Raw genomic sequence first — 144179 nt, 5'->3', positions numbered from 1 at the left:
TATAATAAAGCCTGATGACCATTAAAACATACTGAACTTTATGTACATTCTTGTGTTGGCAACTCCTTAATAAATGCTTCATATTTGTCCACTTTACATTAAGGTACAGTACATTTTCATAGGTTACTAATGTTGAAAAAGTGTTTTTAGGCACTTATAACGTGAGATAAAATATCTCACAATATGTATTGCATGAAATTTCCCTTTTTATGAATTTCGTTATATCCCATATTAATTATTTATAATGCATTTGTAAATGACTTATTAGTCATTGTTCATGAATGACTAATAAGTCATCAATAATACCTTAAGAAAGGGAACATTAACGTAAAGTGTTACTGAAATATCTTTTGCCTGGAAAATTTGAAGGCCATGTAATAGTTATGTGATGCATGTCTATGATGCCTAGAAATATTGCCTAGTCAGGCAGCTCACTAGGTTTTGAAACAGAGGTAATGTGAGTTTCATGCTATTAGATTTCCCTCCAGCCCTTATCAGGCCACATCACCACAGAACCTGCTTCAACAGATCAAATTAGGTCACTTGCAAAAGTTTCACCCACCTGGGTAAAAAAGATTTATCCAACTGTGTTAATGATGCAGGAATTAAGTATGGAATTAGACACATTTATGTCATCCTGACAGGTCTAAACATGGATAATATTCAGTGATGTGTCACTGTTATGTTTACAAAACCACATATACTGCAACTTTATGAAAGAAATGTTTATTGCAACCTAGTCTCGTAGAATGAACATCTATGAACTATGAACTTATAATGAACTATAGCTTAATTTTTGCAAACTGTGTTTTATGTGCTGCATTCTACATTTTACTGCAGTTTCCTGGTGAAATGAACACTAGAGGCGCTACAACAACTGTGCGTTTTATTCACTTTCACACAAATCAAGACTACAATGGCTGATCATGACTTTATAAACACTTATTTATTGCTCTATTACTCATACACTGCTATGCTATGATACTGACACATCATTTGAAAATACTACATTACAGACCCACATACATGTACACACTTTAGCCGCCTTTTCACTGCATCCGACAAAACAAAAGACGACAGACCGCAAGTCATTCATTTCCAATGCACGTGGGCTATGTGGGATTCCGATCATCTCTGGATGCAACATATTCAGAACCGATTTGAAAACAAAGGAGGTCTAATACCAAGAAAAAAACTCTCTAATAATATTTGTGATTTTTTCTTTTCTTTTTTTTTTTCATCAGGGTACACGGTTACTTTTCAAAACTTGATCCGACACTGAATACTCAAGCAGCCTAATTTACACTTAGAATACTCCTGATGTTGCTTTAACAATGCAAAAAGCACTTACCAATTTAAACCCATAAGGATCTCTTTCTCAGTGGTGATGTGGCAGTGACAGCCGACTCGTCAGCAAGATCGTGCGCTCTTCGCTTTCAAATTACATACATCACTTAAAGCGTGATTGCGTCACTCAAGGCCAGCAAGAAGGCCTGGACTGGGACATATCCTAAAGACCACACCCACCAAGAACAAATAAATCAATCTGATTGGCTGATGAATCGGACGGGGTGGAGCTCAAACTCACGTGCTGCTTCGGATTAGGAGCATGGCTTCGGGCATGCGATTTGTGAAACAGTTGTCACACTTTGCTTGTAAGCATCGAGGAATAAATTCTGATTGGATAAACATTTTGTTTTTTGCTATTCGTCTGCAGATGAATTAGGAGTGGAAAGTGATTGAAAATACATACATGGCAAAAAGGTCAATGAAAATGAAAGGATGAAAAAATATTTATTTATTTGGCATGATACACCAGCAGAGAAGGCTTTGCTGGCCCTGAGAAATCGCCAATGTGCAAAACCTACATATTTATAATCACATCTATGAATTTCTGCTTCCTATTTGCTGAATTATGGTTGTTGTTGCTGTTATAAATACAAAAAACTGTCACGGCTCCGCTGTCGGTTTGCTCAGTGTGTTTTGTTATTTTCTCACCCTCATGTTTCGCAGGCGCTGCAGGCATGCATGATCAGTGTTTCCATGGGAATATTGCACATCAACAGGTTAAGATGTTTGTTTTTTTCACCTCTCATTTGCTTTTTGGACACTATTGTTTAGGTTAAAGTTTTAGGTTAGGGAGGTACAGTACGTTTTACTCATCAAAACCTTCCTCTAATATTTACCTTTAAAACCTCATCTGATTACGTCACCATTTCTCTCCTTCCTTGACATTTCACTGGAAAACTTAAGCAAAACTTGTAATGAAGCACGTAATTTCATTTTACAAAAATGTTGGCATGGAAACGTAATTTTCATGAGATCAGGCTTGTTTATCTTTACTCAAAAAAAAAAAAAAACCAAACAAACAAACAAAAAAAAAAAACACCAAAAACTTGACCTTTGAACCATACTTGATAAATGAATTTCACTACAGGGCAAACAGCAGAAGTGAATCGCTATTAGTGCTGCCATTAAGAATTTAATTATGCCCAACTTCATTTTAATTTCATATATGTCTAAAAAGGTTTGAATATTAGGTAACAATATCCCAATTAGAAACTTTGCTTAAAGTTGATCTTTTAAAATATAAAAACATCACATGATATATTTCACATCTTCACCTATTATTATTGCAATGTAATCATTTGAAAGTAAGTGATCTAGTAAGAAAATGTCATTTAAATACATTTTTAACAATAATAATGTACAGTTTTTTAATTTTTTTCTTTATTTTTTATTATTTTTTAAAAATGTATTTTATTCTATTCTATTTATTTTTTATTTTCTGTATAATTTATTTATTCGTATTTAATTTATCATTGGCATTACAATTTCAAATGTTACGTATCTGTAAGTTAGCGAGTGATTTCCAATTTGTCTGCTGTCTTTCTCTCCTTCTTCCAAATGGCCAGAAAATAGTCTTTTATACACATAGGATAAAAGACTGCTTTCTAGATCAATGGATTTCATAAAACAAGGACAACTGGCTAAACATGGCACTCATGGTTGTATTCCATTGAACAACCATCTGGAAATTGCTCTGGGAGTGAAATACATTAAGAAAGGATCTGTTCACCCTGAGATCCAGTTTCCAGAGTTTGCACAGATTCCTCTAGTTTCACCATCACACTTGTGTCAAAGCTGCCAGCTCCTCCCTCAATGTTATCTGCCTCTTTAACAGGTCAAGCCTTACTGTTCCCTGCCTTTGTTGCTTGCATGATAAAAGCGCAAAGGAAACAGAAACACATCGCTCCCCTGCCATATTAATTTCACATCACAGCTTTAAAAAACGCAGTGGGAAGATGCTTTAGACAACATTCGTTTCTGGGTTAGGTTGAACAGCCAGTGTCATAAAATTTACAAAGCATGTGGCACAGTGTGCTGAAAGCAGGGCAGATCAGACTATACAACAATGTGTCTATCAATCATCTTTGAGGATGTCTGGCACTCTGGATATCTGGAGGAAGGACCATAGCATACGACATCCTTAGATAACAATAAAGCTTGGTCAAAATCAGGCAGAAAATTTAAGGGGACTGAACTGTCTTGACATACATTTTTATTTATGTATTTTTATGTATTATCGTTTAAATGGACTAGAACTTTTACTGAATTTTATACAGTATACGTTTTCCAATACATACAGTATATCAAGGGGCATTACTTTTTTTAGCAAACAGAGGGCCTGAATGGTTCTTCAGCATTTCTCCTTTTGTGTTCCGCAGAAGACAGAAAGTTATATAAGTTTAGAACAGAGAAATAAAGAGCTGTAGATTGGCAGTTAACAGTTTGACGATTTTTCTGGAAAGTTACGATGACACTACTTGTGATGTTATTGGTTGGGAATAGTATATTTCATTATCTTGTTTTGTTATATTGTTACTACACTATATTAAACTTTCTCAGTGCAAACTGTTGTCATCCAGACCACTGCTGAAGCGAACGTGAATGAGCATATGGTGACATCGTACAAGTGACTTTTTTCAGCGCTGGCAACGATGGACTGGGTGGATCAATCATAACGTTTGCTGAGCTTCTTCAGAAAATATAAATTGCATTATGACATTAAATTAATTTTAGATGACAATCAAGTTCAGTTAGTCATTAAAAGTTGCTGGACAAATATGTGGGATATAATGCAGTTGTGATGGCAATGCTTTAGATTAGATGATTGTTCAAAATAGCCTATTGAATATCAGGAATGTATCATAAACACTGATATTACACTGCATCAATTTTTCTTTAATAGCTGTGCACAAAGCATAAACACATTGATGGATGGTCCTTATACTAAGACTGAAAGTCCCCCCACTACTTGGTGCAGGTTGACAGCTTAAACAGGGCCATGACGATTCGCTTTCAGGTCGGAACCATTGGCAACCTGTGATAGGCGCAACATCAGGACCAATATTACAGTCCTATCAGAAGGGCAACTGCTCCCTATTGATTGCAATTCCTCCTCTTTTGATTGCTTTTATTTGTGAAATTAAAATGACAGTAAGTTGGCTAATTTCAATTATTCTCAATACTCTCCCCATTTTACAAAGACTTCGGAGGAAACAAAAATAGGGACATCTGGGAGGCGAATTAGTGATAAACACACATTTCTGAAAGGAAACGGCTTCAGGGCAGATTTATTTTGTGCTAAACCAAAACTTATGCGACAAAGTGTTTTTTTAGGCATGACGTCATCACGTACACCATTTTTATCGATAAAAGGCCATTTGAATGGAAACAGGCAGAAGATGGCAAATTTCGCAAAATATTTTTACGTATTTTCACTTTGTCAATAACAAAATAGCGCTATAAGTGGATGGAAACTAGGCTAATGTGTATTAGGAAAAGCACATACAAAAACAAATATTTGACTTGATTTAACTTTTATGTTTCAATGTTTTTTTCTAATTTGGCAACAAAATTTCAATAGCCTTTCCATCCACTTTTCACGCTATTTTGTTGTCGACAAAGTGAAAATGCGTAAAAAATATTTTGCGAAATTTGCAGTCTTCTGCCAATTAACAGTGTGCCGTTTGACGATAAATTGATGAAATGGCATATTGAATGAAACTAGAGACTCTAGACATTTGACTCAAACAGGTTTCAATGTAAAAACTTAATGTGTTTTCTTACCAGATGTAGTTTTGTTGGCATTTCTCCCAAAGACAAATTCTACTGAGATCAGCACCATGTTGTTTTGTCACGTGACTCGGTGGTCAAAAGTTTAACCCTTTTCTGACAGCCCAGATTGTCCTGAACTGAGATCAGTCGGTTTAAATGAAATTCAGTTATGCATAGCATATGGCAAAGACAAAGAAAACAGTCCACGCATGAGGACACAGGTCTCACAAGGTTAAAGGTGCTATATGTAAGACTGACAACAAGCGTTTGGATACACAACGCAGGTGTTTCTCGATGGTTTATACAAATTAAAGTCTTTTTAACTTTACTCTGTGTCTAAAAATGCGGCGGTTCTGTGAGAGGCGCTGAAATAAAAAAGTGAGATTCAGCCAGCGCAAAAGTCAAAGACATCCATCCAGTGTGTATTATTGTATCACTGAATCACTGATCTATAACAGAAAAACAGCGCAGATGCACACAAAAGCATGTTTGAACAGCCCCTAACTTAGCCCTATACTTGAAAAACTGACCCAAACCCATCCGGAAAACATGACGGTTTGTCGGAACTTGTTGAGCTCGTCAGGTTGCAGACCTGTATTACATGTGTAGAATAACTGAATAGTGATTTTGATATTCAAATAGTGCTGCGTCGAATGCAGATGCAAAGCTATGGGTGGGCCCCGGTGGGCATGGGCCCGCCCACTTGGAAGCCTAGCCCACCCAATCAGGAGTTGTAGATTTCCATACACTTGTACAATAATTAAATTAAATTTTAATATTAATAATAATAACACAAAATCTCATCACTCTGCCATGTTATTTAAAAAACAAAATGGTTAAAAGTAAATTTTGTATAATAGTTCAACGTCAATTTCTAGGACAATTTCCTATGTTTCCTCTTACTATAGGTGCTTGGATACGCTACTCAATAAATGTGATTAATTGATTTCTGTTAGTCCTGCCCACGACGTTACCTGTACAACGTAGACACGTAAAATTAACGTTTATAGAGTTTACGGAGTTGAGCGCTGAAATGGCAAAACAAATCTCAATCAGTAATTACTTTAAAAAGCATAAATTGGATCCCCCAACTGAACTACTGCAAGAAACTGAGCCTACCAATGAACCCGGGCCGTCTACTAATGATCCCGGGCCTTCTGCGTATGAACCCGGGCCGTCTACAAATGATCCTGGGCCGTCTGCTATTGACACGGACTTGTCTTCAATGGAAGAGCCACCCATGCAGCCTAATTTGCAAAGATTTCCATTTACTATAATATCAGGAAAACAGATAAATTCAGTTGGTTGGAGTACAGCACTGCCGGCGATGAGATTTTTTGTAAAGCCTGCAGGCATTTTCCCGAGCAAAGCGAGACAAAATTTTCACGTGATGGATTTAGAGATTGGAAACATCTTAGCCAAGCCTGCATGAAGCATCAGGTTAGTAAGGGGCACCTAAATGCACCAGCTAAATTGGCTGCTAACAGACAAAGTGATCAACCCGAAGGCAGAGGCACTGTAATGGATCAACCAAAATGCGTCTTTTGTGGAAAGAAATCGGGAACACATCAAAGTTGTGCTTGATATTGTACTGTTTTGTGCCAAGCAAGATGTTATGTTGTATGGTCACTGAGAAAGTGAAGAGGCACTTAACGGGTAATTGTTTGGAATTATTCCGTTTGCTTTCAAAATATGAAAATGAGATTCAGAAGCACCTTGACCAGCTGCCTAAAATGTGACAATGATGAGCTCAGACATTCAATATTATTTACTTGAAGCGGCTGCGTCCTTGCTTTTGCGCAAAATAAGAAGTTGCATCCGACACCTAATACCTATCATCTTGCCATCATAGCAGATGAATGTAAAGATCTCTCGAAAAGAGAACTTGTTGCAGTGTGCATTCGCTATTTGGAAAGTGGACTTGTAAAAGAAAGGGTAACTGGATTTCTGGATACGTGTGACATAACGGCCGATGGGATTTAAGAGAAAATACTTCAACTGTCAGGCTCAGTCACTAAGATCCTAACACTATTTAATGTGATTTTAGAAACACTCGCTGAGTATTCTGAAACCAGCAGTGGTCTAACTAATCTAGAAGCTGTCTCTCTTTTGCAACAAATGCAAACCAAAAAGTTCTTTTAGTGACTTTTGGAAAATTCTTTGAGATTAGTGATTTTGCAACCAAAGGACTCCAGTCACCTGCTGTATCGGTCACAGACTACATTCATTCAATCGAGGGCCTGAAATTAAATCTACAAGAGTTCAGGGGCAATACAAAACTTGATTTTGAGAAAGTGCTCCAGCTAACGCAAGATTTGATGGAAAAACATGACGTCAAAAATGGGATGTCACGTCTTTGCGAGAAAGCAAACTTCCTGCAAAATTGGCTCCATCAGTTGTCACAAGCACATTTGGGAAATGTGCCAGCTTTAAAAACAATTAAAATTTGAGGAATTTTTGGAATGAGGTGTTAGATCGTCAATTAATGGAGCTGAACAGCCGTTTTCATAACAACACCTATGGCTTTATGCATGCTGCTGTAGTCTGTTTACCTGGTTCAAACACTTTTGGAGACCGAGATTCTCTAACAATCGCATGTAAACACTATGGCATAGACATTAGTGATGCTGAGTTTACTGTGTTCATGCAGCAACTAAAATGGAAGTCAGATGTTGGACAGTGCCTCCCATCACTCAATGAAGTGTTGGATAACAGTCCTGAGGACATCTTTCCAAACATGAACAAAATGATACAAGCACTTATTACTCTGCCAATGACATCATGCAGTGTTGAAAGGCTGTTCTCCACAACAAACCACATAAAAACATGTCTACGGTCCTCGATGCTTACTGTCCACCTAAGCAATTTATCTCTGCTCTCCTTTGAATGCAGTCAGTTCAGCATGAGATCTGCCCTCGCGAATCGCCCTCATTCTGAGGGACGATTCAGCCTCCCACCCACCCCTTCTGTGACTCATGAGGGATCACACGAGGAAGCACGGTGGGGCTGTGAGGTCGAGCAGGATGAATTTGAGGCAGACCTCGTGCTAGCACATGCCCCGCGAGCCCCTTAATCTCCATCTAATGCATCTATGCCGATACAGTATATGCATGACAGGCTTCGGCCCTCTGCAGGAGCGCACGGCCTCGTCACATTCTGCGGTTCTAATGCTGGGAATGATGTTACGTCTCTCGCAGCATCTGTCGAGTGGTAAGTGGATGACGCTGCCGCCGCTTTCCCCCAGTGAGGGAGAGGAGCGTGCACACCACTGATAAGGAGATGCTTCGCGTCCTTTCAAGGGCGGTCGAAGAGCTCGGTCTCGAGTGGTCTCCTCCAGAGGAACCTAAAAAATCTCACCTTGATGAATGGTTCTTGCAGTACAGACACAGTCAATTGACCGCGTTCTGCAGATCTGTCCCGCTCTTCCTGGAAGTTCATAACGAACTGACAAAATCCTGGCTCGCACCCTATTCAGCTAGCTCGCACAGCGATTCCACTCTCCTCAATAAAGTGGACCACGGGGAAGACAAATGTTATGCCCAACTACCCCTTGTGGAAGAGGCGGTAACGGCACATCTCTGCCCAGTGAGTGGCAGGGTGTGGAAATCATTCCCCATTCATCCTTCCAAGCCATGTCAGCTGACGTCCGCACTGGCTGGAAAAACATACTCAACGACGGGCCAAAATGGTTCAGTATTCAACGTGATGGCGGTGCTCCAAGTTTTCCAAGCTAAGCTCCTCAAACAAATGGACGAACAAGACTATGATCCAGAGATGTTCAAAGAGTTCCACACCGCTTATATATACATATACACACACTCAGCAATAAAAGAAACGTCCTCTCACTTTCAACTGCTTTTATTTTCTGCAAACTTAACGTGTAAATATTTGTATGAACATAAAAAGTTTCAACAACTAAGACATAAACTGAACAAGTTTCACAGACATGTGACTAACAGAAATGGAATAATGTGTCCCTGAACAAAGGGGGGGTCAATATCAAAAGTAACAGACAGTATCTGGTGTGGCCACCAGCTGCATTAAGTACTGCAGTGCATCTCTGCCTCATGGACTGCACCAGATTTGCCAGTTCATGCTGTGAGATGTTACCCCACTCTTCCACCAAGGCACTTGCAAGTTCCCGGACATTTCTGGGGGGAATGGTCCTAGCCCTCACCCTCCGATCCAACAGGTCCCAGACTTGCTCAATGGGATAGAGATCCGGGCTCTTCACTGGCCATGGCAGAACACTGACATTCCTGTCTTGCAGGAAATCACACACAGAACAAGCAGTATGGCTGGTGGCATTGTCATGCTGGAGGGTCATGTCAGGATGAGCCTGCAGGAAGGGTACCACATGAGGGAGGAGGATGTCTTCCCTAGCGCACAGCATTGAGATTGCCTGTCATGACAACAAGCTCAGTTCAATGATGCTGTGACACACCGCCTCAGACCATGACAGAACCTCCACCTCCAAATCGATCCCGCTCCAGAGTACAGGCCTCGGTGTAATGCTCATTCCTTCGACGATAAACGCGAGTCCGACCATCATCCCTGGTAAGACAAAACCATGACTCGTCAGTGAAGAGCACTTTTTGCCAGTCCTGTCTGGTCCAGTGAAGGTGGGTTTGTGCCCATAAGCGGTGTTGTTGCCGGTGATGTCTGGTAAGGACCTGCTTTACAACAGACCTACAAGCCCTCAGTCCAGCTTCTCTCAGCCTATTGCAGACAGTCTGAGCACTGATGGAGGGATTGGGCATTCCTGGTGTAACTCAGGCTGTTGTTGTTGCCATCCTGTACCTGTCCCGCAGGTGTGATATTCAGATGTACCGATCCTGTGCAGGTGTTGTTACACGTGGTCTGCCACTGCGAGGATATTCGGAAGAATCCTGGGATCAGAGCCCAGTGTGACTACACTCATACAGTAGATTATTTTTATGTTTCCTTTATGTGATTTTTGAAGCTACGAAGGTCTGATCACCATTCACTTACATTGTATAAAACAACAGAACTGAGATATTTTTCTAAAATCTTCGTTTGTGTTCTGCAGAAGAAAGAAAGATTGATGAGAGAATTTTCATTTTTGGGTGATCTATCCATCCATCCATCCATCCAAATTTTTGAGTTAGTACTGACATTGGGAAATAATGCAAGCATATCCTCATCATTAACATCTACAGTATAGGCCAGTACCCTGTCAGTCATCAGTACATCCTTGTACTACATTACGAGTCCCCAAGCATTTATTATCAAAAGATTATGTTTCAATACAACACATTACACAGTGCATAATATCAGTTCAAATTAATGCACAGATAAAAAGAAAATCATATTTATAGCATACTCCTAAATATTTCTACACTGTGCATCATATCAAACATTCAGAAACATGAACCCTTTCAGAAAATTACAATTCATACCTGCTCATCTGAAATACCTGCCTGTAATGTCTGCTTTCCTCACTCAGAAAACAACTGAACAGTTCTATGGACACCTTTAACATCTCCACTAACTCCACATATAATATATTGTTTTCAAAATTCATATGATACTTTTATGTTGGAAACAGACCTACAGAACGAAATAATACGACTGTGAAAAATAAACGACTGTGATTGGCCCATACTGGCCAGCACTGAGAAAAGTAACAGGTACCATGTGATACCGCCGTCTACACTAAAGGGGACTGCTTAACATTAGTTGGGTGATACAAACTCATACAACGAAGGGGGGACTTTTTTCTGATTATTTAAAATTATTTGAAAATAAACAATTATTTTCAGTGTTGATAAAAAAATATATAACAGGGGCAGACGGATGATTGGGGGGACAATACACCCCCTTTACAGCATGGGGGGATGTGTAACCCCCTTCCCCCAGTTCTACGCCAGTGCTACAATTTACAAGTTCTTCAAAAGACAGAAATGCTTTTTACAAGTCAGAAGCATGTAATTACGGTAATTCCGACATGATATGAATGCACCAATAGAAGTCTTTAGGGTTCTGGTAATAGAACCCTTTAGTTGTAAAACCTTTCTTTTATAAGAGTGAAGATTTAATCATGCATACCTTGTTGTGAACAAATGTGCCCAGCAAGACAAAAAATGTCTTACAACACCCATTATCAGGCGACAGAATTTTCACTTTTGGGATGAACTGTTCCTCCAAGGAGTGAGAAACCACTACAAATGACTCATGTGCGTGAGCTGATCAAATGATTCGGACAGAATAGCGACCTGATTCAGACTGTTTTGCTATTCTGTTTGACCAATTCACACACACACACACACACACACAAAAAAAAAGACTCAAAAGATGATTCATTAGCGAGTCTGGAATCACTGTTTCTGATTGTAAACAGCCAACAGAATATGTATCACACAACATATTGCACAGGTCAGTATATAAATCTCCTCTTCAGACAAAGGTTTATGATGCCCCTGCACATGTATTCAACTCAGTCATAATACGTTTTTGCCACGGACATGTTTGTGTACAAACACATTGATGGCACCTAATGCACAGATATTTTGACACATAACCAATGTTTTCCGCCTGTTTACATTCACTTAAGCTATAACTAACAGCATTCACATGAATACTCGCAAAGACAAGCATTTTGACTAAATTACTTTAGTGTATTTGTATTCGTATATCACGCATCCGCATAACCGCGAGTACTCTTTACAGATCATGCACACACAGAAAGCATGCAGCTGCCTGTCAATCAAACAGTGCGTGGATACTGAAATCAGTAATACTGTCCGTGATACTTCCGATTGGTACCGTGACATCTGGTTCATTTTAGTTTCGACTACACTCTTAGAAAAACAAGTTTCTTTGGGGTTATATATAGAACCCTTGGGTTCTTTACTCAGCTTCAAAGAACACTTTATGCCAAAAAGGTTCTATTTACTAAAATTAAAAAAAAAATTTAACACTTTTTGCACAAAAGGATTCTTTAGGCTGACAATTGATTAAATTGAATATATATAGGTCCTATGTGCGTATGTATAATTTACATTATTAATAGTTTAATTTATAAATAGTTTTGAACCACCATATTACTTTTGCATTTCATACTAGAGAAAAATAAAACATTTACAATGTACCTTTTCAGCTTTGGGTTTGATTAGAAAAAGAGAAATGACAGATGATCAGATCCAGTGTTCTTTCTCTTTAAGACAACAGGTTAATCTCAATATCAATATTGACTCTTAATTAAACAACAGATGCATAAAATTATGTTTATCATAAACAGCAAACAATTTGAGCATGTAGCGCTGGTTATTTTTGTCTTATCTATCTACTGGACTCGCAGACGTGCAACTCGCGTGAGCAGTGTTGCCAAATATTTCTCATGGAAAGTCGCCAAAGACTCACTGAAATGTAAAAGTAGCTAAATAAAGTGATGATTTATTATGTAAGACGTCAAATTTACATACGTAAAGGAATTGGCGTAAAGAGCTGTAGTGTTGAAGAACCATCATATGTTTTTTATTTTTTATTGAACTAATAATTTAACTATTAGTATTTAACTACTAATCATTTAGCTATCAATTATTGGACTTGTTAAATATTCAGAAAGTTGTGGTGGGCAGTGGGCTAGAATTGTTTGCATGTTTCGTTTTGTAATAATACTACTTTAATGAACATTCATGAATCAAACTCTGCATAGCAAGCAGGGGAAGACAGTGGGGGGATATCTATAATATATATACAGTAGTGGCCAAATATATTGGCACCCTTGGTAAATATGAGCAAAGAAGGCTGTAAAAATAAATCTGCATTGTTTATCCTTTTGCTCTTTCATTTAAAAAAATTCACAAAAATCAAACCTTTAGTTGAAGTAGAACAATTGAAAGAGGGGAAATATCTCATTATTAAATAAATATTGTTATGAATTGGCCTAAAAGAGGACATGTGTCTATATTGTCTCCGCTCACAGTGAGGAGGATGGTTCAAGTGGCCAAAGAATCTCCAAAGAACACAGCTGGAGAATTGCAGAAATTAGTTGGGTCTTGGGGTCAGAAAGTCTTAAAAAAAAACTACATCACCACAAGATGTTTGGGAGGGTTGCATGAAAAAAATCCTCTGCTCTCATCCAACAACAAACTCAAGTTTCTTCAGTTTGCCAGACACTACTGGAACTTCAAATGCGACCGGGTTCTATGGTCAAATGAAACTGCAAACACCAGAGATATGTTTGGCGCACACAGAGATGAAGAATGCCCATGGTTAAATGTGGTGCTGGATCTTTAATGTTGTGGGGCTGTTTTTCTGCCAGAGATCGTGGACATCTTGTTTGCATACATGGCATCACGGACTATCAAATACCAACAGATAAAAAATCAAAACCTGGCTGCCTCTGCCAGAAAGCTTACAATGGGCCCTGACTGGATCTTCCAGCAGGACAATGATCCAAAACAAACATCAAAATCAACACAAATATGGTTCACTGACCACAAAATCAAGGTCCTGCCATGGCCATCCCAGTCCCCTGACCTGAACCCCATAGAAAATATGTGGGGTGAACTGAAGAGGAGAGTCCACCAACATAGACCTCTGAATTTGAAGGATCTGTAGAGATTCTGTATGGAGGAATGGTCTCAGATCCCTTGCCAGGTGTTCTCCAACCTCATTAGGCATTATAAGAGAAGACTCAGAGCTGTTATCTTGGCAAAGGGAGGCTGTAAAAAGTATTGAATAAAAGGGTGCCAATAATTATGGCCATTGCGTTTTGGAGAAAAATATTTGTTTAATAATGAGATATTTACCCTGTTTCAATTGTTCTACTTCAATTAAAGGTTTGATTTTTGCGAATTTTTTTAATGAAAGATCAAAAGGATAAACAATGCAGATTTTTTTTCACAGCCTTCTTTGCTCATATTTACCAAGGGTGCCAATATTTGTGGCCACTACTTGAATAAAAAAACCCCTCAAAAATATCGATAGTTGATTAATAATAGTATCTAGGTTTTAGACGTAAGCTATTTATATTGTACAAGAGTAAAACTCTTCTTCTGACAGATATTTAACACTGCTAGCATCCCTTCTCTTGCTGTTTTAAATAACCTACCTTTTTTTCTTTAATGATTAAATGCTCTGTTCCGCCATCATTAATGCTTAGTGATTTTTGTGTAGTGTCCCATCTGCAGATGTTGCTTAAAGTACCTATTATTTTGTTTCCATTCCAAATCTGTAAACTCCTTTAAGGACAACTCTCACCCACTGTCTTTACTTCACACTTGCATCCAGACATGTCTGCTGTTAGACTGGAGGAGGAATGGACAACAGGCAAATACATAGTTAAGTCAGACAGGGTATTAGATGCTGCTTCTAATTCTTCGTTTGCTGAGTAGAGTGAGTAACATAAGAAGAAAGCTTTTCTGGCATATTTTTTTTAGATTTTCACTATAAATAACTTACATCTAAAACCTAGATATTATTATTAATAGGCTATTGATAGTTTTGAGGTTTTTTATTCAAAGCTATAACCATGTGTAATTTAACATAAGTTTTGAGGAGGATGTTTAGGCTATTTCCTGTGTTTACTTAGCATCTCTTGTAAAACATATTCTAACATTTACTTGGCAAAGAAGAAATGCTTTAGAAATTATGGTTTCGACGTCAGGAAGTGAGTGAAGTCGTGTACACGCAATGGAACACAGACCTCTGTAACCACACCTGCTGCTTAAAGTTTCTATTAAGAATGTCACAGCTTTCTTTTTTGCTTTATGTGATGTCATGAAAGAAAATGTGTGCCCTGCAGTATATTCAGTGTGAGCCAGCATAACCTTAATAATGCTTTTAGTCATTGCTCTGTATAAATTAGGTTCCCGCGAAGAGTATCATGTCTAAACATACATACGCACCACATCTCCGCGCATGAGTGCAAGGTATTTTGAATATGATTGAGAAAGTAGTCAAAAGTAGAGTATTTTAGGTCTACACAACCCCCTTCAGTCGGATGGAAATTTCATTCGGATCCAGCTCAGTCGAATAATTTTTGTGTTTACATGAAGACTTTTCAATCTGATTGAGCTATCAGTTGGATTACACTGTGTAAAAAATTATAATTTTTTTGGTTCCTGGGTAGTAAGTGTTATTTCCTAATTGCTTATGCCTGAAAAGTATAGAAAATGGCTATTATTCCCCACAAACTTTGCTTTTGTGACCAGGACAGTGATATTTTGAAATGTACCTATTTCCAATGAGAAAACAGGTGAATTTGTGTCTTTTCATTCACATAAAGTCAGAAAAAACAACATATGAATCCAAATTAACATGTATTTATACTAAAGAAAATATTGGATTCATATGTTGTTGTTTTCTGACTTTTCTGAAGAGGGACGCTCATCCCTCATGCCCACTTGCTGCAGCTAGAGTATAACGTGATGGCTTGCGACGTAGTCTGTATCTTATCGTGAAGAAAATCGGCTATTCAAGCTCTATTAAGAAGAGGGAGTTTTTTTTTTTTTTTTTTGTGAGTTAAAGATGAATCAAAGTGACCATAAAGTTGAGAGAGTGTAGTCTTTAGCCCATTATACAATGCAAAAAAAAAAAAAAAAGGTTTTAGATTTGTGTTTTTGGTTTATTTTCCGTAATAAATATCCAAAACTCCTTACGTATACATTTTCTTTAACAGCTATACTGCAGAAGATTTTTTTTTACTGGAGAATGTTGAATATAATATTCAATATTTAAATATTTTAAAACATCTAAAAATCCTTAAAACAATATATATTTACCTGAGAAGCAGCATATAAGATATTTAGACTTGCTTTTAGAGAATAGATCTTGAATATAAGTATATTTTGACTTTACGGCACTGGCAGAAGTATAAACAAGTTAAAAAATACACTTATATGCAAAATACACTTATATTCAAGATACATTCTCTAAAAATAAGTCTAAATATCTTATATGTTGCTTCTCAAGTAAATGTACCTTGTTTTAAGGATTTTTAGATCATTTTCATTTAAAAACAAGACAAAAACACTTGATAATATGATTTTTATATGATTCAGTGAATGCCATTTATGTAAATGTCTTTTCTCTGTTCTCCTCTCATATCTTGTCATTCCTGAGGGAATGGAGCAAAAGAGGATGGCCTTCACAGGCTCTACTGATTGGCTCTTGCGTCACAGGTGTTTCTGCTCTAAAGCTCATAAGAATCCAGAACACCTTTTGTGTTTGTCTATCTTCTAGGAGACTTATTGAAATATTGCAATCATTGTCAAAGATGAGAGTGCTGGAGACATTAGGTGTTTTCGTTTTGGTGTCTCTATCTCAGGTAGATTTATGTTTCTGTGTGAACAGAAGACCTATATGCCTTTGACATGTTTATGAATACCAAATGCTAATGGGTTATATGTCTGTAATTTATTTTATAATGTGTTGGTTTTTCTTCTTCTTATTATTTTTTGGCAGATATGGAGCGCTCAGGCAGAAGGTAAGCTAGCTTTGCTAGAAAGGTTTGGAGAGTTCCTCTAATTGCTAGCTTAAAGCAAATCACTCAGATTTGTTAATTGCTCTAATTCCATCTTTCTTAATTAAGTTAATACACAGTCAATTGGTTTAATTCATTTATTTATTTAGGGAGCTGTGGGTAAAGGTTGGGATCTGTATGAAATATAATGTTTTCATCAGGGTCAGAAATTAAGAGGGCTCAGGGTAATAATGCCACTGAAAGTGACAAAATGCCCCTGAAATTCAAAATACGCAGGCAAATATATATAAATATATTATGTGTTAAGGTTGATTGAATTCATGGTTTGTTTGTTATTTAATGCCATGCCAACTTCCATGGCAATAAACAAGTTAAAATACAATAAAAGGTATAGTGATTAAATAAGTATATACTGTATTTTTGATAAAAACTGTGATTGAATTTAATCTATTTATTCGTATTGAGAATGTATATTAATTTATTAATCAAACTGAACTATTTGACATAAAAGTATGACATGTATTTTTATTTGGTTAGAGGAAAATTACCTTTAAAGGTATAAAAAGCCCCTGAAAATAAACAAAACTAAGGGGCATATATAAAATAATAGAAAAGCTCATTTCTGACCCTGGTAATAACATAATATATGGGCACATACTGTATATAGGTTTATTACATTTCACACAGACCACAATGTCTTTTTTCAACATTAATAGTTAAGGTTTATTTTGGCAATATAATAAAGTTTATGTTTTAGATGCTCTGACTGGTCAGTCATTTCTAAACATAAATAGACTTGTGGTGTGACAAGGCATTAAACAAATACAAATATACAAGTACAAAGATGCTGCAAGCTACAACTGAAAATTTGTGAATTAATACACTATTGACCTGCTTCTTGTGATGTCACTGAATGAACACGCCGCAATGTTTGTGACTAAAATTCCATATACCTTCAATGTGCTGAGATGTGGGATGCTACAAGAGTCTCTACTTATAAATCTGCTATTTACTTGCCAGAGCCAAATTTTTTTTTGTAAAGTTATATATTTTAATTGACACAGCTTCATTTCGCAAAATTATGCAGAGAAGAAGGGGGAGAGGGTTTTTTTTCATTGAACACCATTACTTTCTCCCGCTGATGGCCACAAATGTGGCGGCTGCAAGTAAAAATGTCATCACTGCAACAGTTCAATAGTTTAAATAATCAGTAATACAATATACTGCGCTTTACTGTATTATGATTGTGTGTGTGTGTGTGTGTGTGTGTGTATTCAGTACTGTGCAAAAGTTTTAGGGACTTGTGAAAAATGTTGCATAGTGTGGGATGTCTTTAAAAATAACGTCATAATTAGTTTTCATTGATCAATTAATGTCATGCAAAGTCCAGTAAACAATATTTGTCAATATTTGGTGTGACCACCTTTACCTTAAAAACAACACCAATTCTCCTAGGCACAACTGGACACAGTTTTTCTTGGTTGTTGGCAGATAGGATGTTCCAAGCTTCTTGAAGAATTTGCCACAGTACTTCTATCTATTTAGGCTGTCTCAACTGCTTCTGTCTCTTCATGTAATCTCAGACTGACTCAATGTTCAGTGGGGGGCTCTGTGGGTGCCATGACATCTGTTGCAGGGCTCCCTGTTCTTCTATTCTATTTTATTTGCAAAAGGAATGTTTAGGAGTCTAAAATTTATATTTCCTGTTTACACACTAAAGCTGAAGATATAAATAACCATCTTAACACAAAAGTTTTGTAAAACATCTTATGTGCCTAAGACTTTTGCACAGTACTATATATATATATATATATGTTTATTCAGTGATATCAGATAGATAGATAGATACAGTTGAAGTCAGAAGTTTACATACACTTAGGTTGAAGCCATTAAAACTCATTTTTTAAGCACTCCACATATTTAATATTGGCAAACTATAGTTTTGGCAAGTTGTTTAGGACACCTACTTTGTGCATGACACAAGTAATTTTTCCAACAATTGTTTACAGACAGATTGTTTCATTTTTAATTGATTATATCACAATTCCAGTGGGTCAGAATTTTACATACACTAAGTTAACTGTGCCTTTAAGCAGCTTGGAGAATTCCAGAAAATGATGTCAAGCCTTTTGACAATTAGCCAATTAGCTTCGTATAGGACGTGTACTGAATTGGAGGTGTACATGTGGATGATTTTTAAGGCCTTCAAACTCAGTGCCTCTTTGCTTGACATCATGGGAAAATCAAAAGAAATCAGCCAAGACCTCAGAAAAAAATTGTGGACCTCCACAAGTCTGGTTCATCTTTGGGAGCAATTTCCAAATGCCTGAAGGTACCACGTTCATCTGTACAAATAATAGTATGCAAGTATAAACACCATGGGACCACGCAGCCATCATACCGCTCAGGAAGGAGACGCATTCTGTCTCCTAGAGATGAATGTAATTTGGTGTGAAAAGTGCAGATCAATCCCAGAACGACAGCAAAGGACCCTGTGAAGATGCTGGAGGAAACCGGGAGACAAGTATCTATATTCACAGTCTTATATCAACTTAACCTGAAAGGCTGCTCAGCAAGGAAGATGCCAATGCTCCAAAACCGCCATAAAAAAGCAAAAAAGATAAAGTGTACATGGGGACAAAGATCTTACTTTTTGGATAAATGTCCTCTGGTCTGATGAAACAAAAATGGAACTTTTTTGCCATAATGACCATCGTTATGTTTGGAGGAAAAAGGGTGAGGCTCGCAAGCAGAAGAACACCATCCCAGCCGTGAAGCATGGGCGTGGCAGCATCATGTTGTGGGGGTGCATTGCTGCAGGAGGGACTGGTGCACTTCACAAAATAGATGGCATCAATGAGGAAGGAAAATCATGTGGATATATTGAAGCAACATCTCAAGACATCAGTCAGGAAGTTAAAGCTCAGTCGCAAATGGGTCTTCCAAATGGACAATGACCCCAAGCATACCTCCAAAGTTGTGGCAAAATGGCTTAAGGACAACAAAGACAAGGTACTGGAGTGACCATCACAAAGTCCTGACCTCAATCTGATAGAAAATTTGTGGGCAGAACTGAAAAAGCATGTGCGAGCAAGGAGGCCTACAAACATGACTCAGTTACACCAGTTCTGTCTGGAGGAATGGGCCAAAATTCCAGCAACTTTTTGTGAGAAACTTGTGGAAGGCTACCAAAAACGTTTGACACAAGTTAAACAATTTAAAGGCAATGCTACCAAATACAACAAATACAACAAAGTGTATGTAAACTTCTGACCCACTGGGAATGTGATGAATGAAATAAAAGCTGAAATAAATAATTCTCTCTACTATTACTCTGACATTTCACATTCTTAAAATGAAGTAGTGTTGCTAACTGACCTAAAGACAGGAAATGTTTTCTACGATTAAATGTCAGGAATTGTGAAAAACTGAGTTTAAATGTATTTGGCTAAGGTGTATGTAAACTTCTGACTTCAAATGTAGATAGATTTAATTAATAATAATTATTTAGACTAGTATATAACATATAAGTGACTCTTTGTTTTGCAGACTGCAGTATAATTTCTATAACCTCTCCTTCGGCATCATCACTGCTGGTACAATGGAACAGACTCCTGGGAATAACAAATTATTTTTTGGACCTTCGGGTTGTGAACGACACAAGCTCTAACCCAACAGTGGTGTCGGTCCCTGGGAGTGTGTCAACGAAAGAGGTGTTTGGTTTGAAGACGGGGGCACTGTACAATGTCACACTTAAAGGGTTTCTGTATTACTCTGTACTGTGTATCGATACGAAATTAGCAAGAACAGGTAAATGGTCATGTTTTTTTTATTTTTTTTTATTTTTAAACATTTAAATACATATGATCAGTAATTCATTGTTACTGGAAAAATAAAATCTACACAATAAGTACAGTAGACAACAGATACCCTATTGTCAAGAGTATTAAGCTTAAATTTGATATGGCCTTCTTCAACCTTGTTTACACAATCTATAAATTGTGTGCAGATGAGACGATAAAAATTATCTTTTCCTTTTGTTCCCACTACAGTCCCAGGTACATCTCAGATAACCTATTCAAAGGCAATATCAAGTACAGCCATTAAACTACAATGGGAGTTGGTACCAACAACACAACAATACTTTTTGCTGGTAAATTCGACGGGGGAACGGTACAACTTGTCATTTACAATAAATAGTACAGTGGTTGGAAATCTTCGACCGTCAACGTCTTATGACTGTTATGTAGTCACATCTAATGCTGGAGGCCTGGGAGCAAGAAGCAAAGTGCGGACCGTCACTACATGTGAGTAAACTTTACTGCATTCTTTCACTTCAATTCTGAAAAAACAATAAAAAAATAAAAATAATAATAAAGTACAAACTTTTAATTAACTTGATGTAAAAAAGCATTAACCCTTAATGTCTATCAGTGATACAGCCTCCAGCGGTGGTCACAGTACAACAAACGGGGCTACAGTCTGCACAAATCAGTTGGCAACCTGTGAACAAGGTTCTAATCTACCAAGTTACAGTCAGAAATGTGAATTCCCCAAACAGTACATTCTATTCAAACTATGTGTTTGCCAGCACCTTGGATGTGCAGAATATTACACCCTGTTCATCATACCAAATCTCAGTATCTTCAGTTAATGCTCTCTTGGAAGCTGGAGAACCCAAGCAAGTCAACTATACAACAAACAGTAAGCAAACCAGTATTTAGTTTTTATGTATTAACAGATATTTGAACTTATCTCAATGTCAGATTTGATGGCACTCTTGAAACATTATCATTGATACAATGGTGCATGACATGCTTTGCCAAAGTAGGACATCAAAGTTGGTCCAGAAACAAAATTCCTATCAAATAACCCTATTCCTTAACAAGCCCTTAAAATAGATGGAGTTATAGGTTGATAAGAATTTTGTTCAAGCCCCTATTAAAGTTCTGCACAGGCATTCAATTGAAGCTTGAACCCGGCCCATTATGAGACCGTAGGACCTGACCCGACCCCAAACCAAAATCTCTCACTCTCTTTATAATTTCGAGACAAAACAGAATGCAGGTGCGTTTTTAAAAATGTAAGTTCTTTTTTAACCTAACACTGTTTTATGAGGCACTAGACGTGCACAACAGTCCAAGACATCTGCCCAGTGTGTGTTTACATAGAAAAACAATTGCAAAACAACACAGACACACAAAAACACGTTCTGTGTGAACAGCCTCTGCCCGAATCAAGTTGTTAAAATAAAAATCAAGATGACATATTAATTAAATGTAGTCTGTATTATATATATATATGATGTTATGATATGTTTTGATATTATCAAAATATTTATAATTATTATAATTATAATAATTGTTTTAATTATTTACAAACATGAACCAATGCAAACCTGAAGTTATATACTTGAAAAAACGGACCCAAACCCGCCCTGACGGGTAGTTGACCTCTATCCCCCATCCTCAGGCCTAAGCCTAACCCTATTCCTAGAATCTGATTGCTGGATAGGAATGTTGTTCAAGCCCCAACCCCTAAACCTTACCCAAAACCTAACTCTAAAATCAGATTGGTTTATAGGAATGTTGTTCCAAGGGTGTTGATCCAGGAATGCATGCTTCTTGGGTAAATCAGGTTAAGCTAGAAATGGTAGTGTGGTAAGATAAAGGCCTTGTGGAAAACTGTAAGGATGTGTTATCTGGGTAGGGTTGGGAATCGTAAGGAATTTTATTGTTCAGGTTCCGATTCCGGTTCCTTAATGGTTCCAGTATTTCTTTTAGTACTTTTTTTTTAGAGAATTATTTAGAAATGGGAAATGCAATTCTTATTGTATTTACTACCCTCTGCTGTCTGTTACTAAATAATGTATCATTACTTGTATACTGGAAGTGTTGTAGATTCAAAAGAACTGGCTCATTAGAATGGTTCTTTCGGGATCAGACTATACCGGAAGCACCATATGTTTTGTGCTGTTGATTCAAAAGAACTGGCTCATTTGAATAATTATTTTGGGAATCGAACTGTACTGGAACGCATAAGTTTTGTGCTGTAAAAAAGAGCCGGCTCGAAACTTGTTTGATTTGGAATTAAATACACTGGTAGAACTGTGTATTTTTACCCTGTAGAGTCAGTAGACGGCAGCGCTGCTGCAGAGATGCGCTGCTGCAAACACTGTCAGAGTATTTGTGGACAGTGTTCCAGCCGGCGAAAAATTGCACGCTGGAGAACTGTTAACGGATCCGAAAGTCACAAAGATCATACGATTCCTGTATTTTTTAAAGAATGGAACAGATTCTGAACAAGAACTGGTTCTCGGTTCCCAACCCTATACTTGGGACAATTAAGTCTGGCTTACTAGTATACTGCTTTTTACCCACGCAAACATTTTAGTTAATAATATAAATTGTGTATTCAGCTTAAAAGGCAAGTTCACTGAAAAATGAAAATTCTGTTATCCCGAACTTTTATCTCTGTCAGCTTTGAGTCCAGTGACGTCCATCTCGGTGAAATACAACTGTGCTCGGGCATCTGCTGTGGTCTCATGGACTGCTGTGCTTGGAGCCACAGCCTACCGGGCTATTGCCATAGGCCATAATGGTGCACTTCTGTCTTGCAATTCCAGCACTACAGAGTGCCAACTCAGAAATCTAGCGTGTGGGGAGAGCTACGACGTACACGTCACAGCCATGTCAAATGCCTGTGAGAGCACTGCCAATGCCACCACATCCTTCCAAACAGGTGAGATGTTAGGACAACAGATCTCAGACCAGTTTTCCACTCATCTTTATGAAGGGTCCCAGTGTTGCCACTGAATAAATGGCAAGAACAAGACCCTACATGTGACAGCAAATCAGTTTGTTCATTTCTAATAGAACTTTTATAGACATCTTTTATAACCTTATTGGCAGCATTTAGGGTAACTAATCTGAACCAGAATCCATATTTTTGTGGCCATTGTAGTTAAGTATCCTGGATATTTATACCTCTGCACCTCTGATTGTCCATGCCCTCTTTTCATTTGTGATATTTGAAGACACCCGATCCCCAACATACTCTCTGGAGATGGCATTGTTTTTGCTGAGTTATTTTGAACAGTCCCACAATAGCAAGTGTTCCTTTCTGTTGTGCTGACCCATTTCAGAGGGATTTGTGTTGTTAAACAAAGAGCCATGTCACAGATTGGGTGGGGAACAAGAAATCTTCCATTATTTAATAACTGTGTGTATTAGTTACATTAAATATATGGTGCTACCAAAGCTGTTGGCATTTATCTTGATTGTGAAATCACATAATGGTCTGAAAAGGGGCTTTGTTTCACTTACTGATTTTAATTCTCGTATGAACTTCCATGCTGGTACAGGCTGGTTTGTGCTGGTTTGGTGCTGATGTAGCTGGTGGAGCAACATTGCCATGCTGTTCACCATCAAAAATGCTGGTCAATCATAGTCTATCCGGTGAAGCAGGTTGAGCAAGGAAATCTTGCTGGTTAAGCTAGTTAAGAGGCCAGGAAGAACACACCAGCAACTAATGCCAGGGACCAGCATCGAAAACGCAACATATTCTGCTGAACTAGGGATAGTAATAAAATTACCAATGGTTTCTCGGAGGCTAAGTGTTTGGCCAGACACATACTCTACTCAAGTAAACAAATCTAGACACAAATGCTTCATTCCCGATGTACACACAGTATAATATGCATTCTTGTGTTTATAGCTATAAGAACACCCAGTCATCAAGGAGGCGATAGAGTTACCTTAAAATTAACAGCCATTAAACTAGATGTGTTAAAATTCAGGTACAGTAGCTAACTATAAACTGGTTGTCAATTGATTTAATTTTGTTATATGCCGATAAATTAATACAATTAACCACAATTAATAATTAATCGCAGTTAAAGGGTTAGTTCACCCAAAAATGAAAATTCTCTCATGATTTACTTACCTTTAAGCCATCCCAGATGTGTATGACTTTCCTTCTTCAGCAGAACCGAAATGAAGAATTTTATAAGCCCATTTCAGCTCTTTTTGTCCATACAATGCATGTAAACAGGTGCCATCAGGCTGCTGATTGTTTGACGGTCCAAAAGGCATATTTAGGCAGCATAAAAGTAATCCACATGACTCCAGTCGATCAATTATGTAGCAAATCGATATGTTTGTGTAAGAAACAAATTGATAATTAAAACATTTTTAACTTTAAATGGTTGCTTGCGCTGGATTGCTGTTTGAAACGACCTAACTTTCGCATGACGTTTGTTCCTCTGTTGTAAACAAAGTGTACACTTCTGACTTCCATTACATGCCATTGCGCTTATGTCACGCGACGGTAAAGTGATAAGTCGACTGCTGGCAGGAAGCGATTTTTGAAAGTTAATAAAGATTTAATTATCAATTTATTGTTTACACAAACATATCGATTAGTTCAAAAGACACTAATTGATCGAATGGAGTCATATGGATTACTTTTATGCTGCCTAAATATGACTTTTGGACCATCAAACAGTCAGCAGCCTGATGACACCCTTTTACATGCATTGTATGGACAAACTGAGCTGAAATGTGCTTATAAAATGTTTCACTTTGGTTCTGCTGAAGAAGGAAAGTAATACACATCTGGGATGGCTTAAAGCTAAGTAAATCATTCAGTTTCTTTCTTTAGAACCTTTTATCAAAGAAATCTCTTTAAAGCACAAGCAAATAAATAACAGAAAATAAATATGAGTTCTCTATCTAAACACTCAATACTATTAAATAAAATCCTTCAACTGATTATATTAAATAATTTTTGTATGTTTAAAGCATTGTTAATCATTTTTATTTAATAGTAATAAATTATTAATTAGAATTAATATATCCCAAACCTATTCATTTTTATTTGAACTATAACCACAACTATGGGTTGCTGGTCCAGGATGGCTACATGAGATATCTGCTTCTGTGAGAGCGCAGATGTCAGCTTCTCCTTTTCACACCACAGGTGATAATAAAGCGACACAAATAGACTTAACAAATCTACCAAGCATCCCGTATGTGCACTGTCAGGACAAGCAAGATATATATGTATATATACAGTATTTCTTTTACGTGATATTTTTTATATAATTAGTCGCACTGAATTAATGCGTTAAATTGACAGCCTTACTAAACATCTCGACAATTTAACTAATTTGTTTTAACAAGATTTTCAAGACTGTTGCTCCACCATCACCGTAGCTGACCTGAAAGAGAGAAATAATGTAGAAGACAATTTACACTGAGAACACAGTTTGCAGAAAGATTTGCGTTCACGTATTTGCGTTGAGTATGTATCAGGAATTGATAATATGTAAACCTTGTCTGACTCAACATCTGAGAAACTAACCATAAACATTACAAATCCTGTTTAGTTAACTCCCAAAATTATTTGTATTTCTCCATTTCCTTTTCACACCAAAACTATCCCAGGTCTGGTCCATTTTCTTGGAGAATGTGTTGCATGTTCTTTAGGTGGTACACACCCATTCCTCTGTGACAAAATATGTCTCCAGACATGTCTCCAGAGAACAACTCTTTTTTTTACTTGTGTGGTCTTTATTACATGCATCGCTCTTTTCAGAGGAGCATAACAATACACTGAAACCCATTATAGAAATTAAGACAACAAGATCAAAAAATCGAAGACACCAGGGACTAAGTTTTGCTTTCGATTGCCCCTTGTGTTTGTTCTGCCTTTCATTCTTACCTAACCACAATTTAATACTTCTCTTTTCTCACACACATACACACTCTCACACTTACTCTCTCACACAGTTCCCTGTGCCCCAACCGATCTGATGCTCTACCGGGAGTGCAGCAGCAATGTCATCGTTTTCTCCTGGGCTCCAAACAATTACTCAGCCTATTTCTTGGCACGGGCTGTCGACTCCACCGGCAAGGTAATGGAATGTTTGACCACAGAGACATCTTGTTTCTTCACTGACACAACATGTGGACGTCTTTACAACTTTACCGTCTACGGGTCTTCGTCAGCGGTCAACGGGCAGTGTTACAGTGCAGTCAGCCCAGCGTTGCAAATACGAACTGGTAAACACAAACTTTGCATGCTGTCTATGTGTGTATGTGTGGGAGCACATAGTGTGTCTCATCGACTGTGTTACCTGATCACAGTGCTCCCTCTAGTGGATGGGAGAAGTATGGTTTAACCAATTGTACAGTCACTTAGCAGGGTCCTGTTCTTTAAATTTCGGATTCATGTGGGTCAAGTTTTGGCTGGTTAACTTCAGCAGTTAGCCCCTGATGGTAGACGCTATAACTACACCATTATGGAAGCTAAGAGTAAACATGTCATTAAATTACAGTAGATGTTTCACCATTGACCTAAAAACAGCTTTTAGGCTTGACTATGTAAATATATAGCACAGCCTCTCGATTCTGCTGCTCAATTACAACTAAATTAACTTTATTTACATCTATATTAACTTGTTGATTGTAATGTGCACAGAACATTGACTATGTCAATGTCAACTCACTCCTCAGCGCCCTGCCAACCTAGAAACATGCGCACATCAACGGACTGCGTGTCAGATGTTCTGACCTGCAGCTGGGATGGTGCAGATGGAGCGCTGCGGTACACGGTGGAGGCCTTTGGTAACCATGGAAATCAGAGCCACTATGTGTGTAACTCAGTGACACAGAGCTGCACTTTCGCTGGCATAAACTGCGGGGAGAGTCTTAGCATGCTAATCACAGCTTTCAACGAGGAGTGCACCAGTGCTCTGGTTCTGGGAGAGGTTGCACAGACTGGTAAGTGAGAACGCCCCCTACAGGACAAACAATATGAATGTAATCAAATGATTAGTGCTTCAGGGAGTGCTATTTCCACATAGATTTGTGAAATTCACAATTTTATTAATTCAGAAAAATCTGGGTCTGGAATGTATTTTCAACTATTCATATACTTGTGAAGTGCAGATACCTAGTCCACTGTAGCTTATACTGGAGCATTTGACTAAATAGTAGGTTGAAGTGAATTTGTAAATAGTTAGCATTATCTATTTTATTGTTTTATTTTAGAAATAACTGTTTATCTTTATCTAACATCTTGTTTTTTTTTTTACATGCTTGACGCTCACACAGTCAATGTTTGGAATTGATAGCCGTATTTAATAGCAGACGTGAGTCTCGATATCCTGTTCATGCAAAAGCTTACAGTAACTGCTGAAAACTATCTGAATGAATGAATAACTGAATTCAGGGGCGTAGATTCCAGGGGGGATGGGGGGAGGTAAACCCCCCACCACCACCCCACCCAATTATTAAAACATGCCATTAGAACCCCCCCCCCCCCCCCCCACATTATAAATACCATGATCAATGGAAACATATAAATGCTTTACGCTGCAACCCCCCCAATGTTCAAGTAAATTGTACGCCCATGATTGAGTTCATAACTGTATTAAATTCTCCCGATAACCTTGAGTAACACCTGTTGTATCAAAATTGGCTACGTCTAACAGGGGAAAATTTGATAACAATTGATGCCATGTTATTAAATGAACTAGTGCAATGGAGCGAGTTCATCCATCAGATCATAATTAATCAACAGCGGCTTTGAATGCCTTTTAACCGAGTGCAGAGCTCAGCATTTGTGTCGCACAACTCGTGTCAGCGAGCAGCTCTGGTGGAAGACAGTGGCTGGGTCATTGGATGTCACACAGCTAATATCTCCGTCTCTGTGAATTAACAAAACCCCACATGAAACACACGAGACACGCGTGTTTTATAGTGCATTGTGTCTCTCACATAAAATGACGTGACGGACAACTAGTTGTCGGGCACGGTTACGTACACACAGCACAGGTTTGCAGAAAATGCAGTTCTTATTCCTGAAAATTTACGGCTGTCAGTTCGGTTATACAATGCGGTTGTCCCTCTCGTAAATAACTGACTATGCTGTCAACTTTTGGTCATATGCAGTGTTGGGTAAGTTACTCAAAAAAAGTAATTTATTACAAATTACAAATTACTACTCTAAAATTATAATCAGATTACTAATTATGCCACAGCAAATACTGTAATTACATTATTAATTTACAGCTTGTTTTTCTCCTAAAGGATTTTAAAATAATGTCTATATTATATACAGCTAGAGAGTTTTTCTTATTGGCCATGCTTAGATTTTTTTTAGCTGTTTACAGAATCTAGGGCTTTCATAGAAACACCTATTTCAGTGATATTTGTTGTGTAACAGGAACATTTTGCATGTGGTAAAACAAGAAATAATGTAGCTTTAAATCTACTTTTTTCTAGTTCCCTGTGTACCTCAGAATGTATCTGCGGTGATGGACTGTAGCTCAGATTCTATCATTCTGACCTGGAAAGTCGCATTTGGTGCTTTATTCTACATCGCCACGGCAATAGATCTGTCCGGGGTGACTCGCACTTGTAACTCAGAGAATGCAAGTTGCCAGATCACTGGCCTCCAATGTGGAGCCACGTACAGTGCCTTTGTGATCGCATCCAACTTGAAATGCAACAGCTCTGCCAGTGAAAACATCACTGTAGAAACAGGTACAACACACACACATGCAATTGCTGCATCAATTGTGGGTTCTTTTGATTACATTTTCCAAATGCGTTTCATCTACTGTATGTTTAAACATTCCTCACATATCCTTGCCTAAAGATCTTATCATGGGCATGATAAACCTTTAAGTGGAGTTTAGTATAATGTCTAAAGATGTGAAGTTTTGACATTATGATCAGGGTTTGAAATGAACTTTTTGGCTCACCAGCCACTGTGGCTAGTAGTTTCCAAGGTACCTACCTCTCAACATTTTCACTAGCCAAAATCCCCCACCTCGCAAAAAGTGATAAAGGTAACTGGAGACTGTAACTGCATGCATTTTTTTGGACATTATTTGAACAAGAATAATATTAGTTTAGCAGGACACAGGCCTAATGATTTAAGTCACATTTACAATATCTATGTCAAGCACCGTTAGAATAGGAGGAAAATCTGTATTAATCCCTTCATTCTAAATTGTACTTGCCTATATGAAAGTTTACCATAGTTCAACCCTTGTTTAACAGTGGCATTTGTAATGATAAGGCCATTATCACAGGAAATACCATTGATATAAACTATAGTATTTGTAAAAAAAAAACAAAAAAAAAAACACCAATAGCCTAAACACATTGAGAAACCTTTAACCTTTAATAAAAATACATTCTAATAGTAAGGATGATGATGTGTATTTAAAAAAATTATCATATGTATTATTTGTTTCCTCTTTACATAGTCAGTGCTATTTATAATGAAGGGGCTGTCTAGCAGTTTGAGGGGTTTGATTTCCTCCATATAGAGCTTTATAATAGAATGTTCTCTGTAGAATTCAAATGAGTCACATAAGATTTATGGTCTCCTCCGGCCACACAGATATCGAGTAACGCTCGACTGAATCACGCAAGTTTCGCTCTGGAGCACACTGATTGTACATGTCCACTGTTTTCAGTTTATTCCAATGACAATCCACCACCCAATTTTTTTCACAAGGGGTCCATCCGCCAGACTGTTAGTGAAGGGTACATTTATACAGTAATGCCATGCTCCTTTCAGAGTGTCCACATCAAGTCCTTCGGAGTGAGTAGGGCATAGGAATGATCACTTTTGATTGGAATTTTCCCAATGTTTCAAGCTGTAGATTCAAAGGGACTGACTCATAAGAGTCATTTGTTCGGAAATCGGACTACACTGGTCACACTGTATGTTTCTTGCTGTAGATTCAAAAGAACCAACTCTCTAAAAGAGTAATTTCTTCAGTAATCAAGCTACACTGGTTGCACTGAATATTTTGAGCCGCTGATTTAATAGCGGTGTTGTGTGCAAAGTAGAATATCCCTGATTTTAATTTTTTTTATACATTTATTATAAATGAGAAGTTAAAAAATCTTAGTTCTTAATAAGCCCAAATCTTAGTAAGTCCAAAATTGAGAAATTCCAGCAAGTTTAACTTTTTTAACACACATTCAAATTAGGAAACAGTAATCAAAGAGACAGAATAAGAAAGTTTAAAGCATTTAAAACTATGATTGAAGAATTACCCATATGCAAAAGAATAATAACCTTGACCTCTGACTCTTCAAAACCAATTTCCTGTTTCATCTGCAGTGGAAAACTTGTTCAAAGATCCCTTCTACACATTCCACCATTACCATTCCTCATTTTCTCGAACCATGTGTCGTCTCTGCCCACTCTTTCAGCTCCTTGCCCCCCTGGAGATGTTCGAGCTGAGCTGGACTGTCAGGAGAACCAGGCGTTAGTGAGCTGGCTCAGATTACAGAGTATGATGTCCTTTACTGCCACCTTGCAAGACCAGGTCGGAGGTCTTCTCAGTTGTAGCAGCACTGCCAGCAGCTGCAGAGTCCCCAACCTGAAGTGCGGCCAAGTTTATGCCGTCAGGGTCACACACCATGATGGAACCTGTCTCAGTGTGCCTTCAAATTCCACACAATTGAAGTCTGGTAAGTAACAATTCCCCATAGTAAAAAATACTATAAACATCATAATTGCATGTTTAGTCTACTTTACTCTTGGGGTTAGGTTTTTTTTTTTTTAACACCTAACCCAAAGTATTAAACTTCAGCATGTAACTTCATTTTTTTTTTTTTTACTGTATTTTAATTATTATTTTTTTTCCTTCACCTGTACTTCTTGTCTAACTGACTCGGTGATTGTATTCATACTTTGTTGGATCTTTGTAATTGTGTACATATTTGAACATTTATATTGAATCTTCTGTTTTTCAACAAAAAAGTCCACAGTATTTGCACAATGTGTGGACTTTTCTGGTGGTCCCTTACAACACCCTCCACAGTATTAGCACATTTTAGCACAATGTGTGGACTTTTCAGATGACCCCTTACACATATGACAAATTTTCAACCTAACCCTAACCCTAACGCCATCTGACCAGCTTACAGGAAAAATCGCGTCCCATATTGATTTGATACGGGACACATCATTACATATTTAAATATGAGATGATCCCATATTTTATGGGATGGGCGGCAACCCTACTGGAGATCTAATACATTCTCATGAGCAAAGTGTGGATGCGGAAAATCGTGAGTTTATAGGGGTGGAAAATCGGGAGAAACCCAGAAAAACTGGGAGTGTTGGCAAGTATGCGCAGAACACCCTAGCAACTGCAAAGCAGTGCCCTAGCAATGACCTAGAACACCCTAGCAACCACTGAGCTACAACATAGAAACCACCCAGAACACTCTAACAATGCCTAGAACACCCAAACACTCTAACTATGCCCAGAACACCCAAACAACCACTAGCAATGCCCTAGCAACCACACAGAACACCCTAGAAGCTGCATTGCATTGTCCTAGCAACCACGCAGAACACCCTAGCAGCTGCATAGCAATGCCATAACAACCATACAAAACACCCAATAACTGAATTGCAGCACCCTAGCAACCACAAGAAACCCCCTAGAACACCTTAGTGACCACTTAGCTACAACATAGAAACAACACAGAGCACCCTTGCAACCACATAGCAATGCCCTCGCAACCACGCAGAAAACCCTAGCAGCTGCATAGCAATGCCCTAACAACCACGCAAAACACCCAATAACTGAATTGCAACACCCTAGCAACCACCAAGAAACCACCTAGAACACTCTAGCAATATCCAGAACACCCTAGCAACCACTTAGCAATGTCCTAGCAACCACTTAGCTACAACATAGAAACCACCCAGAACACTCTAGCAATGCCCAGAATATCCAAGCAACCACTAGCAATGCCCTAGCAACCACCAGGAAAGCACCCAAAACACCCTAGCAACAACTTAGCAATGGCCTAGCAACCAAACTGCATTGCCCTGGCAATTGCTAAGTAACACCCCACCCACAACACCCAGGCATCATGGCTGAAGTTTTACGTAAGTGTTGGCACAAGCACCAGTCAAATTTTCTTAAGATATTATTGTATTTTCTCTTGATCAGGGAGACAAAAATGATTTTCTGAACCACGCAACAGCAGAACTTCTATACTTCTTTTTCAACACAAGATAAAAATGTAGATAAAATGCTCTCTCCACAGTGCCTTGTGGTCCAGCAAATGTTCGGGCTGATGTTCAGTGCCCGTCAGGTGTGCTCTCCATTGGTTGGGAAAGGACAGAAAACGCTGAGGGGTACATCACCAGTGTGGTCTCCAATAGCACGGGACAGCAGGTGTACTGCAACACGACCTCGGCCAACTGTAGCGTGAACACTCTAAAGTGTGGTGATTCATATGACGTACAGGTCAGGTCGTACAACGGCTCCTGTCTGAGCTTGCCCACCCAGTCTCTAGTGCTCAGGGAAGGTGAGGTGCAAATCTATTCCCAAAAACAGCTGTCCCATTGTATCAGATGATTTTTAACAGAAGTTCAGTTGAATACCTGCTGACCTGCAAAGGCAAAATGTAGTAACTTCACATTTTCAGATCTCTTAGACTATGATTTGTCATGTCTTGACTATTTTATTATCTGCATTTGGCTGGAAAATCAAAACACTTTGAAGCCATTTTTCTCAGTTTCGGTGTTGGAGTGATTACTGTGCTTTGGCTTTGTAGAGTAATAAATGATGCTGCCATTTGAGGAGGGAATTCACTAAGAACTGTGTTGTTTTAGCAATTAATTCACTAAAGGAATTATGCAAATCAAGTAACAGTGCAAACATCCATAAAATTAGTGTTGAGCACAATTTACATGGGGCAATACTCCATCTTGCAGGTCAGTTCTGAGTGCTTGGTTGTGGAGGATACAGTGGATTACCACAATCTACCATATTATGCTAGTGTGCTCGACATGCACAAATTTATATTACTTTCTCCCCTCCCTTCTAGTGCCATGTGTGCCCACAAACGTGACAGCTAGATGGACATGTGCCAACAGCTCAGTGGAGGTCACTTGGAACGGCAGTCATGGTGCAGGGTCTTATGTAGCCGTTGCTGTGGGCGACAACAAGCACCGTACAGAATGCTCCTCCAACACAACTACATGCAACATCTCTGACCTGCACTGCAGTAGTGTGTATTCCATCAGTGTTAGGGCTGTGGATGGCAACTGCTCCAGTCTGGAGAGTCAGAGCATCACCCTACAGACAGGTGAGACTGTGTAGTGATGCCAGATTCACAAACGAATCCTTCTTTCGAACCAGTTCTAAAATTAATGTTCAGCAAAATCAAAAATATAGATGAAATCACATTTCACTCTTGTTTTATTGCTTTCTCTTTCTTCCATTTCTCCTTCCCTTACTTTTTATGTTGAACAGTTCCCTGCCCACCAACTAACATCCAGAGCACTGTGAACTGTAGCACCAACTCTGTCAGTCTGTCCTGGACTGCCAGTGTTCATGCTGTGTCCTACAGAGGCAGGGCAGTAGGCACAGATGGGCACAGTGTGACATGTGATGTCAGTGCTTCTTGGTGCCAGTTAAACGGCCTGCACTGTGGACAGAATTACATGTTTAGCGTTACTGCGTCCGATGGTAGCTGCGACAGCACAGACAGCCAAGTGTTCAGACACCAGACAGGTAACACATAATAAAAAACTTTATTTGCTTGAAATGTCTCTGAGTAATAATTAGAATTTGAAAACAAACTCAATGAGCTCAGAGAACTTAAGTTACAATGTTATTAATGAACTCTGTTATTGCACTTGTCAAAGCTGATTTAAAAGTCGAAACATGCTGTCAGTTATCGTAGAAAAATATCTGTTTCATTTGTTTGGTAAAACAAACAGAAAATGGTGTTAAAGTAGTACACTTACAAGGGAAGACTATACCCACAAGACTTATATACTGTACAGAATAGCTCAGTTTTTACTGGACAAAAAGGCTCTTAATGTGAAATCAAATGAAAAAAAAATATTAGTACAGATGTGGCCTCAAACTATAGTGTGATACAATTTCTTAACCCTGTCTGTGCATAGTCAGATCCATTCTTTTTATTGCTGTCATGACCATGTAAATCAGCCAGGTAACTTTCACATAATACTCACATGAAAACCAACTGTTAATTTTTTATTTATTTTTTTATTTTTTTATTTAAAATTGTACAGTTTTAGCCTTGTTTTTAGCCTTGCTAAAAAATATCACAAAATTGTGATAATCTAAACAAAGAGTGAAATAAACATAAACCATTTAAATATTTATTGTGGGAAAATTATTTCTATACATTTTTCAAAAATTGGAAATGCCTCACAGTTGTGGTGTCATTCCCATCACATCAAACAAGTGTGCCCCAAATAGTTTTTTTTTTTCAAAAGTTAGTGTATTCGTTAATGCTGTAATTTTGCGAAATTATGCAAAAAGTGTGAAAATAATATTTACACATGTTTATAATACATAAAATGTTAGCTATGAAATCAGCTCTGCCTCCTTTCCATCTGCATCATTTCCAGCATGGAATTCTATTAAACACAATAGAAAATTTGAAATGTGCTGGAAATGACACTGTGGTGGGAATTTTAATAACTTTTAGAAAAAATGACCAGAATGACAATGCATGCATGTAATGCATGTACACACACTGCCGGACATTGTTAGTAGACAAATTCATAAAAAAAAAAAACAATGTGTGAAAATGTCCACAAAGCTAAAAGTGCCAAAGTTTGAAGAAACACCCATAAATGCCTGAATAAAAATACAAGCTGCACATTTCTGCACACTCCTCAATGCCTTGTCCCATTGACTTGATTTATGCTTGTTTGTGCAAACTGAGGGAAGAGTTGAAACTGTTTTCTGTGGTAATCAACTGCCTGCCACAGAGCTTAAAGGAGTAGTTCACTCATAAGTGACAGTTCTCTCATCATTTACTCACACTCATGCCATCCCAGATGTGTATGACTTTCTTTCTTCTTCAGAACTCAGATTAAGATTTTTTAAAGAATATTTCAGCTCTGTAGATCCATACAATGCAAGTGAATGGGTACCAAAATTTTAAAGCTCCAAAAATCACATAAAGGCAGCATAACAGTAATCCATAAGACTCCAGAGTTTAAACCAATATCTTCTGAAGCGATATGATAGGTGTGAGTGAGAAAAAGATCACTTTCACATTCTTCTTCTTGCATTTTTGGTGATTCACATTCTTCATGCATACCGCCCCCTACTGGGCAGGGAGGACAATTTCTAGCAAAAAAGAACTTAAATATTTATCTGTTTCTCACCCACACCTATCATATAATTTGTAAATATATGGATTAAAACACTGGAGTCACATGGATTAGTTTTATGATGGCTATATGTGCTTTTTGGAGCGTAAAAATGTTGGCACCCATTCACTTGCGTTGTATGGACTTACAAAGCTGAAATATTCTCCTAAAAATCTTCATCTGTGTTCTGAAAAAGAAATTAAGTCATACACATCTGGGATGGCATGCGGGTGAGTAAATGATGAGAGAATTTTCATTTTTGGGTGAACTATCCCTTTAACTTGTTTTGAACCAGGAACATTCCTTTAATTGCAGACTGTCACTCTCTGTCCTCATGTGTTGTTTTCTAGCACCCTGTGCTCCTCAGAATGTGGCCAGTCTCTTGGACTGTGCCTCTAACAGCCTGAATGTTAGCTGGGTTCTGGGTGGCACAGCTCTAAACTACAGCGTCCTAGCCAGGACTGCAGGTGGGGCTGCACTTAGGTGCAACACTGAGACCTCCAGTTGTGTCGTCACTGGCCTGCAGTGTGGTCAAAACTACACCACAGTCGTCATAGCAACCAACGGAGAGTGTCAAGGACCAGAGAGTGTGACTTCGTTTGTTCAAACAGGTGAGCAAAAAATCATAATGCTCCTAAAAGTATATGCTTCATTTTCGTCATGCAAAATAGAAACACAAATAATAACACCAGGACATTTCATTTCGAAATTCACCCTTTTACTTACTCATATCATGAACATTTACTCATACACAAACATTTGATACATTTTTGTGTTCTCTTCTAACCTTTTCATTTCTCTCTCTCTTCTGGCAGTGCCGTGTATACCTGCATTGGCCCGTGCTGATGTGGAGTGTGCCAGTAACACAGTGAGGGCATCATGGGCTCCGGCAGCTGGAGCTCTGTCATATACCAGCGTTCTGACCGGTCCGGGCCACTTTAGTGAGTCCTGCAGAACCTCTGATCCTTTCTGTACATTCAGACCCCTCCCCTGTGCTCAGACCTTCACACTAAATGTCATCTCGCAAGACAGCCACTGCAGCAGCTCGGTCAGCACCAGCATCTTCGTGACAACAGGTAGGAAAGCGTAATCCTTTAAGGAATAGTTCACCCAAACATGAAAACTCTCTCATCATTTACACGCCCTTATGTCATCTTAAACTCGGATGATTTTCTTTCTTTCAAGGAAGACAAACAGAGATATTTTGATGGAGATATGATGTGAACATATCCATACAATGCAAGTCATTGGGGTGCAAACTTTCAAGGTCTTTCACAGACATAAAGGTAGCATAATCCATAATACTCGAGTCGTTTAATCCATGTCCATAACGTGAAGACCAAATGTCCGTTTTCACTATGAATCCTTACATTGCAGTCTCTAGGTACAATCATGATTTCAAGTTTGATTATACTTCCTCACTCTTGATGCATGCAAAAAGGATTACCTTTATGTTGCCTTTTTGTCCTTTATTGAGCTTGAAAGTTTGGACCCCATTAACTTGCATTGGGCCTCATTCATAAAACTTTCTTAAATATATATGAGGAAATTGGGAGTAATTTACGTGTAAAATGGACCTTCCTGAAAACAATCCCTTCTGGATTCACAAACGCTGCATACACCCCACATTTATCAGTTAAATGTGTAAAAAGGAGGCATGTGCACGTGCATTTACAAGTATCATAATTTAAAATCTATCTAGCAATGGAATCGTTTTTATGAATGAAGTGCATTCACATTGTAAAATGTTGATTTAGCAAACACAATAGCGTCTCAAAGATAGTATGGAACTTACTGTCATCGCATATTTTTGCAGTCATTGGCAGCTCTTTTGTGAATCAAACAGTCCAAGAGGTCAATAAAAATATTTTGACATGAAGCTTTAGTGTAAAAAATGTTCAGTCCATGCCGGAAGGAGGATGTCCACCACCATTAACCTTCTCTGGTTCTGTTGAGCACACTGATAGCATCATTGGTGAAATTTCTTGGGTAAATCGTGATGGTAAGAGTGATATTTCCCTTGCAACTAGAAGAACCTTCAGAGAAGGTGACGGAAATTGACGGAAACATTGTAAACTAATAAAGATTAGAAAGTTATGACAGCAAGGAAGCACAACAGAATACAGGAATCTTCAGATGCGATTTTCAAAGTTTCCACTACTTTTACTTGACACAGCGTCCTAAAAATTTGGCATTCATGAAGGTGAATACCAGTGAGATGCTCCAAACGCGTCTGTCTGAGGCATGCAGATGTACATAGAACGACTATTTAAAATAGCACAGATGGAACGCAAGAGCGCATACTGTAAGAATTGGACACATGACGAACTCAGTGCAAAACGGATTACTGTCAACTGTATGATATGAGAATAAAACAAACAATATATCGAGTTCTCAAGTTCTTTTGGTATTGTCTAATCAATGCTTTATTCATCTCCCACAGTAATTACATTTATTTCAAACTGAATTTCAATAGACTCAACATATTACATTTATAAATATTTGAATTATTATGCATTATTTGTATGAATGATCTTTATTTGGGGCAAATGATGTATGCGATTAATTGCAATCAATTAATTAATTAATCAGCATGCCATGCAATTAATTCGATTGAATTGTTATTGAATTATTAGTTGATATTTTTAATTGTACTTTTGTCGAAATGAAGTCATGGCAGTTTGCCTGAAAGAACACAAAACGTTCAGATGTCTTGCACACGATTTACACATGGTCAGGAGCAGGTGTAAATTTTGTTCGTACCAACTAACATTTTGAAGTATGAAACTGTCATGAATACTAGAATTTACGTCAGAACAGCTTTATGAACAATTTACACACAAATTTGCTCTGCTCGAGTTTCATGAGGCCTATTTTATGGATATGCTCATATCTCCAAAACATCTTAAATATCTTCGTTTGTGTTCCACGGAAGAAAGAAAATCATACAGGTTTGTTACTGCATATATGTGAATAAATGATGAGTGAATTATCATTTTGGGTAATGGTTTCAAATTCTGTATCTACTAACTGTATCTTGATGTTTTTTACCTTGACATAAGCTCTTATACAAAATCTAGTGAGCTACCTCACTGTCACTGTCTACATAGGTAGCTACTGTACCGTCTAGGGGGCCATTCATACAGGATGCATTCTTGCATAATTTTCTAGTACACACATATGCATCAAACAGACATCTTTGGCCGTTGCACCAAGTTGATTTGTGTGTCGTGTTAGCTGCAGTTTGAAAAACAGTGTTTTGCTCCATTTTGTTGTAATTTCTTGTCTCAGGGGTTGATTTTTATTCAAATAAAAGTTTATTTGTTCTATGAAGAGCATATTAAAACTTAAACTTTTTACCAGGCCTTAATTTCCCTTTGTACTTTTCAAATGCCTTTTATTTTTATATTTGACAGTTTTAATCTTGTCCCAGACCCAGACTTTCAATATTAAACTAAGAAAATTAATGATAAAAATGCTAATTGTTAAGATAATTGAAACAAAGAGTTAAATAAACAAACTATTTCAATATTTATGGTCAAAATAAAAAAAAAATTAAAATTACTACTGCCCTACATTTGTAGCGTAATTTTCACCACACCAAATATAGTAAATATAGCCCCTAAAAAAGTTTTAAAAAGTTAGTGTACTTTTAGTTGACAAAAGTGTCAGCGAAGAGCATGCTTGAGATGAAATATGAGACAAATGTTTCAAAAGAAAATTTAAGGTAAATATCACTTGTGAGCAAGTCATTTCCAATCAAGCTGTGATTTTACCAAATTATGCAAAAAGTGTGAAAATATTTAATTGTGTGTACATAAAATGTTATTACTTTTCATGACTTTCAGAAAAATATCTATTGCTCTCTAGCTAGGCTGCTGAATATGTTTTAGAACAGAGTTTTGGACTAACCTTTGACATTTCCCAGCTCCCTGTGACCCTGAGAGCGTGTCTGCAGTTCTGCTGTGTGACTCACAAGTGGCTAGAGTCTCGTGGCAAGCTAGCACTAGTGCCAGTCTGTACACCGTCCTAGCGCACACACAGCATCAGAGCATTCCTTCCTCTTCCTGTCGCACCACGGCCACTTCCTGTGACCTCCCACAGCTCCAGTGTGGGGAGATTTTTAACATCACAGTTCTTGCTGGCGATGGAACCTGCAACAGTTCAGCACGTGCCAGCACTACACTGGCAACAGGTATGGGAAGACCATGGGTTTTGCATAATTTAGCTTAGTTAATGCTGAAGTGAGTCATTCCATGCCACGAGCAGGATCAAATAGAATTGCAAAAATAACAGATTTCAGGAATACGTCCCCCATATGGCATTGGTCAGACAAATAGATAGTCCCGTCCTATACTCACACCATTTGTTGAGCCAGTATTGGTGTGTCAGGCTGTTGTTGATATGTTGTACAGACGCTGCGCTTTACGCAATAGCAGGGAAAATATTAAAGAAGATGCACGTGTTCTGTCGTATTTTCCGTCAAAACCAAGATAATTAAATCAGTATTTTGTCTAAAACATAACATTAGACTACATGATATTTTTTTCCCACCCATGTCAGTACATTTACGTCACAATTAAACACCAGTAAACACACCTTGACATTAGATTGCATTGCGTGTTGGTGATGGTTCTGGAAGAGAGGGCCAAATGACTATGAGAAAAACTGTGCCAGTTGTAATGCGCAAGTACAGTACAGCACAGGTTTAGTTAAAATGCATAAACCAATTTTCTTACATTTCTCTTGTGATAAACACCATTTACTGCTAAAACAAAGCAATGTCTAAGAACACTTTAGTAATTATATAGCAACATGCTATAAACCACTAAGAACATTTTAGCAACAGTATAGCAACACCCTGGCAACCACCCACAACACCCTAGCATTGTAGTGGCAAGTTTTGCACAAGCAAGCATTTATTTTATTTTTTTAAGAAAGTATAAACATTTTGAATTTGTATGTTTCATTTAGTTCACTCTAAATTGGATTAGTTTAGTGTAATATGACCTTAATGCCTATTTCTCTCTCTGTCTAATGTCTCAGCACCATGTGCTCCGTTACTGAGGTCTCCATCACTAAACTGCAGCAGTAATTTTGCCCTGGTGTCTTGGGCGAAGGACCAGGATTCTCCCAGAGTCCGTGTGAATGCCACCTCTACCCTGGGACACACTGCCACCTGCAGCTCTTCCACTGGAAACTGTTCCCTGGATGCTCTACTGTGTGGTCAGATGTACAGTGTGTACGGGACAGCCCAGGGTTCTCAGTGTGAGAGCACACCTAGTGCTCCATTCAGTATTTTCACAGGTAGGCACACCACATTCCCTGCTGAAAGGAACAGCTTAACCAGCATGCAATTCTTGCATCATTACAACAGTTCGTTGCCTCTTTAGCATTGAAACTTGAAATGAAATATACTTTTATAAGTATCTTTAAGGTTCATCTTTAAAGGGATATGTTAAAGATTGTATAAGTAAATCTGATCTAGCTAAATGACTTAAACAATGCAGATGTCCATCCTGCTAGGTGGGCAGGGTCAGGGTGGACGATAACATGGTGGACATTCAGTGGGAAAATTAGCCACTAAATAGTCTATGTATACCTAACTGTAATCATACACTGATTTTATATCTGTTAAAGGGATAGTCCACCCAATAATGGAAATTCTCTCATTATTTATTCACCCTCATGATATATAGGTGTGTATGACTTTTTCTCTTCACCAGAACACATTTGAAGAAAACTAGAAAAATATCTCATCTCTGTAGGTCCTTAAAATGCAAGTGGATGGTGATCTGATTTTTGAAGGTCCAAAAATCACAGACAGTCAGCATAAATGTCATCGATACGACTCCAGCTGTTAAATTAATGTCTTCTAAAGTGACACGATCTCTTTTGGTGTGAAAAAGATAAATATTTAAGTAATTTTTTAAACTGTAAATCATGCTTCCAGTCAGGAGCGGTACTCGAGTGTGATGTAATCGCATTGGCATGTTCACATGAGAACTGACGCATGTGCGTCACAGCTGAAAGAGCAGCGCTGTTTACAAGTGAGAAGGAGGAACGCTGTACAGTAGCTTGATTGGCTTTGGCTTAGATCTGTCTTTATCTGTTTCTTTACTTACTATCGTGCGTTTGTGTGCTTATCTTGGATGTCTCTACTGAGAGGAGAACGTAAGATTACGTCCTTATCATGGCAACACGAAAACATCACACGAGAGACCACTTGAACGTCACCCTCTCCTGAAGCTTATCGGAAGCGACGATTTAGAGTTAAAAATTACTTAAATATTGAGTCGTATGGATGACGTTTATGCCGACTGTTTGTGATTTCTGGAGCTTCAAAAGAGAAATCTCCATTCACTTGCATTTTAAGGACCTACTGAGCCAAGATATTTTTCAAATTTTCTTCAAATGTGTTCTGGTGAAGAAAGAATGTCATATACACCTGGGATATCATGAGGGTGAGTAAATAATGAGACAATTTTCTTTTTTGGGTGAACTATCCCTTTAACATAAATATTTTGACATTTAATTTGCTTTATTATTATTTAATTGCTGTTGCTTTACTATTTACCAGCTCCTTGCACCCCTGCCACTGTTAGCGCCAAATACACGTGTGGCATCAGTTCTGCTTTGTTGAGTTGGGAAGAGAGTCTGGGCCGAGAGAGCTTCTATGTGCGCATGGACACGAGCGATCACGCAGACTCCTGCAGCACAACTCAAACGCACTGCTCCATCAGCTCGCTGAGGTGTGGAAGACTTTATAACGTCAGTGTGGAATCAGTGTCCGGACACTGCAACAGCAGCCACGCAGTTCACACGCAGCTACAGACAGGTGAACAAGCATTAACGTGGTCTCTAAGTTTACAGCTTTGAAGCTTAGCATAGTATGTTTTAATAGAACAATGGGTTCATAGTACAAAGTTCAAAGTTTTTTCCAGAAATGTAGAAAAAGCAATAATGATATTATTTCCTCTCCTCTTGTTCCATCTTGTCTCAGCCCCTTGTGCACCACAGAATGTGACTGCAAGTCTACAGTGTTCGAACAACACTGCCACCGTGTCATGGGTGGGCAGTGCTGGAGCTGTGGGCTATAATGTCACTGCACTGGGCCATGATGGTGATGTCATTAGCAGTCACGTCACTGGCGCTAGCTGCCAACTACCCAGCCTGCACTGTTCTCAGACCTATGACATTATCATCACACCCCTCTCTAACATGTGTGCTGGGTTTCCAAGCACTGCCTACACATTCATTGCAGGTTTGAATTATAATGGATGCACCTTGTTGCAGCTGTTTAAAGGAACTGACAGTAATTTAAACTTAAGCTCTCTGGGCAGCATCTGTGACATGCTGTTGATTATCACAAACAAAAATTCCATCTTGTCCCCAGATTTGATTTAGCTAGAAAATACAGTAATAAGTTCATTTTCAGGAGACAAATTCATTCTGACTCTTGCATGCAAAATTATTATATAGTTGCTCTGTGTTTGCAAACCATAATTTAAAATAAAATATTGTAATAAGTGATTGGCATATCGATCTTGAAAATATTGATACCTCCAGGGTTGTGCGGATTACTTTAAGAAAGTATTCTGGGCTAAATACTGAATACTCGCTCTTAAATGTATTCAGTAAAGTATTCCGAATACATCAAATAAAAAGTAACATATTCAGAATACTGTTAGAATACATATTTATAAAGGCTAGGCACAATTGGAGGAATTTAGTGGGATATGTCAATATTATCTTATCTGAACTGCGAAACCTCCACTTTGAACAAAGTGAATCTGAATAGCTTGTTTCTTTAAATTAGATGTGGAGTTGCACACTAATGTTTTTTTTTATTTTATTTTTTTATGAAAGGCAGAAGACAAAAATAAGGCAGTTTGTGGTCAACTACAATATTTAAATATTTAAACACCATTTTAATCTTTTTCTAAAATATTAACCCATTATTTGATTGGACTGACAAAGAATAATACATTTTGACACATAAACCGTATTTATGTTTTTTAATGAAAACTGGATGCCATAAAGTAGATAGGTCATGTGACAACAATGTAGTATATTAATATTATTTTTAACTAGGCTTGCTTGCATACAGTACTGTGCAAAAGTTTTAGGCACTTGTGAAAAATGTTGCATAGTGAGGATTTAATAGTGCCATAATTAGTTTTAATTTTTCAGTTAACGTCATACAAAATCCAGTAAACATAAAAAGCTAAATCAATATTTGACCAACTTTGACTTTAAAACAGCACCAATTCTCCTATGTATACCTGGACACAGTTTTTCGTTGTTGTTGGCAGATAGGATGTTCCAAGCTTCTTGGAGAATTCATCACAGTTCTTCTATCTATTTAGGCTGTCTCAATTGCTTCTGTCTCTTTATGTAATCTCAGACTGACACGATGTTCAGTGGGGGTCTCTGTGGGGGCCATGACATCTGTTGCAGGGCTCCTTGTTCTTCTATTCTATTTTATTTGCAGAAGGAATGTTTGGGAGTCTAAAATGTATATTATCTATTGACACACTACAGCTGAAGATATAAATAACCATTTTAAGACAAATGCTTTTGTGAAACATCTTAAGACTTTTGCACAGTACTGTATTTCCATAGGCCAATTTATTAATTTATTTTATTACCAACACTTTTATTTTGGGTGCTTTTCATTCTTTAACTCATCTTTTGTTTTGTTTTTTAATTGTTGTTTTATATATTTTTTTGTGCATCACTTCATATGAGATGTTTTTAAAAAAGTGAGAAATAATATTTTTGACCTATTCATAGTAGCCTATTATTGTCATTAATAACGTGACTCCTCGTGACCAAATGCTTATTGTGAGCCGTCTGTCTTTACTCTGCCTTTACTCTGTATTTACACAGCAACAATCGCGGGAAACTATGTATCATGCGCGCGAATGTTATATATGTGGAAATAATGTTGTAGACTGTATTGATACTGCCATTCTAAACTAAAGTGTAAGAGCAGTGCAGATGTGTTAAGAGCTACTGTATATGTGTATCTATACATTCAATTTTTTGACATTACATATTTTAGCCAGCAGGTGGCGGCAAAAGACCATTTCTGTGTGTAATATGAGCCAGTTGGTGACGTGAAGTGAGTCAGCATCAGTCAGTGTTTACATTCAACAGCACTCCATGATCACTCATATTACTGCTACACTACTAAAGCTACACTACTAACAACTTCAGCATTAAGGCTCATCACAGCTGAGAGACACTACAGACTGATTAATTACAGAACTCAAGGTGCATACCTCTTACCGAACTTTCCACATTGGAGAGAAAATACTGTTCAAAATGGCGGAGGAGATTGTGGTTTCTATAATGAATGACTCTTGTGTACCAGCTACCGCAAACTAGGGAGGAATACCCCCACTTGGAAAGCTATTTTCCCACTGAGAAAATAGGATGAATTTCACCAAAATGACATTATCTTCAGAAAGCTGACTAACAGACTACAGCATCATCAACAGGCACATGCTCCAAATCTCTCTCTCTCTCTCTCTCTCTCTCTCTCTCTCTCACACACACACACACACACATTCTTGTTTCTCCAATAACTTGTTAGAAACAGCCCAAGCCGTGATACTATTTCTAAAGTGACATTTTTGAATTACTAACAAAGGCTTGGACACATCATTTGGTTTGAACCAGCAATGGCAGTTTCTGATCCGTGGTGTAAGAAAGTAGTTCCATGCACAAATGTGTTTTTATGACCGTATGTGTATATATGCAGTATCACACTCGCAATTGTGCTAAATGGCCCTAAATCAGCACTGACTTTTGTTATTTTTAAATGTGCTTTATAAATAAAGTTGACTTGACTTCATTGAATGGATTATAAGTGTATTTGTAATCAAAAGTTCACTTGCTTCGACTGCCATCTTGGATTAATTTTTCCACTGAGCTCATCATGGTGCATTCTGGGATCGCCTAATTGGGGAAGGATACATCCGATGCTACCTTAGAATTCGGCCAAAATGAGATAACTTAGTAGGCAGCATAATTAAGATACCTACCTTTTGGAAAAGCCTTTGCGTCGGGAGTGCACCGATGATGTCTTAAAGTGCTGCCTTCGGAGAGAGCTCACAAGGTTTTGGAACAGTCCCCAGTGTGTCATTGGGGGCTGAGCCTTCTTATAAAATTGAAGTCATAGAACAAAACCCTGGTCTTGTGCCTATACATCAAAACAGTCTGTATTTTAATGTGTATTCTGGTGCAACAGTAATGCATTACTGTTTTAATTTATGTTTGTTTTCACAAACTGAGGGACGAGTCCGAATTTTTTTCTGTGAAAACTGACAGCATGTCACAGATGCTATCCGTAAAGCTTAGCTTGAACCTGGATAAATTCCTTTAATAAATAGTCTTATCTTTTTCATTTAGATACTAAACAAATAATTTTCTTCTCCAACAACATGCTTTAGGCCCCTGTCCTCCCACTAATGTTCAAGTGTCTCTGCAATGTGACGGTAATGTGGGCTTTGTCTATTGGACTGCCGCCAGCCATGCTGAGCTGTACATTGCCACAGCAGTGGGTAACGAGGGCCACACCCACACTTGCACCACCAATGGCACCAGCTGCAACTTCACTGACCTGCAATGTGGAGAGAACTACACTCTGACAGTGGTTACGGTGGAACGTGGTTGCCAGAGTGAACCCAGCACACCTGTCATTCTAAGATCAGGTGAGGATTTGTCCTATCCTTTCTGTTTTGTTTTGTTTTAATACAAAATGTTTACACTTCACTTAACCCTGGGTTAAAGTTGTTGTTTTTTTACCCACGTATAAAACTTTGTGGCCTTCACATATGACAAACTGTTGCAAATGCAACAGTACATTAAGAATCTTCAATAGATAAAATTTTTGAAAGGCAAAAATTGCATTGCTAAATTATTTTGTGGTCAAATGAGGAACGAGACCACCTAGTCTCCAATGTAAATAGTTCTACCTGGCCAGGCAGATATCACACATATATTAGCTTCTGGCTCAGACCGCTCTTTTTTAGGAGAATGAGCAGTAAATTATGCACTAGTTATTGCTGTTGGCTGGGTGGTTATGTAATCAAAAATGTAATTTATGAAGTAACTGTACTCTGATTAAACTCATTTTAAAATAAGTACTTGAATGTTGTTACTTGATTACATAATCTAAATTAAATGTAATCTGTTACTACCCAACACTTAAAATAAATCCAGGATTATTTTAGTCCAGGATTAAAAATTACCAATTTTCCAGTGTGACAAGCCCACAAATGTTTGATTCTCACCGAATTCCTTATCAATCTAGCTATCTGCCCTCCCTTTAATCTGGCTGGTCACACCAACTGTGCTACTAATGACATCAGCATCACATGGGACCCCAGTCTGGTGTCTGGAGTCACTTACTTCCTGTCCATCCGTCAGGTGGGTGGGCTGAACTCCACATCCAGCACAGTGGAAACGTCACATGCTCTAACAGGACTTCAGTGCGGAAATAGTTTCATCATACAAGTGGCTGCTCAGGACAGCACCTGCACCAGTCCATACGGCAAAGCAACACAGATCTACACAGGTACAACATCATACATCTTCAGTTATTTTCAAAACAGCCACACACAGTATGTCTAAATGGCCTACTTTATTTTATGTAACACATGTTTAAACTTATTTAAATGATTGTGCATTTATCTCAAATTAATTAAACAAAATTTAATATAATGCGACACATTGTCACACTATACAGGGTACATTTGGAGCCTGCCATTCAATAGCCTATTATAGGCTTTTCAGCTAAATTCAAACAGTAAAACAATTAAGCACAAAATAATTCATGAAACAGTGAAATGTAAAAGGGTAACATTAAAAAACGATCAAACTATTGTTTTGGCCAACAGAACTTAAATGTAATAAAAAATGTGACAGTTATCTCCAAAATAAAAACATAATATTTCAAAAACATGATGAAATTGGAATTTTACTTTGGAGAATTCCTTACCCTTATTTATGATAAATTTGAAATCAACATGCAAACTACAAATGCAAAGAAGTATTTGTGTAATTAGAATTTTGACTGAAAAGTATGGCTGTCGATCGCTGAAAATTTAGTTGAAAAATTGTAAATTAATCGCATATATCAATATTTGCTGAGAAAGTCCCCCAATTAAAAATAATACATAATAATTCAAATAGTTATAAATATAATAAATTAAGTCATTCAGATATTCAGATTGAAATATATTGCATTGTTGTGGCAGACAAGTAAATCACTGATTAGACAATACAAAAATTGGCTTTAGAGGTCAATATATATATATATATATATATTTTTTTATTCTCAAATCATTAAACATAAGCCTACAGTCGACAACAATTCGATGCTTTTGGAGCCTCTTACTGGTTTTCAGCATCATAAACGGCAAGTTTTTAGAATGCTTTTTCAACTTAAAAGTAGTCACTGTCAACCGTCTCTCATTCTGTGGCTGCGCTGCTTGTGAGGGTTGTTGAGGCACGCTGACGGCCCTCTGCTGATGCATATAATACATATACACTATATTGCCAAAAGTATTCGCTCACCCATCCAAATAATTGAATTCAGGTGTTCCAATCACTTCCATGGCCACAGGTGTATAAAATGAAGCACCTAGGCATGCAGACTGCTTCTGCAAACATTTGTGAAAGAATGGGCCGCTCTCAGGAGCTCAGTGAATTCCAGCGTGGTACTGTGATAGGATGCCACCTGTGCAACAAGTCCAGTCATGAAATTTCCTCGCTACTAAATATTCCACAGTCAACTGTCAGTGGTATTATAACAAAGTGGAAGCGATTGGGAATGACAGCAACTCAGCCACGAAGTGGTAGGCCACGTAAAATGACAGAGTGGGGTCAGCGGATGCTGAGGCGCATAGTGCGCAGAGGTCGCCAACTTTCTGCAGAGTCAATCGCTACAGACCTCCAAAGTTCATGTGGCCTTCAGATTAGCTCAAGAACAGTGCGTAGAGAGCTTCATGGAATGGGTTTCCATGGCCGAGCAGCTGCATCCAAGCCATACATTACCAAGTGCAATGCAAAGCATCGGATGCAGTGGTGTAAAGCACGCCGCCACTGGACTCTAGAGCAGTGGAGACGCGTTCTCTGGAGTGACGAATCACGCTTCTCCATCTGGCAATCTGATGGACGAGTCTGAGTTTGGCGGTTGCCAGGAGAACGGTACTTGTCTTACTGCATTGTGCCAACTGTGAAGTTTGGTGGAGGGGGATTATGGTGTGGGGTTGTTTTTCAGGAGCTGGGCTTGGCCCCTTAGTTCCAGTGAAAGGAACTCTGAATGCTTCAGCATACCAAGGGATTCTGGACAATTCCATGCTCCCAACTTTGTGGGAACAGTTTGGGGATGGCCCCTTCCTGTTCCAACATGACTGCGCACCAGTGCACAAAGCAAGGTCCATAAAGACATGGATGAGCGAGTTTGGTGTGGAAGAACTTGACCGGCCTGCACAGAGTCCTGACCTCAACCCGATAGAGCACCTTTGGGATGAATTAGAGTGAAGACTGCGAGCCAGGCCTTCTCGTCCAACATCAGTGTCTGACCTCACAAATGCGCTTCTGGAAGAATGGTCAAAAATTCCCATAAACACACTCCTAAACCTTGTGGAAAGCCTTCCCAGAAGCGTTGAAGCTGTTATAGCTGCAAAGGGTGGGCCGACATCATATTAAACCCTATGGATTAAGAATGGGATGTCACTTAAGTTCATATGCGTCTAAAGGCAGATGAGCGAATACTTTTGGCAATATAGTGTAAGTTACATATAATTCAAGCTTGAATTGCTATGATGGTAGGAAAATATTTAGGCCTTACTTTTATTATGGAATTTACTGTACATAGGGGTCAGGAGGCATGATTAAATGTGTTCATTTTAATGTGTTATTTTTTTATATAATTAATCACACTAAATTAACATGGCAAATCAACAGCCCTACTCAAAACATTGTAGTTACTGAGATATAGCCCATGTGACAAGCTCCCCATATGATAACTAAACCCGCCCTCCCCAATACAGTTTGACAAGCTTACAATACAGTTCACAAATACTGTATACACAGGTCATTTGTGTTTATTTGTGTGTGTGTGTGTGTGTGTGTGTGTGTGTGTGTGTGTGTGTAATTTATTGCAAACATAAATGCCAAGTCGTTTGTATTTGTGCTGTCCTTTTAAAATATTCACGAATGCACATTTGCATCTGCGGATGTCTTTGTGACTGTTGTTCTACAACATTGTGAGAGGTTTTTGTTCTATATGTTCTATAGAAAAGTTGGCAGCAAACAAAATGCTTCAGAATTGAATAAGTGTATTGATTTGAGTCTCATCCATTGCTCCACAGCTCCCTGTCCACCCAGTAGTCTAGCAGCAGCTGCTAGCTGTGGCACAAATAGGGGCAATATCAGCTGGCATGATGGAGCTGGGGCACACATCTATACTGCCAATGTGGTGGCCAACAATGGACAAACTGTTTCCTGTACGTCCAATAGCACTTCCTGTTCTGTGAAGCTGGAATGTGGACATCAGTACACGGCAACTGTGGTTTCCTCGGTCGGCCAATGTAACAGTACTGCAAACAACAGCATCCAGTTTGACTCGGGTAAAAACTTCACTTCAGTCAGCTAATCAATTTGTAATTGATAAATTATTTAACAAGTTTTTGCTGCTTTCATGAGATTGTTTAGAGAGGAGACAAGAGTCCTCTGCCATGCTCTGATACTGTTTAACTGTTTCTTTTTCTCTTCACTTCACAGCACTGTGCCTGCCTGGTAATGTGAATGCGCAGTTAGAATGTAATGCTAACTCGCTAGCTGTACATTGGGACCCCAGTCAAAACAACCCCGACTCATATACGGCTCTGGCCATCGGTTCAGATGGCACTCGCTTTTCCTGCAACACTAGCTCTACTTTCTGTACCATCCAGAATTTAAGATGTGGCCGCACCTATAGTATTGTTGTGACAACATCCACCATTCACTGTGTCATTGAGGGTTCAGACTACCAAATCCAGACAGGTAGGTTGACATGAGTGCTTCCGACAATCCGGTACCAACCCCAACCCAATAATCTTTATTAGGTTAATTTACAAATAAGAATGTCTGAGATGATAAAAAGGAGAATTTTTTAAACAAAAACTATTTTTGTGTCAAGTTCTTATTGTAATCTTTTTTTATGTATACAGTACTGTAAGGGGGTTCAGTGGAAAGGAGGAGGCGAGAACCAGCTTAATAATATAAATAATAATTTAATGAACAACTTAAACAAAAACACACACAACCAAAAACACACAGTACAGCTGTCTGCAATTCTCTCTTTCTCGAACTGTCGTCCCCGGCCGCCTTTATCCCTCGCGCGCCCCATCAGGCTGATTGGGGACCGGGTGTGTTTCATTCCAGCCCGGCCCCGCCCTCCTCAGCTCTACAAGTACATATTTAAAAACAATATATATATATATATACACCGATCAGCCACAACATTAAAACCACCTGCCTAATATTGTTTAGGTCCCCCTCGTGCCACCAAAACGGTGCCAACCCGCATCTCAGAATAGCATTAGAGATGATACTCTTCTCACCACAATTGTACAGAGCGGTTATCTGAGTTACCGTAGACTTTGTCAGTTCGAACCAGTCTGGCCATTCTCTGTTGACCTCTCTCATCAACAAGGCATTTCCATCCACAGAACTGCCGCTCACTGGATGATTTTTGTTTTTGGCACCATTCTGAGTAAACTCTTGAGACAGTTGTGTATGAAAATCCCAGGAGATCAGCAGTTACAGAAATACTCAAACCAGCCCGTCTGGCACCAATAATCATCCATGCGATTATCTAATCAGCCAATCGTGTGGCACCAGTGCAGTGCATAAAATCAGGCAGATACGGGTCAGGAGCTTCAGTTAATGTTCACATCAACCATCAGAATGGGGAAAAATTTGGAGCGTGGCATGATTGTTGGTTCCAGACGGGCTGGTTTGAGTATTTCTGTAACTGCTGATCTCCTGGGAAGACCTTTTTTCTTTTTCACATCCCCTAGACACTTTATACTTTAAGCCCCATTAAAATGATCAAAATGAAAATTAATTCAGAAATTGAAGACATGTTCATCATAAAAGATTTTTATTGTATTTTCGAATAACTTAATCGATGCGGTCATGTCATAAACCCCATACTGTAAAAGCTGTATTACTGTAACTTTGCATCATTTGAATCCCATCAGCCCCTTGTAAACCAGAGAGCCCAGCCGTTCAACTGCAGTGCAGCACTAACATTGCTACAGTCACATGGGACAACAATGGAGCTGAGCAGTTTGACGTGGTGACCGCGCTGAATTTCACTGGTGGGGCGATAGTGTGCAACAGCACCAATGCATCTTGCACATTCAGTCAGCTGCACTGCGGAGAGTCGTACACACTCAGTGTTGTTGGATTCACTGAAAACTGCACCAGTGATCCCAGCACAAGCTTCAGCCTCAACACAGGTGAGATGAATATGCAAACAGGTGAGGGATACTTTTTCAAATATTGGTAAGATACTTATATAGCTAAAAACATTCCTGCCAAGACATTCTAGAAAATTAAGAAATCCTCTAGAAATATTACAGCATTGTTGTTGATTATCACAGAAAATGATCTTGAAATGCACGTTTTGCACTTGCGAAAATGGAAATCCATATGACCATTTCATTAGCCCATTTGGTCCTAGAGTTATTAGTGAAAACGTAAATGTGCTAAAAATAGCGCCACCTAGCATCAAATGGAAAATAATATATATGAAAATCAGTACAAATACATGCAGTGTTTCAGCATGTTTGGCGCTTGGACCCCTAATAGTGCATTTCTGAAATCTAGATATACTGTAGGTGTTAACTAATGAGCCACATGCATTTTTGGACTCTCTGAAATGGACATTTTCAATGCATTGTTTTTATTTGAATATATAAAAGTACATTTATAGTTTCAAAAGTATTTGTACTTCAGACATTTGTTTGGTTGGCCAAGAAAACCTAGCATCATAGCGTGTGACTCAAATTTGGCTTTCGACTATTAAAAATGGGTATAATTTAACAAATTAAGAATGGAGCCACATTGAGAGCCCCATGTCTCAGGCAATTAACTCTAGGAACTCTAGGACCTTAAAAATTAAGATACAAAAAGGAAAGTTTGTTCTAAACCAGAATCTAACAGGATATTAAGATACTTCTGCAGTTATAGGCACTCCCAACTTTGGAAAACACACAAAAAAAAAGTGTGTTTTTTATATATTCTATCCAATCTTTCACCTCATGTCATGACTATGTAAATCCAGTAAACCCTTTTCCTTTCTAATGATACCTGTTCAAAGATATTAGGAAAGAATGTAACTGTTTACATGGAGCAAACACCACCCACAACAATTATAATGGTATAACCAAAAGTGCATCCACCTACAAATGTAGCCCCACTTCAAAACAATGGTTTAGACAAATGTACTGCCAAATACCAAACATTTTTATTAAAGAATTCATAAAGTGCTTTAACAAAAATACAAGCTGTACATTTCTGCTTTTAAATCATCTGGTACATTTGCCCTTAGACTTCATTACTGTAAACATGTTTTTCCTTCTCACACAGTAGCTTCATATCTTACATCACATGGTTTAATTCAAACAAATGTTTGTGTCTGCCCATTTTTGTAGATATATATATATGGGTTCTCTAACACATACCCTACTGTCTTCCTCAGCTCCCTGTGTACCCACTTACGTTGTAGCGACCACAAACTGTGACACTTCCATGACCACAGTCACCTGGGATTCAGCTCCCGGTGTCAGCAGTTACACTGTTCTTGCAGTTAGCACCTGGGGGCAAAACTCCACATGTACCAACACAGATAGTACCTGTTCTTTCTCTGATCTGGAGTGCGGACAAAACTACACTATAACAGTCACAGCCAAGGATGACAGCTGTGTGACTTCGGCCAGTGTGCCCATCACTGTCACTACAGGTATTAATTACACCTACAGAGGTACAGAGTGACAAAATTATGCAGTTATGGTTTATATTCAGAATAACACTACCATTGTACTCCTTTTCCGCAGTATACAATACATATATTGTGCACAATATGTACATTTTCTGTATGCATGCAATAGCCATAGCATGCCATGTAGTGTTTGGGAAATCTGTTTTGAGAAAATCATAATTATTGCAATTCCATTTGATGCCACAATGTGCATTTAATATACAGTTCAATTTGGTAACAAATCATCAGACCTTATATCTGAACTCTCTCTTCCTCCATCTCTTTCTGTCTTTGACACTATCTCACCCTTAATACTTGTCTTTTTCTCTACACTTGTCTCTATCTCCCACTATCAGGTCCATGTCCTTACTCTGATCTGAAGGAAACTCTGGACTGCAGCTCTAACTCTGCTCTCATCTCATGGACCCCCGGTAACGGCACTCTGATTTATAACGCCTCTGCAGTTGACTTTGACATAGACCACCTGGTCAGCTGCAGCACATCTGGCTCCACCTGCAATGTCACTGGCCTTCAATGTGGCAGCCGTTACGAAGTCAGTGTAAGAGGACAGGGACTCACCTGCCCCAGCCAATCAGATGACTGGATTACACTCAAGACAGGTCTGGATTACACTTCAAGACAACATCTTGAGCAACTGACTTGAAAGTTATGTCATCATTTATTCACCTTTAGACCTGTAATAATGTCTTACCACTGAGCTATCTTATTTGACCTTTTAGTATTTTAAACCAACATTAAATACATTTTTAACATTTACTTTCTTTATACACATTCCTTTCTCAGCCTGTGAAACAACTTTCCTTTTCGGGTGACACCACTTAGGCTGTGCTGGCTATTGACTAATGTTAACTAATAGCCAAATAGCTATTTAGGCATTGTTTTAGGCTGCTGTTGAAGATAATGCAGCCTTTCCAAAATCTTGCCAATGGTTAAGATATATGCTTAATGAGATTAAGCATATATCTTGAATTGAGATTATTTTTCTTACCCACATTGCAAATATATATATATATATATATATATATCTTTTTATTGTTTTAAGCATAAACCTTACAACATTTTATTAGATTTAGGCCTAAAAAGAGAGAAAACAATGCCAATTATTTTAGAAAATATGGTAATGCCAAAGTGGTAGGAAAGATAAATGTAATTTTAATATTCATTTGATAAGTTAAAAAAGAGATGTATCTTGTTTTAAGGATGTTTCTACTGTATAGTGTTGTTATAAAATGTCACCACTGATTAGTATGTCGGTTTGATGTTATTTCACCCCTCCAGCACCTTGTCCGCCCACACAAGTGTCCATCCAGTCATCCTGTGAGTCGGACACTGTGTCTGTGTCTTGGTCAGCCTCTCAGGGCACTTTATCCTACATAGCTGTTGCCCAGGGCAGCGGAGGTCATGGGGCAACTTGCAATTCCACCCAGATGGCCTGTGACATTATTGGCCTACAGTGTGGACAGGCTTATGAAATTTATGTTTCTGGTGTGGATGGCGACTGTATTGGTGCCAAGAGTGAAGTTCAAATTCTTGAAACAGGTGAGACCGAAAATCATTTTTGCACAACCATCCACAGTCAATTTTGGGAAAAGACAAATATAAAACATTCACCTATGTACAGTATGTGAAATACAGAAATACTGCCATTAGCAAGTGGTGTTCGCTATGGCATTATTATTGCTTGTGTTCATGGTTTGAACAAACCCCTAAGTATTAAACTCTATAATAGCCCACACTATTTGTTCCACAAACACAAGTGATACCTCAAATCGCATCGCTTGTTGAGGAGAAGTTTGCTATTACTTTTCTAAGTGACTGGAATACCATTTTGCCTGGCAGATGATAAGATGGGTGAACAAGTCCAATGGACTTGCATTGAAACCATTGAAACCACCTACTATATTAAGTGCTTTGAAATGTAGTGACCTTTGACTTCTTTGTCCCTGCAGCCCCTTGTGTCCCTCAAAACGTGCAGGCTATCTTGGAGTGTCAATCAACTTTTCTCAATGTTATCTGGCAACAGAGTGGTCACGTCCATCACTACCACACCACAGTGAGAAGAAGCGATGGTCATGTGATAGTGTGTGACTCGAATACAACCTTCTGCCAAGCACCCAACATACTTTGTGGCCTGACCTACAGTGTGGTGGTGGTCGCCCATAGTAAAACCTGCAACAGTTCAAACAGTGTTGTGCGAAATGTCACCTCAGGTACCCGTGAAAGATAGTATAAGTAGTACAAGTTTGAACACACCTTCTCATTCTTTATCATTGCTGTGTGTCATGTTTTAGAATAAAAGTAAAGTCACCAAAGCTATGAAATGAATGAAAGTAGAGGGATTACTGTACGTAGTGACCAAAAAAATAAAAATAAAAATACAGTAGATTAAAACAGCTCAATACGATTGTGATTTTACTTTCTTCAGCCCCGTGTGCGCCAGAGGACATCAGTGCAGTCCTGGACTGTGAATTAAACACAGTGTCTGTGTCCTGGGACACTAGTGTGGATGGCATTCTCTATATTGCCAAAGCCTTCTACTCCAGCAATGACCATGATTACTACACGTGCAACACCACAGACACCAGCTGTGACATCACTGTGACCTGTGGCTTGAACTATAATGTTACTGTAGTACCATTAAAAGATGATTGCACGGGGGCGAGTGCACCAACTCAGTATGTCATAGCAGGTTAGCAACACTGAACATTAATTAAATATTTATGTTACAATCTATCTATCTATCTATCTATCTATCTATCTATAACCTTAACCCATATTAAGTACTAAGTACATGAAGTTACCTAATATTGCTCAGTAATTTCTTTGGTAAGTACACTGTAAGTATACTGAAAGTACACGTACTGTAAAATAAAGTGCAAACGAAAAATCTATATTCTATCTATCTATCTATCTATCTATCTACAAATGACAATAAAAACAAAAAGTAGTGATTTATAAATTCTATTCACACTGTGCTGTATAGAAAGCAATACAAAAACTACTAAAATTAAAAACTAAATTACTTGTGAATTTAATTGATTTTTTGAAAATATACACTTATTTCAAAATAGATGATTACAATACGCCCCCCAAAAGTTGGGACAGTTCAGCGTTTACCACTGTGTAACATCACCATTTCTTCTAATAACACTTGTTAAGCGTTTGGGCACTGAAGACACAAGATGGTTAAGTTTTGCAACTGGAATTTTCCTCCATTCATCCATTATGCAGGTCTTCAGCTACGCAGTTGTACGGGGCCTTCGTTGCTGTATTTTGCGCTTCATAATGCACCACACATTCTCAACTGGAGACAGGTCAGGACTGCAGGCAGGCCAATCTAGTACCCGCACTCTCTGCTTACACAGCCATGCACTTGTAATCTGGGCAGTATGTGGTTTGGCGTTGTCCTACTGGAAAATGCAGGGACGTCCCTGGAAAAGACAGCGTCTGGATGGCAGCATATGTTGCTCCAAAATTTGTACATGTCTTTCTGCATTAATGGTGCCCTCACAGATGTGCAAGTTACCCATGCTATGGGCACCAACACACCCCCACACCATGACAGACAATTTTGGACCTGACCCTGATAACAGCTTGAATGGTCCTTTTGCTCTTTGGCCTGTTTTGACTCGTCTGACCACAAAACACGATTCAACTTTCCATCTCAGGTGAGACCGAGCGGCACATCTGGAAAGTGTTGATGTATGGTTTCTGCTTTGCATAGTAGTGCCCCCTGTTCGAACCATTGGAATCTGTTGAGTTGCGTGTGCTCTCTCTAAAGACAGCACTTCTGTTAAGTGCCTCCCCTAAGGAACTTTATGATCAGATCATGTCTGCCTATAGAGGAGCCAGCCTCTGAGGCATAAAATGCAGAGATGGTCGTTACATAAACATTAAGCATTGACGGAGTAAGACCTGCATCCAACTGCTCTTGAAGGAATGTAAGGATTTCCGCTATGGAGCAATTCACTGTGTCTTTGCCACATGAAGAGCACCAGTCCGCAAACACATGTCATTTTAGTGCATAGAGGCGTCTCATGGATGGTGCTCTAGCCTGCAAAATGGTGTTCATTACAGACTGAGCCAATTCAGGCTTGTTCGTTGCACTCATTCAGGGGCCATGCATGTAGATTCCACAGTGCAGGGCACTTGGGAGAGCAGATCCCTCCTCAGCAGTATTTCCCATGGAGGGCCATCTAGTATCTCCATCATTTCCAGAATCCATGACTGGTTGGGCCATTGTGGCACAACCAACAGACTTTGCAGATGACAGAGTGAAGGAGACGTACCAGGGGAAACGCATATTTGCGTTTCGTTGGCCACTTGTGGGCCAAGGCGTCCACCCTCAATGGGGCTTAGGACATGGAGTACCAAAGTGAGCAGTGTGTAGTCTCCACGGCAGCAAATAGGTCAACTTCCGCTTTGCCAAACATTTCCCAAATCCTCAGAATCGTCTGAGGTTGAAGTCTCCATTTCCCCGCCATCGATCCCTGGCGCGACAACATGTCCGCTCCGCAGTTCAGATGGAGGGAGAGGAGATGGCGGGCGCTCCACAGGAGGAGGCGTTGCGCCAGGCTCATCATCAGTAGCGATCGAGTTCCGCCCTGGCGATTTATGTACGCTACCACTGACATATTGTCCGACCGAATCAGAAAGTGATGATTCACTATGTGGGAATGGAAAGCCTTCACAGCTAAGAAGACAGCTAGTATTTCCAGGCAGTTGATGTGCCACTCCCATTTCGCACTCGTCCAAGTGCCAAAAGCTGGGCGTATATTGCACAGCGTGCCCCAAGCTGTGTTGGATGCATCCGTGATCACCACTTTCTGCCTGAAAACCTGACCCAGCATAACACTGCTGATAAAGGTTTGGAGCTGTCCATGGTGCTAGTGCAGCCAGACAGCGGCAAGTCACGGTGATGCGCATGCACCCTTGGCGCCAAGTGTGATGCGGTACATGATGTTTGAGGCAGCACTGGAGAGGTCTCATGTTTAAAAGACCTAATGGTATGACAGTGGATGCTGCCATCATAAAACCCAGCATTTTCTTAAATGACTTCAGTGGAAATGCTTTCCCCAGTTTGATCTGAGACAGACACTGATGAATGGTCCGAATGCATTCGCTCATGAGGTGCGCGCGCATGTTCATGGAGTCAAGTCCAACCCCCAAAAAGGAGATTTGTTGGCTGGGAGAAAGTGTGCTTTTCGCCCAGTTGACATTGAGGCCTAGGCTGTTCAAATGGTGAGGTATCAAGTCCCTGTGCTCGCATAGCAAAGCCTCTGATCGGGCCAGCAATAGACAATCGACAAGGTAATTCTGAATGCGCATGCCGTTCATCTTCAAAGGGGCGAGCACCGCATCAACATATTTCGTGAACATGCGTGGGGCCAGAGACAACCCGAAGGGGAGGACTTTAAATTGATATGCCGTTCCCTTTAATGCAAATCTCCAGAACAGCCTGTGATTCGGCACAATTCGTACATGAAAATATGCGTCCCTTAGATCTATCGATGCAAACCAGTCCTGTGGGCGGATGTATGATAAGATCTATTTCTGAGTTAACATTTTGAATGGGCATTTTGCAAGTGTGCGATTCAAATTTCTCAGATCTAGAATAAGCCAAAGCCTGTTGTCTTTTTTCAGAATGAGAAAATAGCGCTGTAAAACCCTTTGTGAGCTTGGCAGTCTGGAACAATCTTTATCGCGTCTTTTGCGAGAAGGTTGTGAATTTCTGCCCATAACAGCAGCGCGTCTCGTGGCGGAACCATAGATGGCAGAATACCATTGGATCGAGGCGGCTGGTGCGCAAATTGGAGCGTATAACCATGCTCGATCGTTTTTTACACCCAATCTGACACACCAGTGAGAGCTCGCCATGTGTCTGTGTGGGTGCATCGATCTGCTCTTTATAGGAGGTAGAGCGCCGCTCACCATAGGGAAGCGGTTGAGCATAGTGTGTGAGAAATGTGAAGAGAAACTGAGCCCTCTCTTTGAGAATTTATGAGCATCTTGTGCAGTCGCAACAAGGGCTTTTTTTTTGTTTTCAACACATTGTTTATTGGCAAACAACACCCAGTAACAGCATTTTGTACAACATCCCAGTCCCAGTGAACTTTGGCAGGAAGTGGAACAGCATGTGTGTTGAGCCGGGCTTTCTTCAGATCTAGGCCGAGAAGAACGGCGGCTTTTTCGACATCACACATCTCTGTGAGCGTTAACCAAACATGCCGGTCCAAAACCACCAGATTACCCATCGCTTTCCTGATGGCCTGCGCGTTAAGCTTTGTAGCTCACAGCGGCAAATCTGTGGCGGTTTCGGAGCTCTTTGAACATGTCAGGATTCGGGCCTTGCTCATCTATATTTTTGAGGAGCTTGGCCTGGCAGACTTGAAGCACCAACATGCTATAAAGTGCCTAGCCAGCCTGGCCCACCACCGTACAAGCTCTTCCACCCAGTGCAGACATTAGTCTGCACGGCTTGGAAGGGTGGGCAGGGCGGGGTTTCCATCCCATAGCGGTAGACAGACAGAGATGAGCTGTAACCGCCTCTTCAATAGGGAGAAGCTTAGCATATCCCTGTTCCTCCATGTGATGCACTTTATTGAGGACCATAGCTCCAACCTGGACGTGAGACAAATAGGACGTGCACCAGGTCTTCATGAGCTCTTCATGGACTTCTGGGAAGAACCGTCATGTTGATCTGACGGAGCGATGTGTTGCTCGCATGAACACTTGCGATACGACATCTTTAAAAAGACGCGTACACACTAGTGGCTCTTTATTGAGTGTTATATATATATATTTCAAAGGATACAGCTCCTGCCTGAGTGCTGCAGGTAGTGGGTAGATGTCTCGCTGAGGTGAAGAATCCGATGCCAGTGGCGAAGCAGAGAGACTCTTCTCTGGAACACTACAGGGGCAGTGAATCTTTTGCTGCAGGTGATGAGAGTCAGGTGATGAATATCCTGATGCATCTGCACGGAAGTCCTGTTCGCTGGTGGGTTTCCGTCGACTGCAAAGAGAGGGCTGTTCAAGACGAGATGATTGTCGTAGTCAAGACGAGATTATGTCGGTCTTCAAGGAAGAAAATTCTTAAGAAATGGTGTTTGCGCACCTGCTTATATAGGCCAACTGTGAGCCTAAAGGGGTGGGGCTCAAACACCATTTCCAATCATAAGATTGCCATTGTGATACGAGGGCTTCAACTAGGTCATCGGAGAAGCATTTACCCAAAAGCATTTACTGCAATGTTGAGTTAACTGAATCGATAGGGAACCTACTTATTAAAAAATCGGACAATGTAAGAAACCTGTGATTACATGAGACTTATTATTCTCTAGTTTTGACATCGAAATATAAACGGGTATGAGCACAACACTAGCACACATTGTGCAGGTAATAGTGCCGGTAAAGTTTACATGGGGGGTAGAGGCCAAAAAAATTACAGTGCCGATCAATTTTTGCTCAAGCTGCAAAATAATATTGGATTATGTACGTATATTTTAAAACCAGAGGTCAGGTTCTTCTCGAGTTTTTTTTTTTTTTTTTTCACCACTAAATAACATTGAAATAAGTTTTTTCCTTGCTACAGTCACTTCAGCTTGATCACTGGGGGCTTTAAGACATTAAGGCATGATCTGTCTATCTATCCATCCATCCATCCATCTGTCATTTATCTATCTATCATCTGTCTGTCTTTTATATTGTATTATAATTGACTTCTGGGCTGTGTGTTGGTGTTTTCAGCTCCTTGTGTCCCCATGTTGCTGAATGTTGAGATGGACTGTCTGTCTGACTCGGCTTGGCTAACATGGGAAGAGTCAGCTGGAGCAGAGCTGTATCTCGCAGTGGCAACTGACAGTGATGGAGAGATATACCAATGTAACTCAACTGAAAGCCAATGTACAGTTGAAGAACTACAGTGTGGAAGATTCTACAACTTCACCATGACGGCATCCAACAGTCAATGCGAGAGCCCAGTCAGCAACACTGTGGAGAGTGAGACAGGTGAGACAGAGAGACAGTAAAGGATGCTTTTCTTCATTAAAAGAATATTCTGGGTTCAATACAAGTTAAGCTCGACGGCATTTGTGGTGTAGCATAATGCTGATTACCACAAAAATTTATTTAGACTCGTCCCTCCTTTTCTTTAAAAAAAGAAAAGCACAAATCGAGGTTACAGTGAGGCACTTACAATGAAAGTGAATGGGGAAAATTTTTGGAGGGTTAAGCACTTACATTCATTTTTCTGTTAAAACTTGTGTATTATTTGAGCTGTAAAGTTGTTTAAATTGTCATTTTTATAGTCGTTTTAGGGTTTGTTGACATTACATTGTCATGGGAACGAAGTTGTGAAATTGGCTATAACTTTACACAGAAAAGGTTAGTGAGTGATTTTTATCACATTAAAATCATGTTACATGCATATCCTTTATGTCTTGTGACTATAATTTTTTAACAGTGAGTGTTTTAACGTAAAAAAATTGGCCCGCATTCATAACTGTAATTCTTATTTTTTTTAATTTTTTTTTTAATTTTTTTTAAGAAAAGGAGGAACAAGTTGAAATAAATTTTTGTGGTAATCAACATTATGCCACAAATTCTGTCAATTGAGTTCAACTTGTATTTAACCTGGAACATTCCTTTAATGTTTAGTCTAATGCTAGACTACGTAATTAGTGATTTTTAAATGAACCCCTAACCCTAGTTATTAAAGAGGTCAAAATCACCCTTTGAGATGAAAACAATTTGTACAGTATATTTCAGCAAAAATAAATAAATAAAAAGTATGATATGACCCATTTAAACTTAATTTAACACCATTTGTGCTACAGACAAGAACGACACCTCTAATCATGTGGCTTAGTGATAAGAGGCACGCTATTAGTTTTCTAAGTGAACAGACCTAAATTTTTCAACAGCCGAAAAAAATCACTAAGACTCACACTGAATGAGCGACCCGAGCCATATCTAGAGACCAGAATATCATAGAAACATAGGGGTGGACTTTTTATTTTGACCAGTAAGCAACCACCCAGAGCACTCTATTGACCACACAGCAATAGCCTGGCAAACAACACACATACTGTAGCATTGTGTCGACAACACTCACATTTTCTTCACTTAATTTAGTACAAATCTAGTTTTACACTTCTCTCTCTCTCTCAGCCCCTTGTCCTCCTCAGAATGTGGCCACATCAGTGAGCTGTGACACTGGTACAGTGAGTGTGTCATGGCTTGAGAGTGTTAATGCTTTGAGCTACATGGCTACTTTGGAAAGAGCTGACGGAGACACCACCTGCTGCACGGCAAACTCAACTTCCTGTGAGGTCACTTCTCTTCTGTGTGGCCAGATGTATGTCCTGACAGTCACTGCTGAAGGTCGCACATGCAACAGCTCCCAGAGCACTGAGGTCATCGTACGGTCAGGTAATACACACGCACATACAGTACAGCACTTTGCACGAATAGGGTGCAGTATGTTTTTAACAAACAAAAGAACAAAACCCATATTCTTTTTAGAGAAGTCTTAGTTATGTTAGATAAACTATTATATAACAAAATTAACATAGCAAGAAAAATAGCATTTCAATACATTCATTACATTACATTCTCATTTTTACTAAAATTGTAATGTTGGCTGCTTTTGTCAAGCTCAACCATACAGCACTTTTACCAAATGTTTATTAAAATAAATTATCATAAATGTTTTTCTTTAATTTATGGCAAATGCAAGTTTATCAAAAACAACAAACCAAAATTTGGTCCCAAACTAGCTAGCTGACAGATTAATTTGTAACAATCACACTAATCAGGTTCTTTTATTTTTTTATTATTATAAATAATAGTAATATTATAATATTTTAATAATAAAATTTTAATTGCATACATTTTATTTATTTACTATTTATGTTCATTTAATGTTTATTACTAGAAAATACCAACATCACACAAATCATTGTTATAAACTGTGGTCACACATGTCCCAAATTTTGGCAACAGGGTTGTGACAATTCCAAACCTTATCTATCTATCTATCTATCTATCTATCTATCTATCTATCTATATATATCTATATATATATATATATATATATATAAACAGCTCTAATAATTAGTGTGACCTTCTGAGGTGCACAAACAACATTTTCTTAAGGTTTTCAAAAGTTAAGCATCACCGTTCACTAAAGGCCCCTGCATACTTCATACGAAGAACAAACGATTGTGACGTCATAGAGAACAAAATCTGTCCAAAAGGAGAGTTTTTTTTTTTTCATTTTGTGGTTCATAACAGCTCACCAGGGCAAACTTTCAGGAAAACTTTTTACCAAATTCTAAACACCTTCTGACTGCCATTGGTCTACGTCATCGGTAGGTGTGACCCGGAGCTCCACCTACATTGAGGCCAACAGCTAATTCCCATTCAGTCAATTAACATCAGTCAACATGAACACACTGGTGTGTTGAGTTATTAGCGAGCTGGTGCAAACATACTGTACATCTGTACGATCATTCGTGTAGAGACATTTTCCAAGAACATGTCATGTGATTTTTGGTTTAATTAGTCTACAAAAGGAATAAAATCTACTCAAATACTCTCAAGTGCCCATTCACTCTATTGTTTGATATGCTGCTTTACTCATGTGCTGAAAGTCCGAAAGTCAATCACACATCTGTCCAAAGTAAGAAATGCCTTTCATAATTCTTTTGTCTGTATTCTACCCACTTACACTCTTTTATACACCCATCTTTGCAGTAGTATCAGTGTCATCATAAATTACAATAGCAGAGTGTAATCGGTGCATATTATGCCTGGGTATAGCGTGTTAGCACATTAGCACCATGAATGCAGAATGTAAACACGACAAATTACACATTATGTACTGCATATGTATTACTTTAAATCATCACTGAGTAGTTAAAACAACTTCTTTTACTGATCTTGTGTGAATTCTATTCATAGAATGAGGCATGAAGTCAAACACATTTTAATGTCATATTAGCTGATGTTTTACATGTAGTCTTGAGCTTCCTTATATTTAAATGCTCCTCTAAATGCCTCCCCCAGAGATGTGGCTAGTGTCTGAATGTTTACAAACGGTATGTCGTTGCTCAGCCATTTTGAACTTCTTTTTGGCTCTGAGTGAAGAAGGAAGAAGCACTTTGCTGTCAGTGTACTGGGGCCTTCATGCTTTGTTGAGAAAAAAACAAACAAAAATGGACTTATCTTGTTAAAAATTGACGTTAGATTTTAGGGATGGGACGATATATAGAATTTCGATATATAGCAAAGAAAATAAATTATGAACCATATCATGGCAATTTACAGGTTTCTGTCCATGTTATCATAAATGAAACGACTCATCAAACATCATAAGATCTATATTGCTTGATTTTACCACTACTGTGCTTTTTCTACACTGTTTACACAGTTTAAGTGAAATACCTGGAAAATTGCCTTGTTTTTTGATGAAATGTGCTTGAGATTGAAAGTAAATAATGTTTGTCCTGTATTATATCCAAGCATGTATAAAAAAACGCACTCTACAGCAGTGATGTTCATGGAATAAAACATCTTTCCTGGCATGTTGAATGGGGAAGAATGTAGGGAGAATTGCCTTTATTATATCTAAGTATGTAAAAAAAAACGTCCTGAAGTGTGTATACAGCATGGACATTAATTGATAAAACCTCTTCCCAGGCATTTTGAGAGGAGAAGAGTGTGTTAACATGGGGGATATTGGGAACAAACTGGTCAGCCACAACGGCCCCAGCATTCTTATGGGGGTGACAGAGTGTGGTGCTTGTGACTGTGTGTTTTGTATACACTTGTGCTTGTTGAACATCGAATTCTGTTATGCATGTCTCGAGACCCTACGTCATGGAGACAGAGGCTGAATTCGAGATCCGATCGCTCATTGTTTGCTCCCCAGCGCAAGCTGCAGGGGGAAACTGAACTATATTCTGGTTGTTGTGCTTTCGAGGTGTGTGCAATGGTGAACTCATCCTGATACTGACCGAAGGGCAAACAGGGGAGAAACGGATGCGTTTATACGGTCCAATTTCGTTCACTGAATGGGGCCTCACCCTTCGTTACACACCAAGCCCGTAAAGCTCATATGTAGACCTATTTTTATTGTACATTGAGTTATATTACATGTGCCCCGAGACCACTGGTCATGGAGGCAGAGGCAAAACTCAAGATGAAAATATGTAATGCTCGTTCACCAGCGCAAATTACGGGGGAAACTGAGCTAAATTGATGTACAAAAACAGGTTAGACACTAAACTGGTCCCAGCATATACAATTGGGGAATACCGTGTAGTACTTGAGACAAAGTGCTTTTGCACACTGGATAGAGAATTTAGAGAGTTAGTGTTTACTAACCTCGATTCGTAGAAGGAGGCACAAAGTCTGTTGTTTATCACCCTCACAAACAAAAGTATCACCTTGACCAACTCGTTCCCCAGCATGAGCTGCAGGGGGAAATCGAGGGAAAGTCCAAACGGAGCCGGTAATCTCAAAAAGGCACTCCTTAACACAATGCACTTGGTTGGACTGCAAAACTATTGTGTGTACTGTAGATCCAACAGCTGTCTGAAAAGAGCGACATCCATGCCGCAATCGATTTAAAATACCATACATCTCCTGATAGAATCCTGAGAGAATTATGGCACAGACAAAGCACTCCACGCATTGTTTCACCATCACTCAGTTGGGGAATATTCTGCTATTCCAGCCCCCTTGTTCTGCGGCCAGGCTCACCAGTCCAAGCAGGATCCCCTCCGCCGCAAGCAGCACTTTGTGTATTCTTCCAGAACGAAACAGAAAAAAAAAACAATAGGGACAAAGGACCCCAATTAGTTTTCTTACCGTTCAATGACAAATTGTCTCATACAGTGTTTCTTAATAGTGATGGCTCACGATGTGTGTGGCTCTTGCACATGTTGTTCATCAGAAAATGGCCGCCGAGCTAAGCCTCAGAGCATGTCCGACGAGACTTAAGGCCCAAACATACTCTACATAAGTACCTGAATGCAGATGCATCTTGCTACGCAAGCTATATTTCATGCGTCATTGTGTTGTGAAATGTGTCAGAGTGCAATTCATAACCTAACGCAAGTACGCGCTGTATTCTCATCGTTGCTGCAAGGGGCACTACAGCTGATTTTATTTGTTCAATCAACAACTGTCATGGCAGAGCAGCAATTTGAGGAGAGTCTTGCCGAACAAGTTAGATTATACAAACATACTGTATTTTTCAGTCGTCTTTTTAGCAAATACAAAAGCACACTCCTTAACTGTCAACATGTTGACTCCACCACATCCGGTTTTGTTGTGCCTAAAAAACTCTTTCGGCCCCTTGTGGTCCAAGGTTTGTAACCGCTAGAGCAATGCAAGACTGCACGTAATGTATGTACAACAGGACCACATGTTGGCCATGCATTGACAAAGTGCACACGTCTGCATTTGAATACTTGCATGAAGTATGTTGGGGCTCTTACACTTTTGCTCAGGGGTAGGGCAACAAACACAAAGAAGAATACGGTGTTCGCACTTCTATCTTCTGAGACACAAAGCCGAAATCTCAAACGGCTCCAGCATAGAGACCTCCAAATCTGGAGGCCATAGAACTGGAACAAGTGGGGATAGCGCCTCGTGGTGAGAAATTGCGAGCCTCAACGAAGCGCCGTTGTCCTCATCGGTCCCTTGTAATGTTTGGAAACCCACATTGAAATTGCTCTGAAATTCACGCTAAGTAAACAACGTCCTTACGTGTTTGCCACTCAAAAGGGAGAAAAATAATCCTCGCTTTGACTGAGTCGCTAGAAACAAATACGGGCTTAGAAAATGTGTGCACTGAAGAAGAGAAAATCTGACTCGATGGCAAGAAAGCGAGTGCCTTTGTGGAGCCTGTGATGTAGCTCCCTAGGGGTGTCGCTTAAGCGCCATCAGCCAATAAATTGGCTTGATTGTATAAAGGCTTCAGACCTTGTGACACTCAGACGGTGTCCCATAGCGTTCATACACTGCACAGAGTTCTTACAAGAGGGAATTTTGTTGATATTTGCTGAACCAGAACATTGCGAAATACATGCTGAAACTCTTAAAGTACTTGTAAATTGTACACATTATTTCAAACATTGATAGCTCATAACTTTATTATATATACAATTTAATTATATAATATTAATTAATAGAATGTAGATTCTTTGTATTTTTAAAAAGTTAAAATGTGATAATAATGATGGCAAACAAATGATTAAAGAATAAAATATTCACTTTCAAATACTTTTTTTCAGGACAGCTTTTGTTCAGTTCTATTGCTTGTTCTGCACCTGATCAGCCTGAATGTACCCCATGATTTTTGAAAGCTTATTTGTTTGTGATCTTTTCTATAGACTTATAGCTTATAACTCTTATAACTCTTATTATTTAAACTTTGAGCATTTATATTGTGTATTAAAGAACTTTATTTTGATGAGAAATTATAATGTGTATATAAATAAAAAGAACAATCTGTAATATTTTGTAATTTAAGTGTTATTATATTGACTCGAGATTATATCAAATCGTGAACCTGATATTGTATATCGAACCGAATCGTGAGATAACAATATCATCCCATCCCTATTAGATTTTCAATTCCTACTTTGTACCTTTTTCTTGTAAAGCGCTACATACGCTTATTACAGTTCTTACAACATGGGTGTCTTTGTATGAACGGTATTATACATATGTACAAGCATGCTCTATATCTCAGTGTATTTCACCCCACAGTTCCCTGTATCCCGGAGGGTCTTGTGTCCACTACGAGCTGCAGTGATAACGTGGCCACCTTGTCTTGGGTGAGCAATGAAGCTGGTGAGCTCTACACAGTCCAAGCCTATAGTGTTGATGGCATCTTCTTTGACAGCTGCTCAGGGTTTGGCCAGTCATGTGATCTGACATCACTGTTGTGCGGTGTGCCGTACACCGCCACAATCATAGCAAAGCACAGCACCTGCGCCAGCCCACCCAGTGCACCTGCTCCAGTCAGAACAGGTGTGTTCATTATATCAAAAATATTCAGCTTCTAGACTGAGTTGATAGTTGGTTATGGGTTGCAAACTTTGATGAACCAATGAATGTGGATACGTCTAGTTTATATTTAGAACTGTTGAACTAATCTGAACAAACTTTATGTTGGTCACTTAGTTTCTGTTTCTGTTGCACTGGATTGCCCAACCCACACTAAAATCTCATTGGTCCAGATTCTCATTCCACATAACTGAGGAACAAATCATGCTACCCTTCATGAGACTTAATAAAAAATCTCACTTCTCTCATGTCCAGTGCCCTGCATACCCGTGACTGTGACCACTAATGTGAGCTGCCAGGGGAACGGCCTGTCCGTGTTCTGGCAGGAGAGTGCGGGAGCGGACTCTTACACGGCTACCCTTGAGGACAGTAATGGCCATCTCACCAACTGTCAAAGCCTGAACAACACTACATGTACAGTTAATGGACTCAATTGCGGACAGATCTACCACGTCAGTGTGGTGGCATCAGATGGATACTGTAACAGCCCACCTAGTGCCGTCTTTGAGACACACTCGGGTAAAGAGAACACACTGATTTACACACACACTCACTCATTACTGCCACATCTGTCAAATTCTTTTCAATTTTCTTTTAAGCTTTTAATTATTTTCATGCAGAATTCACTTTCACTTTCCCGCTTATGAGTTTTTATGGTAACCTCCCCAATAATCAAAACAAGCAGGTACAACCCCCCCATTATTTATAGCATGATCAATGGAAACATGTAAATGCTTCACACTGCAAGCCCCCCAATGTTCCAGCCAAATCTACGCCCTTGGGTTCTTGCATATACGAGAACTGACATAAATAGCATACTTATATAAATAATCAGGGTTGGGAGGGTTACTTTTGAAATGTATTCCACTACAGATTACAGAATACATGCTGTGAAATTTTATTTGTAACATATTCTGTTAGATTACTAAAGGTCAGTAACGTATTCTAAATACTTTGGATTACTTCTTCAGCAGTGGTAGATTTAATAAGACCTAAATATCTTATGTAGCGTTGTTTCTAAAATAAGATAAATCAAATTGATCTTGTTTTAAAGATTTTTAGATATTTTTACGGGAAAAATTATTGTCAAGAATATGATTTTTGCCCTAATATCAAAGGTCTTATTAGAAAAAAAGAAATTATGATCCGACGTGAATTTTCTTGATAAAAAATATGATTGTGTCTGGTAACATGTGCATGTAAAATAGCTAGAAATAGCATTTTAGCTTAGCGTAAAGCTGACAATTTACACAAGGTTTATTTCTGTTTCTTCTGCTCCAAACTTACTTCAAACTTACTTCTCTGTCTGCTCGTATGAATGTAACACATCATAAGAAAGTGTTTCACCGCTGTTCAAATGCACTTTGGATCGCATCATTTATATGGATAAATGTTTTCCATCTGAAAGGACTAAATATTAAATGAAACAAATGACAATAAAATGCAAAATAATCTCTTCAGTAATCAAAATACTTTTTGAATGTAACTGTATTCTAAATACCAATGATTTAAACTGTAACTGTAGTGGAATACAGTTACTTATATTTTGTATTTTAAATACGTATTCCTGTTACATGTATTCCATTACTCCCCAACCCTGACCGTGAATACACACACAGACTGGAGGAAGGCAGCAGCCAGCAAAGAGTGATACGAACTTAACTTTGTGTTACTGACAGTTTTATGCCTGTATTTCCAGTTCCATGTTCAGCTCGTGACATCCGATCACTGATAGATTGTCAGTCTGGTACGGCTGCATTGTCATGGCAGCCAGGCATAGGAGCGATACAGTACACAGCCGCTGCAATCAGCGAGTCCGGTCATACACTCAGCTGTGAGAGTAATGACACCAGCTGTGAGCTAGCAGACCTGGCCTGTGCAGAGAGCTACAACATCACTGTGTCAGCACATGGACAGACCTGCAGCAGTACTGCAAACATGATTGGACACTTGAAGACAGGTGAGTTTAGACAAAGACTAGACAGACACAAAACAACAAACTCCAACTCAGATTACACTCTGGTTTATGTGACATTTTTTTATCGCGATTTTGGAACAAAGCAGTTTTGTTTTGTTAAGGTCATAAAGGAGGAATTTATAGCAAATGGAAATGATATTTAATTGTGTGTGCACTTTCAAGTTTTATTCCATTGCAATAGTCAATTCATGCTATTCATAAAATGTGCATCACTATTAATATTTCTAAATTTTAGGATTAAAGGCTTTAACAGGCAATAAACCCCCAAAGACTTGTTTCATTGTGATAAAACTTTGTGTTGTTAGGGAAGTCACCTTTGATATTTATTTTAGTCACTGTCATTTTGGTCACAGGTGTTATTTACGGCTATTGTGAAATAGAAAAGGTTTATTTTAGGTTACTTGTTCATATAGACAAAATTCAAGTAGATACTCTAAGTTGTTGTATGAACAGTATAAATCAAGTGTTACAAAACACCCTAGCAACCACCAAGATAACTCTCTCAACCGCCTAGCAACCCTCTAGCAATGGCATAGCAACCACTCAGAACACCCCATCAACCACCTAGCTACCACCCAGAAAACATAGCAACCCCTAACAAACCCCTAGCAACCACCCAGAAAACCCTATTAACCACCTAGCAACTAATCAGAACATCTAGCAATTCCCTAGTAACCACCCAGAACACCCTATGAACTACCTTCAAACAACCAGAACACTTAGCAACCCCCTAGCAATGCCCTAGATACCAGTCAGAACATTCTAGCAACTGTATAACAATGCCCTATCAACAAACAAGCAGGGAGGAAAATTACTCACCTTTCAGCAAAAGTCACATTTTCAAATTGTTCTACATTTTCCTTATTAAAATCACTTGAAAGGGTTCATTTTAGCTTAAACACTTAAATACAACAAAAAGCTTTAAATACAACAAACATATCAGCTGAAAGTATACATCTGGAACACCTTTTTCACCTATTTTGAGTTTGCATCCCTGAACAAGAAGACCCTAACAATCACTTAGCAACACCCTAGCAACCACCCAGAACACCCATGCAACCACAACGAATCATGCTTAAAAACACCCAGAAAAAATCAAAACTGCATGACAACATCCTGGTAACCAGGAACAACACCCTAGCATTAGTTAAATTTTCATTCTGAAAAGGCCAATCATTTCTTTATTTTTGTTATGTTCTCAGGCCCCTGTACACCTCAGCATGTGGAGGTGCAGTACAGCTTATCTATTGGCCAGCTGTCCTGGGACAGGACCAAAGGGGCTGTCATGTATACAGCCCAGGCTGCCACTGATCAAGGATCAGTTGTGTCCTGTTCAACCAGCGACACGTCCTGTGCCCTCTACAATCTCTCCTGCAGTCAGACATACAGCATCACTGTGACAGCCCAGAATGATGTGTGCCATGGGATTGCTGTTTCTGCACCATCTACCCTAAAGACAGGTGCGCTAAAGGAATAGTTTCACCTATAAATGAAAATTCTGCCATTATTTACCCTTATGCCATTCCAAACCTGTATGCATTTATTTTTCTGTGTAACACAAAAGGAGAGATTTTTAAGATGTATTTTTTTCACACAGCTCTTTTCCATACAATGACAGTTCATTGTGAACTATACTTTTAAATTTGCCACTATTTCAATGATTTTAGGGCTTTCTGCATAGGCTTTCAACAACTGAAAGCCTTATCTGTGCCGTTCTCGTTATGTGTGTCATTTTCTAGAACCCTGCCCACCCAAGGATGTGCAGACTCATGTGAAGTGCTCGAGTGATAAAGGGATTGTGTCGTGGGAGGAGAGTGAGGGGGCGCTGGCATACGTGGTGTTCCTGGAGGGCCGTAACGGTCACAGTCTGTCCTGCTACACGACAAGCTCTAGCTGCAGTGTGACGAGGCTGATTTGTGGTACCGTTTACCAAGCTCACGTACGCGCCATTGGAGAAACTTTTAACAGCACAGATAGCGAGACTGTTCTCCTTACATCAGGTTAGAAGTCTAATATACATAAATCAGCAAATAATGTACTGCCACAGTCATTCTGTGGCATAGCAATAGGAATATACTGTATAAGTTGTAACATTATAGAGACATAAAAACCTACATATTAAAACAAATCGTTCAATGAACTGTTTTAGTGTTATTGTTTGTGCATAGGCCCATCCCTAGTGTCCGTTATGACTGAGCAGGCTTGTGATTAGTCAGTGTGTCTGTGTGTCCAGCCCCCTGTCCACCAGATTCCAGTTTGGTCACTGTCGATGTGAATTGTGAGAATGCCACGGCATTGGTCAGCTGGGAATGGAGTGGCGGAGCTACATCCTATGAGCTCACTGCTACCAGTAACAACAGCCACATCGCCACCTGCGTCTCTGTAGACAATTACTGCAATGTCAGCGAGCTAGCTTGTGGACAGACTTACACGATCAGCCTTACAGCAGTCAACGAGGGATGCCAGGTTACCCAGGAGACGGGCGTCACCTTCCAAACACGTGAGTTGCCATGTTTTTATCATCAAACTGGACTACACTTGTAATGTATCTGTAGTAAGTTAAAGGGATAGTTCACCCAAAAATAAAAATTCTCTCATCATTTACTCTCCCTCATGCCATCTCTAATGTGTATGACTTTCTTTTTTCTGTAGAACACAAATGAAGATTTTTAGAAGACTTTCTCAGCTTTGTAGGTCCATACAATGCAAGTGAATGGGTGCCAAAATTCTGACACTCCAAAATCACATAATGGCAGCATAAAAGTAATCCATAAGACTCCAATGGTAAATCCATGACTTCAGAAGTGATATGATAGGTGTGGGTGAGAAACAGATAAGTCAATTTTTGCTTGAAATTCTTCTCCCTGCCCAGTAGGGGGTGGTATGCATGAATCACCACAAACATAAGAAGAAGAATGTGAAAGTTAAAGTGGAGATTGACTGAGCAGAAAGAAAATGTAAAAACTGAATTGAATATTGATCTTTTTCTCACTCACACCTATCATATCGCTTCAGAAGACATTAATTAAACCACTGGAGTCGTGTGATTTTTGGAGCTTCAAAATATTGGCACCCATTCACTTGCATTGCATGTAACAAAGAGCTGAGAAATTCTTCTAAAATTCTTCTGTTGTGTTCTACTGAAGAAAGTCAAACATCTGGGATAGCATGAGGGTGAGTAAATGATGATTAATTTTTGGGAGAACTATTCCTTTAATATAGCTGTGAAATTTGTAACTATGCTCTAAAATTTGCCCTTTGACCTCTAGGCCCATGTGCTCCCCTACGTGTGGAAGTGGACCTTCATTGCCAGTCTAACACAGCAGTAATCACCTGGGAACAAAGGGACGATGTGTTATACTACCTTGTGAGCGCCACACTGAGCACTGGAGAAGTAACCACAGTTTGTAACTCCACAACTGATGGGTGTGCCATAAGTGGGCTGCAGTGTGGAGAGGAGTACGCCTGCACCATCACAGCCTACAGCAGAGATTGCTATAGTGATATCAGCAGCACTGTCTACATTCACACAGGTAGACAATTATTTACCTTAAATTTCATATTGACTAGGGCCAAAACTATTAGCCGCTGCAGCCGAAGAGCCTGATACTACCATAGAGAAAGCAGACGCAGCTCGCAGTCCACACGCACTCCAAAGAGCTCCAAATGATGTTGATAGCAAAGGATAAGGGAATTATAGAAACACACTAAATGTTGTCATGAAAAAAAAATGCAGCTGACTTTCAGCAGGAGCAAAACTCGCATGTTAGCTTAAAAAAAGAAAACACCACAGTGTTATTTCTTTTAATCTGTAATGCATCCTTGATTAATATTTAATTAATAAGGCAGGTCATCTAAATAAGCACAAACTCTGAAACTGGCATTTCTCTGTGCGGTCAGTCGTGTAAAGTGAAGCAAAATGAGCGAGAGAAATTTGAACTGATCCCGCAGATGCGTACTCTCTTGTGTGTGTTTGTTGCAGCTTCACTTGTGATTGTGATGTATTGAATCATAATATGTGTTGCAGTGTGTACTGTATCTTATTGTAAGGTAATTGGCAGTACACAGCTCTATTAAGAATTTTTATTTTTTTTTATTTTTATTTTTTGTGAGATCAAGTTACACTGAAAAAAATAAAGTTCTTTGAAAATGTCAATGAAAATATCTTAAAAATAATTTAAAATGATGTCCTCATTTACTTGAGGAGCTACACTGCATAAGATATTATGGGTATAGTTCACCAAAAATGAAAATTCTCCCATCATTTTCTCACCCTCATGCCATCCCAGATGTATGACTTTCTTTCTTCTGCTAAACACAAAGATTTTTAGAAGAATATTTCAGTCCTGTTGGTCCATACAACATAAGTGAATGGTGACCCGAACTTTGAAGCTCCAAAAAGCACATAAAGGCAGCATAAAAGTAATCCATATGACTCCAGGGGTTTAATATATGTATATCTTCAGAAGTGATATGATTGGTGTGAGTGAGAAACAGATCAATATTTAAGTCCTTTTTCACCATCAAACTCCACCTTTAGATGAAAGTCACTTCCACACCAGAATGTTGAAGTGAAAGTGTAGATTTACAGTAAAAAATTATTTAAATATTGATCTGTTTCTCACCCACACTTATCATATCAATTTAGAAGATATGAATTTAACCACTGGAGTCATATAGATTACTTTTATGCTGCCTTTATGTCCTTTTTGGACCTTCTGAGTTCTGGTCACCATTCACTTGTTTGAATCACCATTCACTACAGAGCTGAAATATTCTTCTAAAAATCTTTGTTTGTGTTCAGCAGAAGAAAGAAAGTCATACATCTGGGGTGTCATGAGGATGAGTAAATGATGAAAGAATTTTCATTTTTAGGGGACTATCCCTTTAACATTGGTTTTTAGAGAATGTATCCATTATATATGTGTATTATGTTTTACTGCACTGGAACACTGGAAGTTTTTCACCTGTTTTTATTATAAATCTGTTAAAAATCAAGTGAAAAAATCTACCAGTGTACAGAGACAAAAGACACTTTTGAAGTACATTTTTCTTGTTTTAAGGATTTGTAGATGTTTTTCTGGAAAGCAAGACAAAAAAATTAAAAATAAATAAATAATAATAATAATAATTAAATTAGGATTTTTCTGCAGTGTTTTTACTGAATTAAACTTTATAAAAGCCCTCATGTACTTCTTTTTACCTGTAATTCAGTATTGGTCATGTAAAGGTATTTTAAAATATACTTTCATCTGCTTTTCTTTTGTTCGTAAGCACATGTTTAATACAACTCTCCTAACTCGAGACACAAGCTGAATTGTCAGTTAAAAGATATTGATTAATCGTTGAAATATTCCCCTTAGTTTTCGATTTAAATGTTCTTATAATCGTTAGATTAGTTGATTATTAAAATAATCTTTAGGGTCAGCCCTTATATTGACATATATGAAGGAATCCTCTCAATGGGGCAAAGTCTATAAACAGTTGCGCTATTTTTCTTTATTTGGACAATTCCTTTTGTGAATCGTCTGCAAATAACACTATCGCTCAACACATTCTAAGATATTTTAAAAGTGTGCAGGGTGACAAATTTCCATCTTGATGTGTGCTCTAGTTTTTAACCAAAATGTAATCTTTTGCTTGTTGCTGTGTCTGTGTCCTCAGAACCTTGTCAGCCAACCCAGCCGAGCATTTTAGGATCATGTGATAACAACACCATTCTCTTGAACTGGGATGACAGCAGAGGCGCATCCAGTTACACAGTGACTGTAACAGGCAATCTGGGATATGCTAACTCAATCCAGACCTCTGAATCCATCCTAGAGGTGGAGCTTCTCTGTGGACAGACGTACAACTTCACCATAGTGGGGCAAAATGATGTCTGTGACAGCATAACGAGCACCCCCGTCCATTTTACCACAGGTACAACCCAACGCTCATAATGATGTATTGAAAAGCAATAATCATTGAATTGAATTTCAGGAAAGGCTTCCTTGTTCCAGTTAATGGTTATTAATTGTTACTGAGTTGTGTACTATTATTCCCTCTTTCTCTATAGCCCCATGTGTACCGTACCACATTCAGACCTTTGCAGAGTGTGAGGATAATCTTGGCGCTGTCAGCTGGGCAGGCAGTGATGGCGCAGATATCTACACTGCCATTGCCGTAGGACGCGATGGCCAGACCCACGTGTGCATAACAAACACAACCTTCTGTACCTGGAACGACCTGCATTGTGGAGAGAACTACACTGTCCATGTCATCGCAAATGCCCATCTCTGCAGCAGTGCGCCCAGTAACACCACAACCATCCACACAGGTGAGTGACAGAAAATAGAGGTCCAATTTTATGAAGGATAACATTTAAAGTGGTACCACTTTATATTAATGTTCTTTTTGCTAAGGGTTTACAAAGGGGTTCATTAATGACTAATAATTCATTTACAAATGCATTATAAATTATTGATATGCAGTTAGAACAAAATCAAGTAAAAGAGCAACTTTCTAACTTGCTAAACAGTGAGCATTTTAACTTACCTGTACTAAATGCTTAATAAATACACTTCATACTAATACAGTATTAATCAAAAACATAAAACGCCCTAATTAATGATTTATGTCAAAATGCAGCAAAAATAAGATAAGATTCATATGATGTCATTTTACTTCCGCTTTGTGATTATATTCATTACTGTACTGTCTTGACTCTCTTGTGATGTTATCAGGTTGATGTCAAAAGAATGGTGCTACTTTGAGTGCTGTCCCAACATACATAGTCCTAGTTACCTAAAGTCCTCTGCAAAAACACTTTTTAACCCTGTGAAGCCTGACATATGAAAGAATTGTCTGAACATTCAAATTTTTTGACAGTAAACTGTTTTTAGTACCATTAGACAAAATAGAAAAAGAAATCATAACAATTTTTTTTTTAATTTTTTTTTTATGTATCATTTTATATACGTTAGGCTTTAAAGGTCATTATCCTCCTGAGGCCCAGCCATGCATAGTAAGTTATTTGTATAGCATATTTGTTTTTAAGTTTTTCTTAGCCCATAAATGCTACAGTGGTAAATCTTGGGGTATTATCAGAGGACTCCCTGGGCTTTTCAGAGATACCAAATGTTTGAAAGTTTGGCCATGACAATTTCCTCTCATTGGTCTATAAATATGGATTGAAATGTATCACTGTCTAATTCAGCACATCAAATACAGTAAGAATATTTTTTTTTCAATAAATTATTTTTATCCTATGTAATTTATAAACCAGACACTATTTGACATTTAAAAAAGGGAAATTGTAAAACTTTTTTCGCTGGGTCTCAGGAACTTATGGTAAGATGACATCATCATAGCTTGTAATGTAAAATAATGAAATCTTTATAATGACAGAGCAGGCTGCATATATGAAAATACACAGAAATATTAGTTCACACTTTAAATATATCTTATAAAATCTAAATGTCTGAGTTTTCAAAGCTCTGAGATTTTTTTCTTCTCTTTTTTATAGTGGGCATGAATGGAATGGAATGGTGATTGAGAGATATACCTCAAAAGCCTGTTGTACCATATTTGATACATGTAATTTCAACATGCTTTTTCAATAAAATAATATACAAAATTTTAACCAAGCATAAGTTGCTTATATTCAGCAAATACTCATTTTAAAATATTAGTAACAATATAATCATTCCTGTCACTTTTATTTTATTAAAATAAGCTGTAATTTATCCCAAAATAAGAGTAATTTTTTGCAGAAGTCTGCTGCCATTTTAAATAGAATGATATAAACATTGAAACCACTTTTGTTTTCACAATTAACCATTATATGGTGCTATAGTCTTGTGAAAGGTACATGCCATATGTTTTTTGGCTTTCAGCTTGATCAGAGGGTGAGACAAGATCAGGCAAATGTTGTGTATCATATTCGATAGATACGGCATTATAGGGTTGCATCTTCATGTTCATTCACAGAATATAATAAAGCCTGATGACCATTAAACCATGCTGAACTTTATCAGTGTTATTAAGCAAGTAAAACTAAAACATGTGAGGTGAAATGGCTCACTATTTGGCAAGAATTGCATGAAAGTCATCCTTTTTATGCATGTTGTTATAACTGCATTTCGATTATTTATAACACATTTGCAAATTACTTATAAGTAACTGTTGAATCAGTGTTGATTAAGCAAGTGACAAACGTAACATTACATGTGAGGTGAAATGGCTTCCCTTGTTATCCTACACAGACACTTTTCTTGAGAAAATTTTTGTTATTTTTGTCTTTGTAATCTTAATCAAAATACAGTAACTTGTTCCACCTCTGAAACAACGTTACTTTTGCCTAGGCTTCGCATTACTGTTCCAAACAACTACATAGGAATTGTGTTTTGCTGCTGTTCTTGGTAATACAATTTTGGAAGTAAAATGGGTTTTGAATGCAGTTTAATTTTTACTTTAAATGTAAGAACAAAAACCAACCAGAACCGACAAAACATGGATAAATAAGACATTTATGTTGAAAAAATGTGAAAACATGGCCATCAAAAAAGATGGGTAATTAGTATCTAGCAGCTACAGGGTGACTATAAATGGTGCTTTGTAAATCTACAAAACTGCTTATCTAAACTGTGGCCTGTATTGTGCTCAGCTCCATGCATCCCTCGGAACCTGGGGTCTGCTTTCGACTGTGACCTGAGAGTGGCTTCTCTCACCTGGGAAGCAGTTGAAAATGCTCAGATATACCTGGTGTCTGCAGAGGCCAGCAGTGGCCACCAGGTGTCGCTCTCCACCAATAACACAAGTGCACAAATCTCAGAGTTTTACTGTGGTCAGCAGTACTTTCTGACAGTGCAAGCAGTAGGGCATGCGTGTAGGAGCCGCCCCAGCAATGCCTCAGTACTGCAGACAGGTTTGGACCCTCTAACACAGATACACTGATGCTTGAAATAAATCATTCCTTTGCTTCAGACTTTTGACTATCCTGATGGGTCATTCCTACTATGTAGTGCATTTTCATGTCCCCATCATATATATCGTAATATACTGAATAAAATATTAAACTTACAGTTTTTAAAGATTAAGTAATTAAATGTTATTTTTTTTTACAATATTACAAATAAATGAACAGCACAACAGTAATGACCCGCATAACACTGTCGCACTTGATGTCTCTGATCTTTTTACATATTCTAAATTGAGTATGTCATTCTGACTCTTTGCAGAACCCTGCACTCCCACGTCTGTCTTCGCCTTTACGGACTGCATCTCCAATATCGCCACAGTATTCTGGGACCCAGCTGACGGTGCAGAATTTTACACAGCAACAGTGGGAGGCCCAGACGGGCCTTTGGAAACATGCATGTCCTGGTCAGTGAGTTGTGGCATGCCCAAACATTCCTGTGGCGAAACTTACAATGTTAGCGTGATTGCTTCCAGTCGCCAGTGTAACTCAACACCCAGTGCACTGGGCACTCTCAACACAGGTAATGTATACAGACTAACCTTAACACAAATATTTCACACAAAACCCATTTGCCTAAACACAGGTTTTCTAGAATACTCAGTCTCAGCTGGGGTGTATTGGTGATTTAACATCTTATTCTCTTTTGCAGTTCCCTGTATTCCAACGGCTGTTTCTGTGGTGCTGGACTGTGCCACTGCTGAGGCACATGTGTCATGGAACACAAGCACGGGAGCGTTGTACTACACTGCTTATGCCTGGAGCAGTACTTTAGATTTTTTGTCCTGTGATAGCTCTGGCCCTGTCTCACATTGCATTCTGAGTAATCTCATCTGTGGAGAAATTTACACTGTCCAGGTGGTTGCTGTTGGAGATGAATGCTCCAGTCTGCCCAGTCAGGCAGCACACTTCCGCACAGGTACAGTTGTTTAATAGACAGGTATGGTGTTTGCTGTTCGAAAGGTATGAGGTTTGGGTCTAGTGAAAATGTAAAATGGAAGGATCAATGCATGTACCTGCAAAGTTATGAATTATTTTGTTCAGTGTTTGATGAGATATACAATTTTGTTAATATCATACATAAACCTGTCAAGAACAAGTCTGGGTCATATTTCACCCTCAAATTAAAAGAAAGAAAATAAATTACAAAGAAAATTGCTTAAAGAAAATGAAGCATATTTTAAGGGCCCTATTTTAGTCTTTTTTTTACTGTAATACATAAAAAAATACTGAATTACACAGTAATGAAAATCATCATTAAGAATAATAAGAAATGTAAAAAAAAACGTAAGTAAAATGTTCTTAAACATTACAAATTTTAGGGGAAAATGTATACCGGTAATATATACTTGGCAGATACTATTTGCACCCTGGTGCAAATAATGGTATATGCTATTAACACCCCAGTGCAAATAGTGGCAGATATTATTTGCACCCCAACTCTGGTGCAGATAATGGTAGATACTAATTGCACCCTGGTGCAAATAGTGTCAGATACTATTTGGACCCATATCTAAAGACTAACATACAGTATATGGGCATCACTGCAGTGTTTTTATTGTGTTTAGAGTCCCACGGACACACTACATTAACCCTACCCCTAAACCTAACCTTAACCTTACCTTAGAAAAAATTACCTTGGTATTATTACAGTAACCAAGGTTTAATGTGGGAATGAATGCGATTGACAGACACCGCCTCCGGATCAAGCCCTTCTCTGCTCTCTCCGACATTCACCATGACCAAATCACTGCGATGAAATCAACATTTATATTCATTTTATCTATTATTGTAAATAGTATTCATGGAAATATTAAGAATGGAAACAGAAAATCAGATGGGAAAAAGAGTGGGACAAAACGCTGATTCAAACCGCAGTCGCTAGGACAACAGTACACATTCACACACTGTCTTTACACCCCACACAACTGCAGTGACATCTGTTGGTTAGTTTGTCGTATATTTCTGTGGTTCCACCAGACTACTGGGGTGCAAATAGCTGCACTGTGTGGCAAATAGACACTCTGTATATACTTTGCATGAAAGATATACTGTAGCTATTAATTATATATGTATGTGTCCTGTAGTTCCCTGTGCTCCAGTGGTTACTGCTGCACACCTGGACTGCTACACTGACTCTGTGCTGCTGCAGTGGACCCCGATCACGGGCTCCGTCTCCTACACTGCTGATGCCAGAACACTTGGGGGCCTCACCTCCACCTGTTCCTCCAACAGCACCAACTGTGAGCTGAACGGACTGACTTGTGGACAAACATACAGTGTTACCGTGGTGTCATATGATGGAGAGTGCCACAGCACACGTGGACCTGCCCTGGAAGTGCCATCAGGTATGAAACTGAAAGTTCATTAAAATGTATTACCTAAGTAATCATTTTTCAAATTTTAGTTAAAGGGGTCATGTCATGCATATTTTTCTATCCTGTCTTTGGCCCTCTGTCTGAAATGCTCGGTTTTCTGTGTACTTCAACTTTAATATGATTGGCTAACATCACTGAAAAGCAAACGCCCTCTTACCATTACAAATGTTAAAGAATGAAAACTTACAAGTGATTTACGAAATCCCCTAAAAGCACTCAGTCCAGGCAATCACTGATATGAGCATATGAACATTTGTTCCAATTTATGTAACGCACACGAATAAAAAAACAACAGTTGATTGACTGAAATGACAATAGAAAACTGAACATAATTGTCACACTGTTTCTCCCCCATACTTATAAGTCATACAAAATTTGGTGATGAAATAACGCTATTTAAACAGCGAAAATATTCGAACACAAGCTGTGAATGTGAAGGGTTAATAAATGTGCATCAAGCTGTAGGAAGAGTGTTATAACGGATGGTCAGCTCGGGGATTCTTCTGTTTGATCTCCCGGCTTCAAAACGCATCCCGTGTCAGGAAATAAGTGATGTTCGCAGCTGGGGAATCTCCCTCGAATGATTCGCAGGTTGACCAGGGAAGGGGGTCTCCTTCGATAAATTCGCATAGTAAATATGGGAAAATGGGCGTCCTGTGCATTCATTTCGGCCAAAATGCGGGACATCATGGCTATTCCAAGACAGATGAGAAAGTAGGCAGCCTTACAACCATAAACTTTTCTTTTCAAAGCCTAATTCCTTGGATCTCAGAAGAATTCATCCATGAATCAAAAGAATCCAAACATTTATTCCCACATTGATGCGTTCAGTAACTTCGTTTGAAATATTCACTCATTTGGACAGCTATTTTTCCACATCATTTTCCACGTCTGGGGACCTAAGTTTACTATTTTTGCTGGTTAAAAGCAAACTAAAGTTACAATAGTACCACTTTCAGTGTTGCAGTATTTCTGGCCTTGACGATTATGTATGTTGTGAAGGCAGGGACAATACAAATGACACTGCACTATGACGTCACTATAAAGTCATTTTTTGCAGAATGGAAACAAATAATATTTTTGGACTAGAGAGGAAGCTTTATAGTACAATGACATCTTATACAGGTATGTCAAAATATCAAGGAAAAAATCAAGGAAAAAATCATGACACTTTTAAAGAGGTATTCTCAGGAAACTTTAACTGTATATGCAGTGTATGTCCCAGTGAATTATACTTAATTACACTGATATAATTAAGAGTATACATAGATAACATTTACATTATTTAAAAGTTCTAATACTGTTTAGTGTGTAATGTAAAATAACTTTTCAAATTAAACATTACATTTATTTTCAGAAGTTTGTTTTTTATAGGAATATTAGCCAGTTTGCATGTCTCCATTCATCACCATTGCATTTTAATCGGTTATAGAACACAAAAGCATTTTTGTAAGTATATATATTTTTTTCAGTTATATTGTGCTAATTATTGCAAGACACTACGAAAATGAGTGAGACTACCAGAATTTAGTTATCTATTTAATTTACAAGTGCATAATTCGCAAACTTATTATGACAGAGTTTAAGTTAAGCTCTTAGGATTGGGGAAAAAGGATTGGCCAAGAATTGGCCATTAAAAACTACATTTGTTAAATGGATCATACGACTAAGATGAATATAAACCTTATATATTATTGGGATCTGGGACCGGTTGCACCAGCCATACATAAGTTATAACTTAGACTAGTTATAGCAGAAATAGGCACTAAGTTACAATTTACGCACTACAACATTTTTGAGGATTGCACCATTAAACTTGTGAAATGTAACTCAAATATTTATGGAAGCATTCGCCCTGGAGAAACGGTTGGAACGGTTGGAGCTGATGATTGGTGTAACAGATTTCAATCCTTTATATATACACTACTGTGCAAAAGTCTTAGGCACATAAGATGTTTCACAAAAGCATTTGTCTTAAGATGGTTATTTACATCTGCAGCTTTAGTGTGTCAATAGGAAATATAAATGTTAGACTCCCAAACATTACTTTTTCAAATAGAAAAGATTAGAATAGAAGAACAGGGAGCCCTGCAACAGATGTCATGGCCCCCACAGAGACCCCCACTGAACATCGAGTCAGTCTGAGATTATATAAAGAGACAGAAGCAATTGAGACAGCCTAAATAGATAGAAGTACTGTGGCGAATTCTCCAAGAAGCTTGGTACGTCCTATCTGCCAACAACCAAGAAAAACTGTGTCCAGGTGTACCTAGGAGAATTGGTGCTGTTTTAAAGGCAAAGGTGGTCACACCGAATATTGATTTAGCTTTTTTATGTTTACTGGAGTTTGTATGATGTTACACATTTTTAAAACTACACTTTAGTCCGAGTTTTATTTTGTCATTGCTTTTCACATGCCTCTTTCTCTCTCTCGTACGAACAGTACCCTGTCCACCTCAGGATGTACAGTTAAGTTGGCTGTGTTCTTCAAACTCCGCATTTGTGCAGTGGATTAATGGTACAGGGGCGGAGTCATACGAGGTGCATGCCATAAGCACAGAAGGCCACATGACAGGATGTAGCAGCACAAATACTTCCTGTGTTTTGCCTTACCTCACATGTGGCTCTGAGTACAACGTCAGTGTGGTTGCCTTTGGCCACCAGTGTAATGTTTCAAAGAGTACAATCACAGGTCTGCATTCAGGTAAGGACACTTAATAAAAAAAACAATATGACACATGAACATATGTTTGTTCTTCAAGAACTTGACAAAAACTTCCTAGTCAATGCCCCAAATATCGACTCCCATTTTGTCAACAGTACCATGTGTACCTGACCAGCTTCAAGCAAACCTCAGCTGTGGATCTGGTGTGGTTGACGTGTCCTGGCGTCCTAGCAAAGGAGCCGTCTTTTACACAGCTTTCGCTGAGGGCAACGGGGGCTTTGCATCATCATGTAACAGCAACAGCAGTACATGCGAGTTCACTCAACTACTATGCGGACTGTCCTACAGCATCAGCGTGACAGCCTCAAACCATGCATGTACCAGTGATCACAGTCATAGCATATCGCTGGACACAGGTGAGACGACAAAACTGTTACTTAAAACACAAGTTTTATTTTGCCTATCCATGCCTCAAAATTCATAGCTTCTTGTCTGTTATTGGTCAGTTCCATGCGAGCCACAAGGAATCATTGCTCAAATTGAGTGTAGAAGCCACACAGGTGTAGTGTCCTGGGAATCAGGAGAGGGCGGTGTGTTCTACCAAGTGCAAGCATCCAGTCCAGATGGACACCAGGAACATTGTGGCAGTCCCGCCACCAGCTGCAGATTGCCCAGCTTGTATTGCGGTCAAGCCTACAACCTCACAGTGACTGCCCAGAACAGCCACTGTGACAGCCAAAGTGCCTTTTCAAAACTACAGTCAGGTGAGAAGCAACATTTTCTCATAGTTCAGTGTACCACTCTCTCAGCAACATGCAAACACGCAAATGGGAATGCAGTTGATGGCAAGGTGTTTTCTGCACCTCGATTTTGTGACAGCACAACAAAAGAAGTTATATTTTACCCAAGTTGTGGGTTTGAAGTCTGAGGCTACATCTACATTAATCCAAATATATCTGCAAACTGTGTTTTCGATTTCGAAACGCTCTCTGTCCACACTGCCATTTTTAAGCATTTTTTAAAAGTTGCTTGTCCACACTGAAACCGAAAACGCTTAAGTCCCCTTAATGCACATGCAAAAAAATCACCATTGCTTGTATGGTCTGAAACACAATTGTCCTCGTGTTCCGTCCCCGGACACCAATTCCCGAGTAAAATTCCCGTCGCCTTTGAAGGAATGCAGAAGTTTGTACAAAGTAATATTTATCTTTAACAATGCTATCAAACTGAAAATCCGGCATAACAGCGCCACTATAACACGGACCCCCATCTTTTTTTTTTCTTCCCTTTTCTCCCCAATTTGGAATGCCCAATTCCCAATGCGCTCCAAGTCCTCATGGTGGCATAGTGACACACCTCACTCCGGGTGGCGGAGGATGAATCTCAGTTGCCTCCGTGTGTGAGACCGTCAATCCATGCATCTTATCCTGTGGCTTGTTGAGCGCATTACCGTGGAGATGTAGCACGCATGAGGGCTTCACGCCATTCTCCGCGGCATCCATGCATAACTCAACACGCGCCCCACCGAGAACGAGAACCACATTATAGTGACCACGAGGAGGTTACCCCAGGTGACTCTACCCTCCTTAGCAACCGGGCCAATTTGGTTGCTTAGGAGACCTGGCTGTAGTCACTCAGCATGACCTAGATTCCATCTCGCGACTCCAGGGGTGGCGGTCAGCGTCAATACTTTCTGAGCTACCCAGGCCCCCCACTGGCTGCCATCTTGATTGATTTGGTTGAATGATCACATGACTGCCTCACATGACAACAAATACGTCATAATTTTCAGATACATCCGTTATCCCAGTCCACACTACAACGCGAAGACGGCATTTTCAAATTTGTCAACATGGCAGAGCGTTTTTGAAAAGCTCCATTTTCGCTGACAAAACTGCTATCTTAGTGTGAACGGAAGGACAAAACGTAGAGAAAAAGATGCGTTTTCAAAGGAAAATGTATTATGTGGACGTGGCTTGAATTGAATGTGATGAGTTAAAGAGTAAATAATACAAAAATAATAAATAGACAACACATCTTTCTATTGTGTTGTCTTAGCTGCTTGTATGTAAAAACAGACAAATAGTGAGACCATTTTAGTCTGATTCATGAACAAAAGACTCTAATGATCTAATGATTCTCTGAATCAATCAAAAAGAATCTGAACTCTGGGTTATCAGTCTGAATCAGTCTAATTCTTCCTCAGTTCCCTGTACACCTACCGATGTGCAGGCGTCTCTCATATGCCTGTCTAACTCTGCGGCTGTGACATGGAAGAGTGCCTTAGGAGCGCTGTCCTACCAGGCTGAGGGCATTACAGTAGATGGAAACCATACGGCTTACTGCAACAGCAACGTGACCCAATGTAACCTGGAGCATCTACTCTGTGGACGGACCTATAATGTGTCGGTGCTGTCTGCGGACCATGTGTGCAGCAGCGAGGAGAGTGCATTTACACAAGTGCAAACTGGTGAGTGGCACATTATTTCAGACAATTAAAATGCACAGTTGAACCTCAAGTGTTGATGTAAATTATGTTCATGTAAATTATATACCTCTAGAACAGGTGTATTAAAGGTCTCTTTCTTTTTTTTTAGCACCTTGTCCTCCTCAAGCGGTTGATGTTTGGGTGAACTGCTCTACTGCCGTTATTACTGTCACATGGGCAGCCAATCCAAATGCAGAATCGTTTCGTGTGAGGGCTGCGACCACTGGAGGAGTTGTCCTATCATGTGACTCCACTGGCACCAGCTGTTCGATCGGTGGTTTGCCATGTGGCCACACATATTCTGTCACTGTGACAGCTATCAGGGGCGGTTGTGAGAGTCAAGCCAGCACAGCTGTTAATGCATCTTCAGGTAACCTTTACAACGACACAAAATTACTTGTGGTAGACTTATATTGAATTTTCAATGACAATGGCTAATATATACTCTGATTAAAGACACCAAAATCATTAATCTTACAGTTCAGTCAAACTCCTTTAATTTTAAACATTGCCCACCAACATCAACTCCCCAACTACTACTCAATAATTCTCCTTGCACATTTACATGTACCTTGTGTATTGTATTTTCAGTGAAAATACAGAAAAATGCTGTTAAATTACGTCAGCTGTGTTTGTGCACCTTTAGCTCCATGTGTTCCTCAGGGGGAGCAAGGAAACCTGGACTGTGTTACCAACGCAGCCTGGGTGTCATGGTTACAAGCAGAGGGGGCGGAATCATACTCTGTGCTGGCAGTGGATGTGGGCGGAGCTAACTCCAGCTTCTCAACTAAAGGCCTGCACTGTAACATTCCCGACCTGCGGTGTGGAGCATCGTACACCTTCCACGTCACTGCAGTGAACTCATTCTGCAGCAGCGGACCCAGCAACACCTTCCAAATTCAGACAGGTACAAACACACTACTGTGTGTATTTCCCCATATATACTGAAACATCTGTCCTTTACAGTACTACTCTATAAGTCCACATGCTTACCGTTATTCCAATTCCACACACACACAAATGCTCACTTAAAGGAATAGTTCACCCAAAAATGAAAATTCTCTCATTATTGACTTACCCTGATGCCATCCCAGATGTGTATGACTGTCTTTCTTCAGCAGAGCACAAATAAAGATTTTTAGAAGAAGATAGAGCTCTGTCAGGTCCTTATAATGGAAGTGCACATGTGCCAGCACTTTGATGGTCCAAAAGTCACATTTAGGCAGCAAAAACATAATCCATGCGACTCCAGTCGATCAGTGAATGTCTTCTGAAGCTAATCGATAGGTTTATGTAAGAAACAAGTCGATAATAATAATGCTTACATATTGCTGAAGTGTTACATTTTTCTCCAAGTATTTTCTGCTTATTTATTAAAGATTTTAATATAAAATGAAAAGAAATAAAAACATTGAAAGAGCTTGAGTAGAGTGATAACTGGGCACAAATGTTGCTATGGTGCAGACACGGAGCAGGTTTCTTTCCAAGGAGCATACTCAACGTGGTTTCTCCTAAAACAGTGAATTGGGGTGCGAGAGAGGAGCAGACTTTCTCATCTGGCCGTCGTAATAGCAGTCACACTATATGAATGCGATGCTAAATTTCTGACACTGCCAGAACTTCGTCGGAGGCTAAAGATCAAAATCTATTAATCAGCCGTCAGTGAACATGTCATACTAAATGTTGTCCTACGATGACAGAAATCCTTTAGGATTCCGAAATTTGTCTCAGATGGCAGAATCGTGGCCAAAATCGTACAGTGTGCTCCGGGCTTTAAAGAGAGTGGTGCTACATTAACAAATAGTTAATTAGTCCAGTTTGGTTCTGTATATGGATGTTTCTTCAACTTCGTGTAATATCACATCCCAGGGGTTGATTTTTACTACAACAGATTTCAACTCAAATTTCACATTAAATCTGACATTTTTACCAAGTCTTCGTAATTTATTTATCAAATGTTAGCTTTGAAATGAACCTTAATAAGACAAAAGAGTCAGCTATTTTATTTCAAAAACATTAAAAAGTCATTTCCATCAGCGTCATTTCCAGCACATAATTCTATTACACACAAAACAGTATTTGAGATGTGCTGGAAATGACGCTGTGGTGGAAAAAAAAAAAAAGACTAAAATGACACAGATCTCCTGTGATGCATATATACATGCTGTTGGCCATTGTTAGTAGACAAATTGGTTTTACTTTCTAGAAATTCACAGAGCCAGAAGTGCCCAAAGTTGAAGTAACGCCTATATAAAAAGCAGATTAAATTAAATTCAGTTGTCACTACATGAACTTTTTGGGACTGAATTCGGATGTAAATTGCGGTTGTCTCTCCCGTAAATAATCAACAGTGTTAATGTGGCCCATATGTAATTTAAAGATGAACAGTCACTTTAAAAATGCATTCTGAAGTGGATCTCTGTCATCTCTATCCAATCATGCAGCTCCGTGCGCCTTTGCCTCCATCACTGCACACACAGACTGTTACAGCAGCCATATCACAGTCAGCTGGCAGGTGAACGAAGGCTCTTCCTTCTACGTGGCCACAGCAGAAGATCAGGACCTCAGCACCCTGGTATGCAACAGCACAGGCACTTCCTGTGACCTCACTGAAGTGCGGTGTGGAATGCAGTACACTATTATAGTGTCCGCCTCCTCCGACAAATGCAGCAGCCTTCGGAGTCCTCCTTACAAGATTAACACAGGTACACAAATACACATTCAAACATACAGCTTTACAATTAAAGGTGCTGTAAGTGATTTTTTTTTTTTATGGAAAAGTGTGCAAAAAATATTCCTACTCCCTTAAAGATATTAATGAAATAAGTGTCCTGAGATATCTCACCGGTCTCTGTGACAGCTGTAGACTTTGTAAACGGCAAACAAAAATGTGTCCGCAGATTCATATTGTTTGTCAGTTGAGGGTGCTATAGTGCCACTGTTGAATTTGACAGTCACAGGAACAAACAATGCTGCTCTTTTGCTCGGTTTTGGTCTCAAAATTATCTTTGGAGGGCGGGGTTTTGGAATGAGGGGGCGTGGCTAATTCAACAGCTCTGTCCCGCAAAAAGATTTAGAATGCTCAAATCACTTACAGCACCTTTAATAATCTATTGACACAATCCACCATTAAGAGTAGTATACACGGTAATGTGACAAGAAATACAAAAAACTGTAAAAGAATAGCATGCAAAAACTTACATCATATTATATTATACAAAACATTATACAAAAACTTCAGCAGGTCATGTCTGGTTAAGACATGGTGTAAGGGATAATGTACAGTCTGCCGGATATTATCACAAAATAAACAATTTTATATATATATATATTTATTTTTATTTAAAAAAAATATTTGACTGTGGAATGCCACAATTGACCAATCACAATAAAGTATTCCAGAAAGCTGTAATAATGTCATATAAAACCAGTGATCTCTTGTATTTGACCTTTAACAAGGGCCACACACATTCTGGACACTTTTTGTTACATTTTCTGTGTAACTTTTTGGGGGAAATTTGTGGAATTCTGTTCATGTATTGCAATGGCAAAATGTGTTAAACAAATTTTAGAGAGCTACGCTCTTGTTAATTAGCCTAAATATTTAAAGGGATACTGTAGTTCACCAAAAAAATTTAAATTCTGTCATCATTTACTCACTTTGACTTTCTTTCATTTGTGGAACACAAAAAGAGGTATTTTTAAGAATGTCCATGCCACACTTTTTAATAAGACGAACATTTTTGGGCTTTCAAGCTCCAATAAAAATAAAAATAGTAAATAATAATAAAAGTAGTCAATACGACTCGTACATTATGTTCCAAGTGTTCTACTGCAGTTTGATATCAATGTAAAATCAGCAACTCTGAAATCTCATTCACATGTGTGCATATGCATATTCAAACTAGCTGCATCAAGAAACCAGTGATGCCACATGGCAGTAGTTTTCACATGCTGTGTGACTAATCATGAAACACCAAGTTATGCACAAGCGCAAATGAGATTTGAGAGCTACAGTGGACTTTGTCCAATTTTAGCCATTGAATTCTGCAAGAAGTCTTCAGGCACAGATTCCATGGATTCCTACCCATAACTCCATTCTATTCACCTACAGCACCTTGTGTTCCGCAAAATGTGTCTTTGAAGCTGGTGTGTGAAACAAACGGCCTGCAGGCATCATGGTCTGATTCTCTGGTGGCCGAGTCATACTCTCTCATGGCCCATGGCAGAGACGGGGACATCCGTACCTGTAGAAGCAATGGAAACAACTGCACCCTACCCCACCTGCAATGCGGACAGACTTACAATGTTAGCGTAACAGCTTCAGCTGGAAACTGCACCAGCCTTGCAAGTCAGCAGGTGACCTTCCACACAGGTAAGACCAACACACAAACACTCATACACACACTTCATCTATTAATAAGTGGATCAACATATCTGTCAACCCAGTCAAAGAGGACACAGCCATTTACATTTGTGAAACTAATACATGCTAAAAAACTTCAAAAGCAACTTTAAAGAAAACATGAAACTGCAATTGCTTCACATTTAACTTCTATAAGATAATGTGTTTCTTATTAAAATATCCAGTGGGAAATAATGTAGGGTTGTATTCTATTTTACTCAACAGGATTGGATTGGATCATGAAAGGTCATGCCCTGATATTTAGTGAAAGACCGAAATGGTTTTTTTTAATGGCCGATACAATTCTGACTGTATATATATGACATAATTTCATATGATCATAAATGACATGTACATAAAATTCCAGAAAAATTAATGCTTTATATATTTACTCAAATTCACATACAAACTTTAACTTTGTTAACAAGAATATATTTATATATATACAGTTGTGCTCAAAAGTTTGCATACCCTTGGAGAATTGCTAATATATGTACCATTTTTAAAGAAAACGTGTGAGCAGGCAAAACACATTTCTTTTATTTCTTATGGGATTCATATTCAACTGTAGGTTATAACAGAATGGCTCAATCATAAAACAAAACATGGCAACAAAGAAAAAAAATGAAATGACCCCTGTTCAAAAGTCTGCATACCCTTAGTTCTTAATACTGTGTATTGCCCCCTTTAGCATCAATGACAGCGTGCAGTCTTTTGTAATAGTTGTCTATGAGGCCCCAAATTCTTGCAGGAGGACAATATGTCTCCAGGTCATGCAAAGTCTTTGGTCGTCTTGCATGAACCGCACGTTTGAGATCTCTAAGAAGCTGTGAGGCGTGTCAAGGTGTTGTCGGGCATATTGTAACCAGGCTTTTTTGTGGCATTGGCGCAGTTAAGGCTTCTTTCTGGCAACTCGACCATGCAGCTCATTTTTGTTCAAGTATCGTCATACTGTGCTCCTTGAAACAACCACACCGTCTTTTTCCAGATCAGCCTGTACTTCTCCTGAGGTTACCTGTGGGTTTTTCTTTGTATCCTGAACAATTCTTCTGGCAGTTGTGGCTGAAATCTTTCTTGGTCTACCTGACCTTGGCTTGGTATCAAGAGATCCCCGAATTTTCCACTTCTTAATAAGTGATTGAACAGTACTGACTGGCATTTTCAAGGCTTTGGATATCTTTTTATATCCTTTTCCATCTTTATAAAGTTCCATTACCTTGTTACGCAGGTCTTTTGACAGTTCTTTTCTGTTCCCCATGGCTCAGTATGTAGCCTGCTCAGTGCATCCACATGAGAGCTAACAAACTCATTGACTATTTATACACAGACACTAATTGCAATTTTAAAAGCCACAGGTGTGGGAAATTAACCTTTAATTGACATTTAAACCTGTGTGTGTCACCTTGTGTGTCTGTAACAAGGCCAAACATTCAAGTGTATGTAAACTTTTGATCAGGGACATTTGGGTGATTTCTGTAATCATTATGATTTAAAAAGGAGCCAAACAACTATGTGATAATAAATGGCTTCATATGATCACTATCCTTAAATAAAAGACAGTTTTATTGCATGATCAGTCATATTTTCAAAATCAATACCAAAATTTCACAATTTCTGCCAGGGTATGCAGAAATTGTATATATATATTTGTGTGTGTGTGTGTGTGTGTGTGTGTGTGTGTGTGTGTGTGTGTGTGTGTGTGTTTTACGTAGTAGATAGCTGTCATCTCATATAAATATATGCTTCAGAGGAGAATCTTTCTTTGAAAATTTTAATTTAATCTTTGAAACTTTGATATTCAATCATACTGTTTAAATGAGAAATCCTTATACTGTATGCAGACTGTATATGATAGAAGTTTTATTGCTAATTGCCTTGATCTGCCAATTTATGACGATATATCGGTTGACTATGACATTATTAGCAGTGTTTGCATAGGCAAGCATCACTATTACTATTGATTACATGTTGGGTTACCAAACTCCTAACTATAAGTATTAAGCATTTCTGCAATGGATATGAATTGTGTGTCTTGCTGTGGAGAGGGTATCCATTTTTAACTGTCCTGTGACCATGACATACTGTATCTCCTGTGGTCTGTACAGTGCCCTGTGAACCTCAGAATCTGAGTGTAGCGGTGCAGTGTGACACCAGGACAGCAACACTCTTGTGGACAGAGAGGCAGGGATCATTGCAGTACTTTGCATGGGCTGAAACCAAGGAGGGGAACACACTTCATTGTAACACCAGGAGTGCTTCCTGTAGCATCCATGGACTGACCTGTGGGACAGTGTATAACTTCAGTGTGCAGGCAACAGATGGCACCTGTGACAGCTCCATCAGCATGCCAGTCCAGCAGGGCGCAGGTATATGGATCAGAGCATTATTATCAGTGTGCTACATGATTTATTTATCAATACAAAACATAAAAACCTTACTGTATCTATGTTTTTTGAATACGTTAGTATTCCTCAGTTCTTAGTTCTTTCCTTAGATATGGGAATTATGTTAACTGCAATAGCCACTTCTGTTACCTATTAAACTCCTGCTAACCCTCGATTTACCTGATAAGAATTATTAATAATCAATTAAAGCATGAATTTCATGAAGAATATTGAACAGTCATATTTCACCCCAAAATCAGAAGTAATTTTCATTGCATAAAGAAATTACAATTAAGCACATTTTCCCTCTGAATTGTCATTACAGCAATGCATTCTGCCATTTTACTTTTGAGTTTGAATGTTATTTCTTATTATTCTGAATGAAAACACATTACATTAACTTTATTTTACTTTATTGAAATCAGCATATATTAAAGGTAACAACAAATACTATCATTATTTGTAAATGCATGACAGTTTATGCATTTATTTTATATCACGGGATTTGAGGAAGGACCCAAATGCAGGAGGCAAGTTGAAGGGCTTTTATTAAAAGAAGAAAATACAAACACCAAACTCTCACAAGGGAGAGAAAACTAAAACAAAAACAAAACCAGACCAACCGAAAGACTGGAGACAGGAACAAGCAAGAACTCCAAGGCAGGAGCATTCATGAAGATCACAAATATCACTAACACCCCAAAACAATCTGGCAGAGACATGAGGGAAGAGGGCACAATATACAGAGAGGAAAACATGGAGGAGCAGTTGAAACCAGTGAACATAACAAGAACTAAATGAGGGAGAGTGATGAGGGAACAGCGGAGTCGGGAAAGCACATGGCAAAACAAACACAAAGCCATGTGCTAACAAACAAGACCAAACAGACATGAGTGCACATGGTGAAGAAAACCAAACACAGCCATGTTCACTCACACAAGATTGACAGAAGAGCATAAGGCAAGAGAACCGAAACCATGCACTCACAAAGACGAGACACAGAGCACGAGTGTCCAGATCTCGACAGAACAGAAACTGAACTAGACTGAAGAGTCAGGATGCAGACACCATGCTCAGAACATGAGGATGAAGGCCTCAGAAAGGTGTCAGGCAGGGTGGCGGCTGCTGGGCAAGGGTCTGGCAGGGCGGCAGCCACTGGCAAATGGGAAGACAGGCAAGTATTCGCGGGACAGAGGGCAAGGTTAATAATGACCACTGGACAGGTTGGGCAGCAGCCGAAGGGGTCTGGACAGATAGGTCCGAGGTGACCACAGGGAGTTGGGCAGATTGGACGAAGGCCTCTTCCTGCGGATGATCGGAGGCACTGCTGCGGACTTGGACCCCTCCTGGCGGTCAACCACAAACCTCTTCTTCCTATGGCAGTGAGAAGCCAGAGAAGAGCCAGGGGAAGGGCAGGGCATGGAGGAGGAGGAGTGACCAGGTGAAGAGTTCCTTCTACTGAGCAGGAGCTCCACCTCTGTGAGCCGGCAGACGTGATTCACAATATCCCAATAGGGAAAATAAAATTTTTTCGCCCTGCACCTCAGTGCTGACTGGTCTGTCCAGGCCCGAAAGGAAAAGATATTTTAGGCGGGTCTCATAAAAGCACCACCTGTGGGCTCACTGGCAAGCTCCAAGTAGATGCCAAAGGGCAGACAGTTCTGAGCGTTAACCAGAGCATTGTTGTATTGGGTGGTGTCCTGAGAGACCAATTCCTTCCAGGCAGGAATTCCCATATTGCCTCTGCTGGGTCCAAATGGGCCAGATTGTTATGTCACAGGATTTGAGGAAGGAGCCAAAGCAGGAGGCAAGTTGAAGGGCTTTTATTAAAAGAACAAAATACAAACACAAATCTCTCATGAGGGAGAGAAAACTATCAAATAAAACAAAACAGGACCGACCAAAAGACTAGAGACAGGAACAAACACAAGTACTCAAAGGCAGGAGCATTCATGAAGTTCACAAATACCACTAACTCAACAATCAAACAATTTGGTAGAGACATGAGGGAAGAGGGCACAATATATAGAGAGAAAATCACATAAGGAGCAGGTAAAACTAATTAACATAACAAGGACTAAACGAGGGAGAGTGATGAGGGAACAAGGAGGCAGAGTTGGGAAGCACATGGCTTTGTGTTCGTTTTGCCATGTGCTTCCCCGACTCCACCTCCTTCCCTGACAAACAAGACCAAACAGACACGAATACATATGGTGAAGAAAACCAAACACAGCCATGTGCACTCACACAAGACACAAGACTGACAGAAGAGTGCATGGCAAGAGAACCGAACCGAAACCGAAGCCATGCACTCACAAAGACGAGACATGGAGCGTGAGTGTCCGGATCCTGACTCAGAACAGAAACCGAACTAGACTGAAGAGTCAGGACCCAGACACCATGGTCAGAACATGAAAACACAAACACTAGACAGAAACAGAGACACAAACACTAGACAGAAACAGAGACACAAACAATGACAGACAGAGCACCCGGCCAGGGAATAACCCCTGAGCCAAATGCTTAAACACAAACACAGAACATGGATGTCAGGATCCTGTCACCACATGAAAAACATGAGTGACAAAGTGGCAGGACCCTGACAATTTTGCATTACAGTAATGACAGTGAGATTTCTTTGCATTACAGTAATGAGAATTTAGGGGGATATGAATAAAATTGGCTTTATTGGCTTCATTTTCTGTTTGTTTTGGACTGGTTTGCTGTAAATAGATCAGGCATTAATTGAAAATAATACACTGAAAATCATTTTTAGGGTGAAAAGCCTTATGAAATTTTTATTAACTGCAATAGCCCCTTAAAAGACTTATATTAAACTAATTAAACTCCCATTAACCCTTGACTAAGCCTCAGATAAAAAAAAATGTTTTCATGAAGAACATGGAAGGGTCATATTTAAATCCAATGTCAAAGGTTTTTCCAATAAAAAAAAAGTCAAAATTGGCCTGGGAGTCGTGAGTTCGAATCCAGGGTGTGCTGAGTGACTCCAACTATGTCTCCTAAGCAACCAAATTGGCCCGGTTGCTAGGCAGGGTAGAGTCACATGGGGTAACCTTCTCGTGGACGCTATAATGTGTGGTCCTCACTCTCGGAGGGGCGTGTGGTGAGTTGCGCGTGGATGCCGCGGAGAATGGCGTGGGCCTCCACACGCTACGTCTCCGCGGTAACGCGCTCAACAAGCCACGTGATAAGATGTGCAGATTGATGTCTCAGACGTGGAGGCAACTGAGATTCGTCCTTCGCCACCTGGATTGAGGCGAGTCACTACGCCACCATGAGGACTTAGAGCGCATTGGGAATTGAGCATTCCAAATTGGGGAGAACAAATATTAAAAAATGAGTCAAAATTAAATGTTGCATAAAGAATATGATGCCTATTTTGAAAGTGAAAGTGTTTTTTATTTTTTTTCTTGTGAAGTCTTTTAAAATCTGGATGATTTCTTACTAACTGTCTATTGACTGTCCTGTAGTCCCATGTCCTCCTGGCACTGTGAAAGTGAAGACTCAACTTATGGGTGACACCACTCTGCTCATGGTCTCCTGGAGTTCTGTGGATTGTCCTAACGTCACATACCTGGTACAGGTGACCGGCCGTATCCAGGACAACTCGCAGTCAGTTTTGGACGTGTCATCTTATTGGACAGACGGAAACTACTTTGAGTTCCCTGTGCCCTGTAGCACCTCCTACAATGTGACAGTCCGAGCACAAAACTCAGCTGGGATCAGTGAACCATCTCAGGCCATTACTGGTGTCACAGGTACCGGACATTACTGAAAAATTGCAAGGAGTTTTTTTTATTTTATAGACAGATTACTGAAGACACACACCTACAGTATCAACAGTGGGACAGAAAATCTCTGACAAAGAACATATTTCAATATAATGCAATTGGTTCGGAACATACCAAAACATCTTTTGTATCTCTTCTGTAGTTCCCTGTCCTCCACTAGATGTCACCTTCACGGCTGATAACTCTTCAGCAACAGTGGCATGGAAGTCCTCAGCTCTCACCACAAGATACACTATTTACCAGCTCCTCTCTGGGGGCAGAGTGGCTGTCTGCAGCACTACAAACCTCAGCTGTCAGGCCTCTGGGCTGCAGGGCTCCAGTGTTGGTGTGACAGCTAGGAACAGTGCAGGAGAGAGCATTGCCTCTAGAGTAATTACTGGTAAGACAATAAGGATGTGTGGGTTGTAGAGGCATGGTCCTATTGTCCTATTGTCACCCTGATTCTCTTAAAGAGTTAAATACAAGTTAAAGGAATAGTTCACCCAAAAATGAAAATTTGCTGATAATTTACTCACCCTCAGGCCATCCAAGATGTATCTGAGTTTCTTTCTTTATCAAAACAGAATTTAAGATTTTTAGGATTTCATTTCAGGCCTCCTCCTCTAAGCAATGCAAGTGAATGTCCTCCATTTTTTGACGGTCCAAAATGAATATTTAGGGTGCATCAAAATAATCCACACGACTCCAGTCGACAAATAAAGTTCTTCTGAACCCAAACGATTGATTATTTTTAGAAACAAAACAATACTTATATACTTTTTAACTGCAAATTTAACTATATACTCTTTACATTTCTATGACGTGCGCTCATGAGAGGGATGATGTAAGTTTGTTGGTAAGAGTCAGGAAGCGCGTCAATGTTTACAAGGAAACTTGTGCCATTCACAAACCAAAACAGTCCAAAACAATTTAAAAACAATATAACATTTTTAAAAAATCATTTCCAAATAATAATAATTAAAACAATGTATACAATGACACGCTTCCTGACTCCTCCTCCACGTGACGCGTGACCTTACCAACAAGCTTACGTCATCCCTCTCATGAGTGCACGTCACAGAGATGTACGGAAGATGTACATTTGTAGTTAAAAAGTATATAAGTATTGTTTTGTTTCTAAAAATAATCAATCGTTTGCATTCAGAAGAACTTTATTTGTCGACTGGAGTAAATTATCAGCAAATTTTCATTTTTGGGTGAACTATTCCTTTAAGCACTATGGACAATGAAAGTCTAGTGGCAATCGTTGAATGTTTCCATGTTGACTTCCATTGTAAGCCTAAAACTAACAAATTGTGGGACGAGTTTGAATTCTTTTCTGTATTAATACAGAAATGAACCGCACTATAAATACTTATTAGCTTAAGTGGTATTTTACCTGGAAAGTTCCTTTAAGTATGTGTGTATTTTAATCTTGGCATGTGCAAAATGCAAGGTTGATTAATGCATAGCTTTTGCAGGTCAAACCTCCAACCGTCGGAGGAGAGACTTGAGAGCAGCCGAAATCTTTGCAGGACTGACCCCTGGTGAGATATACTACATTCTTTCGTGAGAAAAACGATGAACAGTTCAAAATTAATTTGGATGCATGGAGCAATATGGACATATTTTACCAATGTGTGTGAATGAATAAGTATAAAGGTATATAAAGCTTTAAACTTTTACATTTTCATAAAGTTTAAGATGGGTGAATCTCACAAAAACATATGCTGGTTTCATTTCACCCCAAAAATAAAAATGCACTTTTCATTGCATAAGTAAAATGACGCCTGTTTTAGGATTTTTGCATTGTGACATTATTTTCATGACAATTAAGCACATTTCCCCTCTGAATTCTCATTGTATTGTATTATTATTATTATGATTGTGTTACAGGATTCCCATTCCCACCCTTTGTAACCAATGAATTTCCCATGGCTTTACAATGATCTTCCCCGGTGTTTATGATTTCTGGATAGACATTTGAAAAAAATAATAATTTTGATTCAAACTGATTTGAAAATAAATACTATGAATTGATTTGTGAACCTATTTGACTAAATTATTGAAAAGAACAATTCACTGACAAATTAGACATCACTTTGCCTACAAAAGCAATATCTAACTCTTTTTTTTTTAATTATTTTTTTGAGCTGAGAAAAACATATATTTACTTTAGAAATTACCAAGACTTTTCCATGCCTTTTGAGATTTTATTAATTTCCACAAACATTCCTGGCCTGTAAAACTAAATTTTAAATTCCCTGATATTTCCAGGTTTTCCATAACCAAGGTGATGGGGGCGAGGTACTACACCCTGATCGTGAGAGAGCAAACTCTGTCTGGCCGTATGAAAGAGGTTCTGTCCGTGTACAACAAGACTGCTACTGTTACTGACCTCAAACCCACCACACGCTACTGTGTCATCCTGTCTGCCAAAACCCCCATCACTCCCAACCTGTGTGTGTCACCACTGGAGTCTCTGAGTGAACTTATTACCTCCAAGATGGACTGTAAAGCACTGTAGATAAACAACCAACAGATGCTGTTTATTACTAGAACAAGCATCTTCTCTTTCTCTCATTTCTTTCATGATCACTACTAAAAAGACTGGATCGAAAAAAGCAACAAATCAGCAGATTAGAAATTTCGGAAAATCTAATCAAATACAATGAAAATCCTTGTGACTGATCACCTCTTTAACTAATCATTTATAATCAAAATGAAACAATTTAATTAATTGGATTTTTACTGATGTAATATCTAATATATGATGATCTCTGATAATTAAAATGCATATTTTTGTATGAAAAGCATAGAAAAGATTACTTAAAGAGATAAGATGTGATACCCTGTGGTGATGTTAGAAATGTTGCATAACACCTAGTTTTTTTTTTTTTTTTAAGAAAGTTATATATTTCATAAAGTAATTTTCTGTAACTAGTAATTTTTTCAATCAAGAATGTTTGCATTGTTAGAACAAATAAATTGGTAATTTATCAAGCACCATGTTTAAACCTACATTGTATTTTCTATCTGATGTTCTATTCAATGTACCTGGCTTGTTGTGAATGATGTTGCGTAGTTTTTCTCCAATGACCTGAAAACAAGCTTTTTCAATAGCCTTTAGTAAGGTACTGAACAATGTTCAAAGTTCAATTGTACTGGTCTCACAGACACAGACCCCCAAAATAAATTAATATGTTTATGTATATAAAAATGGATAAAATAAAGTATCAAAATATAACACTTTATCTCATTATACATTTAGCTGTGGTACATATCTTATCAATATATGAATTTCATTAAGGTTTCAGCTGACCAAAAAAAAAAAAAAAAAAAAACACTGGTCTTTTCTATAAGATTTCTATTGTTTTATGCAACTGCTTCTTGTTATCAGTGACCTATGTCCTGTGCATGATCTGATTTGGTCCTATAACAGTTCAAAGGCCTTTAGTTAAAAGTGTTCTGCCTAATACAGAATTTACTTACATTTAATTAAGTGCAAGTGCACTTCTAGTCTTTCTAGCTACAAGACATGCATATGAGCTTTAGGCTACTGGTCAGCCAGACAGACCTTGATCAATACGCAATACAGCATACTCTATACATTGTTTTTTGCTTTTGTACTCATGAAGTTTTCCAATAGGGTGCAGTATTCTTTGATTTCCTGGAACAGATGTATAGACTTGGCCTGGCCATTCCTTCTTATTCTATTTATTATTATTATTATTATTATTAATTATTATTATTATTATTATTATTATTATTCAAAAAGGAATCACAGTACTGTCCAAATATCGCATAACTAACCCCCCCCCCCCCCCCCCATATCGTCATGACGCACGGGTTTGGCGTGATGACGTCATCGGCGCGCGTCCGGCCGGACTGAGCATATTTTGGATAGGACAAACGGTGATGATTGTGTACACAAATATCCAGCAGTGTTTCAAAGTGTCCCGTTTCACCGTAAAAGCGGACAAGTGAAAGAGCACGCGAACGGCGTGAGTGAATTGACACAGTCCGCGGGTGAGTGAACAGTTTGTTTATAAAGACTGGAGGCAGAAAGTTGAACTAGCGATCAGGCTAACCTCAACAGACCATAATAAAGCTAAAGAAAGTTGTACGTCTACAAAATAAAGGCTACAATATCACTGCGGCACTTCTCAGAACATCTCAAAACTGTATGCTCTGCTACATTAAGCATCATTTGAGTTGTATGTGTTTGTTTAGGGGGTTCGGGTTTGTCCAACTGCAGTTTGACAACTTGTTGTTCTGTAAAAATGATTAAAAAACAGATTTAGTTTTAAAAGTTTGACAGCAAGATAAATGAAATCTCTGAATGTTATCTGTGCCTTTTTGGTTAATTTGGTCTCATTGCTTAACAGCATGTAGGACAGCAGCAACACTTGTGTTAATTTGGCCAGTTTAACTATGTTAATTGGGATAAAATCAAGACTTCAGAGGGAATGTGTCAAAGTCTAAGAGGAGATTTCACTTTTGGATTAATGCTTTGTTGACAACTATTGGCCTTTATTTAAAGAGCAGGGTGGCCGATTGCTGCCAAATGTAATACATTTTAAAGACAGCAAATTTGCTGAAATGCAGTGAACACTTATGTAACAAAGGGTAAAATGGAAAGGAGGCAGGGGGAACCGGATGCACCATCAAAATAATGTTTAATGAGAAATTAAAACATAAAGACAAAACATAAACACAAACGCACACACTGCAGCTGTATGTGGCTCTCTCTCTCCCGAACTGCCACATCCCACTGCATTTGTCCCTCTCCTCGGCTGATTAGCCTGATTGGGGGCCGGACATTGCCCTTTCGGCCCCACCTGCCAGCAGGCTTTTCCCGACCTCTCTAGGGCTGGGGAGGGGGGGAAAAAAAAAAAGAGGAGAGGGAAAGGGCAAAGCGGAGCGACAGCGAGAGAGAGAGAGGAAATACCTGGTTCGCCGGCACCCGGATACGCTGTTGCCCGACACTCAGCCACTCCCCAACCTCTTGTGGACAACAGCTCGCTCCTCTCCCAGTGGATGGTAGTGGGTCCTCCGGCCCCGGGCAGAACCACCCCCCTCCCCCTTTTTTTCTATGGGGGGGGGGGGGACGGCAGTGTGCTTCAGATCCTCGGCGGCCAGCAGTGACGTCTCCGTCCCTGGGCGGACGGCCGCGGCTGCTCCTGGGTTGGCTGGAAGTGGCGAGGACTCCACGACAGCGCATCCCTTCCCAGGCTTCGTCACCAATGTAACACGGTTAAGGTTGGGAAAGGAGGAGGCAGGAACCGGCTGAACAGTCAAAATAATAGTTTAATGAAAACTTAAACAAAAAGACACACAACGTAAACACACACATGGCAGCTACATGTTGCTCTCTCTCTCTCTCTCTCGAACTGTTGCATTCCGCCGCATTTATCCCTCTCCTCGGCTGATTAGCAAAATTGGGGCCCGGCCCCGCCCTCCTCCTCGTCACAACTTATTTTATTCTTTATTTACTTAAAATTAACTAGTTAAAAAAAGCAATTGTGAGAGAGCCCTGTTATTAATTTACATGGCTTTTGGAAGAGTTTGGGACTGACAGTGGAGGCTAAATATTGGCCGATTAATTTGCTGGACCAATATATCCATCTATAGCTAACCACAACTTTGGATGTCTTGACTGACAGACATACAAGCATCACTTATTGTGAAAGTCTTAAATTATTATTTTCCCCCCACTCATGAGGTGTAGTATGTTTTTGTTTCCATAAGAGATTTTTAAAGGATACAATGAAAGATTTTATTAACCCTGTATGATTGTCTTTTTACCGGACTTGAAAATAACTTCTTGTTCCTTTTAAAGAAGTCATATGAAAAAAGTAATAGGCTAATACAGTACCACTGAATATATGCTCAAATATACAAATGACAAGTCATAAATCAAGTCATCTCAGTCTTTTGTTCTAAAAGCTTTTGACATTGCATAGATAACAGTTGTCAGTGTGGAGTGTAGGGATAGGTCAGGATGGTCGACTAGTTGTCCAACAACCACCTTAATTAGTGAGTTCTACATTCTGAGTTTAATTTAATCTAATGTAAAATATAATTATATTTTTTTCTTTGACCTTTAATCTTTTTAGCGAAGTAGCTTTAAAAGGGATGAATTTAGACATGCAACTTCTCAAAGAGCGTTTTCAGCATAGTACTTTAGCGTGCTAACAATAGTACAATAAACAAATGGTCAGAAGACACGGCACGCTAAAATCCTCTAAAAAGTTGTGCTTCAAATTTCATCCCCTTTAAAGCACTGTCGCTGCAACAATCAAAGCATTCTCAACAATCTCAAGGCCCCTGTGTTCCATTTTATTGCCTACAGCTGGTTGTTTTTAAACACAAGAATGCATTCTGTTTGGGGGGCCTGGGTAGCATAGTGAGTAAAGACGCTGACTACCACCCGTGGAGTCGCAAGTTTGAATTCAGGGCGTGCTGAGTGACTCCAGCCAGGTCTCTTAACAACCAAATTGGCCGGTTGCTAGGGAGGGTAGAGTCACATGGGGTAACCTCCTCGTGGTCGCTATAATGTGTGGTTCTCGCTCTCGGTGGGGCGCGTGGCGAGTTGTGCGTGGATGCCGCGGAGAATAACGTGAAGCCTCCACACACGCTATGTCTCCACGGTAACGCGCTCAACAAGCCATGTGATAAGATGCACGGATTGATGGTCTCAGACGTGGAGGCAACTGAGATTCGTCATCCGCCACCCGGATTGAGGCGAGTCACTACGCCACATGAGGACTTAGAGCACATTGGGAATTGGGCATTCCAAACTGGGGAGAAAACTGAAAAAAAAGAAAAAAAATGCATTCTGTTTAAACGACCTGGTTTGTGTTTACTGTGTAGTACAATGCATCGTTAGAGAAATTAACTAGCTAGTTAGTATAGTTTCCCGAAAACCACATTTGTTCAACAATATAAAGCTGTCGTTAATGATGTTACGCATGGGGTGGTGTAGTAACTTCTGCATAGGTCGAATGGATGTAAAATTATAATAGCTCATTTACATGGACACCAGAAAGCTAATTATTGCAAGACAACTGCTTAAGACAAGAAAGTGGCATTCACATTTACATGCACTGTGTAAGTGGCAGCGGCACTGCACTACAATAGTGGGGTTTTTCTCTTACGTCATACTTCGGGGTTCCCCGGGGGACACATCAAAGAGCCACTTTCGCTTAATCCTTTAAAAGCATTACAAAAACGGTGCTCACATTTACATCATGTTTCAGAACAATGCATTTTGCAAAAACCCTGAAATAAGTCATTTATTTTTAAGTGCATACAAATGGGATCAAAAGCCTTGAAAGAAAGAAAATGAAAAGAAAGAAATGAAGCCTCAGCGAAGTCAAATGACATAGACACTGCAAGCTAACAATAAACTGTGCTTCTAAACACAAGTGGAGAGCTGTAGTTTCAGCCACACAACTTTGCAATGTTGTTTGCAAATGTTCATTGTAACTACATTTTCGGGATACACAAAAGTGTTGAACTGTGTTGGTAATGATGGAACTTGCGACTATAGTGGGTTTACAATGCTTTTGTGAAACACACCCCTGATCGGTTTAGAAATGTGTCTGATTGGTGTTTATTGCACTTGACACTAAACCAGCATAATTATGCAGGTCTTTCTAAAGACAGACTAGTTGATTTTGAAAACATGTGGTTTTGTCATCCATAGTATATTATTGTCTATTAACCACTTGGACTTCCATGAAATGAAGTTATAGAGTTAAGATTTTCAATATTATGTTGAGTTTCCACCTGATTTACCTCAGTGGGAACAATGTCTTCTTGTTAAATGTCCTGCATATAGGAGAGTCTAATGTCAGTTTTTCTCTGTCATTGTTTTGCAGTGATTGTGACTCTAGGCCTTGTGGACCCAGTCTTCATCTTGCTGCTGTCTTCTTAAATAATGGAAGAGCCCCATGTTCACTGCGTTTCCTGCATTAGCAGACGATGTATGGTCAAGCCAGAACCTGGCACTTCCTGTGACCTCATCACCTGCCCCCTCGTATGTGGTGCCGTCTTCCACGGCTGCAAGGCCGTCGAACACAAGCTGCTGTGCCCACTGGAAAGGGTACCATGTCTTAACCACAGCATAGGATGCCCTTTTACTCTTGCCCGTGACCAGATGGCAGAGCACCTTGAGGTGTGTCCTGCAGGTGTGGTGTGCTGCACTATGGAGTGGAACAGGTGGCCAGTGAACGACGAGGATTATCGTTCATATGAGAGACTGAGTCAGGAAGCAGACGAGGTGGAGCAGCTTGACATGGCGCTTGCTCTTCAGGACCAGCGCACCATGTTAGCGTCACTCAAGCTTGTCTCTCTGGCGCCTACTAGTGGCCCAGAGAAAAAGACTCTGGCAGCAGGACAAAGTGAAAAGCCTGGCATAGTCTCATTTGTTCAGGCTCCATCTGTGCACATGGAGACAGTTGAGATGGAGCCTAGTACAGCTGGCTGCTCAAAGGACAAGATTACCAATGGGATAAATCGCCTGAATGAAGAACGTTGCAGTGAGCTCTACCAAACCACAGTAGAGACAACCAAAAACCTAGCTGCTGCTCTCAACGTCCTGATTCACCTCAATTCTTCAGAAAGAGATTGTACGACCACTAATTCATCAGCTGCACGCCCAGAATGCAATGGTGAACTGCAAGACACTGGGTTCATCTGTGACAAAATAGCCAATGGGGTCACTGGCCTAAAGGAGGAGTTACAGCCTCAACAGCACCAAACCCTGATGGATATTGGCAGGAGCTTGGCCTCTGCCCTTGGAGCTCTAGGTGATGCTGTTAATGGCTCTGAGCCAATTAGTGTCTCCAAAGTTAAGAAGAATGGTAAGCACAACCAATCAGAAACTTTAGAGTTTTCAGATGTTGATATGAAGGACGTTACATCTGAGGTTGAACTTGGGGCTGTGGGGGGTATTGATGGAGAAACATCTTCAGATTTTCTTGCAGAAGGTTGTTGTAATGAACTTCATGATGAGGCAGTGGGTGAGTGTTGTCCAGTTATGTTAGGGGACATAGAAAGGCAGAGATTCTGTAATGGCTCTCATTGTATTGTAGATTGTAAAGATGAGGCACACCATCACATTATGGAAGCTACACAAGAGCACCTTCAATGCCCAGAGTCCCGAGGTTCTTGGGAACTTGTTGGTCCTTTAATTCCCCACAGACCAGAGTTCAGACATGACCAACACTCATTCTTGATCCAGGAGACACAAGCACCATTGCTGCAGCCACCCATACATGCTCAGGTTCTGACTGTCCAGAGAGACAGTGCGCTACCTGTTATGGCATTAGACTTTGAAGACAGGGCTTTTGAGAGGAAACTCCAAAACCTTCAGTTGCTGCGAAATTTTATGCCACTTGCACTTAATGGACAGAAGGGGTCATTCACTGATGGCATCCCCTATAGACATTCATATTGCAAAATGGAAGACAAAGCCGTGGATACATCAGATTTAGATCAGGAGCCACAAGACGACCCCATGGGCCTTAGCGAAATTGACTTTACGGCTGCAGCTCTTCTCTTCTGCCTGGAGGAGTCACCACGAGCTAGGAGGATATCTGACACAGTATATGCATTTGGTGGGACACGTGTTGACTTCGGCACCCAAACCTTTAGTTTCCCTGCTGCCATCTTGGCAACAAGTACGATGGTTGGAGAGGTTGCATCAGCCTCTGCTTGTGATAGAGCTGCGCCCCGCCTTTCGCAACCAAGTCCGTTTTGCACTCTGCGCCTTGATCTGACACTGGAGCAGCTCGTGCCTCGCCCAAGCTGGGCTCCACGTGAGGGTTCCATGTTTACCTTTGAGTGTGGTCAGCTTTTCCGCAGAGAGGAGTTCCTCTCGCATTTCCGAAATGTTCATGGAGATATCCATTCTGGACTCAATGGCTGGATGGAACATCGTTGCCCATTAGCGTATTATGGCTGTACGTTCTCCCAGCGTAGATTATGCCCATCCACTAAAGGTTCAAAGATTGTTCATGACCGCCACCTCAGGTCATTTGGGGTGCAGCTTGTGTCAGAACCAGTGACAGAACCTAAGTGTGATCACCTGAGTGGATTGCCATTTGAAGTACTTCAACATGTGGCACGGTTTCTGGATGGCTTTAGCCTGTGTCAGCTGTCAATGGTGTCTCGTACAATGAGGGATGTGTGTGCCAGCCTGCTGCAGACCCGTGGCATGGTTGTGGTGCAATGGGAGAAGAAGCAATATTCAGATGGAAGACGTAGCTGGCAGATAAAAGACAAGGTACAGTATGTCTGAACAATGACTCCATGCTGGTTTTTACTGACCATGTACATATTTCTTCTTGACTCCACTCCTTTTTCAAATTCAGTTGAAAAAACAATCTGAGCAGGTAACATACATTTACCATAACATTGTTAGTGTCAAGCAGTTCCTTAAAGCCAAATACTTCGGTTTTTACAAGTACAATAGCATATGCGTACAATCGATCGCTCTAGCTTTTCAAAGTATATTCCATTTGACAGTGTGCACATACTAAGGCGGTCGATGCATGCACACTCTGACTGCTACCCGATACTGGATTTCTCTTCAGGAGTTTAGACCCATAAAGATTAGGGGTGTAAAAAAATATTGTAATGTGTCGTATGATATGACACTGTCAATTCGATATCATATGTATTGTTCAATACATAAATAAATACATAAGTGTGATTAAAACCAAGCAATGCAACGTTGAGAGCTGCGAAACAGTCTCCTCCCCGGTGAGGCGGCACTGAGAGCTTACAGGAAAACAGAGCAGCTAGACTATATAGGCGAGTTGAGAGCTTGAAGATTGATGGATGAATTTGCCAAACAAGGGTGTCATGTCCCGGTGCTACTGTACATCAGACATGTAGTTTAATTTATGCCAACATCACCATAACAATGTTATGGTAAATGATTTGCGAGGCAGAAACAGCAACAGCGAGTTGCAATTAACAGCCAGCCTCTTCCAGCCGACTCTGAGCATAATATGCACAACAAGACACTCATATCTATCAAAAACCAGCTTATTCAAAAAACCAACAATGCAAGAAACTCGTGATTACATGAGACTTATTATTCTCTGCTTTTGATATCGAAATGTAAACGGGTATGAGCACAACACTTGCGCGCATTGGATAAGCCGGTAAGACTGCCGGTAAAGTATATATGCAAAGTGAAACCGGGGAAGAGGGCAAAAACATTACATGTGCTGATTGGGTTTTGCTCAAACCGCTACATATATTTGGATTATGTACATATATCATAAAGCCAGAGTTCAGGTTCCTCTAGAGGTTTTTTTTTTTTTTTCTCCACTAACATTGACATTTTTTATTTCCTTGCTGGGGACTTTAAAGCATGATTTTCTGTAAAGCTGCTTTGAAATGATGTATATTGTGAAAAGTGTTATTCAAATTAAAATGACTTAAAACGTTTAAAAATTAGTTCGAGTTCATTAGTTTTTTCTCATAACGATCAAACAAAATAAATGCAGTGCTGTTTAAGTTACTTTATTACAGAGCTCTTCTTTTTGTTGCCAATGTCAGATACTGTTGTGTCATTTAAGATTTTAAATACATTAATGTCGAATCCCTCAATAAGTTTAAGCAGAAACATTTTGTGGCCGCTGTTTCTTTTTAAATAATCGTATTGTATCGTAAGGCTTCTGCATCGTATCATATTATATTGTGAGATTTGTGCATCGTTACATGCCTAATAAAGATGTATTTATAATAGTCTTTCAGACTAAAAACAAGGCAGGTATCTCCTGACCTCCTCACACACACACTCTTGACTTGCACATCCACTGTTGTGTCCACCTTCATCTCCTGCTGTTCACTGGTGTTTATGCCATTATCTTGCACTGCTTCATGAAAGCAATGGCCCAACTATGAGTGTTGCCACCTTGTGGACCCACTAATTTGTGCAAACAATTCCAGACGCATATGCAGTCTATGCGAGCAGAATAAGCACGGTTAGAAAAATTGGGCTGTATGCGTACAATGCTCGCATTCCCTGCTAATGATGAAATTACGTCACTGGCCCTATACACATACACTAATGTACGTGTAAAAACCGAAGTATTCTTTGGGCTTAAGTAACCTTCACCCATTTTGTTTTTCTTCAGGTTTGGCGTTTTAGTACAGCCTTTAGCCCAGTTAACAGCTGGGAGTTTGCGGACATCTATAGCATGGCAGACCACCTGAAATGTTGTCCATACAATGAAGTTCTCCGACAGGTGGAGGCAGTCCCATTGCCCTGCATGTGCACGACCAGAGAGCTAACGCGAGACGGCAGATCACTTCGATCTGTTCTCAAACCAGTATCATAACACAATGGAAACATATTTTACAACATAACTAAAACACTACAGTATGTAACCTCTTCAATCTACCATATACCATCACTGTGTAAATAAAAATGAAACAAAATATTTTTTAATTAAGATTATTTTTTGATTAATATATCAAAGATTAGTTTGGTCTGAAAGTGTGTGTGATCTGATGTTTCATCCACTAAAAATGTTCTACTTCCACTGACACACACTCATGCCTTCTTATCAAGATCAATGCGAGGACTGGTTTAAGGAACGGTAAACTTTGGAGAAACAAGGTTTAATTTGGTGGGATTGAATAAGCCTCAATCTGTTGAATAGCACTTGATTTATTTTTCTTGATACACCAAGGTCGTTTCTGCAACCTTTTACAGTTAGCAGAGAGTGACTGCTGATTCCCATCAGTACATATCAGCATACATATATTAATTGTCTATTTTAAATTTGCATGATTTGGTTGAAGTAACTAACCTTTTGGTATAAAGTATTGCTCCAGTTCATTGGGATTGACTTTGCAAACAGGGTTGCTACACCCTTGTCTTGGAGCAGCTGTCACGCTTTGGAATCCAGTTGGAATTCATGGTCTCCATTTTACAATCCATGAGCTTGTATTTAAAAAGTGTAAGAGAGCTGCTCTGGTGTATGATTCTATTACCTTGTCAAAGGGTAGGGATGTTTTTTCATTTACAACCTAGATCATTACTCTATTAATAAAAACACTTAATGTAAGCTCTTCTGTCCAACTGTAATTATAATCAGTATTAAACTAGCCAGAAATGGCACCAGTCACCTCGTGTACACCACAGGACACTTTGGTTCAGTTTCCAATACTGTATCACAAATATCAGCTTGCCAGGTTTGCATGCCAATCATATCTCAACATTTAGAGTCAATAGTTGCACTTTAATGAAATTCGCCTCTCTGAATGCTACTGTGCTTCCCGTCGATTAAGAGTCAGGAAAAGTTTGGGTAACACTACAATTGAAGAGCACAAAAAAGCTCCATACCACAGACATACAGTATGTGATTTGTGACAGTATAACCTGTCGGCATATAAATGTGTTGTAAGCAATTTGTGAAGGCAAATATTTAAAGGTGCAGTCTGCGAGGTGAAAATGAGTGTGCCTGAAATTAGTGTTATGTGTGCTAACAAATGAGTAGAATTGCCATGGAAGGGTTTGGTTTCACCATTATCTTAGTGAGTTTATGGAAAGCTATGCACTGTTAATGTGTTACGGAGCTGTTTTAGGCTTCTCAACGTGTCACCCAAGTCTATGTTATTAAAATGAAGTTTTTTTTTTTTTTTTTTTTTTTTTTTTTTTTTTATGCAACCCACACATTGTGTTACTGATCTTTGCTATATGAAGTCTGTTTTCTGCTCGATTATTAGTTTGAATATTAAGGATCAAAGAAAGAAAGAAATTGTCTGTGCAGAACTGTTGCTTGGAAATGCATCTGGTTTTTGACTTTAAAGAATTAAAAAATATATATATTTTATTGTCTTTATTCTGGCTCAGTGTTTTTTCCCTTTTATGTATTATACAGGTGCATCTCAATAAATTAGAATGTCATGGAAAAGTTCATTTATTTCAGTAATTCAACTCAAACTGTGAAACTCGTGTATTAAATAAATTCAATGCACACAGACTGAAGTAGTTTAAGTCTTTGGTTCTTTTAATTGTGATGATTTTGGCTCACATTGAACAAAAACCCACCAATTCACTATCTCAAAAAATTTGAATATGGTGACATGCCAATCAGCTAATCAACTCAAAACACCTGCAAAAGTTTCCTGAGCCTTCAAAATGGTCTCTCAGTTTTTTTTCATTAGGCTACACAATCATGGGGAAGACTGCTGATCTGACAGTTGTCCAGAAGACAATCATTGACACCCTTCACAAGGAGGGTAAGCCACAAACATTCATTGCCAAAGAAGCTGGCTGTTCACAGAGTGCTGTATCCAAGCATGTTAACAGAAAGTTGAGTGGAAGGAAAAAGTGTGGAAGAAAAAGATACACAACCAACCGAGAGAACCGCAGCCTTATGGGGATTGTCAAGCAAAATCGATTCAAGAATTTGGATGAACTTCACAAGGAATGGACTGAGGCTGGGGTCAAGGCATCAAGAGCCACCACACACAGACGTGTCAAGGAATTTGGCTACAGTTGTCGTATTCCTCTTGTTAAGCCACTCCTGAACCACAGACAATGTCAGAGGCGTCTTACCTGGGCTAAGGAGAAGAAGAACTGGACTGTTGCCCAGTGGTCCAAAGTCCTCTTTTCAGATGAGAGCAAGTTTTGTATTTAATTTGGAAACCAAGGTCCTAGAGTCTGGAGGAAGGGTGGAGAAGCTCATAGCCCAAGTTGCTTGAAGTCCAGTGTTAAGTTTCCACAGTCTGTGATGATTTGGGGTGCAGTGTCATCTGCTGGTGTTGGTCTATTGTGTTTTTTTGAAAACCAAAGTCACTGCACCCGTTTACCAAGAAATTTTGGAGCACTTCATGCTTCCTTTTGCTGACCAGCTTTTTAAAGATGCTGATTTCATTTTCCAGCAGGATTTGGCACCTGCCCACACTGCCAAAAGCACCAAAAGTTGGTTAAATGACCATGGTGTTGGTGTGCTTTACTGGCCAGCAAACTCACCAGACCTGAACCCCATAGAGAATCTATGGGGTATTGTCAAGAGGAAAATGAGAAACAAGAGACCAAAAAATGCAGATGAGCTGAAGGCCACTGTCAAAGAAACCTGGGCTTACATACCACCTCAGCAGTGCCACAAACTGATCACCTCCATGCCACGCCGAATTGAGGCAGTAATTAAAGCAAAAGGAGCCCCTACCAAGTATTGAGTACGTATACAGTAAATGAACATACTTTCCAGAAGGCCAACAATTCACTAAAAATGTTTTTTTTTATTGGTCTCATGATGTATTCCAATTTGTTGAGATAGTGAATTGGTGGGTTTTTGTTAAATGTGAGCCAAAATCATCACAATTAAAATAACCAAAGACTTAAACTACTTAAGTCTATGTGCACTGAATTTATTTAATACACGAGTTTCACAATTTGAGTTGAATTACTGAAATAAATGAACTTTTCCACGACATTCTAATTTATTGAGATGCACCTGTAAGTGTATGCTTAAAGACCACATCCAAACCAAACTTTTAACAGGTGTACTTGAAGGAAGTGTGTCTGTGTGATTAATTATCTGAGAGTATGTTGGTCTTTGAGATCAATGATTTAGCTTTTGTGTGTTTGTGTGCAAACAAAGAAGTAATTAAAACTCGGCCATGTAAATCAAATCTAAAGGCTACATCTTTCATGCAGTTGGTGTATAGATAGGCAGACAGATTAGATAGATTGATAAATTGATTTTAGGTTCAAATGTATATACAGTATGTACAGGTTACATGTTTAATCACCTTTTGCTTTTTGCAGTTCACATTAATGTTGGTCAAAACAATTTAATTTGGTAATATACAAAAATATCAAACCATTGTTTTGACCAAAAAATTTTGGTAATTAATAAATTGTAAACATTTACAGCATCTTAAATCAACAATTGTCACTACCAAACATTTATGCAAAAATTCCCTTGTCCTAAGAACATGTTCAACCTTTTGGTTAAAATCTACCTTTCATTTTATAGATCACTCTTGCCTTATAATGCTGCCAGTGTGGTTTTATAGTGTTGACTTGTTAAGATGGTTTTGAACTAGCCGTTTAAACTAACAAACAAAACCACTGCCAGAGAAAACACACATTTACATCATTTGAGTTTGACTCAAAGCTTTAAAATGACTGAGGTTAGAACCGCTAGGTGCTGTAACTGATCACCATTAGGTTTTTTTCCACCATTTTTAATCTTCAAGCTTTTGTCTTTCGCAGTTCACCTGAATGATGGTCCAGTGTGACATGCATTTACAAATAGTACAATAGAGTACAAAAATTCCATTTAGTCTTAAAATGTCATAAAACTGCATAGCCTTAAAATTATACAAGAATATTGAGAAGAAAAATGTTATTTTATTTGTAAGATTTACCTATTTCATTTTCATTATAAAATTCCCAAATAAATTGTATACTCTTTTACAAGTTACATTTATAAAACTTAAATGTATTCAAGTGTTATTAAATGATTCTTCTTAAAGACTACGTAATTCAATTTAATTGAATTCTGTGATGAAACTGAAATACTTAAATCTAAATTCCTGTGCAGTGCATTTGATTAGATTATTTTTACAATCACCTATTCTGTCATAAACTTTGACGTAAGAAACATTGCTGTCAAATCCATTTATTAATTATTCATTATTCTTCCCAGCCACTAAACGGCAGTGTCCTCTTATGTTCCGTTTCAAATTTCTTCACAGATGGACCACAGAAACAAAGTCTCTGGTAGAAATTAAATAAGCGGATAGAATGGCCACTATCAAACCTGTGTAAAAATGGCGGGGTTTAACGGTCCCTATTTTATTTCCTAACACTATATAACGCTGTATATGGACATGTGTTAAACATTAGAAACACATACAAACATAACTCTCAGCTGTACGCAGTTGCCCTATCTCAGACAGTCGATGTATTTGTCCAAAGGACTGCGTGTATTTTTAGCGCCCATGTCAGAGGTTGAATGTCAGAGGTTGAAGACACGCAGACGTTACAGGACATTTGTATGTAGTCTGAATTTACAGGAAATGGTTGTGTTCAGGTTTGGTGTCATCTTGACCCCTGAGTGTTCAGATATCGAGGTGTTTGTGTTGGGCTCTCGGTCGGAGATGGGACACTGGGACCCGAACCTAGCCGTTCCGATGAAGTCCAACCGCTCGGTTCTGTCCGCCAGTGAGCCGAGTCTGTGGATCGGAGACGTGCATCTGTCCGAACCGTACACAGAGAAACTGTGGTTCAAATTTATAAAGAAGGTCGCAGGAAACTACATTTGGGAAGGTATGTGAAATATGTGCGTCACATGTGTGAAATTAAATACCTACAATGTGATTGTAATAAATTATTTTCATCACTGGATGGTGGTGTTGTATCAGAAGCAGGCTGTGATTTTCAGAAACGCTGGAGACTAGTGTTTTTTTTTTTTTTTTTTTTTTTTTTTAACTTGTTTACACGTTGTAGCTACTACTAGTATTTCTCAGGCTAATTTTAAAAGTAATTATCTGTATAGGCACTTTAAAATCTTGTCTTAAAAAAAAAGCTACTGGACATTTCCACCATTAATTCTCTGGAAAAGTTCATTGAAAACTGGTTGAGATTTTTGGAAAATGCCCCAATAGCAGGTTGAAAATATAAAATTAATTATTGTTATTATTATTTTATGTCAGCTGGATCCCTCATTCTGCTACATTGATTTTAATTTGTCTTTTTCATTTGAATTGTTTTTTATTGTTAACACATAACAATGCAAACAGTTACATCAACAAATAAATAGATAAATTCAATACATTAATAGTGTGTATACATACATACATTATATATATATATATATATATATATATATATATATATACACACACACACACACACACACACACACACACACAGTACTGTGCAAAAGTTTTAGGCACTTGTGAAAAATGTTGCATAGTGAGGATGTCTTCAAAAATAATGACATAAATTGTTTTCATTTATCACTTAACATCATACAAAGTCCAGTAAACATAAAAAAAGCTAAACCAATATTCAGTGTGACCACCTTTGCCTTCAAAACAGCACCAATTCTCCTATGTTCACCTGGACACAGATTTTCTTGGTTGTTGGCAGATAGGATGTCCAAGTTTCTTGGAGAATTCGCCACAGTTCTTCTATCTATTTAGGCTGTCTCAATTGCTTCTGTCTCTTTATGTAATCTCAGACTGACACAATGTTCAGTGGGGGACTTTGTGGGGGCCATGACATCTGTTGCAGGGCTCCCTGTTCTTCTATTCTAATATTTTCTATTTGCAAAAGTAATGTTTGGGAGTCTAACATTTATATTTCCTATTGACACACTAAAGCTGAAGATATAAATAACCATCTTAAGACAAATGCTTTTGTGAAACATCTTAAGTGCCTAACACTTTTGCACAGTACTGTATATAAATATATATATACACATACATATATACAGTTGAAGTCAGAAGTTTACATACATCTTAGCTAAATACATTTAAACTCAGTTTTTCATGATTCCTGAAATATAATCATAGAAAACATTCCCAGTCTTAGGTCAGTTAAGATCATGACTTTATTTTAAGAATGTGAAATGTCAGAATAATAGTAGAGAGAATTACATATTTCAGCTTTTATTTCTTTCATCACATTCCCAGTGGGTCAGAAGATTACATAGACTTTGTTAGTATTTGGTAGCATTGCCTTTAAATTGTTTAACTTGGGTCAAATGTTTTGGGTAGCCTTCCACAAGCTTCTCACAATAAGTCGCTGGAATTTTGGCCCATTCCTCCAGACAGAACTGGTGTAACTGAGTCAGGTTTGTAGGCCTCCTGCTTGCACACGCTTTTTCAGTTCTGCCCACAAATTTCTATGGGATTGAGGTCAGGGCTTTGTTATGGCCACTCCAATACCTTGATTTTGTTGTCCTTAAGCCATTTTGCCACAACTTTGGAGGGATGCTTGGGGTCATTGTCCATTTGGAAGACCCATTTGCGACCGAGCTTTAACTTCATGGCTGATGTTTTGAGATGTTGCTTCAATATATCCACACCATTTTCCTTCCTCATGATGCCATCTATTTTGTGAAGTGCACCAGTCCCTTCTGCAGCAAAGCACCCCCACAATGTGATGCTGCCACCCCCACGCCACCTCCATGCTTCACGGCTGGGATGGTGTTCTTCTGCTTGCAAGCCTCACCCTTTTTCCTCCAAACATAACGATGGTCTTTATGGCCAAAAAAATTCTCCAAAAAGTAAGATCTTTGTCCCCATGTGCACTTGCAAACTGTAGTCTGGCTTTTTTATGGTGGTTTTGGATCATTGGCTTCTTCCTTCCTGAGCAGCATTTCAGGTTATGTCGATATAGGACTCGTTTTACTGTGGATATAGATACTTGTCTACCTCTTTCCTCCAGCATCTTCACAAGGTTCTTTGCTGTTGTTCTGGGATTGATTTGCACTTTTTGCACCAAACTACGTTCATCTATAGGAGACAGAATGCATCTCCTTCCTGAGCGGTATGATGGCTGTGTGGTCCCGTGGTGTTTATACTTGCGTACTATTGTTTGTACAGATGAACGTGGTACCTTCAGGCGTTTGGAAATTGCTCCTAAGGATGAACCAGACTTGTGGAGGTCCACAATTTTGTTCTTAGGTCTTGGCTGATTTATTTAGATTTTCCCATGGTTTCAAACGAAGAGGCACTGAGTTTGAAGGTAGGCCTTAAAATACATCCACAGGTACACCTCCAATTGACTCCAATTAGCCAATTAACCTATCAGAAACTAATTGGCTAATTGCCTAAAAGCTTGACATCATTTTCTGGAATTGTCAACGCTGCTTAAAGGCACAGTTAACTTATTGTATGTAAACTTGTGACCCACTGTAATTATGACATAGTCAATTTAAAGTGAAACAATCTGTCTGTAAACAATTCTTGGAAAAATTACTCATGTCATGCACAAAGCAGATGTCCTAAACAACTTGCCAAAACTATAGTTTGCCAATATAAAATCTGTGGAGTGCTTAGAAAAATGAGTTTTAATGACTTCAATCTAAGTGTATGTACATTTCTGACTTCAACTATATATATATATATATATAATAATTACACCAATAACATTACACCATATTACTTGACCTCTGAAGTGTTTTGTCAGAGATGGCACAGTATTCTTTATCTGAAATCTGACACTTAAATTTACAACATAACTCACAAATTAAATATCTGAATTCAGAAAGGGTCCAACTAACAATATGTCAGACCCAAATCTTGCTTTTTCTTGCCAGCACTGGTATTTCCAGGAATGCAAATCTGACTTTGTTTTGATTTTATAAATTGGCCATTCACAGACTTAAAACATAAAGTGCTGCCATATGTTTTCTGTTCATATATAATCTATATGGAGCTGCCAATTGAGTAAAATTTTGCTGTGCTTAAAATTCTGCACTGTTGACGTCAAGCTTGAATGGAAGGAACATTTTATAATGCATTATTTATGTACAGGACAGAGGGCATAAATTGTTAATATGTATTAATTTTGCGTTACTGTGTTTTTGTCACATTGTTTATTCATTTTACTGTATTTACAATATAATATACTACTCAGTATGCTGATTATTTTGTATTTGGTCTGTATTCTTTATATGTTGAATTCTGTGTCTGTTTTCATTGTCTTAGCTTCTTCTTGTTTAGTACTACACATAGCAGGCTTGTAGAAAAAATCCACCTCATTGACATTCGCTTGTTTAGCATGAGACCAATAAACTTTGAGCTTTTGAATTGATGAGATATTGTTAATGAGAAAAGTTCAAATGTCGTCTGACTCCCTCTTTTCTCATCAGTTTGTTTATGACCTGTTTTGTCAGACAACCTGAGACTGTCTTCTCTACATGACTTAATGGCACTTTTCTCATTCTGTCATATTTCTCATTTGAATGAATATGCCCTTGTGTGACAAATCAGTGATCTGCTCCAGTGCTCATGCCTGCTGTCGGCTGAGGTTTGATTGAGCCATTGTTTGCTGCTATCTTCCTGCCTATTCACACTCTCTCATTTGACAGCAACAGAGATTTTAATTGTGCCAGAATAAGTTTTGTTTATTAAAATTATGCTTGTTGATAGTTTTTTCCAGTTTATGACCTAGAAGTGAAAAGAGGAAATGCCATATGACCAGTTTTTTGTTGTTGTTGTCGTTGTTGTTGATTTTACCACAGGTAAGAAGTGAAGTAACTGTAGGCTTTTTACAGTTGCCAGGCATCTGTATAGACCACTTCTTAGATGTTTAATGGTGTTTTTCATAATGTTTGGAGCTTGACAGCCCCAGCCATTGTATGGAAAAAGGCAGCTTGAACATTTTCCAACATTTTTCCTTTTGTGTTTCATGACAGAATTTTCATTTTTTGAGTGAACTATCCCTTTAAGAATCTTAAAGATCTCTGAACTCAAGACCTTCAAACTTATTTAGATGCTACCAGAATGCTGCAGAATGTATATGTAGAAGGTGAATACAGGTACAGTGGTACACTTTCTGATTATTTGTCATTGGTGTGTTTCTCTATATAAAATTTCAAGTGGCTACATTAATAACATTACATATTATTTTAGGATGAAATTATAGATTTTTTTTTTTTTTGTAATGGAATAAAATGCACATAGTGATAGATGGAATAAAATACACATAATGATAGATGATGCAGAGTAAGTGTTCCACTTTACCAGTATTCGCCCTATGTGATTTAAATTTAAACTTTATAATTTGTAAGTGCATAATAGAGTGGCGATTGCTTTAGAACTACACGAGAAGCATGGCTTCCATTAAAATTTAATTAAAATTGTGCAATGACATGTTTATCAAATTGCATATAATCTCTCAATAATTCAGATAATTATAGTCCCAGTTCAAAATTTGAGTTAACAAATGTGTGCAATAGCATACTACACTTTCGCAGAATCTAAGGCAGGTACGTATTGAGTTCAGTGGAGCAAAAGATCGATGTTCATTGGACAAGAGGCTCTAAACACGTTTTGTGATTCAAATATGGTTATCGTTTACTCATTCGTTTTTCAACGGCTACAGTCTCTTCGTAATCAAAGACTGCGAAGTGCTCGTGCATTTATGTTGTCATTTTGATCATAAATGTGTTGAGATCCTCAATTTCACTGATAACCGGCTCTGACTCTAGCAGCACTGTTGTAGGTGTGTGTGTGTGTGTGTGTGCGCGTGTCCACTGCAAACTCGCATTCAGATCTGCCTTCGTTCCTCTATGCAATGCCCATATTTTCACAATCCAATCAACAACCAATGGATAAACTCAAGTCCCCGCCCTACATTTGTTTCTTGTCAGATAAGCTGTTTCACTCGGATATACGTCACAATACGGAAGTGATGTCGGTCGCAACTTCCGTTTCATGCCGACTTTAAGGGTGAGGGAAGTTTCTGTTGACAAACCGTCAATTCCTTGATTTTTCTGAGGGAAAGAGCTCTGATGCATTCTTCAGGCAGCTTCGTATTGTGACATCACCCCCACCGTGCTTCATCAACCCCCACTCCACACAACTCTAGTGAATGATATAAAGGAAAGCTGTTTACAGCTGTAAGTGAAGTTAGGTCAAATAAGCATTTTAGAAGAGTTATATTGAGTTTTAACCAAATAATACTTGTTGCTACCTTAAACTGGCACAGTCGGTTGAGAGCCTTCTGACTTTTGCATAAGAGAAAATGTCTGATGAGGCTTCCAAAGCTATGTATGCAAAGGCAGCAAGCCTCAAAGTGGAACCTGAAAATATGCCTAGGAGAAAGTGTTGCCATCTATCACAGCTACAGGATCCCAAGCAGCATTACCGAAGTCTACACATGGCCATTTTAGACAACCTAATTGAGTTTTTCAAATTTGGAAAGTACACTTTTTCTTGAACTCCTTGGCCCAAGCAAGTTTGATTAAATGAATCTAGTCTTTCTTGATGATGCATTCCAAAAATGTATGAATATTTATGGCCATTTTTTTGATGCAGACAGACTGAGATCTGAACTTCAAGTCCTGTACTCTGATAATGACTTAAAAGGTAACAGGGGAAGGCTTTTTGACTTCTTCCCAATTTTGGAATTCCCAATCCTCGTGGTGGCGTAGTGACTCGCCTCAATCCGGGTGGCAGAGGATGAATCTCAGTTGCCTCCGTGTCTGAGACAGTCAGTCTGCGCATCTTATCACGTGGCTTGTTGAGCGCGTTACCGCGGAGACCTAGCGTGCATGGAGGCTTCACGCTATTCTCCGCGGCATCCATGCACAACTCACCATGTACCCCACCGAGAGCGAGAACCACATTATAGTGACCATGAGGAGGTTAACCCAGTGTGACTCTACCCACCCTAGTAACTGGGCCAGTTGGTTGCTTAGGAAGCCTGACTGGAGTCACTCAGCATGCCCTGGATTTGAACTTGTGACTTCAGGTGTGGTAGTCAGCTTCTTTACTTGCTGAGCTACCCAGGCCCCCCGGCTTTTTGACTTCTTAATCTTTTTTCAAGAAATGGGGCTGAATGAGACAATGCATCAATTGTACAAGCTGATGTGTTTACTTGCTACAATTGGAGCTACATCAGCAGGTGGTAGTTTTTTAGTTTGGGGGCAGTGGTAGCTCAGCAGTTGAGGCTCTGCATTACTGATCAGAAGGTCAGGGGTTCAAGCCCCAGCACTGCCAAGATGCCACTGTTGGGCCCTTGAGCAAGGCCCTTGACCCTATCTGCTCCAGGGGTGCCATATCATGGCTGACCCTGCACTGTGACCCCAGCCTAGCTGGGATATGTGAAAAAGAAGAATTTCACTGTATATGTGCAAATGTATAATGTGTGATAAATAAAGAAAATTATTAAATTATTAATTATTAGGTGTAGATAGAAGCTTCAGGTGCTTAAAAAGAGTGACGTCGTACACCCGCAACACAACGGGCCAAAGTCTATAGATTATAAAATATGCATTCCTCTTCACTATATTACAGCCTGTACAGCTGAAAATGACTCGCTTTTGGCGGCCCTGCGTGGACATTACACCCAAAAAATGGAGCTCACATGTGCCTTGCACTCAAAAACACTTACAGCTTTGGCCACTGGGAGCAGTGTTTCGCTTTTCGGTAAGAACAGAATGAATTTAGTTAAAGAAAATTCAACCTACTCTTTCCGATTTCAATGTGAGATCAGTCTGGCTTTGACATCAAAGGCAGAAGATGGTAAAAAAGTAAATTTCATGGTTTTATAAGCCGTTCAAAAACAATTGCTCACAGGCAAAACATCTACTGTAATACAATGTAATATTTACAATTTATATGTTGTTTGCAAAAATGTTTATTCTGTCAAAACACACAGCTACTTTTAAATTGCTGTCAATGGAGAAAGATGCTTTTCCCCCAATTATGATGTAGTTACAGCATCAACCACAAGTTGACCGTGCTGACCAGCCAAACCTTGAACCCTTCATCTGAACAGCATGTAAAGTCCGAGGAAGTGTCTCTCCTGGTGCATTCAGGTCTGCTATAATTTTATCAACACAAGGACTCATTTGAATGCTGTTTATTATCATATGAATGGAGCGTACGACTTGACCATTAAAATTATGCAGAATTGCAAAGCTATTACAGGAAGTGTTGTAGCTGTGGCTGAATTAATGACAGGAACTCTGAGTCATTAAAAATGAACTGTCGGAGGTCAGAAACATGTGACCGCTACAGTCTGGATAACATCGTAATTTAATTGGCCTCTGACCTTCTACTTCAGAAATAAAAGCACAACAAAAGGGACAAAGGGACATTTACTGTATGTACACAAACTTTTCAAGTGAGGGTTAAGTCAAAAATCAATTCTCGAAGAAGAAAAAAAAACATTCAGTAATTTAACATAATCGTAAAAATATTTGAAAATGTGACCTTTTTATTTTTTTACCTTGAACAAATATATTGTTTTGAAAATAATTAAAAAATGACTCTGCAAATGTGTTCGAGGTAAAGTGCAAATATTGTATTACTTTTTACTTGATGGTTACAGCACTTGACATTTTCTGTGTCAATCAAATCTTTTGTTGAAAACGGTATAAATGTTTCACAAATGCATGTATGAAACCAACATGATACAAATATTATATTTCTAAGAACTTGGCACATGCATTTAACTAGATTTTGGAAATATTTCTCCATTTAATTATCATTAGTCCACAAATTTGATTCTAATTGATTGTTTGATTTTTATGTGTTGTGTTTGTGGTGTGTGTCTGTCACTAGGCAATGGCCCGCATCATGACCGTCATTGCGTGTATGATGACAGTAACATGGTGGACGGAGTATACTGCCATCCGATTGGTCACTGGATCGAGGAAACTGGCCATACAGATGAGATGAAATACACTACTAACTTCTACTTCAGTGTGGCGGGACAGCAGGCCATGCACTTCTCTCAGTATGTGTGACTGAATGTCTCTCTCATTGCTCGTGTGTGTGTGTGATTCAGTATGTTCTGGCTCTCTGCATTCTCAGGGCAGAGTTGTGCTAAGCTTTTATTGGCTCTACAGGGTCAATGACTCTTGATTGTACAGAGCTCAGGACATCACACACCTGCTCTACAATATTTTTGCTCAGTTCTCTAGTTGTGTGGGGTGATGTCCTTTCTTAATATACAGGGTAAGGTTCAGGGTCACAGTGGCATTGGACATTTTGACTTGCCTTGGAAACATCTTTCCCTAGTGTTTTTCTTTCTTTTTCTTTGTAGACTGTAAAATTTAGTCAGACTGGTAGAAACACCTGCACTACATAACATCTTTTACATGTAAGTCTCCCTGGATCATCCTGGAGTTAATAGGATAGTTTACCCTAAAATGAAAACACCATTATCATTTACTTACCCTCATGTCGTTCCAAAACTGTAAGACTTTCTTTCTTCCGAGTAACACAAATGGAGGCATTTTGCAGAATTTCTTCGCTGCTCTTTTCCATAAAATGAATGCATACAGTGACTTCCTGAAATCTCACGCAATAGGAGAAAGATGTCCCAAGTTGCTCCTAACAGGCTACTCAGCCTTACAGGCTCGGATAAGGGTGGAGCGGGGTTAGGGCATCTGCTGCCTGTCAGGAACAAACCCAGGCACTTTAGTTTAATGGGCAAAACTGCACTAATGTTTTTTCCTCCACTTTCTGTGGCTAACATTGACACATACATTTTCGGAGGCATTTCGCTCGACTCAACTACACATCCTCACACAGAAACTGATTGTGTGAAGCAGTGCACAATATGTCCCGAGCATAATAAACACAGGAGCGGATTTACTGTACGGAGAATGAAGATTTCACCCGCAAGTGGGCGAGAGATACGGGCAAGCTGGTGTATCCTGTTCCATGTGATCTTTGCATGTAGTGTGTAAATGTTGATTTTGAAGCAGTTTGATCTGATTTTTAATGTTTTTTTAAATGTTGTAAATTTATGTAGCTAATGAAAATCTCTGAAATGAACACATTTATTTTGAGACAAAATACATATTTATTATTTTCAGTTCATTAAATCAAACATTTTTCAATAACTGTCCAATAAGTGTAAGGATGGTATTTGTGTAAAAAGACCCCTTGTTGCAGGGGCTAAAGGCCCCTATTAAACACCTTAAAAGTGGGGGGAATAGATTTTTTATGAAAAATGTTCAAAGTGGGCTCACATTGACTCATCCAATCATAATAGAGATTAGTTTGTTTATAGAATACTTCAGACGTGATAAAATGCTTAATGTGTTTGAAATTAACAGGAAATGGTTGACTTTTTCCTGAAGTAGTTATTTTGAGTAAGCATCATCTTAATTTGTTACTCAAAGCATCTTGCTGTCTCAAAATTATTTGCATTAGTTGACAAATTCAGGGTTCATGCGGATCCTTAAAAAGTCTTAAAATATCTTCAGTTCAATTTTCCAAAATGTAAGGTCTTAAAAACTCTTAAATATCTTAAATGATACAACAAAAGTCTTAATTTGTATTTAAAGAGGTCTTAAATTTGGAGGCGGAAAGACAGGAATCATGAAATGACCTAATGTAATTATCAAACTGTAATTTCAGATTATCAGTATCACAAATGCATGTATAAATACTCTAAATACTGTGGCTCTGTTTTTTCATTGATTGACTTGATTTATATTTGGCATTGCTATTTGATGAAGAAACAACATGGAAGTAAACTAAAGCAAGTGTAACACATGAACAGTATGATATGACTATTGCCATTTGGGTGTAGTACTGAAAAAAGTTGGTCTATTTAGACTCAAGTGCCTGAGAAAATACAAATGTGTAGCTTATTTGTATCTTATGTGTTATGTGTAGCTCAATATGTGTTTGACATCAGTTTCTCATAAAATTACAGCGTGGAAGTACTTAATTCTGCTCTATCTTTTGTTGCGTGATCTCTTTAATGAAAAATAAAACATCAAAATATAACAGAATGTACACTCTTCTGTTATTTTGTAATTGTCTTGAAAATGCTATGAAAATTTCTCGCCATTTTGTAGATCCATTTGTGATTGATATACGTGCCAAGTTGCTAAAGACCTGAGGTATAATGTTTGGCAAAACACCCATACATTGAAGGGTTAAATTGTATTTTTGACTTTACTAAAAGCAGTTGCTGTATTTTCAGGCATGTTTTTTTTTTCCCATCATCTGAAAGGTCCTTCGACTTACAGTCTGAAGCAACTTATATACATAATTTATACGTAATTGCCGCTGGTTAAATACACGCATACCAAAACACATATGCTTAAACGCAAACAGATGAAAACATTGAAACGGTAGCGTTCCCAATTCAGAATATTTTGCCTTTACTAATTACTTTATGCAACCAGTTTAAATAAACTGTCCGATCATAACATTATTGTTTTAACAAACTCTAGTGCACTGTCAAACGCAACTCCTCACATGCCCACAAAATGATGCTTCATTATCACACTTGTATTAAAAACGGATAATTAGTGCATAGTAAAGTGTTGCAGGTATCAAAATTATCCACAGATAGACAGTCGCTAACATTAATGAATGAATAGTATACAACAGACTAGGGCTGTTGATTTAACATGTTAATTTAGTGTGATTAATTATATAAAAATAATGCGTTAAAAAAAATTAACCCAATCAAACATGCCCCCTTGATGCCTACGTAAATTCTGCAATAAAAGTACAGATTTTTCTACCATAAGAGCATTTGAAGTACATGTGTTTTTACCAACCGCGTCAATAGGTGGCAGCGCGCCTCAACAAACTGGAATGAGAACCGATCACTGAAGAAGCACAACAGAATACAGGAATCTTGAGACATGATTTTCAAAGTTTCCACTACTTTTAACTTCACTGCATCCTAAAAATGCACCATTTATGACGCTGATTACCAATGAGACGCTCTAAACGCATCAGTCTGAGGCACACACATGTACGTAGAGCGACAATTAAAAATAGCGCAAATGGAATCCAAGAACATGTACTGTGAGAACTGGACACATTGACAAACTCAATGCAAAACAATTTGCCGTCATCTGTTGTCTAGATATGAGGATCAAAACAAACGCTATTTTGAGTTCTTAAGCCACTTTTTTGTATTGTCTAATCAGTGCTTTTCTCATCTGCCACAATAATTCAATTCATTTCAAACTGAATTTCAATCCGTATTATATATTTATTATAGGCCTTACATATGATATTTATAAATATTTGAATTATAATGCATTATTTATACTAATTACATATTAATTGAAATAATGCGTAAGTGGATTACATTTTTTTAGAGAAGTAATTAGTAATTTATAGTGGATGATTTTTTGAGTGACTTTCCCAACACTGCTCAAAAGACTTTGCAAATGCACAGAAATGCCCTGGAACCCCACAACACCCTAGCATTAAGGTAGTGAGTTTTGCACAGGTTAAATGTATACTCAGTAATTTGTTTCCTCATTTAAAAAGTTTTACTTCTAAAGAAACAAATAGTGATATTGAAACATTTGTATAAAATCATGACCACTCGTGAGATGAAGAGTTCAGTCATATCAGTAACCTTATAAAAGCTCTTTTATTCTACATGGTGCAGGGGTGCCTTCATGGGGTCCGCCATGTTAGGATCACATGACCAGCTGAATACTTCTTGCTTAATCTCAGTAACTCCCCTGTTATTGGACACTTTAATTCATGGATTAAATTAATTCTGGCTTACTGTGCATAGTCAATTTCTACAACGGCATTGGTAAATGAAAACTTCTGTGTTTGAATGATGCAGCATCCAGGCCACTAGGTGTCACTCTAAAGCCAATGTAAGTTACTTCAACATACTTCAAAAAAATTACGGAGTGCACCTTTAACACCACTTGTATTTCCTTTTTGAAGTTTTTCATGCTTGTTATTACTTTTAAATCCTAAATGTGAAGAAAAGTTTCTTCATAATACTGGGAGGTTACAAACACACATAAATGAGCTCCATCAAAGTGGAGAACTCATTAATCGCGAAATGTCTCAATTACCAACAGATTAAAGAGTCATTTACTGCACAGATTCCATTTAAGTCAAAGCATTTGCCATTTAAAAATGTACAAGTCTCAAATCCACAGATTCAACAAATACAACATCCAATTACCCAGAAGCATTTGATTGGGTATTCTCCTCTCTCTATTTTTAATTGTGTGTTTGGCTTTAACAGAGCTCTGTAATTAGCTGAATGGCTGTGAATTGTTGGGCTTCTTTGGCATAGAGTTCCAAGTGCTTGTTTTGTTTGACCTCTAACCTTGTTCTAAAGGGAGAAGAGGAGAGAGAGAAGAGTCATGTAGAGATCTGGTCATTGGGTCTGGTGTGAGGGAATCCATTATGGTAATGACAGATTTAAAGTGTTAAAGAGGGTAAATCGATTCTGTTGCAGACTGGTAGACCTCCAAGATGGCAGAGCTGCTGTGTCTAAATCCATCCGTCTGTCTGTCCATCTATCTATCTGATATAATTTAAAACCCAACAACCTTTTTTGTGAAATGTTTTACTTACAAAGTGTGTTTGCACTAAATTTCTTTAATATGCCATTTGCTTTAATATTTTGTCATATAATGCAATGGCATTCATATATTTGTAAGTGTGACTTAAGTGTCCAAATACATTTTGGGGCCACTGTATATAATAAAAGGTGTGAGCAATATACTCCTTCGTTGAAAAGTGTGTTTGTGTGGGTGTGTATTTGAGCACTGTATTATAAGTATGTACTTGTAGTGCATTTATAATTGAACAGAGTTTTGAGGTGCAGCTTCTGTTTAATTAGTGGTCAAAGATCTTACAAGTTCTACTTGATTCTGGAGACACACGGTCCTTGTATTGTTCCTGTTGACTTTGTTCTTTCAGCCGCCCAAATTTATTTTACACTCTCCATTTGACATGAATTAGACTTAGTAATTAATACACACAGACATAGACAAAAGTCGCTTTTCCACCATAGGGCCGAACGGTTCTGTGCACAGTACGGAACGGTTACGGTAACATTTCCACTAGAGCATGGTTCAGCACGGCATGTTAGAAAACTGTTCTCGTCCCAGAATTCTCGGCATGGTTAGCTAACCATACTCAACTTTCTCAACCATGCTGGTAAAATGGGTTTAGTACATGGCAACTCGTTTAGTGTATCTTCATGATATTATTATGATGGTTTAACTAGTATTGTCGCCTACATTTATTTTTCTACACAACTTTTTCGTCAGGGAAGTAGATTACTAGCTCATTTTAACTTGAAATATATCAATAAATCCTCAAATACTATTTTCATATAATAATTCTAGAACACTGTCAATAAATATCCTTTTTAGCAAGTCTGGGAACTTTTCCCTTTATGCATGTTCGTGTCTGGTGGCAAAAAATAGCCCTCAGCAAATGATGGTAAACCTTGCACTTTTTTCTCTTTACTTTCTTTTTTGTGACATGGTCCGTGTCTTTGCTGTTTGTCAACAGAGTAAAACCAGCTGAAAAACCAGTTCTAAAAACTATGCGATCATCCTCCATAACGCGCCACATTCGCTCCAATATTTACCTCTCACGCTATCGCCACTGCACCAAAGTGGAAAAAGTCAAGTAGTTTTTATTTGTATAGTGCCTTTCACTATACACATCGTTTCAAAGCAGCTTTACAGAAAATCATGCATTAACAGAAAATGAAACTGTAATATCTATAAAGTCTTAGAGTCATCATTGCGTAGTTTGATAAAAACGATTGTGAATTATGTTTAAAAATATGTAATTAAATATTAAATAATAATAAAAAACAAATTATACAATTACAATACAATTAAATAATTGTATTTAAAAACCCAGAGAGCAAGCTGAAGGCAACTGTGACAAGGAACACAAAACTCCATAAGATGTTGGTTAATGGAGAAAAATAACCTTGGTAGAAACCAGACTCACTGTGGGGACCAGTTCCCCTCTGGCTAACATCATGAATATAATGCTAATATTACTTATGTATAGTGCAAGTCATGGTTTAAAATTCTGAAACTAAGTAAGTGTTAAGGGTCAGTGTTTAAACAAAGATTTTGTAAGAACTGTAAGATTAATGACTAATGTCTTTGAAGTCCATCCTGGATTAACTGCAGAAATTCACATTTCATCCCGTTCATGTGTCTTGTTTTCATTGGTTCATTGTTTGATTACTTTGTTATTAGTCTTGTCTTTTCATTGGTTTAAGTTAATTTAGTCTTGTTATCTTGTTTATAGTTTAGTCTTGTGATTGGTTGTCTTGTTTACCTATTACCCATGTCCTTGTATTTTAGCCCTCATGTTTGCCATTGTCTAGTGTCAGGTATTGTGTATGTAACTTTGTTGTCAAGTCAAGTCAAGTTTTGTTTATATCAAGTCTATAGTCATGTCATGTCATGTCTAGTTGTTCATGTTTATGTTTTGTTCACATTAGTAGTCAGGGTTTTTGGATCTCACGTTTGGAAATAAACTGCACTTGGGTTCATCACTTCACCATCGTCTCTTCGTCTGCCTGTTTCCAGCATTGTTACGGTATTCCATTTCAAGAGAGTAGTCCATCATTAGACAGAGGTGATGCAGGCAGAGATCAGTGAGGTGCATCGCAGTTCAACCGGTCGGTAATTTCGGTGAGGTCTATCCTAAGTCCAAGGTTCAGGCAATGGCATATGGCAGTGGTCTTCACTATTTTTTTTTCATGAGAGCCACACTGATAGGACAAAGTCAATAGGAGAGCCACTTTTACTGCAAAGTATCAAAAGTTCAGCTCTGGCTCCTGTTTTCCTTTGCTGTCCAGGAAAGTACAAATCTCTGGGAGGAGGCTCAGAAACCGTTCAAGCACTTTTCCATGGGACAACCATCTCACTTCACTGTGCATCAGTAAATCACCATACTCTGTGTCAGAGTCCTCAGTGAACTGTCGGAACTGTCTGTGGTTCAGCGCTCTGGAGACAATGAAGTTTACCACATGAACAACTGTTTGCATCACGTTTTGGAATGTATTATTTCTCCGTTTTGATACCAGTATGACTACCTGATGTATGATGCAGTGGAAACTGAAAAAGTTGGGTATTTCTTCTCTTTTTTTCATGAGCCCAACAAGCCCCTTCTCCTTTCCTCACATGCTAGGGGCGCCATCCGTGCACACGCTTGCTAGACCTGACCAACTGAGATTTTTTTCATAAAAAATGCCAGAAGTGCATTCAGAATGTCCTCACCTCTCATTTGGCCAACAAGTGGAAGTAAGCACAGCATTTCTTCTCATAAAGAATTTTCTTTGGGGGACCTCACCCAAACACACAACTGAGCAACATCTGTGACATCGGTGCTTTCATCCATCGCGATGCTGAAACACGGTGCTGCTGTCACATCTGCACAGAGCTGGTCACTCACACCTTTGCCGATGGTTTCAATCCACCTCATTATGGTGGAATCGGATAATTGTAATCCTTTAATTTGCTTTACAATTGCGTCCTTGTTGTCACTCTGTAAACAATATTTCTGCTGAGGCCAAAAAGCAATCTTTCACAATTTCTGAGAAGGGTTTTTTTTTCCCCCGAGCCAAAATCCATGCGATCTCAAAAGATGCCTCAGTTAAACGTTCAGCTGTAGAAGTTGTCCTGTGTATGAGCCTTTGTTGTCCAGAAAGAGAGGAAGAAAGCTGCTCTGTTTTTCTTTTCCTTTTCCTTGCGGTTGTTGCATGCCCCGAATCTTTAGTTCCTTCGTTTGTCACTGTCACATTGCTTAGTTGCTCTCCTTTGGGTGGGCAACTTTGTTCAATAACAAATTGATCCATTTTCAGTCCGTTTATAACACAAGCTAACAAGCATGAAATGCTCGGCGTGTACAGGCATGTATTCATGATACTAAGTGGGGCAGCTGGTCTCGGAGCCCCCCCAGCTCTACAGCACCCCACAAATATCCAATGTAAATCTGTGTTGAAAAATGGAACTGCAGCACGCTCTCATTGAGAGCCATTGGGGCAGATTTCTGGCTGCCCTGCTTATTTTCACGTTAGGTCATATCACTGTATTATTTACTGCCATGCAAGCCACAAATTAAAGTTTGGCGAGCCGCAGGAGGCTCGCGAGCCACGCAATGAGTAACACTGCGGTACACGGACGCGACACTTGACAGAAGAGGCCGGGAGACAGATCAAGGGACATCAGTGACAATCAGCGCATGTCTTCTCTCATGATTTCCGTTAAAAACAGGAGAAAGCAGGTGATACCGAGACTTTGAATGATTGCTCATCAAAAAATGACACTGCTCAGACTCACAAGCAAACATCACCATAAATAGGCCTAAGCTTAATTAACATGGTGAGATATTACATAGAAACATTCAAAGACTTAATATATTCAAAAAATAATGTTAATGTGAAATTTACTAATTCCTTTACTTATACACTATCCATATGAACTTTGTGAGCGAACTTCTCTAGCATTATTGAAGTGTAAATTCATGGCACTACACCTATTCACGAACTACTCGGTTTACGCTGGAGATCGCTACCCTTCTACTTTGCCCTGCTAAGGGAAGTGGGCATCCGCATCCTCAACTATCTCGACGACTGGCTATGCTGCGGGCTCTGATTAGTGCTTATTCATGTTGCTCTGTGCTCTGCTAATTCTTAGCATAGGTGTATTGCTGAAAATATTTTTTTCAGAAAATTCCATGACTTTTCCAAAACTTTCAGTTAACTTGTTTTTCCATGACATTTCCAGGCCTGGAAAACACAATTTCCTTGACTTTTCCAGGATTTCCATGACCGTACAAACCCTGTTAGGAGGACTTTTATTTTGAAGTCCTGAGACAAACACAGGAATTAGCTAGCCACAGTTAATGCTAGAGGCTGATTTTAGAGCTAGTACTAACTTAGGTATTTGTTTTCTCAGAGCATCACTAATAACTTTATATAAAACATCTCTGTACACCTCCATAATTACACTAATCTTTCATTAAATATTTATTTATTTTTATTAATGTTAGTTATGTTGATGTTAGCTAGCAGGGATAGTCATCTCAGATGCTACATCAGTATTCGTCTCACAATTACTGAATAAAACTTAGTGGCATTCTAACTTATTTTAGCATATATAATGAATTTATGCATAATTAATAACTTTTCACGAATGATATACATTATAAAACTAAATGACTCACCTTTCACAATCAAGCTGCAGCTTCTGTCAGTAAAAACTGGACCATTACAGTTCAAACTGTCACTGATGCAAAACCTGAATGTAACCCAACTGAATGGGTTGTATTAAAAAATAACTCTACAAATTGACCCAATATGAGTAACCCAACTATTGGGTAAAAAAAATAACCCAGCGTTTTTTAGAATGTACTGGCCCATGTCTTTATTCTTGTCATTAGATATGGCTTGAATCCCTCCTTCAATGTAAGTTTTTATCATCCATAAGCAATAATAGTGACTATAGTATAATGTATAATACAGTAATACATAATTTACCAATTAAGCTCTACACTGAGTTCCCTATCTGTCACTCACTCGACGTTGTGTCGATGTAGCGACACTAGGGGTCACTCTTGGGAGACGAACACACCTCTGATTTTGAAAAAAGGCTAGTGGGAATTGGCGAGTGGAATTTGCATGCCACTCCCCCCGGACATACGGGTATAAAAGGAGCTGGCTCGCAACCACGCATTCAGATTTTCTCTTCGGAGCCGACCGGTTGTGTTCGGCGAGCTGAATTACTCTGCCAATCCATTCACCTCGAAAAGCTGTTGGATTTATGGTGCATTACAGCGGCTTCTCCCCCTCTTGCACTGGTGAAGTGCAGAGAATGCCCCTGGGCGCTTCAGCAGCTAAGAGTATATTCTTCCTACTGAAAGAGTATATTTTCCCTTCTGAAAAAGTGTGGCATTAACGGAGAGCGTTTTTTTTTAAAGATGCCTCTCTGTTTATGTGTATTTCCTGGTTGCGGTCGTTATCTCTCCGCCGGGTAACTCCCCACAGACCTCCCATTCCCCAGTACGCTCATTTGCCCCACTGGGATGAGACCGCCGGCTCGTCTCAGGGCGAGTTTGCGATCTCATTTCGGCGCTCGCGAAGTGGATGAGCTCTCAATTGCAGCATCGGAGAGTGGGCTGTCCAGTCTGATGCTGAGGACTCGACTGGGCTCCTACCTTCGGGTGCGGTTGCCCAGTCACAGCCTGATGCGCAGCTGGCAGCCATGCTTGCCCGGGCGGCTGCGTGTGTCGGGCTGGAGTGGAACCCTCCACCCCCCCGAACCCTCGCAGCCTGACAATTGGTTCCTGGGCCCGGAGCGCCGCTCATGGCCGAGCCCCGCCCTGGTCCCTTTCTTCCCGGAGGTGCATGAGGAGCCCACCTTTCACTGCCCAGACCCGGTCTCTGAGCTCCACTGCTCTCACTACCCTTGATGGTGGAGCTGCCAGGGGATACTCGGCAATTCCCCAGGTGGATAAGGCGGTTGCGGTGTACCTGTGCCCGCAAAACGCCGCCACCTGGCGGGGCCACCCGAGACCCCGTCCAGCGCCTGTAGGGTTACGTCGTCTCTGGCGACTACGGCCTGCGGTGCCGCTGGACAGGCCGCCTCTGCCCTGCATGCCATGGCTCTCCCTGCAATTGCACCAAGCCAAGGTGCTAAGAGAACTGCATGAGGGTAGTTCTGACCCGGGATTGATGCAGGAGCTGCGCTAGGCGACCGACCTTGCTCTCTGGGCGACAAAGGTCACGGCACGGACTCTCGGGCAGGCGATGTCCACCCTGGTGGTCCAGGAGCGCCACCTATGGCTCAACTTGGTCGAGATGTGGGAAGCTGACAAGGTACGGTTCCTTGATGTCCCTGTCTTCCAGGTCAGTCTGTTCGGCAACACCTTCGAGGACTTCGCCCAGCAGTTCTCGGCGGTGAAACAGCAGATGGAGGCTATTCAGCACATCCTGCATCGGTGCGGTTCAAGACCTCGCACCTCGTCTGCTCGTCGCCAAGGGTGTCAACCTGCTGCAACAACACTGGCTCCGCTGCGGCCCACCCCCGGCGTGGAGCCACTGCAGGAAGCAGACCCCACCCATCTCACGGCCAGCTGGCAAGAACCCGAGGAAGGCTTCGAAGCGCCCCTGAGACAGGCGACCCAGGCACATGGAGACCTGCTGCAGGCCTAGAGATGGTAAGCAGACCACTCCATCCCCCGGTGGAGGTCCGGGAGAAGAATCCTTTGCCTTTTTGTTGATTCGCCGCATGCCCTTTATGGCAGGTATGGTGCTCCAGGGGCGGCTCCCCCACCCGCCCAGCTGTGGCACAAACACACCCACACCAGGTTGGTTCTGACAGACTGTGGGGACAATATTCCTCCTCCACCCTAACCGGCTGATCATATGGTGGGTATCAGGAACCAGGTAAGTGCTTCAATGTCCCTGGACTCAGCACGGCCACGGGGCATGAGCCCTTTCGATGTGGCACCTCAGGCTCTGCCCCGCCACAAGACCCCACCCACCAGTACGTACGTATGTCCCCTTGGCCCCCCTCGCCCTGAGCTTGGACGTGTGGCTTCCGCTTCCCTACCCATTGCGATGGCTGACCCGGACCGTCCGACTCGGCTACGCGATTCAGTTTGCCAGGCGCCCGGCCAGGTTCAGCGGTGTCCGTTCCACCTCAGTGAAAGGCAAGAACACCGCTACCTTGCGTGCGGAGATCGCTACCCTTCTACTTTGCCCTGCTAAGGGAAGTGGGCATCCGCATCCTCAACTATCTCAACGACTGGATAATCCTAGCTCACTCTTGGGATGTGTTATGTGCGCACAGGGACCTGGTGCTCACGCACCTTAGCCGGCTGGAGCAAGCTCTCCCCGGTTCAGGGCATCTCTTTTCTCAGCTTGGAGTTGGACTCAGTCTCGATGTCTGCACGCCTCACAAACGAGCGCGCACAGTCGTTGCTGAACTGTCTGAAGGCGTTCAGATGGAGGACAGCTGTTCCACTGAAACTTTTTCAGAGGCTCCTGGGGCATATGGCATCCTCAGCAGTGGCCACACCGCTCGGGTTGATGCATATGTGACCACTTCAGCACTGGCTTCAGACTCGAGTCCCGAGATGGGCATGATGCCACGGGACACGTTGCGTGGTCGTCACACTGATCTGTCGCCGCCTCTTCAGCCCTTGGACCAACCTAGCATATCTACGGGCAGGGGTTCCCCTAGAGCAGGTCTCCAGGCACGTCGTGGTTACGACGGATGCCTCCAAGATGGGCTTGGGTGCCATATGCAACAGGCACGCAGCCGCCGGCTCTTGGACTGGCCCGTGGTTGCATTGGCACATCAACTGCCTTGAGTTGTTGGCAGTACTGCTTGCCCTGCGGAGGCTACGGCCGTTGATCCAGGGCAAGCATGTGTTGCTCCGGACAGACAACATGGCAACGGTAGCGTACATCTACCTCCAAGGCGGCCTATGCTCCTGTTGCATATCACAACTCGCCCGCCGTCTCCTCCTCTGGAGTCAGCAGTGCCTCAAGTCTTTGCAAGCCACTCATATCCTGGGCGACCTCAACACCGCAGCGGACGTGCCGTCACGACAGGTTACGCTTAGGGGAGAGTGGAGACTCCACCCCCAGGTGGCCCAACTGATTTGGAGTCGATTCAGTCGAGCACAGGTAGACCTGTTTGCTACCCGGGAATCCTCCCACTGCCCGCTTTGGTACGCCCTGACCGAGGCACCCCTCGGTATAGACGTGCTGGCACACAGCTGGTCCCCGGGACTATGCAAATACACGTTTCCCCCAGTGAGCCTACTTGCACAGACCCTGTTCAAGGTCAGGGAGGACGGCAGTGGTAGACACGCTTCCTCTACGAGGCGCCTGTATGCCTTGAAGTGACGTCTGTTTGCTAAGTGGTGTTCTTCCTGATGCGAAGACCCCCAGAGATGCACAGTCGGATCGGTGCTTTCCTTCCAGCAGGAGAGGCTGGAGGGGCGGCTGTCCCCCTCCACCTTGAAGGTGTATGTAGCCGCCATTTTGGCACATCACAGTGCAGTAGATGGTAAGTATTTTGGGAAGCACAACATGATTATCAGGTTCCTGAGAGGCACTAGGAGGTTGAATCCCTCCAGACCGTGCCTCATCCCCTCGTGGGGCCTCTCTGTAGTCCTTCGGGGTCTACGGGGAGCTCCCTTCGAGCCCCTGGAGTCAGTTGAGCTAAAGGCACTCTCTTTGAAGACTGTCCTCCTGACTGCGCTCACTTCCATCAAGAGGGTATGGGATGTGTAGGTGTTCTCTGTCAGCAAAACTTGCCTTCAGTCCGGGATACTCTTACGTGATCCTGAGACCCCGACCGGGCTATGTGCCCAAGGTTCCCACAACCCCATTTAGGGATCAGGTGATGAACCTGCAAGCGCTGCCCCGGGAGGAGGCAGACCCAGCCTTGGCATTGCTGTGTCTGGTGTGTGCTTTACGCATCTATTTGGATCGCACGCAGAGCTTTAGCAGTTCCGAGCAGCTCTTTGTCTGCTTTGGCGGACAGCAGAAAGGGAGTGCTGTCTCCAAACAGAGGATCGCCCATTGCGTCATTGATGCCATCGTGATGGCATATCATGCTTAGGATGTGCTGCCCCCTGTGTGGCTACGAGCCCACTCTACTAGGAGTGTGGCAGCCTCCTAGGCCCTGAACAATGGCGCCTCTTTGGCAGACATCTGCAGAGCAGCCGGCTGGGCAACACCCAACACCTTTGCAAGGTTCTATAATCTCCGGGTTGAGCCGGTCTCGTCCCGTGTATTGTCAGGTACGAGCAGGTAAGTTCCGGGACAGCTGGCCGGGTATACCGCTTGCGCATCGCGCCTTTCCCCTCCCATGAGGTGAAGACGTGTGCTTTTGACTCCCTCCTTAGCCCTGTGGCAGACGAGTTTGCGGAGAAACTCGCTGCCGGCCCAGTACACGTGCTAACTAAACCTTGTACTGGAGTAGGCGCTCCACATGCGGTTCCCCATAGGTGACCCCATGTGATATATCTTCCGCTAAATCGTTTCCCTGTTGGTAAACCTGTGTTAAACTGAGGTTCCTCTGCCCCCGGTCACCTTGTTTGTAGAACTCCTCCCCCATTGGGTTGGACCTACCATGGGACTGCTTCACATGACATACTTCCGACAAGACTCGGTAAGACCATGTGACATATTCCACTCAAAATAACCCCCCCCCCCCTTTTGGGTGGGGTGTGGTCTCCGCGGTGTCTTCCCCTTGGGAGTGACACCCTCCCGATGTAGACACTTATGGCCCCCAGCCGGTAAACAAAATTCCACTCTTTCTGGGGAGAAAAAAAGAGGAAAAGAGGCCACGGCTGGGCTATCCTGTCCCTATTTGTTAGGCAAATTGACTTGTTCCCAAAGGACCGTTCGATGCTCATAAGAGCATTGGGGGAGGTTAGGTGACGGCCTGGTGCGCTGGCTACGAGGCACACAGCGGTCTGCCCGTCTCGCACCGCCAGTCCACGTAACACAGTTCAGCTTATTGTGGCGTTTCGTAAAGGGACCCCTAGTGTCACTATATTGACACAATGTCGAGTGAGTGACATATAGGGAACGTCCTGGTTACTTTTGTAACCTCCATTCCCCGATGGAGGGAACGAGACGTTGTGTCCCTTTTGCCACAATACTGAACTACCCGCTGAAATGGCCAGGACCTTGTCTCGGCTCCTCAGCACAAAACCTGAATGAGTGGTTGCGAGCCAGCTCTTTTTATACCTGTATGCCCGGGGGGAGTGCCATGCAAATTCCACTCGCCATCCCATTGGCCTTTTTTCAAAATCAGAGGTGTTTGGGGCTCCCAAGATTGACCCCTAGTGTCACTACATCGACACAACATCTCGTTCCCTCCATCAGGGAACGGAGGTTATGAAAGTAGCCAGGATGTTACACACACAACTGAGTTTTAACTGCAGACACACAAACACACACACACACCCTTGTTCCTTCAGCTAAGCTTTCTCTCTCTCTTCTCCTCAGGGTTCTGCCACAAGTCTGGTTGGGCAGCTGCCCTCGTCAGGTCGAACATGTGACCCTGAAGCTGAAACACGAACTGGGCATTACGACAGTGATGAACTTTCAGACAGAATGGGATGTCGTAAACAACTCACACGGCTGCCGGCGCGACCCCAGCCAGCCCATGACCCCAGAGACCATGATGCACCTCTACAGAGACTGTGACCTGGCTTACATCTGGATCCCCACCCCAGACATGAGCACAGAGGGTGTGTGGGTTTACTTACTTATAATTTGACACTGTCCCTACGAGTGAGGTAAATTTGTCAAAACCATCCTTTAGAATTAGGGTAGTGTAGTGCAAGGATAGGGTTTGGGTTAGTCTGTTGTTTTATAATTAGCTTTATAAAAGAACAATAGAAGTCTATGTTATTTCCTTGTTTAGAATGCCAAGTTAACGTACGTATAACTTGCATGGCAAATTATGGTTATTGTAATAGTTGTATGTCTCTCACTGCAGGTCGTACACGGATGCTGCCCCAGGCAGTATACCTGCTCTATGGGCTTCTGGAGAATCATCACACAGTTTATGTTCATTGTAACGCAGGTGTGGGCCGTTCCACTGCGGTGGTTTGCGGTCTCCTGATGTACGTATTAGGCTGGAGTCTCAGGAAGGTGCAATACTACCTCACCGCCAGGAGGGCGGCAGTCTATATAGATGAAGAAGCACTTGTGCGGGCTCAAGATGACTTTCACATGAAATTTGGAAGACTCCGTCCTTCTGTCTGCTACCCAGAGACATGAGAACAATACCCTCTACTGGTTTTGAGGACAAAATTGAGATCTAAATTAAATGCAGTTGACCCTTCGCGAAGCTCTGCCCCCTTTGGTTGGTTGCTCACTCTGACAAGCTCTGCAGAACTTCCCATTGGAATGAATGGGAGATTGCTGTGGCTTGAACGACGAGTTTTTTGGCAAAATATACTCATAAACGGAATGGATAATATTTTTACGTGGGCTGGTATGAAGAGTGACATTGTAATGCATATTTGTCTGTAGTTTTTTTGTATAAGAAATCATTAAATTACACAAAAATTTGATTGAAAACTGTGCAAACTGTTAATCAGAATCAAGGCAAATGATTATTACAGTCACTTGAAAAGAGAATTTTTTTTAATAGTGATTACACATCTAATAACATCAGCGTAAGTGAACAGAGCTGTTTATAACGTCTCATAATACACTCATTTTGATGCTGTGAACTGTTTAATTACTATCGCTTTTACTATGACTTGAATCAATACATAAATGAATTAAAGTTCAGTTATTAGCTTTAATTTACCTTGGAGCAAATGTAGGTGTCATTGTAGATGTTCATTTGGGAATGAGGGCTGACACAGTTTAATCCATAAAATGCTCTTCTCCAGATTTATTTAAAGATTATTTAAAAAAAGAAAAGAAAAAAACACTGCGGGTATCCTCTCTGGGTAACTCATGTCAATGCTACAAATGACCCAGCAACAACGTGTTTTACAATGTTTTGATTATTTTTTATAAAATCCCGCTTAAAACTTCTCAAACAAACATAACTTCCAGTTATGGCAGTTATCATTGTAAAATGGCAAACACGTGTCAGAATAATGGCGGCAGGGCAACAGTTGCTAAGACAGGATTGGTCAGAAGTGCTTTTAAGACAGGGCTTATCGAAGGGTCAATTACAGGAATGTGGGAGAGAATGTAGTGTTTCATTAAATTCCCTTACAAAAAATCTAGAGTTCTGACAAACTTGCTGCAATGTTCCCACTCATTATTTTCACATGCAAATGAGCTTGCTATTCGCCGAAAATGTTTGCCAGAAGTCTGCAGCTTTTCACCAGTAGTGGTGAACTTGCAGCAAACCTTTGGCAACAATGAAGAGTTTGTGACAAGTTTAGCAGAACTCTTGATTTTTGTAAGGGTTATCAGAGTTAAGCAAAATTCAGAATTTAAGAATTGGCTTTGTTTCAATTTATGAGTTGGACTTCAAATTGCACTGGCCATGTCCCACAGGTAGTTGAATTGGATTTAGAATTTTGCATTAAAATGTCACGAAGAGGAATTTATTTAATTGCAATTGAAATCTATTCAAAATAGTCTCAAAGCAGAAATATACTCTATAACATTATTTCAAAACAAGTTTTCAGACTAAATATACACAATTATTGATTAATTATGCTTCTTTATTGCCTGATATATTTGGGGGGGGGGGGGGGGGTTTCCAACTGATTAGACATATTTCTCTAAACAAAGTTTAGAGAACACTGTCAGTACTGTTGAAACAACTAGCACAGCCATCCAAACAGATTTAATTTCACCATACAGAAAAAAAAAGAAAAAGAAAATCTATTGATAAAATATCATGTCACACAGCCAACAACCGTGCTTTAGGGTTCTTTTAATGTAGCAGCTTTCAGTGGTGGATATGGACAGTGCTACAGTTTTAATAATCTGTTAAGCATTATTGTTTATGTTAATAAAACGTTTTATAAAGGTATATCTAATGGTCTACAGTAAAATAATCTACAGTATGTAGGTCTTTTTGAACTATCGGCAAAACCAGTTTTATCTTAGTGCAATAGGCCTGTATGAATTAGTCAGACATATAACAGGTTAATGAATACACATCCTCACATGATAAAGGCGCTTCTAATGCCTGAAAAATGATGCGAGTAAAAATTTAAACTACCAGGAGACCATAAATTATTGGTTCACATACAGTACATAATAGCATTTGACATTTTAAATATGCATATATTCAATATAGATTAATTTTCCAGCCTATCTCAGGCCCTCTGTCTGAAACACTCAGTTTTGGCTTCAGCTCCTCCTTTATACATCAACATAAACACCCACTGTTCTGAATGGATAACTGTCACGGATCCACCTGACCCTCCTGCCACATACACACAACTCTCCTGAATACTGATCACCTGCACCTGCCTCTCATCACCGCATCAATCAGCTCCTCTACTTAAACCCTATTCTCCCTTCACTCGTTGTCTGGTCTCAATTCAGAATACAGACTCGCTTACCTGCGACTTACAGTTGTGCTCAAAAGTTTGCATACCCTGGCAGAAATTGTGAAATTTTGGCATTGATTTTGAAAAAATGACTGATCATGCAAAAAAATTGTCTTTTATTTAAGGATAGTGATCATATGAAGCCATTTATTATCACGTAGTTGTTTGGCTCCTTTTTAAATCATAATGGTAACAGAAATCACCCAAATGGCCCTGATCAAAAGTTTACATACCCTTGAATGTTTGGCCTTGTTACAGACACACAAGGTGACACGCACAAGTTTAAATGGCAATTAAAGGTTAATTTCCCACACCTGTGGCTTTTAAAATTGCAATTAGTGTCTGTGTATAAATAGTCAATGAGTTTGTTAGCTGCTCACGTGGATGCACTGAGCAGGCTACATACTGAGCCATGGGGAGCAGAAAAGAACTGTCAAAAGACCAAGGTAATGGAACATTATAAAGATGGAAAAGGATATAAAAAGAAATCCAAAGCCATGAAAATGCCAGTCAGTACTCTTCAATCACTTATTAAGAAATGGAAAAGTCGGGGATCTCTTGATACCAAGCCAAGGTCAGGTAGACCAAGAAAGATTTCAGCCACAACTGCCAGAAGAATTGTTCTGAATACAAAGAAAAACCCACAGGCAACCTCAGGAGAAATGCAGGCTGCTCTGGAAAAAGACGGTGTGGTGGTTTCAAGGAGCGCAATACGACGATATTTGAACAAAAATGAGCTGCATGGTCGAGTTGCCAGAAAGAAGCCTTTACTGCGCCAATGCCAAAAAAAGCCCAGTTACAATATACCCGACAACACCTTGACACACCTCACAGCTTCTGGCACACTGTAATTTGGAGTGACGAGACCATAATAGAGCTTTATGGTCACAACCATAAGCGCTATGTTTGGAGAGGGGTCAACAAAGCCTATAGTGAAAAGAATACCATCCCCACTGTGAAGCATAGTGGTGACTTACTGATGTTTTGGGGGTGTGTGAGCTCTAAAGGCACGGGGAATCTTGTGAAAATTTATGGCAAGATGAACGCAGCATGTTATCAGAAAATACTGGCAGACAATTTGCATTCTTCTGCACGAAAGCTGTGCATGGGATGCTCTTGGACTTTCCAGCATGACAATGACCCTAAGCACAAGGCCAAGTTGACCCTCCAGTGGTTACAGCTGAAAAAGGTGAAGGTTCTGGAGTGGCCAGCACAGTCTCCTGACCTTAATATCATCGAGCCACTCTGGGGAGATCTCAAACGTGTGGTTCATGCAAGACGACCAAAGACTTTGCATGACCTGGAGGCATTTTTCCAAGACGAATGGGCAGCTATACCACCTGCAAGAATTTGGGGCCTCATAGACAACTATTACAAAAGACTGCATGCTGTCATTGTTGCTAAAGGAGGCAATACACAGTATTAAGAACTAAGGGTATGCAGACTTTTGAACAGGGGTCATTTCATTTCTTTCTTTGTTGCCATGTTTTGTTTTATGACTGTGCAATTCTGTTATAACCTACCGTTGAATATAAATCCCATATGAAATAAATGTGTTTTGCCTGCTCACTCATATTTTCTTTAAAAATGGTACATATATTACCAATTCTCCAAGGGTATGCAAACTTTTGGGCACAACTATACCTGCGATCTCTCCTCGATTCCTCTCCACCGTAACTCCAATGATCTCTCCAAGCCTCCATTCCTATGTCTACCTTCCACTGTGTGATTGTCACCACAAGGATTATCACTACCTGCATCAACACGAACCATCATCAGGTTTCGGTTCATCACATCTACACAGATCTGCTTATTCACCACTCACCTGTTTTCACTGTTTGTGTTGAGTGTCAATAAACACCTGCCTTCGGGTTCAACACCATCATTGAGTCTGGGTTTCTGTGATAATACGTATGCATAAAACTTCTCAGAAGTGCTCTCCAGAATAGTCTTCAGCTTTGACTTGTGTAAAAAAAACTTGGCAAAAAGTAGGACTTCTGTATGAGTAGGAGCTTTTTATAAAGACTCTAAAGACTGATTCTTAAGTGTTGACTGAGGTGACACTTAAGTGGTGTGAAATAAGGACTAGAGTGATGTCAACCCAAAATGGCCACTCTCAAACACTGAATGAGCCAATAGTGAGCTTGCAAGGGTAATTTGTCCCAGCTGGTATGACACTATTCATTCATTCATGATTTAATGGGTTATTTTGTGTTGATTCATTATTTGATTAATCAAATGAGAAAGCCACATTTAATTTCCTGTATTTTAAAATATTATTCCACATCTTGCCGATGTTGTCCTCTAAACAATGTGCAAATTGAAGGCTACAAAAAAAATCTAAATGCATAATTGTACTCTATGCATTGTGCAAAATTTTGTTAAATAAAATGCATACTGTATGCTTTGCACATTATCAAAACAAAATAAGTATTTGTCCACAATTTTAATTTAGAAGGATGTTTTAAATCTACAAATGAAATAATAATAAAACAAACTTGTTATAATAAAATTAAAGTTACATGTAAGACTTCAGTTAAACGCAGTTCAAGATGTACATTTGATGTTCAATAATCAACAATAATTGATCAAAATCAATATTTTATTAAAATGATTGTTGTCTGTTTCTCTCGTTGCACTCCGTTTGGTTGAGATGCATGTGTGCACACTCCAAAAG

General features: G+C 39.5%; 3 protein-coding genes across 4 annotated transcripts; all 3 read left to right on the top strand.

The window, feature by feature from the left end:
- Nucleotides 1-28959: 28959 nt before the first annotated feature.
- Nucleotides 28960-100972, top strand: LOC127418869 (uncharacterized). Its single transcript, XM_051659718.1, has 49 exons — nucleotides 28960-29124; nucleotides 30817-31077; nucleotides 32674-32937; nucleotides 33460-33720; nucleotides 33888-34148; nucleotides 36121-36381; nucleotides 36586-36846; nucleotides 39699-39965; nucleotides 40817-41077; nucleotides 42351-42608; nucleotides 42774-43034; nucleotides 46231-46491; nucleotides 47094-47357; nucleotides 50161-50418; nucleotides 50573-50833; nucleotides 52036-52296; nucleotides 53541-53801; nucleotides 54176-54439; nucleotides 55119-55379; nucleotides 55790-56050; nucleotides 56266-56529; nucleotides 61587-61847; nucleotides 63009-63269; nucleotides 68622-68885; nucleotides 69177-69440; nucleotides 70621-70881; nucleotides 72102-72359; nucleotides 72639-72899; nucleotides 73133-73399; nucleotides 74169-74432; nucleotides 76564-76821; nucleotides 76958-77218; nucleotides 79547-79807; nucleotides 80121-80381; nucleotides 80511-80777; nucleotides 81946-82206; nucleotides 84680-84940; nucleotides 85057-85317; nucleotides 85408-85665; nucleotides 87108-87371; nucleotides 87499-87759; nucleotides 88036-88296; nucleotides 89834-90094; nucleotides 91504-91764; nucleotides 93900-94160; nucleotides 97670-97957; nucleotides 98133-98369; nucleotides 99451-99516; nucleotides 100247-100972. Exons 2-49 carry the CDS (start codon nucleotides 30900-30902, stop codon nucleotides 100255-100257), a joined length of 12030 nt encoding a protein of 4009 aa, XP_051515678.1. The 5' UTR covers nucleotides 28960-29124; nucleotides 30817-30899; the 3' UTR covers nucleotides 100258-100972.
- Nucleotides 100973-101856: 884 nt separating this feature from the next.
- Nucleotides 101857-111969, top strand: fbxo30b (F-box protein 30b). Of its 2 annotated transcripts, XM_051659779.1 has the most exons (4): nucleotides 101857-101998; nucleotides 105856-106839; nucleotides 107071-108263; nucleotides 110131-111969. In XM_051659779.1, exons 2-4 carry the CDS (start codon nucleotides 105915-105917, stop codon nucleotides 110332-110334), a joined length of 2322 nt encoding a protein of 773 aa, XP_051515739.1. In that variant the 5' UTR covers nucleotides 101857-101998; nucleotides 105856-105914; the 3' UTR covers nucleotides 110335-111969. The 2 variants fall into 2 exon arrangements, with proteins under 2 accessions (XP_051515739.1, XP_051515738.1); XM_051659778.1 differs by having other exon boundaries at nucleotides 105856-108263.
- A 2721-nt stretch (nucleotides 111970-114690) lies between these two features.
- On the top strand, nucleotides 114691-139543 carry epm2a (EPM2A glucan phosphatase, laforin). The gene is made up of 4 exons (XM_051659866.1): nucleotides 114691-115286; nucleotides 123266-123440; nucleotides 138468-138712; nucleotides 138964-139543. Exons 1-4 carry the CDS (start codon nucleotides 114920-114922, stop codon nucleotides 139245-139247), a joined length of 1071 nt encoding a protein of 356 aa, XP_051515826.1. The 5' UTR covers nucleotides 114691-114919; the 3' UTR covers nucleotides 139248-139543.
- The last annotated feature ends 4636 nt before the right edge of the window (nucleotides 139544-144179 follow it).

Source organism: Myxocyprinus asiaticus, chromosome 28 (assembly GCF_019703515.2).
Source record: "Myxocyprinus asiaticus isolate MX2 ecotype Aquarium Trade chromosome 28, UBuf_Myxa_2, whole genome shotgun sequence".
Lineage (NCBI taxonomy): Eukaryota > Metazoa > Chordata > Actinopteri > Cypriniformes > Catostomidae > Myxocyprinus > Myxocyprinus asiaticus.
Note: the sequence above shows the minus strand (reverse complement) of the source record. Positions and strands in the feature narration are given on the sequence as shown.

Bases quoted from the DNA above. Each gene is read 5' to 3' on its own strand.
- fbxo30b (XM_051659778.1), top strand. From the start codon at position 105,915: ATGGAAGAGCCCCATGTTCACTGCGTTTCCTGCATTAGCAGACGATGT. The intron at 108,264-110,130 runs GTACAGTATGTC...GTTTTTCTTCAG, and splicing joins GCTGGCAGATAAAAGACAAG to GTTTGGCGTTTTAGTACAGC.
- epm2a (XM_051659866.1), top strand. From the start codon at position 114,920: ATGTATTTGTCCAAAGGACTGCGTGTATTTTTAGCGCCCATGTCAGAG. The intron at 115,287-123,265 runs GTATGTGAAATA...GTCTGTCACTAG, and splicing joins AGGAAACTACATTTGGGAAG to GCAATGGCCCGCATCATGAC. The intron at 138,713-138,963 runs GTGTGTGGGTTT...CTCTCACTGCAG, and splicing joins CCCAGACATGAGCACAGAGG to GTCGTACACGGATGCTGCCC.
- LOC127418869 (XM_051659718.1), top strand. From the start codon at position 30,900: ATGATGTCCTTTACTGCCACCTTGCAAGACCAGGTCGGAGGTCTTCTC. The intron at 52,297-53,540 runs GTGAGATGAATA...TGTCTTCCTCAG, and splicing joins AAGCTTCAGCCTCAACACAG to CTCCCTGTGTACCCACTTAC. The intron at 80,382-80,510 runs GTAATGTATACA...TCTCTTTTGCAG, and splicing joins ACTGGGCACTCTCAACACAG to TTCCCTGTATTCCAACGGCT.